This window comes from Rhinatrema bivittatum, chromosome 12 (genome assembly GCF_901001135.1).
Source record: "Rhinatrema bivittatum chromosome 12, aRhiBiv1.1, whole genome shotgun sequence".
NCBI classification, from domain to species: Eukaryota; Metazoa; Chordata; class Amphibia; order Gymnophiona; family Rhinatrematidae; genus Rhinatrema; species Rhinatrema bivittatum.
This window is the reverse complement of record NC_042626.1, coordinates 52,437,828-52,542,914: the sequence shown is the minus strand read 5'-3', so window position 1 is coordinate 52,542,914 and position 105,087 is coordinate 52,437,828. Positions and strand designations below refer to the sequence as shown.

General features: G+C 45.1%; 3 protein-coding genes and 1 long non-coding RNA gene across 5 annotated transcripts in view; 1 reads left to right on the top strand and 3 right to left on the bottom strand.

Moving 5' to 3' along the window:
* Nucleotides 1–10,522: 10,522 nt before the first annotated feature.
* Nucleotides 10,523–50,590, top strand: LOC115073784 (alanyl-tRNA editing protein Aarsd1-B-like). Of its 2 annotated transcripts, XM_029572558.1 has the most exons (12): nucleotides 10,523–10,654; nucleotides 11,319–11,447; nucleotides 12,246–12,405; nucleotides 23,737–23,794; nucleotides 24,847–25,003; nucleotides 25,575–25,691; nucleotides 26,036–26,166; nucleotides 26,613–26,679; nucleotides 29,579–29,670; nucleotides 36,395–36,449; nucleotides 44,952–45,046; nucleotides 50,007–50,590. In XM_029572558.1, exons 1-12 carry the CDS (start codon nucleotides 10,616–10,618, stop codon nucleotides 50,143–50,145), a joined length of 1,239 nt encoding a protein of 412 aa, XP_029428418.1. In that variant the 5' UTR covers nucleotides 10,523–10,615; the 3' UTR covers nucleotides 50,146–50,590. The 2 variants fall into 2 exon arrangements, with proteins under 2 accessions (XP_029428418.1, XP_029428420.1); XM_029572560.1 differs by lacking the exon at nucleotides 50,007–50,590 and having other exon boundaries at nucleotides 44,887–45,012.
* On the bottom strand, nucleotides 27,608–64,698 carry LOC115073786. Its single transcript, XR_003852100.1, has 3 exons — nucleotides 64,168–64,698; nucleotides 44,662–44,767; nucleotides 27,608–28,041 (listed from the first exon to the last, which is right to left on the bottom strand). It is a non-coding gene; the product is annotated as an uncharacterized LOC115073786 (long non-coding RNA).
* Nucleotides 64,699–65,820: 1,122 nt separating this feature from the next.
* LOC115073785 (glucose-6-phosphatase-like) lies at nucleotides 65,821–75,149 on the bottom strand. Its single transcript, XM_029572561.1, has 5 exons — nucleotides 74,727–75,149; nucleotides 70,328–70,437; nucleotides 67,796–67,901; nucleotides 67,070–67,185; nucleotides 65,821–66,329 (listed from the first exon to the last, which is right to left on the bottom strand). The coding sequence occupies exons 1-5, from the start codon at nucleotides 74,942–74,944 to the stop codon at nucleotides 65,821–65,823; spliced, it is 1,059 nt and encodes a 352-aa protein (XP_029428421.1). The 5' UTR covers nucleotides 74,945–75,149.
* A 25,580-nt stretch (nucleotides 75,150–100,729) lies between these two features.
* The window catches only part of LOC115074476 (glucose-6-phosphatase-like), a 14,986-nt gene continuing 10,628 nt past the window's right edge, over nucleotides 100,730–105,087 (bottom strand). The window contains exons 2-5 of the mRNA XM_029573950.1: nucleotides 104,129–104,238; nucleotides 103,220–103,328; nucleotides 102,337–102,452; nucleotides 100,730–101,490 (exon numbers count right to left, since the gene is read on the bottom strand). Of these exons, the coding sequence (XP_029429810.1) occupies nucleotides 100,979–101,490; nucleotides 102,337–102,452; nucleotides 103,220–103,328; nucleotides 104,129–104,238 (847 nt within the window). The 3' untranslated portion in view covers nucleotides 100,730–100,978. The remainder of the gene's footprint in view (nucleotides 101,491–102,336; nucleotides 102,453–103,219; nucleotides 103,329–104,128; nucleotides 104,239–105,087) is intronic.

Genomic DNA, 105,087 nt, shown 5'->3' with positions numbered 1-105,087 from the left:
GTGGGTTGTTTTCTCCAGGATTTTTCGGCTTGACATAGTAGTCTTTTGGTGTTTTTGAGATCGGAGGTGTACTATGGGGTGTTGTGGGAGTTGCTGCTGGGAATTGCTTTGGTGATAGTTGGGCATTTTGATTTGGAGAGTTTGGAGTTGATGTCAATCCAGGAGTTGATGGCCGTGTTAGGGTCTCTGAGTTCCAGTGTAGTAAGAGCATTAGAGAGGTCTTCGGCAAGGATGTCGCTGGGGTACGGCTTCTGGAAGCTGATGTAATTTTTGAAGTTGTTTGGAGAGGGGTGGTGATTTGTGAGGTGGAGTGTGGTCTGGATGAGTCTGTGGTCGGACCAGGGGATGGCGGTGGTGGTTGTGGGACTATTGGAAGTAATGATTTTGCTGTTGATAAAAATCAGATCTAGAAAGATCTGAAAAAATCAGACTAGAAAGGAAACATAATTCACTAATAACATAGAATAAAAGCATTAAAGTAAATACAAGTTATAAAACATACAAACATAACAGTTGCTCAATAGATATGGTGCAGCAAAAACATAATTTACAGCCTGAAACAGAGGTTACATTGCTCACGTCTCATCATCTCCAAAGGCGTATTTAAATATAAACGTTTTGAGTGCTTTCTTAAAAAGGGTAGAGTCAGTTAAACTCCGTAGCTGTTCCAAACTGCAGGGCTGGCAAAATGAAAAGGTGTGCTCATGGGAATTAAAAAACCCCACAATCTAATTTATCCGAGATGCATCTTCTGGACACTTCTTTTGCAAGCAGAAATGTGTGGGTAAAAGTTTAGAAACATTCATCTCAGTTTTGTAGGTTCTCAGTGGATTGTCCTTATTCACAATGGTCTTTAACACACCCAAAGCGGTTAAAATTATTGGGTGGGAGGATGTTGGGGGATGATGTTGGGAAAATGGATCACTTTAGAAATAAGTTTTAGATAGGAATGGTTAGGGATAAAGTGGTAAAGGGGAAATTGATACCTCTTGCCTATTCACCGATCACCCATCCCATGTAGCAGCTAAGATACACAAAAGGTTCTAGAGAAGGGGTGGGCAAACTATGGCCCATGGGCCAACCCTTTGGCCTGCTGAATTTATTAGCCCATTAGGTTGGGCCTGCTGGCACCTTGCAATGACATCATCAAAAATGGCCTGACATTGCTGGCATTTGTTGACATCGTCCCAGTGATACCAAGTTATAAATGCACTTTAATTCCACTAATTAGAGGGATCTGTTAATAGTTGTACCCAATCAATTCCACTTGAATTCACCTTTTACCAAAATACTCTCAATCTAATCTTTAAATATATCACTTCGATTTTCTGAATATCCCATAAATTTAGAGTATTTGACATATCGTATCTTTAAACGAATCTGTATTAGAGGCACCAGCTATATCGGTAGATAAAATCTTACAGCCATATGTTTTGAAAACATCATCATACACCAAAGACACCATCCATTTTTTGCAGAAACTCCAAGGGATAGTCATGGAACAGGGGGTGGAGTATTGGTTGGTGACAATGGATGTGTCTGCATTGTACACGAACATACCTCAACAACAGGCATTTGACACCATACAGCAATGTTTAATTAATAGAATAGGACATCAGCGGATACCTACCAGTGTTATTTTGCAATTAATGGAAACAGTATTATTTAATAATTACTTTATGTTCGATTCTGAGATTTATTTACAAACACATGGCATCCCTATGGGGTCTCCATTAGCTTCAACAACAGCCAATCTTTATATGGCTCAGTTTGAGGAAGATATCGTATATAAATCAGAATGGTGGAAAGACATTGTCCTTTGGAGTCGTTACATAGACAACATTTTTTTCATGTGGAAGAATACAATTGAAAGGTTGACATCATTTCATAATTGGATCAACTTACAGAATGAACACCTTCAATTTACTGTGCAATGGTCTGATTCACAGATACCATTTCTTGATGTCTTGATACGTATAGAGAATGGAGAATTGATAACATCAATATATCGCAAACCCACTGATAAGAACAATCTTTTGAAATTTCATAGTCACCATCCTTATTCCTTTAAATGTGGATTGCCTGCTAGTCAATTTTTTTGAATTAAACGAATTTGTTCCAACACACAGGATTTTGAAACACAAGCATTAATTCTGCGGGACAGATTTTTGGAACAGGGGTACCCGAGAAGAGTCATCAAATAAGCCTACAAACGAGCGAAATACTTAGACAGACACTCCTCCAATACAAACCTAAAAGACAAGATCCCCAGTTGGTCTATGTGTTGAGACAGATGGTGGCAACTGCGACCATTGCATCTTCTATTCGCCAACATTGGCATATTCTAGCTTTGCATGATACACTGAAGGAACCCCCATTAATTGTGACTACAAGGGGTTCTAACATCAGGGATAAATTAATTCATGCACAACCTCGCTCTGATATGTAAAGATCTGAACTTGGCCCCCACAAATGTGGCCAGTGTACACATTTCAGTAATAGCATTGATGGTCCATCATGGATGGTACCAACCATGGGATATAAAATTATACGGAAGACGAAGACGACATGTAATTCAGACTATGTAGTGTACGCTCTAATTTGCCCCTGTCCTAAGTTATATATAGGCAGAACTACCTACAAAATTAGGATCAGGCTTAATGAACACAAATCGAAATTATACACAGAAACTGTGGCCGCCCCGATAGTTCTACATTGCATGCAGCATAAACACACATTTTCTCAATTAAGGTGGACGATTGTGGAACATATTTCATTGTCATTACGTGGAGGAAATCACATCGCTAAATTAAACTGGCGAGAAGCTTTTTGGATATTTACATTGCGGTCTCAAGCACCGGAGGGTTTAAATGAAGAATTAGATTGGGGTTCGTTGATTTGAAAATACGCTCTGACGTAATTGAGACGCGAATCTGGATTGGTTGGTTTTGAGAGACATTGAACAGGATATAAAATCTGTCAGCAATGGGAGTGGAGAAATGAGTTGCTGAGAATCAGAGGTAGCTTTGTAGATGAGCTGACTAGAAAACGTAAGAAATTGGTGAAAAGCCGACAGCAGAAGTAGAAAATTTCGTTGTTTGAGAATGGACACTGGAACACCGACATTGTGAAGAAGTGAACACCCCCTGAGGAAAGATCCTGTAATCCACTTTGAAGCGCTGAAAAAAGTGTGAAAAGTAGAATATAAATCTAAATAAATAAATAAATAAAAATCCTTCGTGATCTGAAACGCGGCCACGTTGGGCTATCATTTTGAATCAGATAAGTCAGTTGATTATTCTCTTTACATTGGAAACTGGGACATTCACAGCTGTTTGTTGCAGAGTGATACCTTAGAAATACAAGATTGCATCCTCTTTGCTGACAATTATATTTTAAATATAATTAAAAAAAAAATTTTCACAACACATATAAAAATATGAAAAAATGGTTGGAGGTGAATTGTTTTTTTTTTTTTTTGTAAACTATCTTTATTCAGATTTTCAGTATTATACAAACAGATACAAACAACATCCGTAAACCACAGAGTAAAAGCCCCGTGGGAACCAGTAATGAAAGACTTGCTGTCGCTTGTTCGTTCCCCCCCCCCCCTCCCCTAGTCCATGGGATGGTGGATAGTATAGTTGGAAAAAAAGAAAGTCCAAAATGAAGAGGATAGATGGGCGTCCAGGTCCACACGTGGGTAGCCTTATTTCTGTTTTCCTTCGCCTTTTTCTTTTCCTCTCCGTGATCTGGTGTCTCTTTCGATTTAAGTAGTCAGGTCTGCAGTCCAGGGATCCCTGGGCTGCCCAGGTCTTGGAGTCAAAAATCTTGTAAAACCATTCCAGATTTGTTTAATATGTACAGATTTCTTTGGCATTACCTCTGTAAGTAGGGCATGCTCCATAGAGCAGAGACGAATCATTTTTTGGAACCAGCTGTCATAACGTGGGGCAAAAGCCTCTAGCCAAGTAGTTAATATTATTTGTTTCCCCAATAGGCCCGCTCTGCATATCAAAAGTCGCTCAGAGTCAGATATGTTATCTGATAGACAAGATCCCAAACCAAATAACCACAAATTTGGATCCGGTGGGAGTTTCCGAGCCACAAAAAAAGAACACGCTTTACCCACCTGTTTCCAAAAACAGGAGATTTTCGGGCAGTCCCAAAAGCAATGAAAAAAAGTACTGTCGGGAGCTCCACATTTACCACATTGGGGAGAGGCTGCAATTCTCATTTTATAGGCTCTATTTGGTGTGATGTAACTAAGCCAGAGAAATCTGTACTGCAATTCTTGTAAAACTATATTTTCGGACAACAGAGGTATATCATGAAAACAATGTTCAAACTCAGCATATGTCAATGAGAACAAGGCCCACTCTTTCCATTTTTCATAGGATAGAGTAAGTATATCTGTAAAGGAATATTCCAGCAATTCTTTGTAAAGCAGGGAGACTTTGTTTTTGTTTGTTCGTCCTATCCGCACTAAATCCCCCAACTTTTGTACTGCTGCCGTGTCTGCCGACCCGTGTTCTGATGTATGGAGAAAATGATTGATTTGAAGATAAGCAAAGTGATCACTACTGGGCACCAAAAACCGCCTCTGGAGTTCTACAAAAGAAAGAAGAGTGCCCGACCTGTCATCATACAGATCAGATATATAAATGAGACCCAAATGTTTCCAGCGTTGGAAGACTCCCCCCCCGGTTCCCGGCGGAAAAAGTTCATGTCCCGTTATGGTTAAAAACTTAAGTTGTAGGCTTGCTAATCCCCCAAGTTTGCATAAAAAACGCCATGCCTTCCTACATAGTCCAATTAGGAGTTGTGGCTTCAAATAGTAAGGAACCATCTGAATTGGCAGTTGTATTAAAGGGTTTAAGGTCCGGACACCGTACCATTCTAACAGATGGGCGTGGGGGGTCAAAGTAGACAATCCTGAAAGCCAGTCCCGCAGATGTCGCACCCCACAGGCCAAATTATATAGTTCCAAGTTAGGGCATCCCAAACCACCTTGTTCTCTCGGTCTCATGAGCACTCTCAATGATATTCTGGCTTTCTTCTCCCTCCAGAGAAACAAACGCAGGCCTTGATGTAAGCGAAAAAGGTCTGCCTTCAATATCCAAATAGGGGCTAGCTGAATAAGGTATATCCACTTAGGGACAAGTATCATTTTAAATAAATGAATACGCCCCATAAGAGTCAGTGGAAGCGATGTCCACCTTCTCAGCGTGTCGAGAGATGTTACGAGTAAGGGCCTTATGTTCGCGGTATAGAAATTGCTCAAGGAGGTGAATTGTTAATGATTACAATATAAATGGATCACCCAGTGATGGGGATAAAAGATCATTAAGTATGAAACTTTCCCTTCCTTCCCTAAAAATTTATTTGTGTACATATTTGAATGACTAATCGGAATTAGTACTCTAAATTTATGATTAATCCAGTATTGGAAATTCAGAAAATCGAAGTGATATATTTAAAGATTAGGTTGAGAGTATTTTGTTAAGAGGTGATTTCAAGTGGAATTGATTGTCCCAGTGATGACATCCCCCTTAGCACAGGTGGAAAAGCAATGCAGCCCCAGTGTCAGCAATTCAAATAGCAGTAAACTAATGGTAAAGGAGGAGGAGCTTCTCGGCTCCACCGGAATTGGCACGTGCTAATGGCTGACATAAGAACATGCCATACTGGGTCAGACCAAGGGTCCATCAAGCCCAGCATCCTGTTTCCAGCAGTTGCTAATCCAGGCCACAAGAACCTGGCAAGTACCCAAAAACTAAGTCTATTCCATGTTACCATTGCTAATAATAGCAGTGGCTATATTCTAAGTCAACTTAATTAATAGCAGGTAATGGATTTCTCCTCCAAGAACTTATCAAATCCTTTTTTAAACACAGCTACACTAACTGCACTAACCACATCCTCTGGCAACAAATTCCAGAGTTTAATTGTGTGTTGAGTAAAAAAAGAACTTTCTCCGATTACTTTTAAATGTGCCTCATGCTAACTTCATGGAGTGCCCCCTAGTCTTTCTATTATCCGAAAGAGTAAATAACCGATTCACATCTACCCGTTCTAGACCTCTCATGATTTTAAATACCTCTATCATATCCCCCCTCAGCCGTCTCTTCTCCAAGCTGAACAGCCCTAACCTCTTTAGTCTTTCCTCATAGGGGAGCTGTACCATTCCCTTTATCATTTTGGTCGCCCTTCTCTGTACCTTCTCCATCGCAATTATATCTTTTTTGAGATGCGACGACCAGAATTGTACACAGTATTCAAGGTGCGGTCTCACCATGGAGCGATACAGAGGCATTATGACATTTTCCGTTTTATTCACCATTCCCTTTCTAATAATTCCCAACATTCTGTTTGCTTTTTTGACTGCCGCAGCACACTGAACCGACGATTTCAATGTATTATCCACTATGACGCCTAGATCTTTCTTGAGTTGTAGCACCTAATATGGAACCTAACATTGTGTAACTACAGCATGGATTATTTTTCCCTATATGCATCACCTTGCACTTATCCACATTAAATTTCATCTGCCATTTTGATGCCCAATTTTCCAGTCTCATGAGGTCTTCCTGCAATTTATCACAATCTGCTTGTGATTTAACTACTCTGAACAATTTTGTCTCATCTGCAAATTTGATTATCTCACTCGTCGTATTTCTTTCCAGATCATTTATAAATATATTGAAAAGTAAGGGTCCCAATACAGATCCCTGAGGCACTCCACTGCCCACTCCCTTCCACTGAGAAAATTTTCCATTTAATCCTACTCTCTGTTTCCTGTCTTTTAGCCAGTTTGCAATCCACGAAAGGATATCGCCACCTATCCCATGACTTTTTACTTTTCCTAGAAGCCTCTCATGAGGAACTTTGTCAAACGCCTTCTGAAAATCCAAGTATACATAGGAAGGACCTTGTGGTTGCCAGTGGACCTTATCCCACTGGCAGCCAAAAAAACCCAGAAAGGCCCATGCAGCGGTGATAGCTTCAGCATAAAAGTGAGAGAGGCTTTGAAGCTGCCAGAAAGAGAGGGGATCCAGCCTGGGTGTAGGTGTGAATAAATGGGGGTGTGTGGGTGTGAGAATGAATGGGAGCCTGCATACCTGAGGGTTTGTGTGTGAGAGAATGAAAGGGAGCCTGCCTGAAGGTCTGGGTGGGTGAGAATGAATGGGAGCCTGTTTGGTGATCTGTTATGAGAACAAATGGGAGCTTGTACATGTGTGTTGAAAATGAAAGGGAGCTTGCCTGATGGGGTGTGCGTGAGGGAGCCAGTGAATGCGTGCATGTGTGTGTGTGTGAGAGATTATGTGAATATGAGTGGGTGAGAGAACATGTCCATGTGGATAAGGGAGAGCATGTGTATATATGTGGGTGAGAAAAAGAGAGCACGTGCATGCAACAAACCTCTTTTCTCCCTCCTGTTATCCATAAGGGCATATGGAAATCAAAAGTTCCCAGGTATGGAAAGCAGGGAATTTTTGTAAAGTCCTTACTAGTTTTAATTATTGGGTATTTCATGTCTGTTTTGAAATATTTTTGGGTATTTAGAACATTTTTACTAGTTTTTACCTATTTGATGTTATTCTATTTGTTAAGTGTTTTGAATTATTGTTTTATTGGTATGATTACTGCTTTGTTCCTCTCTGTGGGATATAATTGCCATTGTAACCACCTGCTAAAGGAATTCTAAGGGTGACCCCTCTGCCTCCGGCTCAAATAGGCACCAATAACATGGCCCTGTTTAAAATAGGTTTGCCCACCTCTGTTCTAGAGTAAACACTGTACTTCATCAAATAAGACAGAGCTAGGGAATATCCTGCTTTCAGGCAGGTATATTTTAATGTACCTATGTTATAACAAAATTGAATGATCTGTTAGTCAGAATCAGGGTGAGCGGCAATAATTAATCTAGTCTTCTGACACTGCCAACTAACAATTTTCTTGAATTAGAGGCAGTGACAGAACCATTCAGTTGCCAGGGCAAGCTGTTCTGGTGAAGACTGGAAACCCATCCTGAATTTGGAGGGGACAACTTTTTTTTTTTTTTTTTTTAAATTTCCGCACACTGCATTGCAAGCTCTCCTCTATGTTTACTTTCTTCAGATGGGAGGCCCCATTTGTACTGCTCACAGGGCTCAGAGCACCTTTGTGTCAGAGGCAAGATCACTACCACATGCTCTTGACTTGAGGAAGCATGGCAGCATCAATAAAAAGCAGCAAAACAATTCAGGAATCAGGCTCAGAGTTTTATAGCTCTTTGAATTTATCACAGAAATTGTGGGTGTGCATTACCTGGTAATGAATCTGGATTTCTGAAGTATGCAGCTTGTCAAAATGTAGGACTAAGGTCCCATCATCTTGGCAACTTCTGTGTGTTTAGATTTTGCTTATGTAACCCAAAATTGGAGCACATAAATACAGACTCCAAGGGGTTAGGATTCTATGTACATAGTGAGTTCAAAACAAAAAAGTGGTCGAGCAGATGATGTAGTGGACTAGGCTGAGCGAGGTTTCTTCTTTTCTGGACTATTATTCCTCTCCTCTGTGGATGAATTAGACACTCCATACCAGATGGGACTTCTTCAGTTACATAACTTTATTTATTTAACAGTTTTATATACCGAAATTCTAGCAACAAAGTTACTAATCAATTCGGTTTACATTGTAACAATAAAATTGACAGAATGTAGAATAATGTCTTACAGAGAACAGGGAAGATTTAACTTGGAAAAATAAAATAAAATAACTTAATGAGAACAATAAATAACTTCAACGGAGTAAGGAGTAACTTTACACATGCACCAACACTTTAAGTGACCCCAAACCCTGGAATTGGAGAATTCAATCCACAACTTTGAAGCTTAAGAGACACAAAGTTATGGTATATTATGTATGACCATCATATTCTTGGACGCAGACTGCAGTTATGTGACCTAGGTCATTCAGTTTCACAGTCCCGGTTTTTAGAAATTTTTCATATTGCAATTTGAAAGGCATCTTAGTTCAGACTTAAGTCACATAATATGTGCGGTCAGCTCTGGAGTTGTAACCCGGGCGCTAACACTTGTCTTGATGGTCCTGAGTCTGGCAGTTAAAGGGCCCGAATGGCTTTAAGTATTCCCACCTTCCATTTAGCCAAGCTCCCTCCCTCCCCCCCCCCAACCCCGAGGTATCTCTTGAGAGCCCTTGTCCTACCTTCCCACTCCATGAGACAGTCAAAACTAGCAAATCCATGGCTTGCCCTACCCCCTCCAACCCCTCTCGACCTTAACATATGCCTGTCCCCAGAGGGCTCACAATCTTAAGTTTGTATCTGAGGCAATGGAGGGTGAAGTGACTTGCCCAAAACCACAAGGTGCAATAGTGGGATTTGTAGCCTGCTGCTTTAAGTGCTAGGCTACTCCTCCACTAAAGTAAAACTACAGGTTATAGAAAGTACAATAAGAAGGACAAACAGGTTTTTGTTGGCAAATTGGGAGTTTTGCGCTAAATCCCTTCCGGTCCAACACTCTATTCTGGAGGATGCTCAGTCTCATCACATAGCTCCTATTCAAGCCATCTTTGTGGCTTGAATAGGCATATATGTTATATATATTTAAAGGCATATATGTTATATATATTTAAACCCATGCTTCTTTTCTCTGATCCAAGTTATATTACTCCCTTGTTTTATTGTAACTGCATTCCTTAGCCTTCTCTTGTTTAACGTTTTTTACTACTATTACTATTATTTTGTTACTATTATTACTTAGATCAATGTTATTTATTGCCTTTTGTTCCCTATCTACTTGTTAATTGTAAACCGACATGATGCGATTTTATCGCGAATGCCGGTATAGAAAAACTTAAATAAATAAAATAAAAAATCTTGTTTTGGGGTAGCTGGGGACATTTTTTTTTGGGGGGGGGGGGCTTTTACCCCTAAAACCTCACATTTAATGCCCAAACTTTTAGGAAAATATAAGCCGGAAATTAGAGCCCACCCCATCATTATGAGGAGGCCTCTGATTTAGACTTGTCACTGCTTTACTTCCACCATATTTTCCCTGGTTGGTGCAGCTTGCTAGGAAATTTCAAAATGATACTAACAAAATAACAAGCTGTAAAGAAGCAATTTCCCTTCCAGGTTTGTTTTTCTGTTATTTCTTGTTGAGAAAAGTAAACGGGTTTATAAAAACGGTCATGGAAGAGCTCTCCCTCTAAATAATCCATGCATTGTCCTCTTCTGAGGTCTTCATGCTACAGCAATAGTCACCTCCTGATGCTTCCTATTGCTGCCGCCGATGAGTCATCACTCTGCGACTGCTGCTGAGCTGCCTTCAGTAAAGGGGAAAAAAGTTCCAACCAGAAAGAATCGCTAGCACGTAGTCGCTCATTTACCCAGCCCAACCCGCACATTAAAAAATATAATTTCCCCCCATCTATTAGAAGGCGGGAGGGGGGGGGGGTGTTTAGCTCATTTAAGACTAATGAAATAGCCCAGGTGCAGTGGGTAGGTGGGCGGGACTAATGACGTCACCGCGCAGGAGTCGGCCGGGGTTGCGTGACGTCACTTCCTTCTTCCAGGAAGCGGTTTACTCAGTCCTGCAGCAACGGCATGGCTTATATGTGTCAAAGAGACAGCTACGCGCGAGAGGTGAGTAGGGGAGGGGACGTAGAAAAGACTTATACAAACTTTTGCTGGCATGGGGGGAGGGACCCGCACCTTGACGTTTCAGTTTTGAAGCATTAGTTGCCTTTTTTTTTTTTTTTATATATATCTCTCCTCTTTCTCTAGAAAAAAATAAGGAATTCCATGCAGCGATCTCTGTCCTTCGCAGGCTTATGGCACGATGCTACAGAGATTCCCCCCCTTATTCACTCTTTTCATGCTTAGTGCAAAGTGCTCTGGAGATTTCCCCTTATTCATACTTTAAATACGTATGGGAAGGTGTTGTAAAGGTCCCTCGTACTCATTTTTCATATACGTAAGGGAAAATACTGAGGGAAATTCCATTGCACTTTGAACCCTTATGAAAGGGTGCTGCAAAGATGTCCCATTTTGCACTTTGAAGACTTATGGAAGGGTATGGTGCAAATATCCCATTTATTCACATCTTTTACATGAATGGCAGGGTGCTGCAGAGATTCTTCTTATTCATCTTCCCACATTTATGGGAACATGCTGCAGAGATCCTCCATATTCACACTTTGCACATGGATGGCAAGGTGCTGCAGAAATCTCCCCTCTCACTCTTCAGTGTTTTTTCCGTAGACTGTGTTGTACTTCAATATATATTTTTAATCGTACTGTTTTGAAGTTTTCCACAGTTGTGGTCTCCTGCAGCCCTGCAGAAGTGAAAACTGATGTGAACGGAAAGAAAGAAACACTGAAAGGCTTTAATATTATATTAAAAGACACCCTGCTCTTCCCAGAAGGAGGTGGACAGGTGAGAACACAGATATATTGTGAAAACATTTCTTTTTCTACTGTAAGAAAAACACATCCTAAGCTTTGTAGTAGCTGAGTATGTAAAAAAATGACTGTGTACAATAAGCTGGAAGTTTCAGGGAGCAACACAGAGAGGCAATTTGAAGATCTGCTGTACACTGTGACTATTATCAAATAAATATTTTAAAAGAATATGAGATGGACAAACCCATCAGAAAATCAGATCACTTGTCTTAACTTAGGAAGTAAACTGTATAGATTTAACATTTTCTATACCCTCTGCTCAGACACAATGAATTGTGAAGTCCTCGATTTGTTCTTTCTGCAGCAGATATCTAGATTTATGAGCAGAAAAGAGTAAGGCAGGGGCAGCAGTATTAGCAATCAAGTAGGAGTTGTAAGGGGTTTTCAGGTTGAGAGTGGTGTTTGCTAAGATAGCTGGCAAGGTGCTGGTGAAGCTCCTGGAGATGAAACTGTAAGAGGCGTGGCCAGATATGGTAGGGGGCTGTAGGGAGGAGTAAACTTGATTACCCACCAAGGACCTCATTTACTAAGCATTTTTCCCATAGAGACAGGCAGAAAAACCTTAGTAAATCAGGCCCTAAGTATGCTAGTGGAGGCTGCCTGGTATGTAACAGACCTCTACTCCAGCTGAAATATAGGTACACTTCCCACCCTCCCCTTATGGCTTGAGTGCTCTGCAGGAATTTCTGTTTAGAACTGATCAGATTTATCCTGCAGAATTCCTGCAGTGTAGAGCCTGAATTTGTGGTATTTTCCCCTCTCACTTGTTTAGCCAGATGACAGAGGATTTCTAAATGATATTCCAGTTCTCCAAGTGACCCGCCAAGGGCCAGATGCTGTTCATTTTGTGCAGACTTCCTTGAATCCGGACTCAGCTGTGCACGTGAAATTGGATTGGGAGAGGAGGTTTGACCACATGCAGCAGCACTCAGGTCAGATCACAAACTTGTTTGATGCTAGATTCAGAAAGAGTATTGAACATAAGGTCATAAGACTTGCCATACTGGGTCAGATAAAAGGTCTATCAAGCCCAGTATCCTGTTTTCAAAAGTTGCCAAGCCAGGTCACTAGTACCTGACAGAATTGCAAGGGGTAGATAGATTCCAAGCTACTTATCCCAAGAATAAGCAGTGGATTTCTGCAACTCTACCTTAATTGTTAATGGACTTTTCCTTCAGAAATTTGTCCAAACCGTTTTTAAGTGCTGCTACACTTATAGCTTCCACCACATCCTCTGGCATTGAATTCCAAAGCTTAATTATACGTTCAGTAAAAAAATATGGAATTTAGCAACTTTATGAATCTGTAAAAAAAAAAAAAAAAAAAGTCATTATTTCAATTCAAATTGGCAAGGTATGTGTGCATGTGGGGGAATGATTCATTATGAGTATTGTTCATCAGGAGATGAAAATTATCTCAGTAGTTGAATTTGGTGAAATTATTCACATAGGAAGTAATCACTTTTTAGAATACCCTCAAAGAATGTATATTCTGATAGGGCTTTATCAAGCATTTCATTCAATAATAAACCTTACAAGTAAAAGTGTAAGAAATAAAAACATAAAGTAGCATCATTATAAGAAACAGGTATGCAATTTATGATGTTTTGTACCTCGAGTGCAACTCGAGTGAACTATACTATAGTATAGTGAACCATACTAAGGCCCTGGAGCAATGATTTCACAGCCTTTTGACCTTATGTGCCAGACAGTTCCAAACATCTGGACTTCTTGAGCTCATGGATGGCAGTGTGGACGTGAATTGAGTTTGCCTCAAGGCTTAGATCCTGAATTGCTCTGTTGGTCAAGCAGTGTTTGTTGAGTTTGACGCTACCGTGCATGGATGTGAGCCTTTAGGCTGTGGCATGGTTGACGCAGCCTAGTAGGTGAACCTACTAGGCCCATGGGTTGAGACTTTGCATTGCAGGAGCCAGCAGGGCTTGAGTGAATGTTCCTTAATCAGTGGTCAGAGAGAGTCCTTGTAAGGGCAATGGTCAGGGCAAGCAGCGGGTATAGGCCAAGGGTCAGGGCAGGCAGCAATCTAAGAGCGAGTCAGAATCTAAGGCAGAGGTCATAACTGGAGAATCAGGCCAAGACAGAGACGAGACATTGAGGGGGTAAGACATGAATGGACAAAACAAGGCAAGACAGGAATCCAAGGACCAGGGCAAGTCAGAAGGGAAGGATAAGGAAATACAGCAAGAACACGAAGCAGACACTGGAACGACAAGGCACGGTAACTAGCATCGTGCACTGCAAGGCAGGAGGAGCTGTTGCTGAGACACCAGTTGGGAACGTGAACTGGGGTTTAAATCCCCAGCCTGCACAGACATTATCTCCCAACACCACACCTGGTTTCCTGCCACGGGTTTATGTCATTCAGTGCACATCTAAGGGGGACCCTTGTTGTGTGGGGAGCCACAGGGTCTGAGGGTGAGTGTGGCCTGTCATAGGCTGTCCCTCAGCTAGTCAAGCTTCACACACTGGCTCAGTAACAAAAAACCCTAAATCACTGATGTGCACGTTACGCAGAGTGAGACTGTGGGGAAGAGCGATGGAGCCATTTTTCTGCTTATTGAGTTCAGAAGAAAGATTGTCAGCAGCAGTGATAGATGAAATGATCTTATCCTGTATGTTAAGTTGCTAAATGCAGTGAGCTTGGATTAAACAAATTCCTTTTTTGTAATGAGTGTTTATCACATAACCTGTATTTTTCCACAAAAATATCCTTTGCATGGATGGAAAACGTGCATTAACTTAACACTGACTGCCTTTAGCTAATTCCTAAATTTTTCCAACATCATGTGTGGCAAGAGTGTCTGTCAGGGTGTAAAATTCCAAGTTCCCTCTACGTACCAGGATCAGTCCAGACTGCTGGGTTATGCCTCCCTTCTAGCAGATGGAGTCAGAGAGAACTGAAAAAGGCGCCACCTATATACCCTGGTGTGCCACCTGCAATTCCCCCAGTATTTCTCTGACTCCAGCAGATTGAGAGAGCATAACCTGCGGTCCTGATCTTCTCTAAATTGGGAAGGGTTCCTCTGTCAGGTTTGATTTAAGTTATATGGGGAATCCTCTGTCTAGATCAATTTAAAAAAAAAAAAGAGAGCCTTAGCAGGCAAGGCAGGGCATTGCTCTAGAGCCTTTTTCCGGAGTACGTTTGGTCCACTGCCCGGTGAGTAGGAGGGGGAGGATTCATCGGTGGGCCGGTCACTCTCCGCCTCCAGAGACTCTGACTCCCTCGAAGAGGTTTGTGTCAGAGGAGTTTTAATCCCTCTGCAGGCTCCAAAGTTAGTTCTGTATGTAAGGGCTTGTTCTTAAAGTTGTAAAAAAAATAAATAAATAAAATAGATTACTTTTCCTGTGAAAGAGATACAGAATGTGTAAAAAAAAAAACCAACCCCAAACCCCCCCCCCCCCTCCCCCTTGAGGTATTTTTTATTTGTTGCCCCACGCCTGCTTCACTCATCTGGGCCTCCGGAAGGGGTGGCTGACTACCCGACCCTGTTTTGCGCCTGTTTGCGATGCCTAGAAGTGCTCTCTGCACTGCGTATGGGGAGCCGGGTACTGGCTCTCGCGCAAAGGCCTCTGCTCCCGGTGCATTCCCGGGGGCGAGGGGCCTTCGCGGAGGCCGGCTTCGGGCAGGGGAACAGCCCTGCCGTGCCAGAAGGCTCCTGGAGCGACTTCTTTTTCTCACAGGCAGAGGCTAGGCTCGCTCCCGATCTCGGGGGCGGCAGCCATCCTGCCTTCTTCCGATCAGGCGGCGGCCATGTTAAATGAGCCTGATGGCGATGCAGATTCTATGGGGGAGGGAGAGGAGCTTCCTCCTCTATCCCCACCGGCATTCAGCCCTCACCGACCCCGCGATTTGCTTGGGAACACAGATTTACCTCTGTTGGGCACAACAGGAGGCCCTTTGAAGAGACCACATCCCTTTTTATCTTCTGTTTTATTACTCCATAAGGCTTATATGGAAGCTGAAGCTGACTGGGAACATGGGTCTCCTGTCCCAGCTAAGTGTTTTAAACCCTCCGCAGGCCAGGAAGGCCTGGGATCGGGGGTACCTGGCACGGGCCTGGCTACTGGACCTCCTACTCGGGGCTCAGCTATTGATCCTATATCTCAAGACCCCCACACTCAGGATACAGGGGATGACGTGGGCGGTGCGGATCCAGTAGAGGGAGACGATCCGCAAATACTCCGCTTGTTCCACAAGGAGGAGCTAGATCCATTAATTACACACGTTCTTCAGGAACTGGAAATCCCGGTTCCGCAAGCAGTCCCGGATTCTTTGCCATGGGATTTAGTGTTGTCCGGGCTCCACCGCAGACATTTCCTTTCCATCATAAACTTTTTCAGATTGTATCCTGGGAATGGGATACTCCGGAGGCTACTTTGAGGGTCAGCTGAGCTATGGAAAAGCTTTACCCGCTCCCTCTTGATTCCTTGGAGCTCCTTAAGGTACCCAAGGTGGATTCTGCGGTCATGGCCATTGCCAAACATACCACCATTCCGGTTACAGGTGGCATGGCACTTAAGGATCTCCATGATCAGAAACTGGAAGTTTTGCTCAAGCGGATTTTTGAAGTTTCAGCCTTGGGAGTGAGGGCAGCGGTTTGCAGCAGCATGATGCAGAGGGCTACCCTCCGCTGGGTACAGCAGCTGCTCACGACTCAAGATCTACCTCTGGAGGAGGCTGAGCAAGCGAACCGCATGGAATCGGCGGTAGCTTATACTGCGGATGCTTTGTATGATCTCATCCGCACCTCGGCCCGTCCATGGCTTCTGCAGTTTCGGCGAGGCGACTCCTATGGCGGTGTCACTGGGCAGCAGACTCCTCCTCTAAGGCGCAACTCGGTTCCTTTCCTTTTCGAGGTAAACTCTTCGGCGACGAATTGGAGCAATTTGTTCGCTCCTTGGGGGAGAACAAGGTCTTCAAGCTACCAGAGGACAAGCCCAGATCATTTCGTTCCACGGGTGCCTTCTGCGGATGTTTCCGTGGTCAGCGCCGTTTTCGCCCCGGGAGGGGCTCATCATCCTACGCTCCGCGACAGCCGCCCATGAGATCACAAGCATGGATGCATTCCTTTCATGGCAAATGGCCCCCACGCACTGGCGCGTCTCATGCCTTCACCAACAGTAAGGCGTCCCAATGAGGGGACGCTGGTCCATCCCTCAGTTCCGGAAGTCGGGGGATGACGCTTTCAGGAGGAATGGGCCAAGATTACTTCCGACCAGTGGGTCCTCAACATTATAAATCACGGCTACGCTTTGGAGTTTGCACGACCCCTGCGCGATCTGTTTTCTCATTTCTCCCAGTGGGTCCCCGACGAAGCAGTAAGTGATTTCGCAGATTCTAGTTCATTTGCAGGCCCTGGGGGCCATTGTTCTGGTTCCCACAGCCGAACAACGAACCAGTCGCTACTCCATTTACTTCATCGTTCCCAAGAAGGAGGGCACTTTCCGCCTGATATTGGATTTGAAGCAGGCCAACAGAGTGTTGCGGATCCCACGCGTCCGGATGGAGACCCTGCGATCTGTCATTGCAGCTGTCCTCAAAGGCAAATTTTTGGCTTCTTTGGATCTAACAGGCTTATCTCCACATAGGGATCCAGGAATTTCATCAACGGTTCCTGCAGTTCATGATCATGGGGTCCCATTATCAGTTTTGTGCCCTGCCATTCGGTCTAGCAACGGCCCCGAAGGTCTTCACCAAGGTGATGGTTGTGGTAGCAGCGAGCCTTCGGAGGGAAGGCATATTGGTGCACCCTTACTTGGACGACTGGCTCATTCGGGCCAAATCACGAGTACTCTGCGAGGATGCAGTACGATCAGTTTTGTACCTCCTGAGTTCTCTCGGCTGGGTGGTCAACCATCCCAAGAGCAAGCTGGTTCCATCCCAGAGATTGGAGTTTCTGGGAGCCCGTTTCAACACCGAATTGGGCAAGGTTTTCCTGCCACAGGTGAGGATGGAGCGTCTGATGTCTCAGGTTCATCGCATATTAGCTCTTCCCTTGCTGGTGGTGTGGGATTATTTGCAAGTTCTTGGATATATGGCGTCCACCCTGGAGTTGGTTCCTTGGGCTTTTGTGCATATGCGGCGTCTTTCAGGGGGTGCTTCTTTCTCGGGATCCCAAATCGGAGGAGTTCCAGTTACCCTTGCCACTCCTTGAACCGGCCAGGTCCAGCCTGGATTGGTGGTTGGTGCCGGCCCACTTGCTCCAAGGCGCGGATTTGGAAACCCCTCAATGGATCATTGTGACGATGGATGCCAGCCTGATGGGTTGGGGTGCAGTCTCAGTTTCGGTCTGCACAGGGTCTTTGGACGCTTCCACAGACCAAGTGGTCCATCATTCGTTTAGAAACCAGGGCTGTTCACTTGGCGTTGCATCACTTTCTTCCCCTGATTCAGCACCAGGCAGTTCGGATTCTGTCCGACAATGCGACAATGGTGGCTTATATAAGTCGCCAAGGGGGCACCAGAAGTCGACTAGTAGCAGCCGAAGCGAGCAGGTTGATGGATTGGGCAGAGCAGCACCTGTCTCGCATAGCGGCATCGCACATAGCCAGGGTCGACAACATTCAAGCAGACTACCTCAGCCGCCAGCAGCTAGATCCCAGGGAATGGGAGTTGTCAAACGAGGCGCTACGGCTCATTGTTCGATGAGGGGGCTCCATGATTGGACCTGATGGCGACTCGATTGAATGCGAAGGCAGCTCGCTTCTTCAATCGCAGAAGAGAACACAGGTCAGAAGGTGTGGACGTTCTGGTTCTTCCTTGGCCTGCGCATGTTCTCCTCTATGTGTTTTCACAGAGGCCACTAGTGGGAAAGATATTGCGTCGGATCAAATCCCACAGGGGACGGATCATTCTGGTGGCACCGGAGTGGCCAAGGAGGGCTGTGGTTTGCAGACCTGGTCAACCTGGCAGTGGACGGCCCCTTACGTCTGTCATCTGCCTCACCTTCTATGGCAGGGCCCAGTGTTTTTCGACCAGGCCGATCGCTTTTGTCTAGCAGCTTGGCTTATGAGAGGCGGCAGTTGAGGAAGAAGGGATATTTGGAGTCTGTTATTACTACCCTTCTACATGCTTGTAAACCCTCCACTTTGGTTACCTATGTGTGGGTATGGAAGATGTTTGACTCTTAGTGCCGTGGGTTGAAGATGTCCCCGCGACAGGCTACTGTGTCTCATATTTTGACCTTTTTGCAGAAGAGCCTGAAGAAAGGTTTATCGTATAGTTCCCTCCGCGTGCAGATAGCAGCCTTGGGCTGTTATCGCGGTAAGACTGACGGTATTTCCATCGCTATGCATCCAGACGTAGCCAGATTTTTGAAAGGGGTCAAACACTTGCGACCTCTGGTGCGTGCTATCTGTCCGTCTTGGAGTCTGAATTTGGTCCTTCATGGTCTGGGTACTTCCCCTATTGAACCTCTAAAGAGAGCTACGCTCAAGGATTTAACACTCAAGACGGTGTTTCTCGTGGCTATTTGTTCAGTTAGACGAATCTCCGAACTTCAAGCATTGTCCTGTAGGGAGCCTTTCCTACGTATTACTGCCTCGGGAGTTTCTCTTCGCACCATTCCTTCCTTTTTGCCAAAGGTAGTTTTGGCCTTTCATGTCAACCAGACAGTGAATTGCCAGCCTTTCCCAGGGATGTCGGTGACGCTTCTCGGGAGAAGGAACTTAAGCAGTTGGATGTTCGGAGGGTACTATTGCAGTACTTGGAAATTACCAATCCTTTTCGGTTATCTGACCATCTTTTTGTCTTGTGGAGTGGTCCTAAGAAGGGGCCTAAGGCTTCTAAGGCTACTATCGCCCGATGGTTGAAGGATGCGATTGCTTCAACTTACATCTGTCAGGGGCGTGCCGTTCCGGAGGGACTTAAGGCCCATTCTCTACGATCTCAAGCGGTGTCTTGGGCGGAAAGTGGGTGTGTCTCACCTCAAGAAATTTGCCGGGCGACTACTTGGAAATCTTTGCACACGTTTGCCAGGCATTACCGATTGGATGTTCGGGATCCGAAGGTGGACTCGTTTGGCAGCAGTGTGCTTCGAGCGGAATCTGTGGTGGCCTATACGGCAGATGCTTTGTATGATCTCCGCACCTCTGCCCACACTATGTCTTCGGCGGTTTCCGCAAGGTGGCTGCTATGGCTCCGTAACTGGTCGGCAGATGCCTCCTCTAAGTCGCAGCTGGGTTCCTTTCCTTTCCAGGGCAAGCTTCTATTTGGAGACGAGCTCGAGCAGCTTATTCGGGCATTGGGAGACAACAAGGTTTACAAGCTTCCGGAAGACAAGCCCAGATCAATTCGCTCACCCGGCACATTTAGGGGCCGTCTTCGAGGGCAGCGCCGTTTCCGCTTCGGCAGGGGTTCTTCCTCCTACGTCCCTCGGCAGACGTCCACAAGGTCTCAAGCATGGGCGCATTCTTTTCGTGGCAGGTGGCCTCAGTGCTCTAGAGCCTCTCATGCCTTCGCCAACAACAAGGCACCCCAATGAAGGGGCGCCAGCCCATTCCGAAGATCGGAGGGCAACTCTTCTGGTTTCGCGAGGAATGGGTCAAGATAACCTCAGACCAGTGGGTTCTAGACATTATAAATCACGGTTACGCTTTGGATTTTGCAGGACCCCTTCACGATCTGTTTCTAGTGTATCCCAGTGGGTCTCAGACGAAGCAGCAAGTGGTTCTTCAAACGCTGTCTCGGTTGGAGGCTCTGGGAGCCATTGTTCTGGTTCCTGTAGCCAAGCGTTGGACCGGTCGCTACTCAATTTACTTCGTAGTTCCCAAGAAGGAGGGCTCGTTCCGACCAATATTGGATTTGAAACAGGTCAACAGAGCATTGTGAATCCCTCGGTTTCACATGGAGACATTGAGATCTGTCATTGCGGCTGTCCACAAAGGCGAATTTTTGGCTTCTCTGGATCTGACAGAGGCTTACCTCCACATAGGAATCCAGGAATACCATCAGAGGTTCCTACGGTTCATGATCATGGGATAGCATTACCAGTTTCATGCCCTACCCTTCGGGCTTGCGACTGCTCCGAGGGTTTTCACCAAGGTGATGGTGGTGGTAGCAGCGAGCCTTCAACGAGAATGGATATTAGTGCGTCCCTACTTGGATGACTGGCTCATCCGCGCGAAGTCGGAACAGCTCTGCAAGAATGCAGTACAATCAGTTTTGGGTCCACTGCATTCCCTAGGCTGGGTTGTCAATTATGCCAAGAGCCAGCTGGTTCCATCTCAGGTGTTAGAATTTCTGGGAGCACGTTTCGACACGGTATGGGCAAGATTTCCCTGCCTCTGGTGAGGATGGAGCGGCTAATGTCTCGGGTGCGACGCCTGTTGGCTCTTCCCTTACCCGTGGTGTGGGAATACTTGCAGGTTCTTGGTTTTATGGCATCTAACCTGGAGTTGGTTCCTTGGGCTTTTGCTCATATGAGGCCTTTGCAGAGGGCGCTACTTTCTCATTGGGACCCCAAGTCGGGAAAAGTTCCAACTGCCATTACCACTCCTTGAACCGGCCAGGTCCAGTCTAGATTGGTGGTTGATCCCGGATCACTTGCTTTGAGGCGTGGATCTGGAGCCTCCTCAATGGATAATCGTGATGACGGATGCCAGCCTGACAGGTTGGGGGGGGCAGTCTGTCAGTCGCGATTAGCACAGGGCTTTTAGATGCTGGCGCAGACCAAGTGGTTTATCAATCGCTTGGAAACCAGGGCGATACGCTTGACGCTGCGCCAATTTCTTCCACTGGTTCACCACCGGGCGGTACGGATCCTATCCGACAATGCGACCACCGTGGCTTACATAAACCAGCAATGGGGTACAAAAAGTCGGCTAGTAGCCTCCGAAGCAGACATGTTAATGGCCTGGGTGGAATGCAATCTGTCTCGCATCCCACATAGCCGGAGTCGACAACGTTCAGGCGGACTTCCTCAGCCAGCAGCGGCTAGATCCCAGAGAATGGGAACTGTCAGAGGAGGCGCTGCGGCTCATCACCAGCCGGTGGGGGACTCCCCGGTTAGACTTAATGGCAACTCGTTTGAACGCGAAAGCATCTCGTTTCTTCAGTCGCAGAAGGGAGCACGGCTCGGAAGGGGTGGACGCTCTGATGTTTCCTTGGTCTCCAAATATTCTCCTTTATGTGTTTCCTCCATGGCCGTTGGTAGGAAAGGTTTTACGCTGGATCGAATCCCACCAGGGGCAGGTTGTTCTGGTGGCTCCGGAGTGGCCAAGGAGGCCATGGTTTGTAGATCTGGTCAACCTGGCAGTGGACGGCCCCTTGCGCCTTGGTCAACTACCGAACCTCCTCCGGCAGGGCCCAGTATTTTTCGATCAGGCCGATCGCTTTTGTCTAGTGGCTTGGCTTATGAGAGGAGGCAATTGAGAAAGAAGGGCTACTCTGAGGCGGTTATTACTACTCTTCTCCACGCTCGTAAAACTTCTACTTCTGTTACTTTCGTTCGGGTATGGAAGGTGTTTGATTCGTGGTGCCGTGGGTTGAATGTGTCCCCGCGGCAGGCCGCCATTGGTCACATTCTTGCCTTCTTGCAGGACGGCTTAAAGAGAGGTTTGGCATACAGCTCGCTACGGGTGCAGATAGCAGCCTTGGGCTGTTTTCGAGGTAAGGTTGATGGTACTTCCATTGCTGTTCACAGATTCTTGAAGGGTGTCAAACGCTTAAAGCCGCCGGTGCATGCGATCTGTCCGTCCTGGAGTTTAAATTTGGTTCTCTATGGCCTGTGTGGTCCTCCTTTTGAGCCTTTGAAGCGAGCTACGCTGAAGGATTTAACACTTAAGACTGTGTTTCTCGTGGCTATCTGTTCGGATAGAAGGATCTCTAACTTCAAGCGTTGTCCTGTAGGGAGCCTTTTCTGCGCATTTCTGACTCTGGGGTTTCCCTTTGGACAGTACCTTCCTTCTTGCCTAAGGTGGTATCTGCTTTCCATGTCAACCAGTCGATTGAGTTGCCGGCATTCTCCGATGAGGATAGGGATTCTCGTCAAGCTCAGGATCTCAAGAGGTTGGATGTTCGCAGAGTCCTCTTGCGGTACTTGGAGGTAACTAATCCTTTCCGACTGTCCGACCATCTTTTTGTCTTGTGGAGCGGTCCTAAGAAAGGGACTAAGGCTACTATTGCCTGCTGGTTGAAAGACGCCATTGCTTCAACTTACATATGTCATGGGAGTCCAGTACCGGATGGGCTTAAGGCGCATTCTCTTTGGTCGCAAGCAGCGTCCTGGGTGGAAAGCCAATGTCCTGGGTGGAAAGCCAAGAGATTTTCTGGGCGGCCACTTGGAAATCTTTGCACACGTTTGCCAAGCATTACCGTTTGGATGTTCGGGATCCAAAGATGGACTCGTTTGGCAGCAGTGTGCTTCGAGCGGGACTCTTCAGGTCCCACCCCTTTTAGGGCAGCTTGGGTACATCCCAGCAGTCTGGACTGATCCTGGTACGTACAGGGAAAGGAAAATTAGTTCTTACCTGTTAATATTTGTTCCTGTAGTACCAAGGATCAGTCCAGACGCCCGCCCATAGGCAGGAGAGTCCGCTCGGCTACTTGTATTTTCTCTTTGCAGATTTTTTCAGAACTTACGTGCCTACACGACCTGGTTCTTTTTGTCACAAGTTTATAGTTTTTTCAGAGGTTACTGTTTGACTTGATCTAGTCATTGGTTGTTTACCATATTTTACATTCCTTCTGCTTTGATATTGATTATACTGAGGGATCGCAGGTGGCACACCAGGGGGGGTGTGGGGGGGTGCCTTTCAGCTTTTCTCTGACTCCATCTGCTGGAAGGGAGGCATAACCCAGCAGTCTGGACTGATCCTTGGTACTATAGGAACGAAAATTAACAGGTAAGAACTCATTTTCCTATGATTGTAGAGTTGATCACTGTTGGACAGCAGCTTTAGCTGGTAATGTTCTAGGTGGGGAAGTTTATATTCATCTGTCGGATGCTTGCGTGGTATCGGAACACCTCAGCTCGCATTATCGACAGCAGGTCTCCTGTCTTACACATGGAACATGCTTCCAGCAGAATTGGTAGGAACCAAAACATGGAAGAATTCAAGGGTGCCAGGGGACATACACAATGGGCCCTGAGTGGCGGAGGGAGGGAAAAGACCTCAGATCAAGTAAGATGTATGACAGCACAGCAGACAGGTGCAAACAGGCAGACTGGATGCACCTCATGATCCTTTTCTGCCAACACCTTCTGTGTTTCTGTCTTGACGTGCTCCATTCACTTTTAATTCCAGGGCAACATCTCATCACTGCCATTGCTGATCTGATGTTTGGATTCAAAACAACTTCCTGGTAAGGAGAACATTTCCAGTTCCCCCCTCCCCCCCTCCCCCCCCCTTGAATAAAAAGATCAGGCAAAAGATTAAAAGGCTGTATCAGTGTTAGCCCAAGAGACCCACCGACTCAGAGGGTGCCTGGAAATGAAAAGGAAGTGTGAAGAGAAAGGCAGGGGATATCCATGGGAATTGGGCAGGCAGCGTGTTTCAGTGATGCCCAGCACGTATCCCTCTCAGTCGCATCAGCAGCGAACTGATTCCTGAAATGCCAAGCATGGAATTTGACCTGCTCCATTCAGTGCTGTGCTTTTGACATTTGCAAAATGTGCTGCCATGTTCAGGCACAGCACTGACCCTCAGGGTTGAGTGTCATGTTGTGGAAGGAGATGAATGCATAGTCCTACTGAGGCACTTGCACACTTTATTATGCATCATTCCCACAATGCAATTTGTATGTAGTTCACAGTGTCTATTCTGCTTCTAGACTTTCGTCATTTGGGTTTTTGTTTTTTTTTTCTTCAAGAATAAGCTTATTTTTCTAGGCCTGAAGGCTGTCTCACAGTGGTCTCTGTTCTGTAAATTTTAGAGATGTATATAAGATTAAATCTCTGATGGTCAAAGCTAAAAGTTCACATGTCCTTGACCTGGTCATTTTTTGGACTTAGCACTGCTTACTCTTACCCCTGAAGTGCCTTAGTGGTATTATATTTTGACCTGTGGATAAGAACAGCATCAAAAGAGGCAGCTGAGTGTGGCAAGCCTAGTTGGGAGAATGTGGTACAATCTCGGGAAGAGGGAGAGGTTCCAACCAATCTCCAGGACACCGTTGAGTACAGTGGGTATTAACGCAACCCTCTGCTAGCTAATCAGGTCCACTCACAACATCCATGCCTTGTTGTTCAAAAACGAAATTCACAATACAAAGAATGCCACTGTAAACATGCTCTGTGTTTGCAATAGTTCAGATTCTGAAATGAAATTTAATTGTTGCAAGAGAGCTAGAGAGGAGCCGCCTTGCTCCATGAAGTTCAGAAGGTGTGTGCCAAGCTCATGCTGGGATCATTGCAGGGAACTGGGCCGTCAGCGCAGTGCAATAGAACTCGACATGCCAGCGGTGACCCCGGAGCAGGTGGAGGCCATCGAGCAGGCGGTGAACGAGAAGATCAGGCTGCACATTCCTGTAATCGTCAGGGTTGTGTCCGTGGATGACCCTGAGGTAGAAAAAGTAAGTTCCCCAAGGTTTTTTTTTTTTTTTTTGCTGAACAGTCCCAGGCAGCAACAGCCTATTGGAAGCCACAGAGGTGCAAAGGGTGTGCGTTATAGATTGGGTTTGCTTATTGAGGAGGAAGAATCACACCGGGATTAGCTGACAAGCTCTTTCCTGTAGTACGGGTGACTGTTTTTGCTGGTGTAGTTTTCCTGTAATTATTTGGTGGGGGTTGGGCAGGGTAGGGGGCATCACATGCCTTTAACACAATAAGTGTTCACGTGAGGAATTCTGGCCCGAAGCAAGAGCTGTTGCATGTTAAAAATACAACTCTGCCCCACACAGTTTCTTCTTTAAAAAAAACCCAACATATATGTATACGACTTCCCTCTTGTTGTTTTTGAATTTCAGAAGTGTGAGAGAAACTCCCTGATTTGGATCTGTGAAATCTTGGTGGCCACTGAAAAATTTTAGAGAAAAATTTGCTGCTAATGGGCCTGCCTTTTAGATGGCAAGCATGTTAGGGAATTTTATGCACGAACATTTTCACAGCTTCCCATTTTGTAACTGGTCTGGTGTCTTCTCCCAGGTGAGGAGCCGTGGTTTGCCAGATAACCATGCTGGGCCGGTTCGGATCATAGACATCCAGGGTATTGATGCCAACATGTGCTGTGGCACGCATGTCTTGAACCTGAGCCACCTGCAGGTATGGTTGCAGCAGATTGCGCACGCTCTTGCTTGTAGTTTGTCGTAATGCAGTCCGTGGCAGATAAAGATCAGATTGGCCCGTCGCGTGTGCCCAGCTGAGATTCTTCCTCTTTGTATAAATGAGCACACAATACCCATATACAGCACAACACAAAGCGTTCGATTTGCACCCAGCTTCTGACTTGCTAGCGTGCTGTCTCGCACCCTCTGTCGTACACTGCACAGCTTCACCTGCAGCTGAGAGCCCGGCTTGCTTTACCGTTGTCAAAGATCGTTGGACACTGTAAGGGCAGCCTGTGTCACAAAAACCAGTAATGTCCTGTTTTTTAAAACATTTTTAAGGCTATTAAGATCCTCGGCACGGAGAAGGGGAAAAAGAACAAAACCAACATGCTTTTTCTGGCAGGGAACAGAGTGCTGAAATACGCAGAACGGAGCCACGCAGTGGAAAAGGCCTTAACATCTCTCCTCAAGTATGGTGCCATGACCTTTGCTTCTCCTCAAACTCTGCCTCTCTTTCACCCTTTGCTTCCTGCATGCAGGGAGCTCGCTCAGCTTGCAGAAAGTGATTTGGAGTTGGTGGTGGGATGGCAGGGAGATGCACCATCTTGCATTTTCTTGCACATTTCATAGAGGCATGTTTTTTAAGACCTGGTGATTTGTGCCTTGTGTTTGCAAAACCTGATTTGATTCTGCATTAGCCCTAGCAAAGCTTTGCCACCTTTTCCCCTGCCTCTGCCCCTCCCAAAGCTTAAAGGTTTTGTGGGGTGAAAAACAGTTCAGTCCCTCCACCCATGCATTATTTGCAGAAGGCGAAGCACAGTCCTTGCAGGTCCCCTTACCCTGCACCAAACCCCTTCTTGACCCCTGAGTGTGACCGGAGCACGGCAAAGTAAACCTCTGCCTCTCTTCATTTCAGAAACGGACCAGACGAGCATGTTGAAGCCGTGGAGAAGCTACAGAAATCGGTGAAACTGCTCCAGAAGGTACAGACACTGAAAGATAAGGGCCTATGGTTCTGAGACGGTCTACTGCTGTTTTGTGTTTCTTTGTGCGTTGCTTTTTTTTTTTTTATCCTTGAGAATTTAAGATTTTGTTTTGGGGAGGGGGGAGAAAGGGAGGCTGAAGGGGAGGGCATGGAGAAGCTATACCGGCAATTCTGAAACAGAAGCCCTTTGCACATCCCAGACCAGGAGACAACTTCCCTCAGAGTCTTGGTTCCCAAATCCAGCCTCCAGAGGGCTCTCAGTGAGGTCTGGTTTTCAGGCTAGGCAATGATTTGCAAAGGAACCTGACTGTCTAGTATATCTCATGAATATTTATTGTGGATATCATGAAAACCCGACTTGAAGGCAGCCCTCGAGCACTCATGAATATTTATTGTGGATATCATGAAAACCCAACTTGAAGGCAGCCCTCGAGCACAAAAAATCAGGCATTCCCTCTACATACCAGATCAGTCCAGACTCCTGATGCCCCCTGCAGTTTCAGTATTTCTCTGTCTCCCAGCAGGGCAGGACAGCAGTTTTGGTTTAGGATTTTTTAGTTGTTTTTTCTTTTAAATTTTGAGAGCTTTCCTCCCAGGGGGTCGGGGTTGCTGGTAAGGAACCCCTACCCTATCTGGTTGAGGTGGGGAGGCTCGGCAGGGGGCATCAGAGTAGTTAAAGCAGTGGCAGTTTTACTTTCTCTGTCTCCGCCTGTTGGCACGGATGTATGAACCCAGGAGTCTGGACTGATCTTTGGTACTACAGGAACGAAAATTATCAGGTAAGAACCATATTTTCGTATATGTGGTACTAACTAGTGCTTGTGATACATGGGAAAATAACACTCCAGAAAGAGTGGGACAAAAGCACTTGTGAGATTGAGCAAATACAAGTTAAAATGTAATTTATTTAACTACAACACTTTATTTGTATTTATACACATAGACAAGTATAAACAATAAAAGACTACTTAAACCTAACACAAAGTTATTCTGATAATCCCTTTGAGAGCATTAGAAACAATGTCTCTCACATCCAACATTGTAAAATGTGTTTACTTTGTAACTATACAGTGGTAAATCTAAGCACATGGGATGACTGACTCTAGTTACAACTCAACAATGACAACCCCAATGTGAATACTGTTAGCAAAGTATTTATATAGACAAAATAATGACAGATAAAGTGTGTAACAGTACATGAGCCCTCCAGTTATTACAGATAAAATGCTTTTTTGAGAGAGAGTGAGTGAGTTTGTGGCTAGAATAAAGGCATTTTCCCATCATCTTTGCCTTTGTTCACCCCCAGCACTGCCTGAGATTATATTTGCAGGTTGTGCGGAAGCCCCTCTCTGTCCGATGTCTGTTGGATGAGAGGAGAGATGTTATTGCAGACCCCGCGCTGTTTAAGTGAATGTATCTTGATGTCAGGTTTGCTCTCCGGTCCTACCATTCAATGCACTCTTATGGAAGCCTGTGTAATAATACTTGGTGCCGTGCCAAGCTGCACTCCTTTAACCTTATTCCCAACCCCCCCCCCCCCCCCCCCACATGGAGAATGACTCCTAAAACAGATCCATCGCCTCAATCAGCACTGCATATGAATTTATTTACATCCAGCAGTTTCCTCATTTGACTTTCCGGTCTGTCAGAACCAGGGCTGGGCTCCTGCCACCATGAGCTTTCATTGACGGTTACCCAGACTTTTTTTAGCCCTATTTTTATAGCTCCCTTTCTGACTTAATTGGGCCCAGTCATTACAGTGACGGCCTTCGGCCGGGGGCATATACCAGGCTGTCTTCCAGAACCCTACGACCATGGACCTTAAATCCGACCACTGGCTGTCGCTCTTGCACAATCATGGGCACGCCCTCCCTCCCTCCCTCCCTCTCTCTCACAAAGGGGCACTGAATGCATCATCCCCGGCCGGCCCTGGAAACACAGGGGTCTGTCCCAGGATTTTGAACCCAAGTCCTCTGCATGGCAGCATGCAGCACTGCCACTGGTCCAACCCTGTTACACAGGGATTATACCTTTTTTTTTTTTTTTTTTTTTAACTTGATCTTGCATCTGTCCTTCACTGTATCTCCATGTGCCAGATGAGGCTTCATCAAAGCCTTGTGCAGGGCTGGTAGCATCAACCTTAATTTTTGCTTCTTCTAGGTGTACTGTATGTAAAACCTTTGAGGAAGTATATATAAATTAAAATTATTAATGTGCTATAGCCTATTTCTTCCAAACAGGATCTCAGTATAGTTTTATATTTGCAGCACTTACAAAGGCATAAGCAGACACCTGAGTTGGATGGTTAGTTAGCACATCTAATATGATGGTGCATGACAGCTGCTGAAGTGCAGAAGGATCGTAATTGCTTTTATATTCAGTCTGGAACACAAAGAGAAGGTGGCTTGCCCAAGGAGACCCAGCAAGTCACTCAGAGCCAAGGATTTGAGCTGTATCACACAAAGGAAACCCGACTTCCAGTGCGTACCCAGATCTGTCCAGACTCCTGGATTTTGTACCCCTGCCAGCAGATGGAGACAGATAAAAGTTTGATTGAAACTGCTATATAACCTGCAGGCCCTCGGTATGTTTCTGTTTCCAGCAGATGGCAGGTAGTGCAAAACCTGCAGTCTGGGAAAAAAAGGAAAGAAGAGACGGTGAATTAGAAGATTCTGTCAGTCCAGAACTTCTGGAGGACCTCAGTGCCAGTTTTCTGCCAGGACTTGGAGCTACGTCACAGAAAGGAAACGCGACTTATTCTGGGTCACACCAAGTTGCTGGCAGAGCCAGAGATCTGAGCTGAGGCGCAGGGAGAGAAAGGTCACAGAGGTCTTACATTTGAAGAAAAATATAGTTAAATTATACATTTGATTTTTTTTTTTTTGTTGTTGTTTCAGACTAACTTGAATTTGCTGCGAGATCTCGCCGTGTTGATAGCCCAGAACTTCAAAAGCAGTGTGGACCGAGGACCGCTGTTTACCTTGCACAGGTAAAGCAAGGCCTATTGGCATAGTGGGCCCCCTTTAACCCCATCCACCTGGGGAAGTGGCACGTCGCATGCTAGAGGCAGTGGCAACAAGAAGGTGCTATTAACTGATGCGTGACTCGGTTTTCCACAGCATGTTGTCCGCCTCGCCTCATTAGGCTGGGTTTCTTTCTTTCTTTTTTTTTTTAAATATTCAATGGGCTGAAGATTAAAAAAAAAAAAAAAGACCAGAACAGAGCTCATTCTTTTTGCCTGCTATTTTAACAAATCACCTGTTTACTGTACATACCCAGATCAGTCCAGACAAGTGGATTTTGTATCCCTACCAGCAGGTGGAGGCAGAGAAACTTTTCAGGCATTGCTACAAAACTGAGAGTGCCGCAGTCCCTCAGTATTTCTCTATCTCCAGTAGATGGTAGAGGTGCAAATCCTGAAGTCTGGAGTTTTAAAAAAAAAAAAAAAAGAGAAAAGGAAAGAAGTGAAGAGATTTGGCTCCCTAAGGTGCTAGGTTCCTTCGTGGGCCATTCCTTAGGTTGAGCCAGGCGAGTGGGGAGTTGGATATCCCTGGTTGTCTCGATCTGATACCTTAAGAGGACGTGAAAGCCAGTGGTCCTGGTTCCCGTGGTCCTTCTGGAGACCCCTGCTGGGTGCAAAAGGTGCAGGAAAAGGAGAATGGCTGTCTAGCCAGATTCAAGCAGGCAGCCCGTTTGGAAACAGGGGTGGCCTATGTGGCGGATGCACTGTATGATTTGGTCAGAACTTCCGCCAAGAGCACAGTCTCAGCGGTGGTAGCCTATAGGCTTCTGTGTAGTTGGTCAGCCAATGTGTGGTCCAAGTCTCAGCTGTGTAATCTTCCTTTTAAAGGGAAGTTGTTCTTTGGGGGAAGGTCTTGAGCAACTGTTGAAGCACTTGGGTGAATCGAAGGGAAATAAATTGGCAGAGGATAAGAAGGTCAGCAAGAAGAATTTCCTGCCTCGTTCTCGTTTTCGAGATGCACAGAGATTCCGGTCCAACAGAAATGTTCCCACCTTGGCAGAAAGGCAAGGTTTGGGGTGGCAGCAGTCCTTTCGAGGGGTGCATAGATCGCCCCGTGATAATTCCAGTCAAGGAGCTGGATGAAAAAAGACTTTGCAATGAGGTTAGGCTGGTTCTCTTCTTCATGAAAGCCGTTGGGGGAAATTGACTCTCTTATTTATTTATTTTATTTTATTTATTTATAATTTTTTATATACCGCCGCTCATCAAAGATATCACGTCGGTGTACAATGAACAGGAACTTACGCCGGAGCATTATACATTTAACAGATTTAACAGATTTAACTTACGCCGGAGCGTTATACATTTAACAGATTGTACATTTAACAGATTATATATTTAACAAGTTATATATTAAACGAAAGTATGTATATAAATATTTAAATATAATAAAAGTAGAATCTATTAAAAAACACAGAACTATACTTTGGGGGTATATTAGTTGAGGTAAGTTAAACAGAACTAGGGAGCAAAGGGATTCTAGTAAATTGGGGCTGAGGTAAGGGAAAAGGGTTAGGAGGAGATGTAGCAACGGGATTCTAGTAAATTGGGGCTGAGGTAAGGGAAAAGGGTTAAGAGGAGATGTAGTTCTACATTAGATGTAGTAAGAGGGGGGAGAAAGCATTTCAAAAGTAGTTAATAGCAATTGTAAAGAGAGGTATTTACAGTGGGAACAGAGGTAGGAGAATTAGAGATGGTGTCTAGACAGGGGGAGAAGGGTAGAGAAGGCAGTGAGAAAATGGGAGAGGATCAACATATATATTTCACGTATAGGCATGTGTGAATAACCATGTCTTGAGTTTTTGCTTGAATGTTTTGGGAGATGGCTCAAGGCGCAGTTCAGTGGGCATAGTATTCCATAACAAAGGGCCAGCAAAAGAGAACGCTCGTGCTTTGGTGGAAACATTGTTATATAATTTAGGTGAAGGGGTTTGTAATGTGGCGAGGTATTGATTTCTGGTGGGTTTAATAGAAGATTGAAGTTGTATTGATTTATTAAACCATTTCATTTCAGGATTGTGGAGGGCTTTATGGATAAGTGTTAGAGTCTTGTAGTGTATGCGGGATTGAATGGGGAGCCAGTGTAATTCCTTCAAAACTGGCGTAATATGTTCCTTTGAGTTTGTGTTAGTAAGGATACGGGCTGCAGTGTTTTGCAGGATTTGTAAGGGGCGGATGGCATTTTTAGGTAGGCCTAGGAGGAGTGAATTACAATAATCTGTTTTGGAAAACAGCATGGAGTGGACCAAGATCACGACAGATCAGTGGGTTCTAGAGGTGATAAAAGATGGCTACACCTTAGAATTTTCACCCCCGATCAGCAACGCGTGTGTAATGTCCCATTGTTCATCCCACGCCAGATGAACATTGCAGCATCTGAAGCACCTGGGAACAATAGTGCCGGTCCCTCCAACGGGGCCAGGGAAGATATTCAGTGTACTTCGTGCTATTGAAAAGGGAAGGCACTTTTTGGCCCATTCTGGATCTGCAGAAGGTCAATGTAGCATTACAGTTCCCATGTTTTTGAATGGAAATGTTGCGAACAGTAATAGCGGCGGTACTTAAAGGGGAGTTTCTGACTTCCTTGGACTTGACAGAAGCTTACCTGTATATTCCCTTCCGTCCGGGCCATCAGAAGTTTGTGCAGTTTGTAGTATTGGGCGAGCATTTTCAGTTCCAAGCTCTTCCTTTTCAGTTTAGCGACCACTCCCAGGACGTTCATAAAAGTGATGGTAGTAGTAGCAGCAGTGCTAAGAAGGGAGGGGGGTTCTGGTTCACCTGTACTTGGACGACTGGCTCATCCAGGCAAAGTTGGAAATGAAGTGCTGACACTCAATTTGGCGAGTTCTGAGTTTGTTGTGGTCCCTGGGCTGGGTAGTGAATCTAGCAAAGAGCAATTTGATTCCATCCCAGTCATTGGACTACCTGGGAGCGCAGTTCAGTACCAGCCTGGGCAAGGTATTCCTTACCGCGGAGAGGAGGATCAAGTTGCAGTCTCAGGTGCTCTGTTTACTTTGACTTCCTGTGGCCAGAGTCTGGGATTATTTGCAGGTCCTGGGTTCTATGGCTTCTACACTGGAGTTAGTTCCTTGGGTGTTTGCTCACATGCGACCTCTTCAGCGAGCGCTTCTGTCCTGTTGGAATCTGATGTCGGAGGAGTTTTTCCTGCCTTTACCACTTCAGGGATGCTCCAGGTCCAGTTCCCTGTGCTTGAAGGGGTACTCGGAAGCGTGATTGTTTCGTTGCTTCAGGCTAGAAGATCTTCCACTTCTCTGGCTTATGTCTGAGTGCGGAAGCCATTTGTAGTGTGGTGTCTGGAGCAAGGTGTCGACCTGTGCAGGTAGAAGTGTCTCACTTCTTGGCTTTTTTGGCTAAGGGTTTGGCTTTCAATTCATTGAGAGGTTGTCTTCGAGGTAAGCTTTGGGGGAGGCCATTAACTTCACATCCGGATGACATTCATTTTTTTAAAAGGAGGTAAGCATTTGCGCCCTCTGGTTCATGGATTGTGTCAGGCTTGGAACCTTTAATTTGGTTCTGTGGGTGCTGTGTGGTCCTCCCTTCGAACCATTGCGTCAGGCTTCGTTGAAGGGTCTTATCTTGAAGATGGCTTTTCTAGTGGCGATTTGTTCAGCCAGAAGGATTTTGGAGCTGCAAGCTTTGTCGTGTAGAGATCCGTTTCTTCGGATCACAGACGATGGAGTTTCATTGTGTACAGTGCCTTCCTTTTTGCCTAAGGTGGATTCCACTTTTTTCACATCAATCAGGCGGTGATTTTTGTTTTTCGATGCCACATGCAAGGGAGCTTCATTTACTGGATGTTCAGCGGACACTGTTGTGTTAAGGTAAGGAACGGTTTTAGGAGATCGGCTCGTCTTTGTCTTGTTTAGTGGAGCAAAGAAGGCTACAGAGGCCTCTAAAGCCTCAGTGGTGTTGGCTGAAGGAAACTATCTTTTCGGCGTACATCTATAAGGCCAGGCGGTTCCAGGAGGGCTGCGTGCACACTCCACGAGAGCGCAAGCAGCTTCCTGGGTGGAGCGTCAGTTGATTTCTCCACAGGAGACTTGTGCGGCAACATGATCTTCGCTTCATATGTTTACTAGACATGACTGTTTGGATATTTGGGTGCCCGAGGAAGTGTCATTTGGTGAAGGTGTGTTGCAAGCTGGTCTTTTGGGATCCCATCCAGTGTAGGGGGGCTTGGATACCCCACTTGTCTGGACTGATCTGGGTATGTACAGGAAAGGAAAATTGATTCTTACCTGCTAATTTTCGTTCCTGAAATACCACAGATCAGTCCAGAGGCTCATCCCCGCTGATTGCAAAAGACCGGTAATACTAGTGGTTGTAAATAGTGCAGAAGAGTTCTGTTTTTGGAGCTTCAAATTCATTTTATGGTGATGAAGGCTCCAGCTAGGGAGTTCCAACCTTGGTTCTATTGCTCACCTTGTAAGGGGAGGAGGTTATTATTGGTGGGGTTCATCTTGGCTTGGGTACAGGTCAATACTGAAATTATGTGGAAGGTGGAGGATCTTCATCGGATGACGTACGAGGAGAGATTGAAGAATCTAAATATGTACACCCTGGAGGAAAGGAGGAGCAGAGGTGATATGATACAGACTTTCAGATACTTGAAAGGTGTTAATGATCCAAAGACAACGACAAACCTTTTCCATAGGAAAAAAATCAGCAGAACCAGGGGTCACGATTTGAAGCTCCAGGGAGGAAGATTCAGAAACAATGTCAGGAAGTATTTCTTCACAGAGAGGGTGGTGGATGCCTGGAATGCCCTTCTGGAGGATGTGGTGAAGACCAGAACTGTGAAGGACTTCAAAGGGGCGTGGGATAAACACTGTGGATCCATAAAGTCAAGAGGCCGCCAATGAAGAGTGGGTGACTCGCCAGAATGATGGCTACTGCCTGGAGACAATACACTTATTAAATAAACATACACATGCTTACTGTGACTCCAACATCGCTCTAAGCTTCAACAGCAAGAGGAAATGTGGAAAAAAGGATTCACACTCACAAAGAGGGGAGTAGCTGGCTTGTTACGGCGGTTACTACCCCAAATCAAATAAGCCTGATACTTCACTTTCAATGCATATACAGCATAGTTCTCTGCTTCAACGGCAGGGGAGAAGAAAAGAGGGTTCGCACTCACAAAGCGGGGAGTAGCTGGCTTGTTACGGCAGTTACTACCCCAAACCAAATGTGCCTGATACTTCACTTTCGATGCACATCCAGCATGGCTCTCTGCTTCAACAGCATAGGAGAAGACTGATACTTCACGCATATCCAGCATACCTCCCTGCTTCAACGGCAGGGGAGAAGAAAAACAACCAATAAGGGCTGTATAACATAGTCTGGGTAAAACAAATAAGCATGGGTGTAGCTTACTTATTGCGGCGGCTACTACCCCCAACTAATCAAGCTGGATATTTCACTTGGATGCAGCTCCATCACTGCTCTCTACATTAAAGGTGGGGGTGGAAGGGAAATAGAACCAAGAGCTAAGAGAAACAGATAAGTATGAGAGAAAAAATGTGTGAAGCTTGCTGGGCAGACTGGATGGGCCATTTGGTCTTCTTCTGCCGTCATTTCTATGTTTCTATGTAGCAGTGTCTGAAAAGTTGTTTTTTTTTTCCTCTGCCTCCATCTGCTGGTAGGGTTGCAAAACCACTTGTTTGGACTGATCTGTGGTATTTCAGGAACGAAAATTAGCAGGTAAGAACCATTTTTCCTTTATTGCTCGTTAGTGCTAGAGGGAGCAGAAGAAAGCTCTAGTGCCACCATCCATGTTGGGAGCCCCTGGGGAAATTCATATTATGTGTTTTGTACCCTTTTTACCTTGTGGTATCTCACCCCTACCGCTTCATGCTGGGGTTTCTATATTTTATTTTTTAGTTTAGGTTAAAATAAAGTTTATCTCTTCCTGTTCAAACAGGACTCCTTCCTCCCCGGGAATTGCTTTGCTTACAGGCAGGATTGTGGCATGCAGGGAATATCTCCCTGCACTACATCATGAGCGGTTTTCTGCTTGCCAGTAGCTGATTATATTTAGACTTTTTGCTAGGCACTGGTTGTACTATGTTAAAAGCACTTAAAACTAAAAGACAAGAAGCTTGTGTCTTAGTGGTGTTTTCTCTATGATTTTGGGGGCATGGTGCGGGCCTTAAAAAACCAACCCACTTGTTTGCTCCTTGGGGTTGCTCCCAACCTCATGCACAGTTTATCAGGGAACCTTAAACTTTCCCAGAAAGTAAGAGAGCAGCCGAGTGCTCAGTACCTTCCAGCTGGCCCCAGCATTGGTTGTTTCCTCTCTATCAGAATGCACTAAGACTTGGCCAGGATGCATTTAGATTCAGCTGAGTTCTTGAGCCAGCCAGGCTGGAAAGCCTCTTAAATAAATTAACGGGGAGAAATGGCAGGCAGAATCTGCAGGGAGGAACCTTTTCTGTTCAGAAAGCTGAAGGAAGATCCCCTTTTTTTTTATGGATTGTCTTTTAATTTTACCCTGTTCATTGTTTTATCCAGGTTATTCTTCCCTGTTCATTGTAAAACAAGACTTTGTCTATGTTATTTTGCTGGTTGTAATGTAAACCGAAGTGATGATTAATCTTGTTAATTGAACCTCGGTATATAAAAGTTATAAATAAATAAATAAATAAATTTTCATTTTTGTGCTGCTCAGGAAAGATGGAGATAACGAGTTTATGAATATTGTCGCCAATGAGATTGGGCCAGAGGTGAGTCCGGTGATATCCATGTTCCCTGCATCCCTCCGCTCCCCCCCGCCCCCTACTTCTTTTGTTCTGTGACTAGGCCACAGGGAGGTGGGGGTGCATGCGAGCAGAGCATAGTTTGCAGGACACTAATTGTCCACCTTAAAAATAAATTGGTGTATTTAGAAATATGATAAAGATGGACTTTTTTTTTTTTTTCAGTCTTGAGATTTGGGATTCAAAATGACTGAGCCTTGATCCATTTATTTTCCAGGGCCTTTTTTATTTGCCCACCTTTTATTAGGAAAAAAAACCCAAAACACAGAGAGTAGAAATAAAACAAGCCCTAGAGCAGTGATGGCGAACTTCAGTTCTGGAGGGCCACAAACAGGCCGGGTTTTCAGGATATCCACCATGAATATGCATGAGATTGGCATGCCATTGTATGCAAATCTATCTCATGCATATTCATTGTAAATATCCTGAAAACCTGGCCTGTTTGGGACACTCGGACTGGAGTTCGCCATCACTGCCCTAGAGGGAATTTGGCCAACAACACAAAGCAGCTTGATATTTTGAGAGTCTGTTCTAACTGAGGCCCCAAATGTGTGTTTTCCCTCCCCCTGGCTCTGTAACTACCTGTGTATTCCTGCCTCTGCTCCCCCACCACCTTACCCTTTGGTAAATGTCAGGACATTGCTAGACCCACAAGCTCTTGCTAGCAAGAGGCGACAGGGCAATCCAACCACCCACTGTGCCCACTTTCCCTGGTGAGAGCCAGTGCATCTGGCTTTGTAAAGTTTGATTTATGTACGCCGGCAGGGTTCACTAGTGTGACGTGGCGTGTCGGGGAAAAAAATAAATTGTGGATGGTACACTCTGTTCTCGGTACCTGCTTCATCAGTGTCCGCAGCCATCCAATTACTGAACGATGGTGGTCATATTCATGCATTTTATTCAGCTAACTCTGCTCAATGCATGGATCTTCAGGACCCTGTGCATCTTTTCTGTGCATCAGCATTTGTAAAATAGGAAGAATAAGTCAGGCTCGGTTGCAATGTAGCACTGCCGTGTGGAGGGGACCCTGGGTAGGCCGGGGCTGGGGATGCAGCAGAGGCAGCATTTTCACAGCCTCTGGTGATGGAGCCATAGTCTTTATGCAACAGTGACACCTACTGGTCGAAGTTTGGGACCTCTGACAGGGTTCTGGAAGGGCCCTCCCCAGCTGAAGACTGTCAGGGCAGGGCAGTGATGGGACTGAATGAGCTGAGGAGGGATATAAAATAGTGGAAACCATTCCCTGAATAAGATGCAAATGAAGGCTTCTGGTGACAGATCCCATTGCCAGTTCTGACTGAGCAGGAAGGGCCTTTATAACTGTCAGAGCAAACACACTATCAGTCCCACTAAAGGATACAAAACAGTCACTCGTGGGTAATTATTATGGAAAGGCCCAAGTTAAACATCAAAAGCCCTATGTAGTGAGACTTAAGGATCTAAATATGTATCCCCCAGAGGAAGCGGGGGCATAATGGGGTCATTCCGATACTTCATAGGCATAAATAATACACATGAAACCTTTCTCACTTTAAAGAAAGTTCCAGAACAAGCAATCATAAGATGAGGCTCAAAGAGGGTAAATTTAGAAATACAGAAGCATGATGGCAGGAAAAGGCCTTATGGTCTATCTAGTATGTTGATCCACCCCAATTGCTCAGCTCTACAAGATCTGCCACCCCTGCAGAGATCCCCTGTGCTTGTCCCATGTTTTCTTGAATTCAAAACTGTCCTAGTCTCCACTAGGAGGTTATTTCATGCTTTCACTATTCTCTCTGTAAAGTAATGGTTCCTTAGATTACTCTTCTGTCTATTCCCTTTCACCCTCATCCCATGAGCCCCTTGTTCTAGCACCTCCTTTCCATGGAAACCTATGAAATATTTGAATGTCTCTATCATATCTTCCCTATCTCACCTTTCCTCTAGGGTATATATGTTTAGATCTTTAAGTCTATCCCCATATGCTTTAGAATGAAAACCATTGTCCATTTTAGTAGCCACACCACTGGATGCCAACCTATTTATATCCTTTTGAAGGTGCGTTCTCCAGAACTGTACATAGTATTCCAAGTGAGGTCTCATCAGGGACCTATAGAGGGGCAATAGCACCTCTCTTTCCTTGTGCTTACCCAGATCACTCCAGACTCCTGGGTTTTGCCTTCCCTCCAGCAGATGGAGACAGAGAGAGTTTTACTGACACTGTCACTTTAACCTGGTGTGCCACCTGCAGTCCCTCAATATTTCTCTGTCTCCAGCAGATGGAGGTGCAAAGCCTGCAGTCTGAGTTAAAAAAAAAATTAAAAAATAAATAAATAAATAAAAAGAGTGAGACTACAAGATTTAGGAGTGCTTGCCTCCCAGGGAGTTGTTAGGTCCTGGTGGTGCCATCCCCCCTGGTTTGTAAGGTAAGTGAGCAAGGGATCGGGGACCCTTTGTTAATTGGTCCTTCATCTCCGGACAGGGCAGAAAACTGGGGGTCCTAGTTCCCTCGCCCCAAGGACGGACTGAGCCTGCACCATACTTCAAGGGAAGTGTTTCTTATATTTCCTATTAAAGTTTGTTATTTTTTTTCTTAAAAAAAAAAAGTAAAGAAATTAAGTAAAGGGAACAAATAGGGGTTGCTGTGGGACGGCACGTTTTTACCCTGGCTCTTCTGCTTAAGCGATCGGGCGGATCAGCTTTTATTCCCTGTTCCTCCGGCGGCTTTTCTGTTGTCGTTGCCCGGCGCTGGATTTCATGCCACGTGGTTCGACTTGTGGAGACGCGCAACAGCAAATGCTCTTGGTGCCTCTCTGGTGAAGGGAGCATGGCAGTGAATAAATCGGCCAGGCGCCGCGTGCCTGGGAGGCTCTTGCCAGCGCAGCAGCCTGTGGACGATCCCTCCTGCTAAGCGCGGGAACAGTGGCCACCTTATCCACGTTTTAGGGAGATGGGCATTTCCCTCCTCCTTTATCTCCAGTGGTGAGGACCTCAGGGGAAGGTCCAGACACTGAGGGGCCCCTTTCAGGAAGCGAGGAGGACTCCCAGGAGGACTCAGGTGCCTCTTCTACTTTTTCCTCAGATTTTATTCTTTTATTACACAAAGCTTATAAGGCCAGGAAGGCTGCATGGCGCAGGGATGAGCAGGGGGATTTGATGAGTCCAGCAAAGAGACTCAGGCCCTCTGGGGCTGCAGGGGCCACGAGGGTCAGGCGAGTCCTAGAGGCCCCGGCTCTGCTGCCCGCCGTGAAGAGCTCTTCTGAAATTTCAAAAGCGGATGATCTGCAAGTGCAAAACCCTCCGCGTTTTGAGCCGGGTTTGGTGGATCAGAACTCTGATCAGTCATTGTCAAAGAACCCGATCAAACGCGATGATCCCAAGGTGGTACGGTTGTTCCACAGGGAGGAGCTGGGTCCCCTGATACCCGCTGTTCTGGAGGAACTGTGTATAGAGGGTCCCGCCAGAGGAATCTGAATTGGGAGCAGTGGACCCAGTCATGGTTGGCCTCTGGGGTCCAACGAGGTCTTTTCCTTTTCACAAGTCTGTCAGTGCATTGCTGTTTAGGGTGTGGGATACTCCCAAAACAGGCCTGAAGGTCAGCAGGTCTATGGATAAGTTGTATCCTTTGCCAGAGGATACGCTTGAGCTTCTGAAGGTCCTGAAGGTGGGTGCATCTCTTTTGGCTATTATTAAGAAGACGACCTTTCCGGTTGCCGGTTCTACAGCTATGAAGGCCCGTCAGGATAGGAAGCTGGAGGTGCACCTCAAGAGTTTTGAGGTGTCTGCCCTTGGCATTCGAGCTGCCTTACACCGGGTGCAGCAGTTGCAAGCTGACAGATTCTTGTCTGAATCTGAGATGAAACAGGCGGAGCGGCTGGAAGCCATAGTGGTATATAGCGCAGATGCCTTATATGACTTCGTCAGGACTTCCTCCAGGACTATGATATCAGCGGTTTCAGCCCAGAGACTCCTCTGATTGAGAAATTGGTCAGCCAATGTTTCATCCAAGTCTCAGTTGGGAGCTTTTGCCCTTTAAAGGGAAATTGCTCTTTGGTAAGGGCTTGGAGGAGATGATCAAGCTTCTCGGTGAGAATAAGGTTCATAAATTGCCTGAAGATAAGCTGAATGGGAAAAGTTATTTTCCTCCTCATTCTCGCTTCAGAGAGAGTTGGCGGTTTCGGCCGCTCAGAGCATTGGGGAGTACACAGCGACAGTCCTCGGGCAGACAACTGTCCTGGAACCAGTCCTTTCGAGGGCGAAGTCGGGTAGAGAGAGCTCATCCCAGGGTGGAGGTGGAGCCAAATTCTCCCAATGTTGCGAGGGCTGGTCCACTCCTCGGTGCCAGCGATAGGAGGCCGGCTAGCTCTTCTACAAGGAGTGGACCAAGATTGTCAGACCAGTGAGTCTTAAGCATGATAAAACAAGGTTACGCTTTAGAATTTGCTCAGCCGCTAAGAGATTTGTTCCTAGTCTCCCCATGACTTACGAAGAAAAGAAGCTGGTAGGGTGACAAACAGTTTGTCATCTGCGCAGGCTGGGAGCCATTGTTCCTGTCCTCCTGGAGGAGAGGGGACAGGCTGCTATTCCATTTATTTCATAGTTCCCAAGAAGGAAGGCACGTTCTGTCCAATCCTTGATTTAAAAAAGGTGAATGTGGCTCTGAAGATTCTTTGGTTCTGAATGGAAACCCTGTGGTCAGTGATTGCCTTGGTGCACAAGCGGGAGTACCTAGTGTCTCTGGCTTTGACCGAAGCATACTTGCACATTGGAATCTGGCCCGATCATCAAAGATATCTGAGGTTCATGATTGTGGGAGAACATTTTTAGTTTTGCACCCTTCCCTTTGGTCTGGCGACGGCACCCAGGAACTTCAACCAAGGTGATGGTTGTGGTAGCCGTGGCTCTCCGGAGGGCATGGTCTTGGTTCACCCCTATCTGGACGACTGGCTGATTTGGGTGAAGTCAGAAATCCTTTGTCGGAAGGCAGTGGACTTAGTCCTCTGGCGCCTGAGATCGTTGGGATGGATAGTCAATCTGTCCAAGAGTCATCTTTTCCCTTCCCAGATTTTGGAATTCCTGGGGCACATTTTGATACCAGGATGGGGAAAGTAAGCCTCACCGAAGAGCGGGTTTCCAAATTGCAAGCTCAAGTTCACGGATTGTTGGAGAAGCAAGTACCAAAGGTCTGGGATTACTTGCAAGTTCTCGGGTCTATGGCTTCCACCTTGGAGTTGGTTCCATGGGCGTTTGCTCATATGAGACTTCTACATTTGGCTTTACTATCCCGCTGGGACCCGTTGTCAGAGCAGTTTCAGCTGTCTCTCCCACTTACGGAGCTTGCTCGGTCCAGTCTCTCATTGTGGCTCCTTCCGGATAAGTTAAGACAAGGTATGGACTTAAGATGTCCCGATCTGGGCGATCGTCACCACTGATGCCAGCCTCTCCGGGTGAGGAGCAGTGTGTCAGAACCAGTTTGTGCAACGGCGGTGGATGGCAGAGGAAGCCTTGTGGTCCATCAGTTGTTTAGAGATGAGAGCCTTGTGTTTGGCTGTGCAGGCATTTCTGCCCCTGGTGAGGGGGAGGCCGGTGAGAATCTTGTCGGATAATGTGACAATGGTGCCTTACATCAACCGACAGCGGGGCACCAAAAGTCTAGCAGTGGCTCAAGAAGCCTGGGATTTAATCGGCCAGGCAGAAAACATCTGGAGCGGTTAGCAGTGTCCCACATAGCTGGCACGGACAACGTGCAAGCGGATTTTCTGAGCCGGCAGCAGCTGGACCCCAGAGAGCGGGAGTTGTCAGAGGAAGCGATGTGCCTCATCAGTCACAGGTGAGGCACACCATGCATGGATCTAATGGCAACCTTCCGCAATGCCAAAGCCTCGCATTTCTTCAGTTGGCGAAGGGAAAGATGAGCAGAAGGGGTAGATGCCTTAGTTCTGCCTTGGCTGACGGACGTCCTTTTGTTCGTGTTTCCACCTTGGCCGTTAGGCCAGGGACATGCAAGTCTTGCCAATATATGAGAGTATGGAGAGTTTTTTAGGTCTGGTGTACGGGCAGAAGGTGGATCCTATGCAAGCCTCGATGGTGTATATTTTGGCCTTCTTGCAGGACGGTTTGGTAAAAGGTTTATCCTTTAATTCCCTCAGGGTTCAGGTGGCGGCTTTGGGCTGTCTTCGAGGTAAGGTTCAAGGGGTGTCTTTGGTGGAACATCCGGACGTTGTGTGTTTTCTATGGGGCGTGAAACATTTGCGTCCTCTGGTTCGGAAGCCTTGCCCTTCCTGGAGCCTTAACGTGGTCCTTAAGAGCATGTGTGCTCCTATGTTTGAACTTCTGAAACAAGCTGCTATGAAGGATCTCATTTTGAAAGTGGTCTTCCTGGTGGCAATCTGTTCGGCTTGCAGAATCTCCGAACTTCAGGCCCTGTCATGTAGGGAGCCCTTTCTGAGAATTTCAGATGCAGGAGTGTCCTTCCACTTAAATCAGTCAGTGGAGCTCCTGTCCTTTCCATGTTTGGCTCCTATGATGCCTCAGGCTAAAGAATTACGACAGATGTAAAGCGTGCTTTGTTGTAGCACCTGGAGGTCACGAACAGCTTCCGCTTGTCGGATCATCTTTTTGTGCTGTGGAGTGATGCCAAAAAGGGTCATAAGGCGTCAAGAGCCACAAATGTGCGGTGGTTGAAAAAGACTATTAGCTCCATGTATATCTGTCAAGGTCGCCCTGTTCTGGAGGGGCTACGGGCGCATTCTACCTGTTCTCAGGCAGCCTCTTGGGCTGAGTATCAACAAGTTTCGTCACAGGAGATCTGTAAGGCGGCTACTTGGAAATCATTACACACTTTCTCCAGGCATTACCGTTTGGATGTCCAGGTCCCAGAGGCCATGGGCTTTGATGAAAGCGTGCTTCGAGCAGGACTCTCACAGTCCCACCCTATTTAGGGAAACTTTGGTACATCCCAGGAGTCTGGACTGATCTGGGTACGTACAGGGCAATGAAAATTGGTTCTTACCTGCTAATTTTCGTTCCTGTAGTACCACAGATCAGTCCAGAGTCCCGCCCAGTTGAGGAAAAGGGATAATTGTGAAGTCCGCTTGATCTGTTTTATTAAGTTTACCCTGAAGAGTGGCACAGGTTTTTGTTAGTCCTACACAGGATTTTGTGTGGGTGTGGTTCTCAGTTCCAGGTTTCCTTTCCCACTACTCCTTCAGGGGAGATTAATCAAGGCGTTGGTTTTGTTTGTTTCATTTCTGGCTTGGGTACAGGTCAATACTGAGGGACTGCAGGTGGCATCTCATGTGAAGTGGTAGTGTCAGTAAAACTTTCTCTGTCTCCATCTACTGGAGGGGAGGCAAAACCCAGGAGTCTGGACTGATCTGTGGTAATACAGGAACAAAAATTAGCAGTTAAGAACTAATTTTCTTTTTTCTGCTGACCATTCCTCCCCCATATGCAGCCAAGCATCTTTGTGGCTTTTGCCATCACTTTATTCACTTGAGGCTCACCTTGAGTTCATCAAAGATGATCACTCCCAGATCCTGCTCTTCTTTTGTGCATGGAAGAATTTCACACCCTATACTACACGGCTTCCTTGGGTTTTTGCAGCCCTAATGCATAGTTCTGCATTTTTTAGCATTAAATCTAAACTACCAGATTCTGCACCAGAGGTGGGCAACTCCAGTCCTGGAGGGCCATAAACAGATCTGGTTTTCATATGTATGAGGTGTATCTGTATGTACTACCTCCATTGTATGCAAATGTAACTCATGAATATTCATCACAGATATCCTGAAAACCAGAGCTCCAGGATGACTGCCTACTATTGCCCTGTCCCTCTTCATGATTTCCACACCTTCCTAAGTGTCTACTCTGTTGTAGATTTTGGTATCCTCGGCAAAACAACAGCTTTCCCCAACAATCCTGCAATGTCGCTCGCAAAAATGTTGAAAACAACCAGTCCAAGGATCAGTTCCTGAGGCATACCACTAGTTACACCCCCTCCTCAGAAAAAACTCCATTTACCACTACCCTTTGTCACCTCCCACTCAGCCAGTTTCTAACTCAGTCATTTTAGAGCTCACACCAAGGGCACTCAATATCTTCCTGAAATTCAAGTACACTACATCTAGCGTTCTCCCCTGATCCAATTCTGTGGTTACTCATTCAAAGAAATTGGTCCTGTTAGTCAGGCAAGACCTACCTCTGTTAAACCATGCTTCCTTGGATCTTGTAAGCCATTTAGGAATAACATCCAAAAATATTTCTTCGTGGAAAGGGTAGTGGATGCATGGAGTGGTGTCCTAGGGCTGGAAGCAAAAACAGTAACAGAAGCCTGGGATAAGTTCAGAGGATCCTTAGTTGCAAAGAAGTAAAGTGAAAGCTAGACGGCCCTTATCTGCTGTCATATTTTTGTGTTTCATCCTAGGAAAATATAGATACCCCATTGGCAAACAGGGCCGTCTGACCTGCCCTTCGATTGTTTGTTCCCAGGAAACCCTGATATTCCTAACCGTTGGGGATGAGAAAACATCCGGGCTCTTTCTGCTAGCTGGACCACAAGAGTTAGTTGAGAAATTGGGACCCAGGTACAGTATATGCCAACAGCCTATGTATCTAACTCTGCCGGACAGGATATCTTTCTCGTGTGTGAACAGGAGTGAGATGGGCACCCTGACTGACTCGTGATGCAGTAGAGAAGGGGAAGCTTTGCAGGGGAGAGCAAACAGAAGACAAATTCCTAAGAACTGAGCAACTTAAAAACATGAAGCACTGGAAATAAATTAGTGAGGCAGTACTACATAATATTTTAAGAAAGTTATTGTTAATTGAAATATTAACCTTAAGACCAGCTATTGAGGAGACTGAACAGTGTTAGTCTAGTGTTCCCGGGTCTGCCTTGGCTCAGGCTGTATCACACCTCCTCTGGCATCAAGAACAAATATGATTACAAGAAAAGCAAGGCTGGCCCGGTGGCTCAGAGGCAGCAGTGCCATGCAGAAGACTTGAGTTTCATTGCCGGTCCCAACCTCTGATCCCTGGGCTGGCTGAGGATAGGGAGTCTTGGGCATTGCTCAACAGTGACACCTAGAGGGGTCCATATTCAGTCTTTGAGCAGCTTGGCAAGTTAAAATTAGATAGTTATCCGGCTAACTTTAGGACAGGTCTGTGGGATGACCAGACTTTGGTGGATAACTTATCCAGGTGCGTCTTCCAGTTATGCCCTCAGAATGCCCCTAACTCATCTGGCCCAATTTCTGTTGGATAATAAGAATTTAGCTGGATAAGTGGCCAAACATTCATTTAGCTGGATGATTTCTGAGTTATCCAGCTAAAATGCTTCTGAATACGGACCAGCCAAAGGCTGGATTTAGGGTTGCTAGGCACATCAGGTTCTGAAGGCAGGTGAGATCTGTGACCCCTGGCCACAAACCAACACTGCAGTGGCTACGCTAGGTGGGATGGTTTATAAAATAGGGTTAAAATCCTGGGTAGCTGCAAGTGAAGGCTCATGGCACCCGTAGCCCAGGATGAAAGCCCAGAGGAGCAGGGGAAAATCGCCAGACCAAAATCTAACTAGAAGAGTAGTGTTTGCCAGAGCTCTTGCATTAATGTGCTTTTAGGTAATGGTTTCTAGTGAATGAACCCAGGCGCTCTTTGAAGGGTTGAGGAGAAGGTGGGGGGTGTAAAATACAATACATCTCTTTGTAGTTTGTCTTGCCAGCTGCCGATTAATCGGCGAGGCACAGCTGGGACGTGGAATCGCAGGCTGGACAGCATCCCTGTCCCCCCAGATAAGGCTCCTGTTAATCTAGGAAAACAGATTTCTTCTTCAACCTGTCAGAGCAGTCCGGACAGATGGGTTATTCACCCTGACCGGCAGGTGGAGAAGTTCACTGTGAGAGTGTTTCTTCCACCCTCTCTCCCTACTCCCCTGGCCAATCTCCTTTCACTTTACCCTCTCAGGCCCCACACACACACACACACGTGCGCATGCTCCCTCTCTCTATTGCACATACACACCCCCTCAAACAGGCTCCCTCTCTTGCGCACACACACATAACATAAAGGCTCTCTCTCTTTCATGCACACCCTACCCACCCCTTCATACAGACTCCCTCTTTCTTGCGTGTGCGCACACACACCCTCATAAAGGCTCCCTCTCTTTTGCTCACACGCCCATACAAGCTCCCTTTATCTCTTGCGCACACACACCCCCTCACAAGGCTACCTATGTCACTCTCTGAAATACCCCTGTACAGTGGATCCCTCTCTCGCTCACCTCCCCTACACATAGACAATCTCTCTTTCACACACTAGCTCCCAATATCTCTCACTCACACACACTAGCTCCCAATATCTCTTTCACACACACACACACACACACACACACACACACACCAGCTCCCAATCTTTCTCTCTCACACACACACACACACCAGCTCCCAATCTTTCTCTCTCTCACACACACACACACACCAGCTCCCAATCTTTCTCTCTCTCACACACACACACACACCAGCTCCCAATCTCTCTCTCTCACACACACACACACACCAGCTCCCAATCTTTCTCTCTCACACACACACACACACCAGCTCCCAATCTTTCTCTCTCACACACACACACACACCAGCTCCCAATCTTTCTCTCTCTCACACACACACACACACCAGCTCCCAATCTTTCTCTCTCTCGCACACACACACACACCAGCTCCCAGTCTCTCTCACTCACACACACACACATCAGCTCCCAATCTCTCACACACACACACACGCTCCCAATCTCTCTCTCTCACACACACACAAGCTCCCAATCTCTCTCTCTCTCACACACACACACAAGCTCCCAATCTCTATCTCACACACACACACAAGCTCCCAATCTCTCTCTCTCTCTCTCACACACGCTCCCAATCTCTCTCTCTCACACACACCAGGACTTGCTTCAACTTCGCTGTGAGCAGAATGGCCTGCCAAATTCTGTGCAGGAGGGGAATTCTGTGCTCCGTAGTAGAGCAGAATTCCCCCAGGACTAATATGAGTGACGTCAGCGAAATCTGTTGTTCTCGGTCTCTTTCTGCTAGTTGGGGTGAATAACCCATCTGTCTGGACTGGACTGACTGGGTTCAAGGAGAGGAGATTATCAGGTAAGACGTAATTTTTCCTTTCACCCTAATTTAAAACCTGAAACTTCAGTAAAATGTATCAGCTACATGGATCAATTGATTTGTAAAATTGATGCAGGGGGGAACAAGGATCATGCTTATTTAATTATGCTTAAGAAAAAATATTTTTGTGGGGGAAGGGACTGGCCTTCTGCTCCCATTGTTGCTCTTCAAGCTTACTGTTTAGTTGGAAGAAGCTTGAGCCCCAACTACAGTTCTGCAGCAAAAAAAATCTAGGATGGCCATATTAAAAAAAACAAAACAAAAAATATCTTAAACAGGGGAGGGACTGTCTGAGATACTTATATAGCCTTACTGGGGGATGCATTAAGCTGCAGTAGTGCTCTAATGCATGTTAAACAGCGTATATTGCGCGATATATGTGATATTTTGTATCTCCCCACCCAGGTTCCCTCCCCTATTTCAATGACTCACTTTGCGTGTGATTTGCATGTATGAATAATGCAAATGCATGCTAAGAAACCACATTAAGAACATAAGAACATGCGATACTGGGTCAGACCAAGGGTCCATCAAGCCCAGCATCCTGTTTGCAATCCAGGCAGCTTGATGCAAATATGTGATTGCGGCCACCCGAGAAGGCGGTCAGCTGCGATAAAATAACTACCCCTATTTGAAAAGCGGTAAATGTGAGAGGGAGGCCTGGGGCCTTAACGTGGGTCCCGAGGCTCCCGCCTCCCATTGAAAGAGCCTGTCGATTAAATAAATAAATAAATGAAAGCGCCGTGGCAAAAGTAAGGAAAAGATTCTGAGGATTCAAGGCCGCCATGAATCCCCAGAAATTAAAAAAAAAATAAAAAAAAAAATGAGTAAACCTCCTGCCCATTGATGGCCCGGCCCCCCTCCCTCTTTTAAAGGTGTCATAATGGCCTCATTGGGGTCTAGAGACATTGTAACTCCCCCCCCCCCCCCCAGGTGATTTAAAAAAAATTGTCTGGTGCAGGCCTGGGCCACCCTCCTATCCCTAAGGCAAGTAAAAGAAAATGTGCCCGTCCCCGGACCTTGCCACGTCACATGGCTTGGGCAAGGTAGGTCGCTGCTATTATCAAAAATGGCTCCAACTGGCCGGGTGAGAGGGGAGGGGGTGCCCTGGCCCTGCTGCCAGATCCCACCTGCTTTTCTAAGGTTTGGAGGGGTGCAGGAGGGAGGTTTGGAGCCCCCGGACCTGCACATTTTCTTTTACTCATCTTTGCGGGGGGGGGGGGGGGGCACGACCCAGACCCAAACCAGGCCCAAACCAGACAATCTTTTAAAAATCACCTCTGGGAGGGAGAGGGGTGGGGGACTGTACACCCCAATGAGGCCATTATGACATTTTTGGGGAGGACTGGGGGGGGGGGGCCAGGGCCATCGCTGCACAGGAACTTTATTCACATTTTTTATTTGTGGGATTTGGGGCCACCTCGAGTGGCGGCTCCAGGTTGAACCAGAGATCAGCACTGACCACTAATTAACTTCCCCATTTTATAGAGACTTTTTTTGTGGGGGAGGGGGGAGGCAGCAGCCCTTTAAGGCAGTGCCTGTGCCTGGAGGTTGGGGACAGCCATCGCGTTAAAGGGCCACTTGCCACGTTCTTTTGTCCCGCGGTGTTTGGCTGCAAGACAAAAAAAAAACAAAAAACCGCGCTGTACATCCATGATATGTTTTCAGGGGAGGGGGCCCCACTATTGCGGTGAGACCCTCCCATGAAAGCACATCGCGGCTGGATGCACCCGGGCCTCAGGTTGGACCAGAACTGAATGATCATGTGCCTCGCCTGCATACAAACCATTTCTATACAAGTTACAAGAAATCAGAAGGGAAGCTCTGCACTAACTCAGCAAAGGTAACATTAAAAGGAAGCAGGACCCAAAGAAACACATCTGGAGCCAGTTAAAGGAGCAGCCTGGGTGGCTCCGTGGATGATATCTTTTTACGGCTGGCAGTCACCGTCCAGGAAGGGAACCTCGATAGTTCTGAAAGCGTGCATCTTCCAACGTTCCTCTGCCTTGGAAAGGTAGCATCGGCCCATTTTTGTGGCTGTTTTTTTTTTTTTTAACTAATTTTCGGGTTGAGGTAAGGCTTTGCATTGTAGATGCCAAGAGTCAAGAAACCTTATTGTGATTGCATTTTTCTGAGGGGTTTGCCAGCTGTTTAGGTTTGTTTTCTTTTATATTTTTTACCAGCAAGCCTGATCCAGTCCTGGTTTTACCCCATTGCACGCAGGGGTTTCTTGGTTAAAGCTGCTTTTCTGTGGGGGTGGAGTTGAGAGGGGCAAAAAAAAAAAAAGAAGTGGACCTGATGGGTGATCCTTTTTTCCCTCCTGTGTTTTTATATCCTTCCTCTCTAACCCCTCCTTCCTGTGACTCTTCCTGCAGGGTGGCTGAGCTCCTGGAGGGCAAAGGTGCCGGGAAGCGGGAGCGCTTTCAGGGCAAAGCCAATAAGATGGGCCGTCGCCCGGAGGTGGAGGCGCTGCTGCGGGAAGCCCTCGCTGGCTGGCCACCCACCGAGGAGTGAGAGGGGCAGGTGGCATGACTTCAGCATGGATCATTACCCACTTGGAGGTTGCAGAATCCAGAATCTTGTTGACTTTAACACTTAGCTAATTATATAAAAAGGTAGAAGAGAAACCGAACTGCACCACAAACCAGATTGCGTTGGTTTAGGATGTTGAAGTTATAAATGGTGCTGGTGGCTGAAGGCACTTAGTGGGTGTGGATTTTGTATGTTTGTGTTTGTCTGAGAGTTTCCCCTAACTTTAGGGTGTGTAGGGGAATGGAAAAAAAATATAGTGCCAGTTTTATGTGGCATAAAAGGACTGTGTAATTATTTTGTTTTCTCCATGTTCATTGGCAAAATTTCACACTGCAGATATTAAAGTATCCCTAAGCTGTCCCTTTAACCCAAACTCTTGCATCCATTGTTCTGGAAAATGCGCTAATAAATAGTTTGTGGAATGCCATAACGTTGCCTGAGTGTTCTCTTTCTCCATGTAAAATAACATTTTTCCCCTTATTAGTACCCCTAGAAAACCCTTTTAAAAATTATTCTGGCTCATTTGCCAGTCTGGAATCACCTTTTACAGACTACAAGAATGCAGGGAGCTGTATAATCTTCCTCCGGTGTCGTGGCATCACAGACGTTGGCCATTAATGTGCCAGAGACTCATGAAATGTCATTTGCTTTGAAAATATGAATAAAGATGGTTAATAAAAACAAAAAACCCTGTTTCCATCACATGCAAAATTGCAGCAGCTGCCTCTGTGGATAACTACTGAAGGACAGTAGAGCAGGTCAGCTTCGTAATGCACAGCTCTCTCTCTTCCTGTGCTATTCCAGGCAGTGGTGAGTTTAGAAATCTTTTTTGGTTTTTTTTTTTTTTTTACTTGTAATTTTCTCTTGCTCTTTTTGGACATCCAACTCAGCCAGAACCAGGGCTGGAATTTGGTGCTCTGAACTTTCATTTGAAACCACCTGGAGATTTCCCTCCTGTTTTCTATCCCGTCCCTGTCCCAAAAACAGCAAGTCAGATCCTGGCCAGGGGTCGAGGCCCGGGACTCCTTCTGGGACCCTGCAATCATGGGAGCCTGAATCTGACCACTAAGTGTCGCCTTTAAGCGGTGTCCATGTTTCCCTTGCTCCAGGATGCTGTGACCGCTGCCTCCCCAGCCTCGTCTGACCCAGGGGCAGAAAACCTGTGCTGGGATCAAACCCAGTTCCTTTGCTATAGCAGTGCACAGCACTGCCAGTGGACCAACCTAAATCTTTTTTTTTTTTGTGTTTTTTTAACGTTAATATCCTTATCTCATCACATCAGTAGCAAAACAATCTTCTCCCATGCCCTGAAAGATCACGCTGCTTGCCTGTATCTTTCCCCTCCCATTTTTGGGGTTGCCGGCATTTCCGAGATGCTTTACAGCTCCCTCCTCTCCGCCCCTTCCCCTGTCTCAAGTTGTTTAGGTCTGCCTCGTCTTGGAGTTCTGCCGCTTGAAAACATTAGCGAGCGGCTGTTCTAGATCCACGCCTGTTCTAGGCTGACCTGATAACAGCATGTCAGCTTGGGTGGCTGGAGACTGTCCTGGTTTAAGCCCATAGCCTGTTTCTCCTGCTTTTCTTAGGGAAACTGAACCATCTTCACCATGCGAATAGTAAGAGTAAATCCAAGACCATCTTTGCTTGTCCTTAGTGACCTGGAGCTTTCTAGTAACTCTAGGCGCTGCACTTGTTTTGTGCTAGTTAAGCATTGGTAGTTTATGAAGATTCTTCACATCCTCTGAAAATGAAGCGAGTCTGCGCAGGGGCATCGTTATCTCTAAGCACATGGGGCCCTTGCCCCCCTGAACCTCTTCTTTGGTAGTTGTCAGCAGCCAAAGAAGCCAAGCAGCAGATGATGAGGCCTCTGAAGGGCCACCACAGATCCCATCTTGTGGTGGTAGAAGACAAGTGGGGACAGCAATGGCTGAAGAAGAGGCCCAGAAGAGAGAAGGAGACCCTGAGCGAGAGTGTGAGAGAGAGGAAGCATGTATGAGAGCATGTGGGAGTGACAGACTGTATGCATGCGTGTGTGGGAGAAGATAAATGCCTACCCCATAATCCACGACAATTTCAGGGTGACTGGACATCAAAAGTTCCCAGGTATGGAGAGGGATTATTTTTTAATCTTACTGTTTTTAATTATTTGATGTCTTCTGTTTTAAAATATTTAATTGGTGTTTGGTACATTTTTTTTAAAAATGTATATGATTTTTTATTATTGAATATTATCTTCAGTTGTTTTGAAATATTTTTATTAGTATGGGTTTACTATCATGATTAATGTTTTACGTTTCTTGAATTTGTTTGTTTAATAAGGAATGGTGATGTTTCTGTTCTTCCATTCTTACACTGCCTGTAGAGTCTGGCTTCTTGTGACTTCCAGTTCAGTTTTTGACTGCAAATTTGTATTTCTTCTTTGTGGTCTCTCTAGTTTATGTTTGGCGAGGGTCTGTTCTGCATGTGTGACTGATGTGAAGAATTCTGTTAGTTTGTAATTTTTGTATAGGGATCTATAGCAGCCTGACTTGTTCTGTTTTCTTAATAGATGTATTAGTGTTTTAGGGCCCAGTGTAATATTTGTAATGTCTTTTCAGAGGTAGGGCTGTAACTGATTGAATCTGGCAGTTAATGTGTTATGGTATGGCAGGTTTCCTATAGGTTACAAGTACATTTTTGCAGGGTTTTAGTATTATACAGTGCTCCTGGTATTGGAGAAAGTTTGTGTTGCTTTTACTGAGGTGACACCAGAATCTGAATATTATTTTTCTGTGGTGAGTGTCCTTGTTCTGCTCTGCACCCTTTGTGAGGGGAGTTTGGGTGTGCAGGGTTTATGCTGGGATTCTGTTCTACCCTATATAGACTTCACTCCCATATGGAATGATTTTTATCAACTGATTGCACTCAAATAATTTGTGTGGTAGTTTTACTAGATGGTTGAAAGCGGGCAGGGGTTTCTTTGTTGCATAGAGGGTTCTTCTGTTTACAGACACCTCGGACATGCATGCCCAGCACCTTGCACTAATGGTGTAAAATGTTTGTAACCATGCCTCCTGCTTTATGACTGGGTGGGGGGTGTCCTGTGTCCTGTCTTCACATGAATGAAATTTGGTAAGAGGCGGGTGTGGAGAGGGCCATGGGGACCCCCTCTGGGATCAAACTAACAGGTGGTTTCCCTGTCACAGCTGTCATCAGCATGTCTCTCTGATAACAGCTGCATGCGCTGGCAGAACAGAAATCAGTTGTGCAATGTTCAATTATGTATTTTTATAGGATTGTTCTTGGGGCGTGGAGGGGGAGGGGAAGCTCTGATTATGATTGAGTTAATTATTAAAATCTTGGGGGGAGGAGGGCTAATAGAGCCATGTCCTGGATATTTCAGGTATGTGGCAAAGCCTCTGTGCCTGCTTGTTGATTTTTACTTGGGGGCATAAGAAAAATATCGCTCATGTTTAGCTTATTTTTATGTTTAAAAGAAAGAAAACTAGGAGAGGAAATGCTATCTCATTTAAAAAAAAAAATCTTTATTGGCATTCAAGTATTTTGATACACACTAACGTACACAGAAATAATAACTCGCGTGTAGCAGGTTAGGTTGTCAGGAGAGCAGAACTCCATCAAGTTCCACAATCTTCTGCTGCCCCTTGGACAGCCTCTAGATCAAGGGATAAGGCATCTTGCCAGCAAGTGAAAGATTCACCCACATGACCCCCCCCCCCCCCCCAAAAGCAACAACTCGCTGAATCGTCACATAGGCCGAAAGCAAACCATTGCCCTCCAACCCCTACTGCTCCCACTGTATCATAGTAAAGATGGAAGGAATAGCGGCTGGATCGCTGTGGATCCCTTGACATTAACTTGGTGGAGGTCTAGGGACAAAGGTGATCTCCACTGACACATGTTGCTCTCCTATAACTTCCCCACTGAAGTTCATCAGAATTATCGGTTCCGTTGCTTGTTCACAGTTGTGGTGGTTGATAAATCATTACACAACACTTCACTACTGGACCTTTTGTTTTTCAATGTTTCTTTTATGTACTGATGTACAAAACACATCAGTCTTTGTGTTAGACATTTATCCCACAGGGATCTAGAAATCTGCCCTACTTTTGTGATAAAATAGCATAAAAGCACCTTTATGAAACATTAGTGTGTTGTATCTAATTTATTGGTCATATTAACATCTTTAGATTAGTGAGTCGAACACTCAGTTTGTTAGCACCCTCCACATGTTTAGTCATCTTGTCTAGGAAAATTCTATGAAACTGCTCCTGTTTCTATGGAAAAAAAATTCCAATTCACCTGTTAGAATATTAGCAATGAATATTCATGAGCTACGGTTGCATGTACCTGGTGTAAGATTCAGTTTAATTTGCATATTTTGGTTTCCCTATTCTCATTACTTCTCAGTTCTAAAGTGCTGGTAGACATTCACAGCCTTGCACCCACACATAAAAGAGAGGTTCCTGCTCCATGAAGCTTACAATCTACTCAAGACACTTAAGGAAGACAAATAAGTGCCCGTGTTATTATTATTATTATTATTTTAAAGCATGTCGTCTGGCTAAAGATTTCTCCACTTTTACCCCAGTTAAGCCAAAGATGGCTTAGCACTCGGAGTAGAAGAATGACATTTTCAGCTTAGGTCGGTATCCGCTTTGGTGTCTTATCGGAATGCTAGGCAACTATTTGTCATCTGCTTCCACCGTAACTTTAAACATGTTCAAACACGAACACGAGTAACTTTAATTGCCAGGGGCTGCCTGTTTCCTGACGCAGTTGCTTTCTCTTTCCTTATTGCTAGGTTACCTTTTCTCTGTGGCTTTTGCAATTGATTGATGCCTGTCTCTTTAAAAAAAAAAAAAAAAATTCCAGCAATGACTGTTCAAAATAATTTCTAAACCATGCTTTGCAATTAACATCAAAATACATTAAAAACACAAATAGTGAGTGATAAACAGGAGAGGCTTTTTTTTTTTTCAATATATTAGAAATTTTTTATTTTTTTTTTACCCTTGAGGTTGGCCACACAGTGGTCAAAATTTGAATGAGGCAAGTGTCTTGGACTTTTGGCGGGATCCCATCCCCAGGAGTCGTGACAGCATGGCTCTGCATTTTCTGAGCACCTGTCTGTTTCCACTGCTTTCTGTATTTTTTCTTCTCTCTCCTCCCACCTACAAACCCATAGTCCACACACCCCTACACTCAGATACCCATCATGCACATTCACCCCCCCACACACCTCTTCTACATATCTGTCAGGCCGATTCAGTAAAGTCCGCGAGAGAGCGGACGAACGCCTGCTCTCCCGGCGCGTGCACAGGCCACTTGCCTGTGCTCGCAATTCTGTATTTAAATTAGGTCTGGCGGTAGAAACGAGCAAAAGGAGGCGCTAGGGACACTAGCGCATCCCTAGCACCCCCTTTTGGCCTGGAGCGGCGGCTGTCAGCGGGTTTGACAGCCGGCGCTCAATTTTGCCGCCGTCTGTTCTCGAGCCCGCTGACAGCCACAGGCTCGGAAACTGGACACTGGCAAAATTAAGCGTCCAGTTTTCAACCCGACAGCCACCGGCTGACTTCAAAATTTTTTTTTCTTTTTTTCTTTTACATTTTTTACCCTTCAGGACCTCCGACTTAATATCACCATGATATTGCGCCTACCCAAAGGTAGGCGCTAATTTCTTCGGGCACCGGGAAAGTGCACAGAAAAGAAGTAAAAAGAAATTAGCGCCTACCTTGGGTAGGCGCTAATTTCTGAAAGTAAAATGTGCGGCTTGGCTGCACATTTTACGTACTGAATCGTGCGCGAATACCTAATAGGGCCATCAACATGCATTTGCATGTTGAGGGCGCTATTAGGTTTGGCGGGTTGGACGCGCTATTTCTGCCCCTTACTGAATAAGGGGTAAGGGAAAATGCGCGTCCAATGGCGGGTACTGTATCGGCCAGCTTGTTAGAATTCTTGAAGCCATGACCCTGCCTGCCCTCCTTATTTTTATTGCAAGTCAGAAGAAAATCAAATTTGTTTTACTGTTGTCTTGCGCTCCTGTTATTTTGCACTGCGCTTTTGTTGATGGCCCCTGACCCCGCGACATCAGTTCTTGTGGAAATGGGACCAGTGGTCGCATGGGCTTCCAAAGGCAAATCCTCATGGAAACGAGTGCAAAGCAGCATGGCTTCGGAGGCAGAAGTGCCGGAATGAAACCCAGAGCTGTAAAAGTATGTCCCACACAGGAGGAGCAGCAGCAGCAGCTGGAACAAGATGGCAGCGATGGGGAAGTGCAAAACAAGGGAAGGGTGGGCAGATCATCTCACCCAGAGCGAAGAACAGCTGATGCTTGGACAGCAGCAACTGCAAATCGAGGGCTTGACTTACTAAGGTTTTTTTCCCCTGTCAACACAGAATGAGAAAAGGAAAATTGGACCTTACCTGCTAATTTTCGTTCCTGTCAACCACGCATCAGTCCAGACTCCTGGGTTTTGCCTCCCCCTCCAGCAGTTGGAGATAGAAAAGTTTTTGACTGACACTGCCACTTTAAGTGAGGTGCCGCCTGCAGTCCATCAGTATTGAACTTTATCCAAGACAGATGGATAGGAACGCAACCATAACAAACTATCTACAATTTTCCCCCAAACGAGCAGAAGGAAGAAGAAAACCTTGAGAAATTCAATAAGAACCCTTGCCCGCACAACACACCTGCGAGGGACCAGAAACAGAACCATTCTGCAGAACACAACCAACACTGATAGGGGAGTTGGAGAGTCTGCTCAATCTCAAACTGGGCGGGACCCTGGACCATTCCATGGTACTACAGGAACAAAAATTAGCAGGTAAGGACCAATTTTCCTTTCCTTGTACGAACCCGGATCAGTCCAGACTTCTGGGATGTACCAAAGCTTCCTACACTGGGTGGGACCTGGAGAGTACCGCTCGAAGCACGCTTTTGCCAAAACCCCTTGTTTCTGGGGCCTGGATATCCAGGCAGTAGTGTCTGGCAAACATGTGCAAAGACTTTCAAGTAGCCGCCCTACAAATCTCTTGTGGCGAAACCCGCTGACACTCAAGCTGCTTGCGATCGGGTAGAATGAGTACGAAGCCCAACGGCCAACCTTTAGCGATGTATGTATGCACAGCTGATAGCCTCCTTCAACTACCGCGCAATAGTGGCCCTAGAAGCTTTATGCCCTCTCCTGGGGCCACTCCACAGCCCAAAAAAGATGATCCGACAGGCGGAAACTGTTGGTAACTTAACAAGGCCCGTCTCACGTCCAGTTTTCGCATATCTCTGGTCTGAGGAGTGGAAGAATCCAAATCCGGGAAGGAAGGGAGCGCCACAGAATGATTCAAATGAAGTGATGATATCACCTTAGGCAGAAAGGGAGGGAACCGTTCTCAAGGACACTCCTGTATCTGTAATCCTCAAGAAGGGTTCTCTACAGGATACGGCCTGAAGCTCTGACACCTGCCAAGCTGAGGATATAGCCACTAGAAAAATCACTTTCAAAGTAAGATCCTTTAATGTTGCGCGCTTCAATGGCTCAAACGATGATGCATACATGGCCTCAAAACCAGAATGAGGCTCCAGGAAGGACAAGGATTCCGGATGGGAGGAGATAAATGCTTCACCCCCTGAAGGCAGCGCATGATGTCTGGATGTGCTGCCAAATGAACTCCATGCACTCAACCCAGAGCCGCTACTTGAACTCTCAGGGAATTAAAGGATAAACCTTTAACTAGACCATCTTGTAAAAAGGCCAAGACATCACTCACGGAGGCATGGGTGGGGTCCACCCTATGTTCCACACACCAAGATGCAAAACACCCCACACCCTGACATATGCCAGGGAAGTAGCGGTTTTCCTGAATTGCAAGAGAGTAGCAATCACTGTATCTGAATAATCCTTATTCCTTAGTGCCCCTTCTAAACAAACGGGGCCTTGACGGAGGAGATTTGGCAGAAGCTGAAACCGCAAGGGGCCATCCACCGCTAGGTTGACCAGGTTCGCAAACCACGGCCGCCTCAGCCATTCCGGTGCTATGAGGATTACATCCCTTCGGTGGGCCTCTACCCGGTGCAACACTTGCCGATTAGTGGCCATGGTGGAAACACACATACAGCAGAATATCTGATGGCTAAGGAAGGACCAGAGCATCCACTTCTGCTCCTGTTTCCCGACGCCAACTGAAGAACCTTGGGGCTTTGGCATTGTGGAAAGTCGCCGTCAAGTCCATGCAGGGCGGGTTCCACAAACTGCATATAAGATGAAAGGCTTCCTTCAAAAGCTTCCACTCCCCGGGATCCAGCTGGTGACGGCTCAGGAAGTCCGCTTGAACGTGGTCTGAGCCTGCAATATGAGAAGCTGCTATCCTCTCCAGATGCAGTTCCACCCAGCTGATCAATTCCCGGGTTTCCAGAGTTACTGTTAGGCTCTTGGTGCCTCCCTGGCGATTTATGTAAGCCATGGCTGTTGCATTGCCTGACAGGATCCTTACTGATCTTCTCCTCACCAGGGGGAGGAGAGCCTGGAGAGCAAGTCGCATGGTTCTGGTCTCCAACTGGTTGATGGACCACAAGGAACTCCGTCACCGACCAATGGCCCTGGACCGATCTGTTCTGACAGACTGCAACCCAACTGGAGAGGCTGGCATCCGTGGTTACCACTATCCAAGAGGGGGACTTCCAGGTCTACCCCTCAGCAAAGTTGGTCCGGGGTGAGCCACCAGAAGAGACTGGACCACGCAGATTCTGTAAGCGGAAGCGGTAGCTGAAACTGTTGGGAGATGGATCCCAATGGGATATTTAAGGTAGACTGAAGAGGCCTCATGAGCAAAGGCCCATGGGACCAACTCCAGGGTGAAAGCCATTGACCCAAGAACTTGTAGGTAATCCCAGACCCTGGGCATGCGCATGGTCAACAGCGAGCGAACCTGAGCTTGCAATTTGTGGATCTGCTCCTCAGTGAGGAACACCTTGCCCAACCTTGTGTCAAAGAGGACTCCCAAGAACTCCAGGGTCTGGGAGGGAACCAGATGGCTAAATTGACTATCCACCCCAGGGACCGCAAGAGGCACAGGACCTGATCCACTGCCTCTCGACAGAGAGACTCTGACTTTGCTCAAATCAGTCAGTCATCCAAATAAGGGTACACCAGAACTCCCTCCTTCCGGAGGGCAGCTGCCACCACCATCATCACCTTGATATAGGTTCTGGGCGCTGTTGCTAGGCCAAAAGGCAGGGTGCAAAACTGGAAATCTTCTCCTAGGATCATGAACCAGAGGAATCTTTGGTGGTCGGGCCGAATCCTGATGTGCAGGTAAGCCTCCATCAAGTCCAGGGATGCTAGGTACTCCCTCTTGTGGACCTCTGCAATTACCGACCGCAAGTTCTCCATGCAAAAATGCGGCACCCAAAGCACCCTGTTCATCTTCTTCAAATCGAGGATGGGCTGGAAGGTGCCTTCCTTCTTTGGCTCTATGAAGTAGATGGGAGGCTGTAGAGTCGTCTTTCTAAACCTGACTGCTTTTTCTTAACTTTTTTTTTTTTTTCATTTTCAGACTGCTGGAGATAGAGAAATACTGATGGACTGCAGGTGGCACATCAACTTAAGCGGCAGTGTCTGTCAAAAACTTCTCTGTCTCCATCTGCTGGAGGGGAGGCAAAACCCAGGAGTCTGGACTGATCCGGGTACGTACAGGGAAAAAGCCTTTAGTAAATCAGGTCCCTGATTTCTTTACCACCCTTGTGTTTGCAGCATGGAAGTGTTTGGATGTGATTGGTTGCAATATGTGGGAAGAGTTGGGTAAGTGTATTGTTGTTTGTGCCTGGACAATTGTCTGCCATTTGTCAAAATGCATGTGTTTGTGTCAGTCTGTTCAGATGTGTGGTCATGTGGTTGTATGATGTGTGTGGGCAAGGGAGGTTGTCACGACTTATTTGGGTGTGTATATGACTTGATCTGTGAGACCTGTGTGTCTGTAATTGCAAATGCATGTCTGCTATGGTTTGATAGTGCAGGGGTGGCCAACTCTGATTTTCAGGATATCCACAATGAATAGGCATGAGATAGATTTGCATGTACTGGCTCCATTATCTACAAATCTACCTCAAACGTATTCGTTTTGGATATTGCAAAAACCAGGCCTGTTTATGGCTCTTGGGGAGCAGAATCAGTAACCCCTGTGATTGTGGAGCATTGAGTGACTGGTGGTCTATGTGTGTGAGGTCAATCTTTTTTTTTTTGGTCCTGGCAGTTTTTCTGTTTCTTTGGGCTTACAAATTAATGAGAACCTCAAGCTTTCATTCACCCTCTCTTACATCTTCTCTTCCAACTTGAATCCACTACCCTGCAATCATGGGCGCTAAATCAGTCTACTAGATCAGGAGTAGGTAACTCCCGCCAGGGCTGGTGCTTCCTTTAGGTAAAAAAATATTCTGGGGGCAGCAAAATCCAATCAGCACGAGACCCAGAGAGAGAAAGCCAGTACTGCCAAAGAAGGACCATTGTGCTGGAGCTGCTGCCAGTAAGTAAATTGGGGGTGCATGCCTGAATGTTCGCCTAGGGTGCCAAATGCTCTCGCATGGGCCCTGACTCCAGTCTTGAAGTGCCACAATTCGATTGGGTTTTCAGGATATCCACATTGAAGATGCATGAGATGTACTTGCATGCCCTGCCTCCACTGCATGCTAATGCATATTCACTGTGCATATCCTTAAAACCTGACTGACTTGTAGCAGACGAGGACCAGAGGTGCCAACCGTTGTACTTGATGTTGCACAAAGTACAGTTGTAGGCAAGAGGCTGCAAACGCAGCCTCCCCAGCCACCCCAGTGAGCAGACCTGAGCCTGGAATCAAACTCAAGGCCTTCCAAATGGCACTGCACAGCACTGCCATGGAGTCATCAGGCTGGCTCAGGACTGTTGGTCTGTGAAAAATGTGAGTGTGATTGTTTGGGTGAATGTGTTCTGTTTGTGCGTGATTGGGTGAGTGACTGCTGTTTGTGCGTGATTGGGTGAGTGGTGTGTTTGTCTGTTTGTGTGCACACTTGTGGCTCTAGGTACTTATAATTTGCTGTCCAATACTTTACAGGTAACCTTGCTTTATTGTAATACAGATGCCAGTCTGCCTTTTTGGTCTCTGTTTATGCACTTAACGGTACCAGAAGCCACCTAGCATGCCAGGAATGAACAAGGTGGATATCTGACTCAAGGGGGTGAGCTGGCCTGCCTTTTCCACCTCCTGTTTCAGATGCTTTCTGTAACTTTCTTAGTCTGAAATGCTTGGAAACAGCCTTTGGAAACCCAGAGATGGAAACCATGCCTTCTGTCCTGGAGGCAGGCAGTCACCCTGGGAAGGACGGGGCTCGCTCCATGCGCTATCACCTTTCTGCCTGCTTTGTGAGACAATGCAGCCAAGGCGCAGACATGTATTATGGGGACTTTCCACTGCACCCCAAAATATATCCATCACCATTGGCCATTCAATAGCTCCCTGACAAGTTTATTTGAATTACGAAGATGTCCTTAGCTAACCATTTAGATGTCTCCTCCCTGGGATTGTTTTCTTTCTGCACAGTTTGTGCTCTAAGAAATTAAAATAATTTCAAATGTGTGCGTCCCAAGACTTCTCAAATTAATGTTTATGAATGTATATATAGAATCCCTGATAAATACTGAAAACCCATTTCTTGGGCCGGATGTTGATTTATGGAAGCCATGTTCTTTTCATCTGTGTTTTCTAACTGTATGTACCATACTCCAAATGAATACCAGCTGTTTTGGCTTACTCTAGCACTACTCGGTTTGCACTAAGTGCCTGAAATGCTAGGATGAGGTAACTGGCTAACTCCATGTATTAAGGGTTGGATCAAGCCAGTTCAACCCCCTTTTCACCTATGGATTTGTTCTCTCTGCTTTTCTTTAGAGCTACCAGAACAAGTAGTCCATAGATGGCATGGGGTAAAACCAGGACCGGCTCAGCCTGTCCCTTATGACATGGAGCCATGCGGTGGCCGCCTTCTGGGGCCAAAATTGCTACAGATCCCATCTAACCCCTCCTGCTTCCAAGCATACAAGTGAACAAATGGTACCATAATAGTACACAATCCAGAGAATGGGCACAAGACACACAGATAACCCCCCCCCCCCCCCCAGCAATACAATAAAGCAAAGTATAGAGAAAATATTGCAGAGCAAATACAATAAGCATTGCTATATTCTTTGCAGCTGGAGCAGAGGGGCACAGCCCTGGTTCCTCAAGGGCTGCAAACCTAAGTCTGGTTTTATGAAAAACCAAATTGTGAAAATTAAGCTGCTTCTCAGACCAAATATATACAAATCTTGGCTGATGAATCTTGGTTGTGGCTTTCCTGAAATCCAGGCCCTTGAAAACCAGGGCCTATACACCTTTTGATCTAGAGATACAGTTCTCAACACGGTCCTCAGAGATCACAAGGCCAGGCTGGTTTTCAGGATATCCGCAATGATTTACTGTATGCATTTATTTCCTGCATATTCATTGCGGATATCCTGAAAACCTGATTGGCTGCATGATCCCACCAAGGACCAGGTTGAGAACTGTTGACCTAGAGCAGGAGTGGTTAACTTCAGTCTGTGAGAGCCACAAATGGGCCTGGTTTTCAGAATATCCATGATGAATATGCATTGTTTTTGCATGCAAGGGAGGCAGTGCATACAGATCTCTCAATCATGGATATTCTGAAAACCAGACCTGTTTTTATGACTCTTGAGGACTGGAGTTGGTTACCGCTGACCTAGACGGATAGGTCTGCCAAGCAACTCCAAGGCCAGTTCTAAGGTGATCAGATACCTCCAATTCCTAAGGGACAGGCTGAGCCCGTACTAGCTTCTTCAAGGCAGGAACTCAAAATCCATAGATCAGTGGTACTCATCCCAATCCTTGGAGCATACCTAACCAGTCGGCTTTTCAGGATATCCACAATGAATATGCATGAGAGAGAGATCTCTCTCATGCATATTCATTGTGGATATCTTGACTGTGTCCCAAGGACTGGGTTGAGAACCCATACCATAGATGGAATGGGAATAAAACCAGGACTGGCTTAGCCTGGCCAAATGACATGTCACCTCTGAGCCAGTTCTGCTGTTTGACTCAAATGTAAGCATAGCCATCTTACCCAGGAGAGGCTGATTCGGGCCTGGCTTTGCCCCATTGTTAACAAAAAATAAGGCCATAATTTTTTTTTTTTTTTTTTACTGGACTAACTTAATATATTTCTTGACTAGCTGTCAGAAGTTACTCACTTCATCAGGTCAAAACAATATGAACAGGTAAAGGCACAGGATGATGTTACTTAAATATGGAAATCAGAACTACATCTCCCCTGCATGCAATGGAGGCAAAACCAGAACTGGATCAGTGTTCCCAACCTTTCCCTGGAGCCACTTAATCAGTTGGGTTTTCAGGGTATCCATAATGAATATGTTAGAGATGGATTTGACCCAAGGTATGCAAATCTATCTCATGCAATCCTGAAAATCCAGCAGGATAGGTGAGCCTCCAGGAGAGGGTCTGGAAACATTGATCTAGGTGAAGTGGCAACATCCCTTTCACCTCTAATACAGCTGGGATTTACAGTGCTGTACTTCTTATCAAATGTAGTCGGGCTGTGATCCCAGATTGCTTAGCACTGGCTGCTTTAGAAACTCATGACTGAGTTGCTGCATCTTTGATGGCCTGGAGTTAGCTGACAGCTCTGGAGTGATTGGTTGATATGTCCTTGTCATCTCCTGTCTCATGGCATGCTGGGACTTAGAGTTTGGCTTCCATGGAGAAAGCAGGACTACAAACCTCAGCAACGCTTCGGGGGTGGGGGAGGTTAAATAAGGCCCAAGTGCCAGAAGAGGACCGGAGGAAAATGTTCCTTTGCTCACGCTGCCATCAGATTCCCCCCTGTCCCTGTCACCACAAGTGCACACAAACCCACACAGTGAAAATAATTAGAGTGGAAAGTAAACGCTAAATTACCAATTGCTGCTACTCAGGCACCTCCACTTCCCTGCCCTGGATGAGACGAGATGCCAGAGGGCTCCGTTCCTGACGCTGCATCTTCCCCATCACCACTGCTGCTGCTGCTTAGGTAATCTTCCCACCTCCAACGGGTTGAACTGGGCTAAGTTTGCTCGTTCTCAGAGGATCCAGGATCCATGGGTCTCGGATGTTTTTTTTTTTTTTGCTGCGACCACTGCCTGCTCGTCCCTGTGCCAAGGTTGCGGGGGGCTCTGCACATCAACCAGGTAACAAAAGACACTTGGCGTCTTAAAGACAGTAAAACAGAAAGTAGTGGCTGCGGTATTCTTTTTTTTTTTTTGCACAAATAAGCCTAGGACTGAGCGGGCACACGACTGATTTATACCATGAGTATAACTGGTTGTCCCTGCATATTTCCTGCTGCCCTTTTATAATACAAAACGTTCTGTTAGCAAATACTAGATTGATTGCAAGTAAAAGGTTCCCCGGCAGAAAAAACGAGTGGCTTTGTTTTCATTGGCGATTAGAACCCGTAGGGATGGGCTTTTGTTTTAAAATGACACCGAAATATCGGCATTTGTTTTATGTTTGTTTGTTTTTTTAATGAAATGACAGGAAAAAAAAAAACCCTAATGAAATGTCATTTTACCATTTAGCATATGATAAAAAGAAAAGCTTTAGCACATGCAAAAGCCATTTACTGTGCGCATAAACCATCTTAATGCACTTCAGTACCATTTAGGGCACATTAAATGGTTTTAGTGAATGCTGAAACAAAACAAAACAAAAAGAAATGAAATAAAGTAAAACAGAAAAAACAGCAACAAAAGTAAATGAATAACAAAACAAAAACATTTTCCTTGCACACCTGTAATAATCCCGGCCTCTCCAGAACTAAGGACTGTCACCCAGCATTTGCCTCACCTTGCCTTGATAATAAACATGTCTCTGTCTTTGCTCATATAGAATAGAGCGGAAAGTGCTTTACAGTTCTGGAACCTCAGACACGGAGGGATGGCTTGGCAGCACAGTGTTGGCACTGAGGGCTGGATGATAACTTCCAAAGTGGGAAAGGTGCAATTATCCTCCCCCCCCCCCCTGTCATTATTTTAAGTGATTATGGCTGGATAAACAGAAAAATAAGGTGACTTACCCGAGGTCAAACAGAATGTCAGAGGTAGTACTCTATACTTTTAAGTGTAATTCTTTCGGCTAGCCACTAGGCCACACCACCTTCATCAATATCGATCCATCAAATCAATCAATTGATCAATTTGGCTAAAATAGAATCCAAAACGAACACTTCATAATTCAGTGTTAAAGTGCTTTGTACATTGTTTAAATAGCATAGATACATTAACAATACTGGAATTATTTTGTAGGCTGGTAAATCCTTTAATTGAATCAACATGAGTGTTTTATTCAATGATTGTTGTCAAGCATGTAAAACGGAGACCACTTTAGGTCCCTTCTTCAGATGCTGTGTGGTCTGGATGGCTGACAACCACCACCTTCGGATAAGTTTCATGGATGTCATTTAAAGGTTTCACCAGGTCTGCCAAGGATCCGGTTTTCTCCAGAACTAATATAGCTATTAAACTTTCCACTGGATTTATTAATAACATAAATAAATAAATAGATGGCTAGACATTATAACACTTTTTCTTTCCTGTTTAGAAGTTGAGACACGCCATAGGGGATGATGGCCACAGCAGCCAGTGGCACGGCCGCACTCTTGCAGAAGGACAGGGTGTAGAACAGAAGCTCGTCCTTGGTGGGAGGTTTGAAGGAGTCAAACAGGTGCAGGGCCAGCAGGGAGGAGAGGATGCAGCACAGGCGGAAGGTGAGCTGCTGCCCCTGCTTCCCCTTGCAGCTCTCCAGGTACAGCTGGGAGTTGAGAGCTAGCCCCAGTCCGAAGAAGATGCCCAGGTTCCTGAGCAGGCCGGCAAAGGGGGTGGTGTCGATGTGGATCCACTCAGGCCTGGCGCACCATCTCTTGGCTTTCTCCAGTGTCCAGAGCAGGTCCACGCCGAGAACCTTCAGCAGCAGGTAGAACCCCAGGGCGAAGCAGAAGAGGAAGAGGATGGTGTAGATGTATCTTTTGAGACTCGCCTTGTAGATGAATCCAACATGATCAAAAATCTTAGCCACTACCATTCCTGTAAACAGACACAAGGCATTGTTCCACTGATTATTGCACCTACGCTGCGTTTGATGAGAGCCTCAACATGCTTCCTAAATACTGGGATGGAAAGGGACAAGATCATTCAGTTGGCAAATAAATAAAAAATACGTCATTAAAATTCTAGTCTTTTGTTCTGGGCTTTTAAACTTCTCTCTGGTGCAGATTACAAGGAAGTAGATAAATAAAATCGGAATCATCCTGCATGCAAAGAAGCAAAATCCGGGACTGGATCAGCATATTTGGGTTGCCCTGGGTGAGGAGGTAATCCTACATCAGGGACACTGAGCCAGTCCTGGTTTTTGGGGGTGGAAGGGAAACAGAACCAAAAGGTTACTAAAAGCCAAGACTAACAGAAGTATGAGAAAAAAAAAAGTGTAAAGCTTACTGGGCAGACTGGATGGGCCGTTTGGTCTTCTTCTGCCGTCATTTCTAAGTTTCACCCATTTCTAATTATTCTGGGGTTTATAGCTCCAATTAAGGAGAGTTTCCCTTCTAGGCCTCTACTGGTATTGGGAGTTTGGCTCATTTTGGTCAGATCAGGCCCTATCATGACCTTTAAAAGCCCAGAACAAAAGACTAGAATTTTAATGATGTATTTTTTGTTTATTTGCCAAGTGAATGATCTTACAAGATTGTTTTCCTTTGTTTTTTTTACATAGTTGTAAGCTAATGACTGCTGAGCCATTGAAAGGTGGAGAGGGACATGATACTGACCTGCAGCAACCCCAGCAATGACCTGGTGGGGGAAGTGAGCTGCCAGGAAGACCCGAGACAGGCAAACACAGGCCTGCACCCACCAGAACCCCAACCAGAGTACGGTGCGGGCACACCTGAGGAAAGGAAAAACCATGTCAAGTGGAAGGTACCGGAACATTTTCACACTGAATTCTGGAGCCATCACAGTGTAAGAAATCTTTCTTGTAGCTGATGACATCATAGCTTTTCTTCACTGGCTGTTCTTTGCTCAGAGAGTGATGTCATCAGCATGTGACAGCTCCCTTTTGTAAACTGGGATTTTTTTTTTTTTTTTTGGATGACTGGATTTTCCTGGTTTTCAATAATATAAAATACAATTTTACCACCATTTGAGGGGGATAAATAATTTAAAATAGACTTTGAGAAAAAGGCGTAAAGTTCTTTACAAATTAGTGACTTAAGCTTCTCTTGATCTTTTTAACAATCCTTTGTTTACATAATAAAATGATATGTTTGTGAATGTGCATTTAATATTATTTTACGTACTTGGGTGTGTATATTCAGTATATGGACAGATGTTATGAGTTTAGTCATGGAGCTGCCACGCTCCATCCCTACAAGGGAAATTTTACTTTATTTGTCATTTCTACTCTAGACTTTTCCCTTCTTACCAAAGTATTGTCTCTAGAAGTTTTCCTCTTAAAGGTTAGCCTATAGCTACGTGTTGTTGAGTTGGATTCCTACCTGTTTCGGGGGTTTCCTTGTTTTCTGGGAGGCAGGATGGAGAGGAGAGCTGTTACCATCACGTAATACACGCTGGCTGAGCCCATGGCATGGCCAGAAGGGCTTCCTGGTGGAATAAAGCATCCGCAGTGGGTAAACAAAGAGGTGCAGGGATTGATCTATTAACTAATACAATCAGGATATGTTTTTAATTAACCTGGCAGAAGTGCACAGAACAAGAGCTGACAAGTGACTCAGAGGGAGAATTTCGGCCTTGTGCTCCTGATGCATCCTGGTACTTGTAGTGCTGATTTCCACATGGAAGAAGGGACTACAGTTCCCACAGTGCATTCAGATTATAAGTTCTAAAGGCAGGACTGACCAGAAGTGTCCCTCCAGAGAAACGTGGCAGCAGTAGCGTAGCCAGAATTGATTTTTTTGGGTGGCACAAGATTAACATGTTCAGGTTATAGCAAGATTAACACGTTCAGGTTATAGCACTGTTTAAGTTTTTTTTTTTTTTTTTTTTTTAATTTGTTCATTCTATGGTAACAACACTTTACCGGCCTTTCTTCTTTCCAGCTTGTTGTAAGCTTCCAAGTTCTCTCCCCCTGTTGATTGTAACTTTGACTTATTCCTACCTATTGTTATCTTTCGTTTACTTGAATTATTACTCTAGTTTTCCCTTTGTTAAACTGTAAACCGATCCGATATGGTTATTTACTATGAAGGTCGGTATAAAAAACTGTTAAATAAAATAAATAACATGGGTGGGCTGTAGGCAGGCAGGTCTGAGACCTACTAGTTGTTTTCTTATTAATAAATAATGCCATATACTGCACCCTACAATGGCTTTCTAAGCAGTTTGCACAGCCATTATGCATCATGCATGAAACTTTAAAATATTTTATCTCAATTATTTCAAGCAATTACCAGCATTAAAAATTCCTTATTAATCTGTATTAATTTTTTATATTTATTGCAATTTATAAATGCAAAAGTATATAATGTAAAAAGCAAACAAAACAATCAGATCCAATTATGTAATAAAACAAAAATTAATGTATTCTTTGATGAATCCTCTTTGCAGAAAGCTAGAAATCATCAGAACTACAATGAAATAGCATTAATCATCAGAACAGGTGCAGAGCAGAACTAGGACAATTCACATTACAACTAACATGAAAAAAAATATTCAAATTCTGTTATCACCTCAGCAAAAAATATCCCTCAACTGCTATTTTGTGAAGAAACGCAAACTCCTGCAAAGAAAGAGGCATCTAGACCCTTGCCTTACCATACACTCACAGCACTGACTCTCAGGATTCAAAAAACAGCAACCTTATGAAAAAGCAGCAATGCAAATACTATACCAGGCCCTAGAACATTAATACATCACCTACGGGAATAACAGAACAAGCTGGACTACTACTACTACAGAGAAACTACATGCAAGCAGAAATACTGCATTTCTGTCACACACACACAGGCAAAACTGAGATTGACCCTTACCTAATATAGAAATAAGAGACTACAAATTAGAAACAGAAACATGCAGATAAAACCAAAATAGAAAGCTTGAGAAACCAGACTGAACAGTGAAATACCGAAGAAAGAGAGCAAAATACAAAAATATAAGAAATGCACATTCCCAAAGATGATATATTCAAATTGTTAAAATCTCAAAATAATTTTATTATTTTTTTTTTTTTTACCTTTGTTTGATTTTTGTATTTTTCTAATCAGTTGGTCCTGGTCTCTTTTTCCCATTTTTCCCTTGTCGCCCATTTCCTAATTCCTTTTCAGTGTCTCTCTTCTACTGCTGTCTTCTTCACACACACACACACGCACATGCGCGCTCTCTCTCACAGACTCCCTCACACACGCACATGCGCGCTCTCTCTCACAGACTCCCTCACACACGCACATGCGCTCTCTCTCTCTCACACAGACTCCCTCACACACGCACATGCGCGCTCTCTCTCTCACACAGACTCCCTCACACACGCACATGCGCTCTCTCTCTTTCACAGACTCCCCCTCACACACACTCGTTCTCGCTCTCTCTCTCTCTGATTCTCATTCTTATGCATGTACAGACCCACACCCGGGCTCCCATTCTTACCCACACATACACACATTCAAGCCCGTGCATAGCTTCTGCTCCCTCTTTCCCCCCTCCTCCCCCACCAAGCCAGAAGATCAGTGGGCCTCTCCGTGGCCACTGGCCCGCTGCCTCCCTGGATGTGATGCTCCGTGGCCGTGCAAATGCATGGAATGCACACCCAGTCTCGCCGGGCCAGGGTCGTCCTCCTCGCTATTGCGGGGATGGGTTCCCATGATGGTCTTGCAGTTCCAGCGCTCCTCTTCCGGTTCCATTTGGGTGGGCCTGGGTCCAAATTGGTTGGGCAAGTGCCCACCAAGGCTCCGCCATTGCTTGGCAGCTCAGCAGAATCCAGCACACCTGATTCCCCTCGCCCCGTTTCGCACTTCAGCGTATCACCATATCCATTAAAATACCCATTTTGCTGTGCATGTATGAGTGTTTCTCACCTGGACCGGTCTCGCAGGTGACTGGGAACTGCTGTATGACAGGAGCAGATGTGTTTCTGTAGTAATCTGTGTCATGGACCCACCAGTATGGCCTCTGGCCGAAGAGAATCCTGAAAACACAAGAAAGCATCTGCATGAGAAAATGGCTGCTTGGGAACCATTGAGCGATCTACATGAAGTTTTCTTACCTATGAATGCAACTTAGCATTGTTTATATAACCCCCCTCCCAAATTTCGATTTTGCGTCCATTCCAAAAAGGTTTGCTTGTTGGTTCTTAGCAGAGCTTTAGCACAGTGTGCAGCGCTTACAGATTATTTAGTTCTCTCCAGGCAGATGTTGGCAGTTGTTGTCCGCCAGCAATGAAACGTGTGGCATCCTTCCTCCATATGCATTTAGTTTAATGGCCAGACTCAGGATTAGGACACCCAGGATAAGATTCTCAAAATTTTACCTTGCTGCCCTTTGGTGTGACCCTGGGAATATTTATGACTTCATTTAACCCCTTTGCTGCCGGGTAGTAATAGCAATGTGAATTCCACGACTGCCGAGTATTTGGAAATCCCGCCTTAGAATAAAATGCATAAAACAAACAAAACAAGAGGGAAATCAAAACATGTTTTCAAAAGAAATCAAAAACTATGTCTAACAAAAAAAAACAAAAACATTTTTTATTCAAAAAGCAGATTTCAAAATACCTAAACTGGGCAGAAAAACTGGTGCAACAGATGTAATCTGCTGTCTCTTGCCTGCAATGGGCCTCAGGCAGTCTCAATCTTCCTTGCACTACAAATTCAAATCATTTACCATCACGCCTGCCCGTTTTAGGTATTTTGAAATCTGCTTTTTGAATTAAAAAAAATTTTTTTTTTGTTAGACTAGGTTTTTGATTTCTTTTGAAAAAATGTTTTGATTTCCCTCTTGTCTTGTTTGTTTTATGTAATGTTGGAGAGATGTTGCACTGTGTTGTGATCATTAGAATAAAGTGCTACATAAACTTAGTTCTACATCTGGTTCTTAAACAATGAGTCTAATTTTGTCCTAGCAGTTATTATTTTCATTTTTGGACTTCAAAATAACAATAAGATTTCAATTGTATTTTTATTCAATTTTCCTAGTAAATTTAATGCCCATGAAAGATGCTGAGTTGACCACATTAGAAACAGAAGTCCTCCATATAGTCACTGAACAGATACAGCACGGATAGCAGCAGTGCAAGCTACACACACACACCTGCTCCCCCATCATCATCATCATCACCACCACTAAACCGGTATAGTACAGGCAGGAACATTGATAGCTTCCCTCCAACTCAGAACAGGTATAGCATGGGCAGTAGTAGTGCCAGTTATGTGCTCCCCTCTCCCCCAAACACACACACAGTGCCCTGCCAAGGTGTCTCAGTCATCCTCGGAAGGGACCACCTCTAAGTGCGAGAGGGTAATTTAGTTACCATGCCTGTTCAGACGGCCAGCAAGAGTTGCAATCAGTGCCAATCTGTGTTGGAGGTTCTTTTTTTTTTTTTTAGTGAAGTGGATCAAGACCACCAGCTGATTTCACACGATCCACCAGATTAGCTCCTGTATAATAATAACTGCTCATTTTTTATGGTAAAAAGAAAAACAACTGCCTATGTCATCGTAATTCGATTACTCTGATTTGGGCAATTTTCCAGACACTAAAACTCTCTGAACTGATGTGGCTGCAGGGGATAAATCCTGTCGCTTGTAGAGAATAATTCCTGGCTGCAAGTTTTGTGAGGAAGACTCTCTCCACCTTATAATTAGAGGGGTTGCCAGAGGTTGTGGTGAAAGCTATTAGTGTAGCTGCATTTAAAAAAGGTTTGGACCGGAAGCTTGTTCGGGAGAGATTCAAGCATACCTGTGGGTGTGCTGGGCCGAAGGACTGAGTGCTGTAAGCTCCAGGAACATCTGACTTTCACCTATCCCTCTAATGTCAATATCACCCGCCCACTGCACCTATTTAAATTTTGGTGCGGCGGCGAACGAGTGGAAGCTTGTTCGGGAGAGATTCGGGCATACCTGTGGGTGTGCTAGGCCGAAGGATTGAGTGCTGTAAGCGCTGGGACCATCTGAGTTTCGCCTTTCCCTCTGACTTCATCATCACCCACCCGCTGTACCTATTTAAATTTCGGTGCGGCCATCAGCATGCGCTGCCGAAGCCACGCACCAAAAGTGTGCACCCTTTAGTGAGAATTTGGAAGGCTCCTCTTCCTTTCAGCCTAACTCATTAGATGGGAAGGAAAAGGAAAGCTAGAACAATTACCCTCTACGCCTGCAGTGAGAGCGGTGAAGGGACCAATGGATACTCATCTAACCCGAAGAGTGAGTCAAACATTGAGAAAATCTATTCCTGAGATTTCTTTGTAATCAGGGGCTTCAGGTAGTCCAGGCCCTAACCAGTCCTCTTATACCCCCTCTGGACTTACCAGTGCTAGTTCACCAGTTATTAACTTTGATCCCGTGGAGAAGACTTCTATATCGCCAACTATAGATAGAGGGAATACACAGCCTACACAGGCTGTGGTTGATATCCCAGCTGTCGAGTGTGGCTCATTGCCATCTGTCACTTCTTTGCCATTGGAAATAGGCTCTGAAGTAACTGAGCCCGAAAGTGTCACCTTAGTTGATGTCTGGTGAGTTGTTACTAAGATAGAGAAGTTGCTGTCCCAATCAATATCCCAATTTACTAACTTGTCTGTTGAGACCAGGAAAACACTGGAAGATTATGGAACCCGGCTAACACAATTAGAGTCCTTCTGCCTCAACTTTAACTTCACAAGTTAGAGCTGTCCAGTCCTGTGGATCTTCCTGTATTAAGGACACCTTAATTATACAACAACTTGAAGGGCTGGAAAATGCCATGAGATGTAAAAATTTGTGATTTTTTAAATTTCCAGTGTCTAGATTGCTATCAGCTCAAGAGCTATTTAAAAAAAAAAATATGTGAGTGAAATTCTGAGTATTTCTAGTGATAAAGATATATCTTAATTTAAAAAATGTACTGTGTTCTCTGTTTTAGGAAAGGCAATCAAGGTCCTGACAATGATATGGATATCTTGCAGGCAGAAAGCCCAAGCTTAACATCTTTTTTTAGAGGCATCTATTGATGATATACAAATTAGAGCTACTTTGATAGTTTCCTTTAGTTTGGAGCAAGATAAAAATCTAGCGTGCCAAAAATATTTAAAAAATAAAGATCTTTGTGACCAAGTATTTCCTGATGTCTCTAGGAATGGCCAACTCAGGAGGAAGCAGTTTCTATGTTTGAGACAGAGGGTCGTGCTTTAGGTGCCACTGTCTGATAGCATTTCAGAAGACCAAGGGGGACATTTTTCGCGTGCGATCACTAAAAAGGGGCGGCGTCAAGACCGGAACAGGAGGAGTCGAGGCGGATGCCGCAAAGACATGGCGGATAGTGAAAAGGTAAGAACCCTTTTTGCTGCCTATTTCGCACCCAATAGCACCATCTTTTATGATGGCACTATTGGGTGCGACAGCCGGCAGCGATCGCACCGCAGTGGTGCGATCGCTGCCGGCTTTCGCAGGCCCGCCCCCCCCCTGTACCATGCGATTCACGATGCCGTGGTGTCTTAGAAAATCTAGGCCTAAGTTTGTATTCCTAGATCTTGCACACATGGAAGTTTTTCTGGTTGATTGAGAAGTTTGTAACAACTTGTTTAAGAGATTTTAGATGTGAGTATAATTGTTTATTTTCTCTCCCAAATCACTGTAAGGATACAACTGTGCTTTTTCCTTTCTTTTATGTTTGGTTTTTCTTTGGTAAGCTTCCCAAATTTTTAATGTGGATTGGAATTATTGGAATACTTTGTAATGAGTAGAAATTTTATTGTATGAAAGTTTAGGATTTTTCTTTGTTTTCCAATTTGTTTACTGTTTCTTTATTTCATTGTATATGAATGCTAAGAATTTAATTAAATATAAATAAAAAAAAAAAGTTCTTGGAAGTTGGCCAAGTTGCTGGAAGAAAAGTCCTTTAACCATTATTAAGGTCTAGCTGCGGAAATCCACTGCTTTTTCTTGGGATAAGCAGCTTGGACTCTATCTACCCCTTGGGATCCTGCCAGGTACTTGTGTTGGAAACAGGATACTGGACTTGATGTTCTTATGTTTCTTTAACTCCAGAATTAGTCATTTACCGGTAACTTATTCTATCAAGAAATTAGATTTTTCAAAGCGAGGAACACAAAGTACATTGAAAATAAGTGCACAGGGGTTGTGTCAATGAGAACCTAAAATATTTGAGGTAAGAGGCACTGATTATCTTTCTCCTAGAAGCAAACATGGGCAAAGTTTCATTGTACCATCTAATTCTCCACCTTAAGAAACCTGTTGCAGAATGAAACCTTTAGGCACTCACCACTTGAAGACCAGGTTCAGCCAGTCCCCGATCACCGCCACCCAGATGAGCCTGATGCCCACCGCCTCGCAGAGGTGGAACCAGATGGGGAAGAAAATGAAGAAGGTGCTCCGGAGGTCCGCCGCGTAAGAAATGAACACGAACCAATCCTGGTGGCTCCTGTAGTGCGTCTGGAGGTACTGCACCATCTGGACTCCCAAGTCGTGGAGAAGGTCCATTCTTTCTTCTCCACCTCCAACCGTTTGAAGCTAACTCATTGGCTGGAGGCTTGAGTGTCCACTTGCCAGCCCTTGCAGCTGCTTAATATACGGCCTGGAATCCAAGGCTGATCATTGACCATGGCCAGCACACTGTTGACGGAATAATGGCTGTGACGCAGGTTGTGCTCTGACCACGTTCCTGCACAACAGCCTCTGACGCAGCCTGGGGTTACCTTGAAATAACAGGGTAGTGGCTGAAAGCAGTCTCTTTTCAGGGTTCTTGCTTTCCAATTCCATTGGTAGTTTCCAGCCACGTGGAGGGACAGGTGCACCAGTACCATTCGTCTTTACATTGCTCAGGCTTGCAAAACGCAAGGTCAACAAAGGGGCTTAGGTTGCTTTTTTCCATGCTTGGAGAAAAACATTTATTAGGAAACACTGTTGGATCAATACTGTTTTTTGCTTTGACCTTTTGCCCAATTGTACAGTTGTTTGTCCTGTGCTGATTCTGGAAATCTGCCAGATTAATTTTTGCATCACAGCTAAAAAAAAATAGAATAAAATCTGTAGCCCAATTGTTCATGAAGAAACCCGGCTTCCTTGCATGCTGTGAGAACTTCTTAGGCCAGCATAAGAATTATCCAAAGATGAGGCTGTTCCCAAGCAACAGAGATGGACTTGGGTGCTCATGACACTTCCTTTGGCTTCTGATAGCACAAGCGGGTTTGATACACGGGTGCAGGTGTTTGTGGTGGTGCAGCACTCTCGGCTTGTCAGCTGGTTCCATGTCATAAGGAACAGAGAATAATCCATTCCTGGCTTTGCCCACAGCACATGCATGGAAAGTAGCCCTGTGTTTTCCTTAGGGAACTCAGGAGCTTCAACGCCATGACTGGGATCGGCCCCTCTGGGTTGGATTTGGATGAACTCTCAATCCTTGTAGCCTTGAACTACAATGACAAGGCATGAGCTAAATTCAACAAATAAATAAATAAATAGACATCGGGACTGGAATCCCTAAGGGGATATTAAAAAAAATAAATAACCTAGCTGGGAAGGCAACAGGTTCCTATATTCCCTGCTTGGCAGATGAGGGTTGCAAACTTTACATTTAAAATTTTTTTTTGTTTTCAAACTTGTTCGTTAAATTTCAAAATGTTTCAAACAGTAAAATAAGAGAACAATTTTTTTCTTTTACATATCAAATAGAAGAGTCTACAAGAAGAGATTCTTTAACATGGGCTATGTAACTTCCAGATTTTCCATATTGGGGCAATTTTCCAGCTGCCAGCTGGGGGACAAGTCCACATGTACTTTCACTGAGTTTATAAGAGAAAGGGTTACTCTCCGATTCTTCTCCAAAACACGTTTCTCCTCTCCTCGCCCCCTCCTGGGAGCACCTCCCCTAAGTACAGTTAGAAGTGGAATGAGGCATGTACATCATGAGGGGAAGGCAACTTAGACTGCCAGTTTGTGTGGGTAAATATATTTAGTTATTCCTTCCAATTTGTTTTCCATCTTCCTGCATAAATGGCTTTAGAGAATTGTCCTTCCCATGACAGGATTCCTAGATGGATCAAGACTATATTTGCCAACTGGTTCCATGTCATTAGGAACAGGTTAGTCCAGTTCTGCCTTTATCCCCAGTGTGTGCCTGGGTCTATAGCTCTGATTCTGATCTGATATTGGTGCTGGTGGGTGAAAGAAGTCCCAGACTGGGTGAGGGTAGAGTGGGAACTGGGTGGAGAAGGTGAGTGGAGACTCAAGATGGGATGGAGAAGAAGAGGGAATTCCCAAATCTGGTGGGGAATCCCCAGTTGGGGGGAGAGGAGGAGTAGGGGAATTGGAGGTTGGGTGTGGAGGAGAAAGTAGATACTCAAGAGATGTGTGGGGAGAGCAAGCATTCGGAAGTTGGATGGGGATATTGTGGAGACTTTGGGATTGTGGCGAGAGCAGGAACTTGGCACAGAGTTGGGGGTATGAGTGGGGATGTGTTAGATGGGCTAAGATATATGAAATAGAGCTATGGATGTGAGATGTGGGGTAGGAGAAGGGGGCTGAATGGTGGGGAACGATTGAGATATAATGTGTAGGACCTGGAAGACTGAGGCAGGGGTGAGAGGCAATGGAAAGGGATGGGAAGGGGTGAGAGGCAGAGGAAAGGGATGGGAAGGTGGAAATAGGGCTGTGGAGGGAGTGGCTGGCTAAGCAGTAAAAAGAGGAAAGGTGTTGGAAGCAGGAGAGGGGATGAGCAGTAGGAGTTGAAGCTAATGACGGGATGAGAAATGGGGAGTAGGAAAAAGGAGGGGTGAAAGAGTGGAAAGGGATGAGTGTAGGAGATGGAAAACTGGTAGGTGAGAGGTGAAAAGAGGGAGACTGAAGCCTGGAGAATGAGAGAGGGGGAGAAGAAGGGATGAAATATAACGATGCATGGATAGAAAGAGAGAAATGAGGAAAAGAGATGAAAGGGAAACAATGTCAAAGAGGGATGCAAGGGAAGAACAGGCAGGAAAAGAAAAAACATAAATGGACAGGAGACCCTAGAAAAGGAGTTAGAAGACTGGGAGCAACATGATTAGCACATTAAAATGCCCCGATAACAAAGGTAAAGAAGAAAAAAAGCATTTTAGTGTATTAATTGGAGCGTGTTAGCTCTGATACCTTTGCATTCTTCTTTTTCTATGGTGTTGCACTGCATGCAGAGTCTGGCTTCTCAGAATTTCCATTTCCATTTTTGTTTGTACTTTTCTAATTTGTGGCCACTTATTCTGCATTTGTTGAGGGCCTGTCTCTGACTGAAGTGAGGTTTTCTGCAAGTGTTTAGTTAAGTTTCTGGGTGGGATGTTTTGTTTCCCCAGTATAAGGTATATTGCTGTTCTGGAGCCTGGGCTAGTATTTGCATTGCTGCCTTTTCATTGGTTCTCTTGTTACTGTTTGAGTCTAGCAGTTAGAGTGTTTTGGTATGGCAGGTTTGCTCTATAGGTTCTGCATTACTTCACAATGTTCTTGGTAGTGGAGGGAGCTTGTGGTGCTGTTACTGAGAGAATACCAAAATGTGAATATATGTTTGTGTGGTGAGTTGTAAGGGGAAACGTCCTCATTCCTTAGCATCCTTCTACACCAGTCGATTAGTGGATATCTCTGTTTACTAGCAGAAGGCGTCAGAAGAGACACTCTTTTTCAGTGACATCATCACTTAGTATATAGGCTGGTGCTACACCGACAATAGTTTAGCAGCTGCCGCAACAGAGAAGGCCTTCTCCTTTCGGGAGACCTTCCTAGCAGGCGTAAGGATTCACTGTCGTGGCATGACCTGCAGCCGTTGGAACTCAGACTGCCCTTATAAAGTCATATGCCTCCAGCCTTTTTTCCTCCCAGAGGTATAGGGGCTGCTCCTATTCGTATAAAAAAAACAAACCTGTATATAAAAACATTTTAAATAAATAAATATTGTGGAGACAACCAGCACTTAATGGGGGACCTCCGCAGCCTGACAGGAGCATTTTTGGTAGCAGGCTCCGCAGCTATTCAAAGAGAGCTAGAACTTTCAACTGTTTGTCCCTTGTGCAGGAAAGCCGCAAGACAAAGGAAGAAAACAGCCCTGCTATCTTTGCAATCTGCACTGACAGGGCCAGCCACCTGTATGAGGCATCCCATGCAGCCTTGTATTTGCCTCTTGTACTGATACCGGCTAGAGAGCCATGTGGGTGACCATGGGCAGGATCTGATGCCAGATTGCAAGCTCTCAAAGCCTGCAGGTGATTCAGCTGTCAGAAGGAAAAAACAGGAGAGAGAATTCTTCAGCAGTGGCTGTTCCTGCTGCCATCTCATTAGGCTTGAGGCCTCTTTCAGATCTCTGGCCGTCTCAGCCTGGTGGCTGGACATCCTATCTCTGCTGATTTTCCTGCAAAAGGGTTTGGGACAAGAACTGAGCTCTTAATTCCCTGGGATTTCCAGTTGCAGTTATTTCATGGTTATAGACATATTCAGGGAGTTCAGTGTAATGTGTGTTTATCCTCCCCTTGGAACTCCGGTACTCAAATGGAATCTGGATCTGGCTCAGAACTCTTGTTTCCTCCTTTCAAGATGTTTAATCTCACTGTGAGGCAGTGCCCCTATTTCCCCCCCTTAAACCTGTGTAGGACCAGGCAACAGTCTGAGATTGGCATTACAGGTGGTCCTAAGAAAGACCCTGTAGGGTACCCAAACACTACTGGGAGATCAGAGACTGCTCCTGCGAGTAGCCCAGAGAAGGGGGCTGTGAAGAACCCTGAAAAAGGGGTCACAGAGAGTCCTGGAGAAGGCAACACAGACTGCCCAGGAGGAAGCAGTAGTGAGAAGTTGGAAGTTGGTGCTACAAGAGGTTCTGAGAAAGACCCTGTTGTAGGGTGCCCAAACACTGCTGGGTGTCCAGAAACAGCTCCTGTAAGAAGCCCGAGAGAGAGGGCATGAAAAGGCCAGTGAGAGAGGAGATGAAGTGCCAAGTGAGAAGTGCCGCGAAGACCCCAGTGAGTGAGGCTCCAGAGGAGAACCCAGAGGAAGGAATCGCGGAGAGCGCTAAGAAGGTGGCGCTGTGAAGAACCCAGCAAGTGAGGCTGTGGAGGAGCTAGAGACCAGCACAGATGAGTGGCCAGAGATAACTGAGGGAATACCAGAGGAATCACCAATGGAGGCACCAGAGCCAGTCCAAGAAGTACTGCTGGGGTGGATTTGAACCCAGAGCCAGCTAGAGACTTGCTTAAAGGACTGGGGGTGCAGATGGTACATTAGGTGCTGGTAGGGTATTCTAGGGTTACCCTGGGAGGTGGGGGTGAGGGTAACCCTAGAACCCTAACCCCAAACCTAACTGGTGGGTGGCCAGATAAGAGGGGCTGGGGAGGTGAGGCACTCCCCCCTGGATGGGATCCAGGGGGAGTGAAGATGCTCAGACTGACAGGTCCAAGCTGAGGGGGGTATGTGAGACAGATTTTTTTCCGTAGGAAAAAATCAGCAGAACCAGGGGTCACGATTTGAAGCTCCAGGGAGGAAGATTCAGAACCAATGTCAGGAAGTATTTCTTCACGGAGAGGGTGGTGGATGCCTGGAATGCCCTTCCGGAGGATGTGGTGAAGACCAGAACTGTGAAGGACTTCAAAGGGGCGTGGGATAAACACTGTGGATCCATAAAGTCAAGAGGCCGCCAATGAAGAGTGGGTGACTCGCCAGAATGATGGCTACTGCCTGGAGACAATACCCTTATTCAATAAACGTACACATGCTTACTGTGACTCCAACATCGTTCTAGCTTCAACAGCAAGAGGAAATGTGGAATAAAGGATTTGCACTCACAAAGAGGGGAGTAGCTGGCTTGTTACGGCGGTTACTACCCCAAACCAAATAAGCCTGATACTTCAATTTCTATGCATATACAGCATAGTTCTCTGCTTCAACGGCAGGGGAGAAGAAAAACTGATACTACACACATCCAGCAGAGCTCTCTGCTTCAACGGCAGGGGAGAAGAAAAAAGGGTTCGCACTCACAAAGCGGGGAGTAGCTGGCTTGTTACGGCGGTTACTACCCCAAACCAAATGTGCCTGATACTTCACTTTCGATGCATATCCAGCATGGCTCTCTGCTTCAACAGCAGGGGAGAAGAAAAACAACCAATAAGGGCTGTATAACATAGTCTGGGTAAAACAAATAAGCATGGGTGTAGCTTGCTTATTGCGGCGGTTACTACCCCTACTACCCCTAACTAATCAAGCTAGATATTTCACTTGGATGTAGCTCCATCACTGCTTTCTACATTAATGGTGGGGGTGGAAGGGAAATAGAACCAAGAGCTAAGAGAAACAGATAAGTATGAGAGAAAAAAATGTGCAAGGCTTGCTGGGCAGACTGGATGGGCCGTTTGGTCTTCTTCTGCCGTCATTTCTATGTTTCTATGTTTCTATAAGTGCCCCTATTTCCCCTTTAATCCAGTGCGGAACCAGGCAGGGTGCCTGGTCCCCTTTAATTCACCTTGTGAGAGAGAGCTCTATGGGTGGGGCCCAACAGGGGAGGAATAAGAGCTGAGACCAGGTGGGTTAGTCAGATCAGGCCCAGGTTTCCAGGAGGAAGGCAGCTCCTGTAGAATATTGCTGTCCAAACACTGAGCTGTAACGAAGCTGTATGAGTACTGAAGGAAGCGGTACCTACTGTTAGTAATTAGAGTACACTGTTCTGAAGGTAAAGGCAGTCTACTAATGTGTGTATGTTAAAGTGGCAAATAAAGACCAAATGTTTTAAGAAAGGCTGAAGTCAGTCCAGGTTTGTGTCAGGGAATCACCCCTTGGTTCCACACTTATGTTCCCGAAGGATAGTCCTCAAAGTTAGATCCCTAATGGCTTATGCCCAGAGTTACAGACTCTAATTGGCAATGATCCCTCCTAGTCTTTCACAGAGTTGGTCACTTTTAACCAGAGCAATCCTCCTTATCCAAGGTTATTTGTGCCTTTAGTTAAACAGGTAGTATCTCTTCCAGTGACCTGTAAAGGGGAATGTGATGGAAAGGGGAACCTCTCCCTTATTAAAGGTTCTTTGACCCTTCCTCGAGTTAGAAGATAGCTAATCCCTTTCAGCTAACCAATAGGCCTTCATCCAGTGAACCTTACAGGGTGAGGCAGCCTCAGAGTCTTCTTTGTCTCTCAGCCTTTGTCGAAGGGTCAACAGGTTCTTGTTCATTCTACAAGGGATCAGGCTTCCTCTGGAGCAGAGGCTGCAACATCTTCTCTGGAAGACATCTGTAAGGCAGCACAGATAGATAGGAAAGTTTCCTCCATCGTTTCTGTTTATGACGTCTCTATTTATTGTTCTTTAAGTTAATTGCTTTGACATAAGAATACTGACTATTGCCGGTGCAGCACAAGCCTATATACCAAGTGATGATGTCACTGAAAAAGGGGTGTGTCCTCTGTCTCCATCTGCTAATAGGCAGAGATAACCCACTAGTGTGCACTGGTGTGGTAGGACTCAAGGAAAGGAAATTAACAGGTAAGCCCAAATTTCACCATTTATTTATTTCTTTCAATATTTGTATACCACCAATCAAAATTTCTTAGCAGTTTCCATAAATACATTCATAAAATCAACCTATAGCTTACAATTAAATATCAAATTAAAATAAAAAAGCAAAAAGTAAAATAACATTGACTAACCTAGGATGACAACGAAGCAAGCATAAGTAAAAGCACTGATCATAAAAGACAATGAGTGCTGCACAGAGCCTCTATAACTACATCTCATCAAACCTGCATCAAATAGTTGCTAAAACATCATACTGCAAAAATAAAATAAATAAGATAAAACCTGTCTTGTGCCTGTGAAAGAAGGATAATACAATTGATTCCTCATTTTAGTAAATGTCTTTTCCTGTGACACAACTTAGTTAAAATCTATTGGAAAAAGAAACCCTTCACCAGCTACCTAAATTTAAGAAATGAAGTCTCTTCTTTTAAAAAGTGTGGGAGTGAGTTCCAGAGGTCAGGACCTTGCACATAAAAAAGCCATTCACGAGATTCATCTAATCTGACAACTTTGTAAGAGGGAGCATCTAATAGAGAGGCAGATCTAAGAGTCCTGGATGGACAATAACATTTCAAAGAGGCATTAAAACTTGCTGGCACCAGGCCATTAAGACCTTTAAAAATTGGAGTAATATGTTGACGGTTTGATGTTCCAGACACCGACTCTTGTGGCAGAATTCTGGACATTCTGCAATGCCCTGATGGTGGATTGAGGAAGACCAATATCTATAGAAGGCACAAACCAAAGAATATATCATAGTTCTCAAAACATTTTCCTTCAGATATGGGTGAAGCTTACGTAAGGAGTGTAATTCGTAGTAGGCACTCCACACAATTTGTCTGATCTGAGGTTTCAAAAAACAGCAAAGAATCTATGATAAAACCAAGATTGCAAGCCTGAGTGACAATGGGGATTCTTGTTCCTTCTGCAGTCTGAGAACTGCGTACGTCTTGTTGAAGGGTAGCGAGCTAGGTAGATAATCTCAGCCTTGCTTATGTTTAGAGAGAGTTTATTGTCTGTAAGGCTAATACCTCAAAGTCACCGGATATTTTAAATTTAGTCAAGAGCTTCCTGCCTGAAGCCCTTGATTGGGACAAAAAAATTGGATATCGTCTGCATAGAGGCGATATCCAACATCAAGATTACCCAAAACACTTCAAATGGGAGCAATACAGATATTGAATAAAGAAACTGAAAGGGAAGATCCCTGTGGAGCACCAGTATTTAACTTAAAGACATCTGATTTCTGCCCAGATAAAACAATATGTTGTTTTGCCATTAAGAGAGGATGTGTGAACCACTGCGAAACAACACTTCTAATCCCAATGTCATTCAGGTGCTGAATAAGAAGAATTCTATGATCAATGGTATCAAACGGTGCAGTTAAGTCGAGCAAGATAAGAAAAAGCCATGTCTAATTACATCAAAGAGGAATAAGAACAAGGTGACTGTGCTGTGATTAGGACAGAATCCATATTGATGAGCATCCAAAACAGAGAATTTATCAAGGACATCTTGTAGCTGTTTCAATACAACTTTCCCTAGAAGTTTAGCAGGGAAAGGTAAATTTGAGATTGGTCAATAATTACTTATCTCATTTATATCCAGATCAGGTTTTTTAAAACGGGTTTCACAGAGGCAGTTTTTATAAAAACAGGAGCATTTCCTTCTTGTAAAGCAGGGGTGGGCAGTTCCGGTCCTCGAGGGCCACAAACCAGTCTGGTTTTCAGGATATCCCTAATGAATATGCATGAGAGAGATTTGCATTTGTATGCAAATCTATGTCATGCATATTCATTAGGATATCCTAAAACCTCGACAGGTTTGTGGCTCTCGAGGACTGGAATTGCCAACCCCTGTTGTAAAGAAAGCTTTGCAGCAGAACTCAGTAATGAGACATTTAAAAGTTAGTTGAAGGACAGACCTTAATTTTCCTACCAGCGATTAATCCCTGAATTTCTACAAATTCCCACTGAATGGGCTACCTCCGAGGATGCTTCCAAGGACGATATTTTATTTATTTTCTTTTTAAAAGCAGCCAAAAGGCTAGACTGCTTCAAATTGGACAGTTCTCAAGGTTGGTTAAGGGCAGATTGAATTGGATTTGCCAGAAAACAGTGGTTTTTGGGATTCAACTTCACGCTGATAATCTTTGAGTTTAGCAAGACAGGCTTCATGATCAGAGTCCAGTTTTGATTTACGCCAAATGGCGTTCGAGCTTGCTAAACTCCTCTTGAAAATTACATAATTCATGATTAAATCAGGGAGCTCTCTTTGAGTCAGTTCACAGACTTATTCTTCAAGGGAACTACCTCATTACTATTATTAGTCAATATTTTGATTAATTGCATCTTGATACAATAAGCAAATCAGAGCGATGCACCAGAAAGTCATTGAAAACAGATTCTAGAGATTTCTTCCAGAAAATCAGTGCTTCATCAGCATTGAGACAATTGGCATCTAGAAATTTTTGGATCCACATATATTACAGAGGATATCGACAACAAAACGATCACATCTACTAATTTCACAATCCTGAACAGAAGGGTTAGGCTGAGATTTTTTTTATTTTAAGCGAGGCCTGAAGCTGAACTAAGCAATGATTGGGACTGCAGGACATGGGTCACAAGTCACTCTGGGAGAAATAAAATGAGAGGAAAGGGCCTTTTCCGAAAACGAGGTGTAAAATGTGTCCTTGTGAGCGCGTGGCTTGTCTGACCAATTGCACCCACCCTGATGATCCCATTGAGGATAAAACTAGCTCACAACCACCTGAAAGAGAGGCTACATCAACATGAATGTTGACATCACCCACAACCAAAAAATCTTTCAGATCAGCATGAAATGAAGCCAGCACGTCCACTAAAGCTGAGGGAGGAGGCGGAAATAACACAATCATCCCACTCTGAGTTGAGGATACGTGAGAACTCTAATTTGACCAGGGATAGGCCACGGACTGTTTGGGCCATAATCAGAATAGCCCCTCCTCATCTCAGAGGGCGCGAGGGCAGGAGAAAGGTCGATATCCTTTGACATGGGGCTGCTTAAGATGAGGAGTGTCTGTTTCAAGCAGCCAGGATTCAGGGAATGGGGTGGCGTTTGTGTATGGGCAAGTGGAACGGGGACAATAAAAGAACAAGGGGGTGGAAGAAAGAAAAGGCGAGAGAGAGAGGGTAGTGACTGGGGGTTGGGATGTGAGCTGGGGGAGGGGATGCTTCCACTCTCCACAAGATTTCAGGACCTCCCTGCTCCTTCCTATCCCATCCCCAACCTTCCACCCATCTCCAGTCTTTCCTCCTCCTCCCCTTCTTCTGATTCCTCTTTGATTCCCTCCTCTCAGCCTCCCTGAATCCCCACCATCCTCTTCTCCCCCCCCCCCCCCCCCATGCCTTGTTCTCCTCCTCTGGCCTAAGATCCCATCTTCATTTCCCTCCTCTGAGATCCTTTCCCTCTTCTGACATTCCCTCCCTCCCTCCCTCCATCCATTCCCAGATTCCTTTCCTTCCTTCCACCATGGCCCCGAGCATCAGATCTTTCTCTCCAATAAGGAACCAAAGAAATTCACTGGATGCAGAGAGGTGGATATTCAGTGCCACTTAGCTGGATATCTGCTCAGGATCAGCGGCCGCCACTTAGCCAGATAACCATTTATTTGTCTAAATAGTCAGCTAAGGGTGGGCAGGAAAAGGGTGCAACGGGCAGGAGCTGAATTAGCTCCGATATTCAGAGTTACCCTGATAACTTATCTGCTTAACTTTGCTCAGCTGTGCGCGTGTCCTAAAGTTAGCCGGATACACTTATGCGCCTAACTTTTAGGTAGCCGGGTATATTCAGCGATGTGGCTGCACTGCCGAATATCCTGGCTAAGTCAGCCAGATAGGTTTATGCGCCTAACTAGCTCAGCCACATAACGGCTGAACATGGGCCTCAGAAACGACTAATTTTTATAAAGTAAAAAATGCATTTGTAATATGCAGACATATGCAACGTTGAGCAAATCTGCCACATGGTTGCTGCAGAGTTTTAAAAAATATGCCACAAAATTCGCTAATTCTTGCTGCTGAATCTTGAAAAATCTGCTGCAGGAAACTGGCGGCAGTGCTTATATCCCGGGGCCACTAACTGAACCTTGTCTCTCACAGGGGGGGAGAAGGGGGAGAGAGATACCATAGTGACAACGCAATGCATTCTGGTTGTTATAGTCCAGCTTGTCTTTGCAAACCAAGGGGGTCATTTTTCAAAGCGATCGCACGCGAAAAGTCCCATTTTCGTGTGCGATCACTAAAAAGGGGGCGGTGTCAAGACCAGAGCAGGAGGAGTCGGGGCGGCACCGGGGCGGACACCACAAAGACAGCGTGGACGGCAAAAAGGTAAGGAGCCTTTTTGCTTCCAATTTCGCGCCCAATAGCACCACCTCTTACAATGGCGCTATTGGGTGCGAAAGCCGGCAGCGATTGCAGGCCCGCCCCCCCTGTACTGCGCGATTCACGCCACGGTGTCTTAGAAAATCTAGGCCTAAGATCTTGAATTTACTAAGCGTTTTCCCCATTGACACAGAATGCGAGAAAAGCTTTGAGGCCTAAGCTATGGTAATGCACGGCCACACACAGGCTTAGATTTCAAGTCTCAGTCAGATTGTGGCCTGACTCGCCCTCCTCCACATGGAACTGAAAAGCTCAGTCTGAGTCCTGCCATCTCCCTGCTCATTCTTGATGGAAGCTGGGGTGCAGGATCGTCCAGGCCAACTGCAGAGGTCTTTTTTTTTTTTTTTCCATGTAAGGGGATGAGCCGGCCACTCTGAGCACAGTTTTGGAGTCCTGGATCCATTTTCCCGACACATCGTGTGCAGTCCGTACCCCTCGGAGCCTCTCAGCGCGTCACACGCCACTCTGAGGTTTCAAAGCCCCCCTGATCCGCAGCTTTGCATGAGACCCCCAGAGCCCCTCCCCCGCCCCGGGCTTTGTGCATGACCCCAGAGTCCCTGACCCCCCCTGCTCTTCAGCCGTGTACGGTCCAGTTTTTGAGCCCCCCCACTGCACTGCAAGGACATGCTTTTTTTTTTTTTTTTTTTTTACTGTTCGTTGACTCTGTGACGTGGTTCGTGTTTATTCATCAAACTGACCTTTGACAAAAAAGATTAGGATTAACCAATTCTTGTATTTCATTGTGTGTTTTGCTTCCTTGTAACAAAAAAGTTTTTTTTTTCCAGTCCTCAGTCACGTACACAGACCTAGAAGGAGAAGGTTGGTAGCCTGAAATTCTGAGGGGTTGGGGGTCCCTTATCCCACCTCTCATTGTGTGATCTGGAGCAAGCTGCTTAACTTTCATGTGGGCACGGCGACATTATAACCATGTGATATATATACAGCATTCTTTATGAGCGTCTATACTGCAATATTACACAGACAGTGCTATAAAAATGACTGTTCTATTATAATGGGATCTCCCAGATTCTCAGGGTAATTTTTCCACTGTGGTCCCAGCTGATAGAAATGTTATTTAAAATAGTCTGCTGGAACCCCACTGGATATATTACCTAAGACGGTCTCAGTCTGAACAAAGACATTTCTCCATCATATTCAGCTTTTCACCTTTTAAACCCTTACTGCGGCCTGTCCCTAGCAGTCCATTGTTGATTTTGCTCCTTAGATATTATTCCGCTGCTTGATATTATAGTTGGCTAAGTCCAGAATGCATTTAATTTATTTTCGAATCCGTTTGCTGGAAGATGTTTCGGTATTAGAGCCAACAGAAGACTGCTCTCCAGTCTTGTTTGAAGTTAATTTAAACCCTGGCTTTGCAACTTCTGGGCATTACAGTGGCCAAATGACTCCATTTCATGAGGGGTGGATGGAGCTGGTCCTGGGCTTTGCCCCTATTGCAGTGGTTCCCAACTTGGGGGTCTCCAAGACCATCCCAGGGGGCCCTGCTGCTACCTGTGACTCTTTGAGACAACAGCCAGGGGCTGAGATGACATCAAACACCCAAGTTATTTAGGGGGATGTGTAAAAGAAAGCAGGCTAAAAGGGGGTCAATTTCTACATTTTTTTTAATGTGAGTAAATACCTGTTTACCCACATAAAAAGGCCTTTTGAAAATTGCTGCTCCCCGCCACTGAGGGTAAAAAGTACCTACAGCTATGAGCAGCAGGCAGACTTCTACCCTTGGGAATAAAGGCGCGGGGCTAGTTTAGGGGAGAGAAAGTCCATGCAGGGATTTCATTTTGAAATCTTTGTGCGCACTTTCCAAGCATTTGCTTTGCACCTGCTTCAGATCATGTGCAATGTACACTGCCAGCCCGGGTTTTCAAAAGGAAAGTCTGGGAGCAGTTTCTCTTAGAAAATTCGATTTCGGGTCTGCAGGTACTGCTGATTTGCTGCCAGCTCGCACCAAGTTGCCACCTTGGAACTTTTTTGAACTGCCTTCCTTTTCCCCATTGCAGCTGGAGGGGGAGGTGGTGGCCCCTGTTGGGTCTCAACCTTCATAATCATGAAGATCGAGACCAACCTTATGTATTCAGTTTAGATTAGTAAGCATTACTTAATATTCATTTTTATACATTATGTTTGATTTTGGAGTGCATACCATTATTTGTTTTGTTATGGCATACAAAAATTGAAAGGAAGTGTAGGGAGGTTCACAAATCTTTTTGAGGCTGAAAAGAGGCCCGTGTTCCTTGCAAGGTTGGGAATCCCTGCCCTATCGCATGCGCTGACCCAGAAGAAATGCAGGAGCAGTCCTTGTACACAGCGAGGCAAAACCCAGAACTGTCCCATCTTGCTCTGTGTCAATGTCCGGGTTTTGCCCCATTGCATGCAGGGAGATGTAGTCCTGTTTTTCTTAGACCAATTGGGAAATCTGACCGGTATCTCGCTGCATGTTATGGGGCAGAACTAGGACTGACTCAGCCTGTTTCCTTAGACATGAAGCTATATGGCTACCCACTAATGCCTAGCAATGCATCCTCACATTTTACCCTCCATACCGAGAGGAGCGCTTCTGGTCTGGGTACTGCACCAGGATCGGACTAGATTGAAGCACACATAATCAGGAGCAATATGTAGCACATGGTATAATTTGATCATGATGGGCAGGGTGTAATTATATAATATGGCAGTATTCTGTAATATTCTAAACTTTGTTTCCTATCCTTGAACTCAGCCAGTAGGAGGGTTTATACAATTTCTGTGGCTGCTGTAGACTGATAAAAGACTTGGATGTCCTGTTCTAGTTCCTGATGTCAGTGATATGCCACTTGACTCTACTTATTAATGCACCGTAGATACAAGAAATCATCCAACTTCTCCTTCGAGATTCCAGTGTGGCCTGGGAACTTAGTAGATGCTGCAAAGGCAGCGTTCACAGCCTCTGGGAGGGAGGGAGTCTCAGTCATTGCTCAATAGTGACACCTAATGGTCAGATGTAGGGCCTTGGCCAAGGATTGTTGCTACAGTGGCTGGGCTGGGTAAGTGGCAGGTAGATATAAAATAGGGAAGCACTACCCCCCGGTAGTCAGTGGTCAGTTCTGAGTGAGCTAGAAGCCCAAAGGAGTAGGAAGAGACTGCCAGATGAAAAATAAGTAGTTTTAACAAATGCCCAGTGGTACTACATTCGGAACAGCAGGAGGTAGAGTTCATTGATTGATCGCCCTAATAGTAAAGGAACTGTCCCTTAAATACCTCATCATATACACCTTTACACTAACAGGAAATGCACATTTGCTCCAGACTAACCACCATCCAAATTCAGTGGTAAATTACTTCTGGATTGAGTTACTGCAGGGGGTAGCCGATTCTCCCCTCCATCCTTCACTTTAGCTTTTTTTACATTTCTTCTCTGTGAAAGACATTTAAGAGTTGCTGTTCATTGGACATTGGGGGGGATATCCATTCTTTATTGCCCTTGTATCGGTCCCTGGTGAGGCCTCCCTTGGAATATTGTGTACAATTCTGGAGACTGCACCTTCAAAAGGATATAAATAGCATGGAGTCATTACAGAGGGTGACTGCTAAAATGGACAGTGGTCTTTTTTCTACAGCACATGGGGATAAATTTAAAGATCTAAACATATACATCTAGAGGAAAGGCAATTTAGGGGAGACAAGATAGAGACATTCAAATATCTCTAAGATTTCCATGTACAAGAGGTGAGCCTTTTTCAATTGAAAGGAGGCTGTAAATCGAGGGGTCATGAGGATGAAAAGGGGTAGACTCAGGAGTAATCTTAGGAAATATTTCTTTACAGAGAGGGTGGTGGATGTGTGATGCCTCTCAGTGGAAGTGGTGGAGACAAAAATAGTATCTGAATTCAAGAAAGCATGGGATAAATACAGAGGATCTCTTAGGAAGTGATAAGAATTGTAATGCTAAATTAATTGGACAGATGGTCCATATGATCTTTTTCTGCCATCATGTTTCTATGTAGTCTCCCAGTCTGCAGCTGGGGCTGCCATGGTTTGCACCAAGACAATTTTAGCATGCCCCCATTACCAGGTTAGAGAACTGGCTTCATGCCATACTGCTGAATAGTTTTTATGAAAATAAAACAAGAAAGATTGAACGGAAGTTCTTATAAGAATGGCCTTCTCATAGTCTTGCAATCCGTTAACATTCTCTTTCCTCCTTTCTCTGGCCCCCTTCTCTCACACTTTCTGGTCATCTTGTGTGTTTGAGTGATGGTCACAGAGCTGTGTGTTTTCTGGTCCTTGTGTCCAATGGTTTTCTGTTGATAACCAGGCTGAATTAGCCTTGCCTTCTGGGTGATGTTATCTGGTGGCATGGGGTGAAGCTCCATGCCACCAGATTGCAAGATTGCAAAGAGTTTTGCTGTCTGAGCATCCTCGGTTGTTCCTGAACATTCCTGCAGAATCTTCTTTTTTTCCATGCTTCACACAATTGTGAGGGAACATCTTTCCTATCTTCTCCTCATTAATTATTTCTCTTACTTCATGAAAGTGAACCCCAAACAGCATTTTTTAGTGCTATTATGTCATGTAAAACACTGGGATTCAAATACTACCAATGTGGTCATATTATGTCCCTTAACGATGGACATAAGTATTTTTATTTGTGCCTGGTGCCTGACCACGATCAATTTTCCTGCTGTGACTGCGGGCGGATGTCACGATGTGCACAGAGGCAATGAGCAGCAAAGATAGCAAAATTACAAGAAGAGGACTGAGCCTCGTCGGGAAAAAGTAGCTATGCTCTATCACCTCTGCCCACCGATGGTCGCTCAACTCAGTCATCCTCAGGCCCAAAAACCTATCATCTGAGCCTGATAAAAAGGGCTTCGTCAATAGGCCCAATGGAAAATTCCTCAATCCAAGAGGTTAAAAAGAGCCAGATGGGTAAAAAAGCTAGTGCGATTCAGTCAAAAATGAGCATCGCACCAAAGCCGGTAAGCACACACGTAAAATCTGGGTAATCTCCCAGATCTGACAGAAAAGCCTTCTCACCAGATCATGACAAACATCCAGAAAAGTCACCACCAAGTTCACTGGGTAGCTCCACAGGCATTCTATTAGATCCTGCTGAATATCCACTGGCACACTCTTTCCTACATATTCAAAATTTGTGGGAAAAGTGGGTATGGTACTGATACCAGACCCCAGATCTCAGGTACTTGGTATCCTTAAGATTTTGGACATACTGGCAGAATCTACAGCCTTGCCATCACACACAGTATTAGATACTGTTATGGATAAGACATGGGAATCCCCTTTTTCAGGATTACCAGTTTCCCATAAAGTAGACAAAGTTTCTCACTACAGTATGGTATAACTGCCGTGTGCCTTTGTGGTGGTAGAATCCGCAATGAAAAAAATCAAAGAAATTGAGACTCCACCCCACTTCTCCAGGGAAACACCATATAATTATTGATGAATTTGGCTGCAAGGTTTTTCAAAGCTCCATGCTCAACTCAAGAATACATAACCCAGTACTTGTATGAATGTGTACAAAACCTCAAATCATTCATAAGATTGTATTCAGGTGACCAGATAACACCTCATCCTCTTACTGATATGGAGGAGGGATTAAGACACATACTTTGTACAGTCTACAAGGCCTTTGAAACCTCAGCATGTTCTTCTGCAACTTCTATTGTGGCTCATAGGATGGCCTGGTTCTGAGCCAGTGCTATCAGAGAGAATGTCCATGAAAAACTGGCAGATCTATCCTGCAAAGGAGACAATCTCTTCCGTGTCAAATTGAGGGAGTCCATCTCTCAAGTAAATATAGTGGTACAATCATTTACCATACAATATAGAAAGTCTATTTAGCAAAGAAGACCTTAAAGGCAGTATCAAATCTATCAGACAACATCATATCAATCCATGAGACAACAAGTCCAGTAGTCTCAACAGAAAAATTGCCAGAGAAATCAATGTTCACAGAAACAATAGCAAATACCATCCCAAAAACCGCAACACAGTTTTTGATCTCAGACCAGCTACAGCTACCAATACACAGATTGAAATATTTTCACCAGGCTTAGTCTCCCAGCACTTTCAGACTGGTGGGTACTGAACATAATTCACAGGGATACAAGCTAGATTATAAACAGCACCCATCAGCCCCACATCTCGTAGTGCCAACATAGGATCCCTCACAGATTCTTCTCTTACATCAGGAAGCACAATCATTGCTTCTTCAGAAGTCAATATGCACATTATTGCAGTCTCAGCTCAACAGAGGTTATTACTCCCAATACTTTCTCATCCCGAAGCAAAATGGAGGTCTATGTCCGATTCTGGACCTTCATTCTTTCAACAAGTTGCTCAACAAGAACAAGTTCAAGATGACTTCCCTAAAATCAGTTCTGTCATTCATACAATCCAATGATTGGATGTGTTCCCTGGACCTGAAGGATGCTTATACACACATTCCCATCCATAGATCTTGTTGGTGTTACCTGTTTTTCCAAATAGAATCTTGTCACTATCAGTACAAGGTTCTCCCATTTGGTCTCTTATCTGCCCCAAGGGTTTACACAAAATGTCTAGCAGTGGCTGTGGCTCATTTATGGAAAAAAGGGATTCAAATATTCTCATATCTAGTCGACTGTCTGATAGTCTCCCCAAGCTCAGAAGATCTTCGAGCACACCTTGCAGATACAATTCAGTACATTGAAACCTAGGTTTTCTAATAAATTATGAAAAGTCCCACCTTGTTCTAACTGAAATTCTTCAGTTCATTGGAGCAAGGATCAATACAATTCTTTGCAAAGCATTCCTGCTCGATGACAGAGCCCAAGTACTACACTCTCTCTGCCTTCATCTTCAACAGCAGACTCACTTCACAGTATGCCGAGTTCTTGTGTTGCTAACTCACATGGTAGCGACAATTCATGTAGTCCCACACACCCGACTACATGTGCGGCACTTACAATGGGGTTTGAAGACTCAATGGGTGCAATACAAACAGCCCATGTCAAAAAGAGTAAAAATAACAAGCTCCATGAGAGCGAACATATCTTGGTGGCTAAAACTAACAGTCTTAACAGAGGGAGCACCCTTTCAGATTCCACCTCAGCAACTAATACTTACAATGGATACTTCAGCATGTGGATGGGGGGCCCATTTGCTAGACTACCAAATGCAGGGCTTGTGATCTCCGAAAGAAAGCAATTTCCAAATCAACCTGTTAGAACTTCAGGGGAAATGTGTGATGATTCACACAGGCAATCATGTTTTACATAAACAAGGAAGGAGGATCCCATTCCAGGATATTATGCAAATTAGTGGTACATATCTTGGAATGGGCAGAAACACACTTTATTACCCTTCAAGTGACTTTTCTGCCAGTGATTGCAAATACGTAGACCGACAGACTCAGCAGGATTTTTCATCCTCACGAATGGTCTCTCAACCAATCGGTGGTGAATGATCTGTTAAGGAAATTGTCAAGGTTCTGCTCCATTCACCTGAGCTCTCTTAGGGAATCCCAGGATGCATTCCTTATTCCCTGGTCAAAAGGCCTGTTCTGTGTATACCCCCCAGTACTTCTGACAGCTCGTGCAACCAAAAAATGCATCCATGGCAGAGAGAACATAATACTAATTGCTCCAGCATGGTTGAGCAACCCTGATATGCCCATATAGTACAACTTTCCATTCATTCCCTGATATCCCTGGGGTACATATATATAAAATGATCTGGAAAGGAATACGATGAGTGACGTTATCAAATTTGAGGATCATACAAAATTATTCAGTGTAGTTAAATCACAAGCAGATTGTGATACATTACAGGAGGACCTTGCAAGACTGGAAGATTGGGTATCCAAATGGCAGATGAAATTTAATGTGGACAAGTGCAAGGTCTTGCATACAGGGAAAAATAACCCTTGCTGCAGTTACACGATGTTAGGTTCCATATTAGGAGCTACCACCCAGGAAAAAGATCTAGGCATCATAGTGGATAATACTTTAAAATCGTCGGCTCAGTGTGCTGCAGCAGTCAAAAAAGCAAACAGAATGTTAGGAATTATTAAGAAGGGAATGGTTAATAAAATGGAAAATGTCATAATGCCTCTATATTGCTCCATGGTGAGACAGCACCTGGAATACTGTGTACAATTCTGGTCACCGCATCTCAAAAAAGATATAGTTGCGATGGAGAAGGTACAAAGAAGGGCAACCAAAATGATAAAGGGGATGGAACAGCTCCCCTATGAGGAAAGACTAAAGAGATTAGGACTTTTCAGCTTGGAGAAGAGACGACTAAGGGGGGATGTGATAGAGGTGTTTAAAATCATGAGAGGTCTAGAACAGGTAGATGTGAATCGGTTATTTACTCTTTCGGATAATAGAAAGACTAGGGGGCACGCCATGAAGTTAGCATGTGGCACATTTAAAACTAATCGGAGAAAGTTCTTTTTCACTCAACGCACAATTAAACTCTGGAATTTGTTGCCAGAGGATGTGGTTAGTGCAGTTAGTGTAACTGTGTTTAAAAAAGGATTGGATAAGTTCTTGGAGGAGAAGTCCATTACCTGCTATTAATTAAGTTGACTTAGAAAATAGCCACTGCTATTAATAGCAATAGTAACTTGGAATAGGCTTAGTTTTTGGGTACTTGCCAGGTTTTTATGGCCTGGATTGGCCACTGTTGGAAACAGGATGCTGGGCTTGATGGACCCTTGGTCTGAGCCAGTATGGCAATTTCTTATGTTCTTATGTCTTTACAAAGTTCCAGTTCAGGACATTTGTAAAGCAGCTACATGGTCCTCAGTTCATACATTTACATCCCACTATTGTCTGGATCAACAATCGGCTTCTGAAAGCTTGGTGGGATCAGCAGTCTTAAACCACATAATGAACACTTAATGGCTATCCACAAGGAGCACAGGTTGGGAAAAAAAAAAAAAAGAACAAGGAGGGCAAAACCCATTTAGACGGATGACATTAGTTATCCATCTAAATGACTTACCCAGCTATATTCAGCCTTTATCCGGCTAAATTCTAGCCAGCTAATAAGTTAGGAGGCTAGAATTTAGCTGGATAAGTTAGGGGCAGTTCAGGTGCGTAACTGGGAGGAGTTGAGTTAGCTGGTTAAGTTAATTAAGATAGCCAGAAATATTCAATATTGTGACTGCACTGTTGAATATGCCTCCAAAGGTAGCCGGATAAATAGTGACAACGAGGAAACTATTGCGTACTCAACATCCATGCCATCAAGTTGAGGGAGGAGAGGCTTGGCTGACAGATGACCTTCTTCTTGAGTTAGTAAAGCTGGGTTGGTTTCCAGAAGGGATCAGTGGATGGACTGAAAACTTGATGAAGTAAGAGAACTACACTTGTTTCGGCCAAGCCAGTAGAATGAAGATAAAGACATGCCTGGTCCTTGAATACTTTCTGCACCGTCCTCGCTACCTATAGAAGTGGAGAAAAGCATATAGCAAATCTCCATTCCACTTGAGAAGAAAAGAATCTGGAGTAGATCTGAACTTGCATTGAAGAATGAAGCAAAATTTGTCAACTTTCCTGTTGCTTTCTGATGTGAACAAGTAGATTGACGGTCAACCTGTGTCAGCTACAATGGGATCCTGAAGGTAGACCAAGAGTGACTCTCAGGCATGGAACTAAAGAAATAAATGCTTTACTAGATCCTGGTGCAACTATTACTTTAATTCGTAGTAAACCAGAGGAAGGAGTTAGAATAAAATCATGATACGTGTGTGTGAAGTTTTCCTTTTATCTTAGATCCAGACAAATTTATGGCTGCAAATCCTTGTCCAGAGACCACTTGTGGGCTTGAAAAACTCTGCTGATGTGATCTGCCAGTATGTTTGAGACTGTGGGCAGTAAGATTCTTGAAGGAAAACCTCTTGACTGAGAACCCACTCTAAAATTCTCTGAGATTCCTGACAGAGGGTCCAGGGCCCTGTGCCCCCCTTGTTTGTTAATGTAGAACATTGCCACTTGCTTCTATTAGGATCAGAATTCTCTTTCCCTGAAGAAGATGCAAGAATATTCTCAATGCATGTTGAATGTCTCATAAGTAAGAGTTTGATTTGGAACAGATGTTCCATTGTCAATGAAATCCCCTGAGTTTAGATGGAGCCTCATTGCATGTCCCACCCTCTGGTGAACGCTTGCATTGCCAGTGTTATCTGATGAGTCAAAACCTGAAGAGGGGCACCTATTTCCAGGTTCCTTGGTTTCAGTCACCAATGGAAAGACGTTTTCATCTCCGTGGGTACTTTTATGGGATATCACAAGGGCTAACACATCTGATCTTACTGAGAGTGGATGTCCCATTGGAGAACTCTCATATTCAGGCAAGTCATAGGGACCACGTGAACTCCTCCACCATGTGCTTGAGGACAGCCAGGATTGCTCGAGCTGGACTTGATCTTGCTAAAGCAAGTTCTGGTGCAGCGCTCATAAGCAAATTGTCCTTTCCAACAGGAGCAATGCTTTCACTTCCAGCGACTCTATCCATGCCCAGATGAACTGTATTCTCTGATCGTGGATCAGGTTCAACTTGGCATAGTTGACTATGAAACCTAATGACTGAAAGAGCTGGATTGTCTTCTGCAAGGTGTCTAGCACCTCTGCTTGAGAAGGTCCTGCCACTAGCCAGTTTTCTAGGTAAGGGAAGACACAAATTCCCTTGATGACAAAGATGTGCTACCACTACCACCAAGCATTTCATGAAGATTCTTTGGGTCGCCAAGAAGATGTAGGGCAGAACTTTTTATTTTTCTACCACAAATCTGATGTATTTCCAGTTAGATGGGTGGATGAGGATGTGAGCATATGCATCCTTCAGATCCAGGGTGCACATCCAGTCTTCTGCTTGGTTGAAGGGTAGGATGATGTGAGGGTGTTCATCTTCAACTTCTTCCAAAGCAGACTCTTGCTCAGTTTTCTTAAATCCAGGATAGGTCTCAATCCCCCTAACTTCCTGGAGATAAGAAAATAGTAGGAATAGAACCCCTTACTACAATCTGGGAAGGACATACTCTGTTGTCCACTAACTGAGAAGTGACTCCACTTCAAGATGATGTTGGGTCAAGTGAGATGGATCTGGATTGAAGACTGAATATTGGTGCAACACTGGAAGATAAGAGAAATGCAAGCAGCTTCTAGACTCCACAATTTTGAGGACCCAATGGTCCTTGGTGATCCTCTGCCACTGGTCAAGGAACAGATAAATCCACCCTCCCCCCACCCATGGAGGTCGAGGCCTGAGGGTCATCTTGCATCAAAAACTAGGCTCCAGTTTGGGCTGGGACTGCTGTTGTATCTTAGGTTGATCTCTCAAGTGAGCATCCACAGCTGGAAGATACTGTTGTAGCAGGTGGAGCATGATACCACTGAAATTCTAGGAAGGGATGTTTGGAAGGAGGGTTTAAAAGTAAAGGAAGGAGGTTGATCAGCTCTCACTAACAAGCACAGTATGGCCGCATGCTGCTCCTTAATCTGGGCAATGGACCCCGAAGAGATTGTCCTCAGAATACAGGTTTTCAGCCAACTTGTCAAAATTTTCTTCACATAGGCTACTGCCTCTTGACCAGGCTATCCAACATACCTAGTAGCTGCTGCTGAAGATCTTGCTGTGGCGTCAAAGGACTTGTACACTGACCAGATGAGATGGGGCTCATACTCCTCCACATCCAGAAGAGCCTGCTGATAACTCTCCTGCTCTCTGTCCAGGGATTCCTCCAGAGGCTTCAACTTGACTATGCAGCCATATAAGTGTTGCCTCATATAAAGTCATTGAGCTGCAATGCGAACATTTAGCATCAAGCTCTGGAAGATTTTCTTCCTACAGTTTTCCCCTAGCAACCTAGGGTCTTTACCTAAGGATGTGTTAGAAATAATGCTAGTCTTTTTAGTGCACTTCAATGCCCATGGCGGGGTATAGGCATAGGCAACATAGGCAAGTGCCCAGGACACCAAATTTTGAAGGCACCCCAAATCTGGGACACCCCCTTGCTACTCTTTAATTTATAGGGACAAACATTCCTACCCCTAGTCTTCAGCCTAAGGATACCACAAACTTAAATCTGGCTCTGTCAACACCTATTCTACCATTACAGGTTGGTGTGTAGTTGAACTACGCCAAAACCAGGAGCCTGCCACTAAGGGGTCTCGAAACCAGATTATCCCACATTCTGTTTTGTAGATCCTGCAGGATTTGATGAACTGGGATCACTATTGGTTCAAAAGGGGTTTATAGAATCTGAAGTAGGTCAGAAACCTCACTGTGAGGATCCTTGTTTCTCTGGATGTTGACCCCACTGGTCTTACTCAACTTGTCCAGGAATCTGGAGTACAAAAGATTTTCTGGTAGAGAAGAATGTTGCAGCAGGTCAGATAAGGGGTCTGATGTGTATCATTTCTTGCAGGATGTTAAGCATATTCGACCAACTCTTCAGTTTCCAGTTCCTCTTTGGGATCTTAATGTAGTCCTGTCATTTCTGGCAGGGTTGCAGTTCTCTCTTCTTCTCTGCAGTTACCCACATTGAAGATTGTATTCCTTGTTGTGATTTGTTCAGCATGAAGACTATCAGAGTTGTAGGCTCTTTCTTGCAGGGAGCCCTTTTTGACAATTACACAGGATAGAGTCCAGCTTTTCACGGTTCTTTCCTTTCTTCCGAAGGTGGTGTCAAGTTTTCACATGAATCAATCTATTTTCTTGTAGTGGGATAAACAGGTGGTTGCGGAGGACACTGCACATCTTCGTCCCTTGGAGGTGCGGAGGCATCTGTTGTGGTATCTCAAGGTCACCAATGAGTTTCGAAAGTTGGATCATCTTTTGTGCTGTATGATGGCGTGCAGACAGGTGAAGAAGCCTCCTAGAACTACAGTGGCCCACTTGATTAAAGAGGTGATCATGGCTACGTATGTGGAAGCGAATGTGCCTCTGCCAAAGCAGATTCAAGCTCATTCCATGAGAGTGCAGGCTACATCATGGGCAGAGCTTCAACTGATGTCACTGTTGGAGATTTGTAAAGTGGCGACCTGGTCGTCTTTGCATACTTTTTCCAAGCACCTCTGTTTGGGTGTCTGAGTTAACATTGGCTGTGTTGTGGGGGGGGGCTCAAGCAGCATCCCCTTCCATGAGGGAATAGCTTTGGTGCATCCCATTTGTCTGGACTGGCCTGCCTGGATGAAGAGGACGATGAAATTACTTCTTACCTAATAATCTCCTTTCCTCTAGAACAGTCAGGCCAGTCCAGACCCCTCCCAGTGCTGCTTTCTATCTGTCATTTGATTTCTGGTCCTTTTTATGGCAGGAAATGGAAAGCGTTTGGCAAACATTTCACCATCCTTTTGGTAAAATATGAATTGTGCTGCATACCCTAGGCTTTCTGTCTTCCTATCTTTCCTTTTAGTGGTTCTGATTCCTTGGTCTTCTGGAAGTTTGCAAATTAAAAAAAAAAATGTAATGAAAAGTGAGAAGTTGTTTCTGGTTTTGAAGTTGTCCACAGTTAGCTTTTGCAGAAAATACTGGCAGGTTGGTGTTGGCACAGGAGTTTATAAAAGGTGACATCAGCAAGCTTGTTAATCTCTGTCTCCATCTGTTGGCTGGTGTGCAAAACTCATTTGCATGGACTGGCCTGACTATTCTTCAGGAAAGGCAATTATCAGGTAAGAAGTAATTTCACCTTTGGGGGTTTTTTTTCTTCTTTTTTTTTGCACTGAGAAGTCTGCAGAGGCAGCAAGGTAATAAGTTAGATGTAAAAAAAAAAAAAAAGAGACCAAAAGAGCAGTTAATAGAAAAAGTAAAGCGGGAGAGAGGGTATGTATTTGTGCGGAAGCTTGATCAATCTTTACGGACAGTGAGTGAGTAAGCTGGCCTTTTTAAGCCTTTGATGTACAGAGTCTGGAATCGTAGACAGCACACTTTAATTTAGGAGTAATTAAGGTACTTCAGAACCTGTAAGCTCCAAAGGGCTGCATGATCTACTGCTTTACCAGAATATAAATCTCCACAATAGGTTTCTTAGTTATAATAACTAGAAGGAGCATTTTGTTATCATGTGGCGGTACAATGTAATATCCTCAGGCACTGCCCGGCCTGGAAGTTTCTCTTTGCAGCAGCTCTGAAGTTCTCTCCTTATCATTCTGCCAGTGTTAGAGACCCCGATGGTCCATGATCCTATGATTGCTTCGTCTGCCATTTCTTTTTTTTTTTTGTTACGTGCTACTCTGTAGTGTCATCTACATTTTAGGATAGTGGCAAAATTCAGATTTTGAGATCGTCTCACCACATCTGGCTCCTTTAAGAACAACTCACTGGCCCTGTCCCCATATGTTTATTCGCAGGAGTGACCTGCTGCACAACCGGAAAGCTAACGTGCTCTGTTTTCAAGCTCTTTAAAAATACAATTTAATGCAAAAGGTTACTGTACAATTTGTGCTTGAGCATGGGTGGGGGTGGGGGTCATGGGAGGAGGAGGAAGATGCTTGCTCCCTTATAACACTGTGAGCATTCTGGGTTTGTAGTCACCTCTTGTGAGACCTTTGTTAATACCGGCTGTTTGATTCCCTACAACAGCTTTTTCTCCTGACCCCTTAAAACGTGAGAGACACAGTAAGGAACAATCGCTACGGCTGTCAGTGGCTCAGCCATGCTTTTACAGAACGACAGCAAGTAGAACAGCAGCTCAACATCTGTGGGGAGTTCAAAAGAGTCATACAGGTGCAGGACCAGCAGGGAGGAGAGGATGCAGCACAGGCGGAAGGTGAGCTGCCGCCCCTGCTTCCCCTTGCAGCTCTCCAGGTACAGCTGGGAGTTGAGAGCTAGCCCCAGTCCGAAGAAGATGCCCAGGTTCCTGAGCAGGCTGGCAAAGGGAGTGGTGTCGATGTGGATCCACTCGGGCCTGGCGCACCATCTCTTGGCTTTTTCCAGTGACCAGAGCAGGTCCACGCCGAGAACCTTCAGCAGCAGGTAGAACCCCAGGGCGAAGCAGAAGAGGAAGAGGGTGGTGTAGAAATATCTCCTCAGGCTGCCTTTGTAGACTGGGCTAATGTGTTCAAATATTTCAGCCACTGCCATCCCTGTGAACAGAAATATTGCCATGTTAGAACCCTTCCACAAACTGCATATCTTTGAAGATATCCTGATGAGAGCAGGACGAACGCATTGATGAAACAATTTGCTCTAGATCTATGACCAGCCAATACTTAACCTTCCTCTAAGATTAGTGATATGCCATAGTGAATTATCCCCCTGAAGAAGCCACAATTGTGGTGAAACAAAGAGCCCCTTGTTGGGGTATATAATATTCAGGACTTCTGCTGGGGATAACAACATTGATTTAAGAGTTTTGAATTTTGATTGGACTTCAAACACTAAATCGAGACTGTTTAAAAAAAAAAATGTCCTTGATGGGACTTCTGTTTCTGGGACTCTGATTATTGATCCAGCCTTTTGAGTAATAATTTTTAATGCACAAACATGTTTTGGAATATTTTTGCTGGAGTGCTTTTTTACAGTTTGCTGGAGTGCTTTTTTACAGTTTGATGCTTGAATAAAGAAGATATGCTACCATTTTTAAACTTTGCTGCCTGCAGGTAGGTTTCATATAAACATACTGTTTTTTTCACCCCCTGTTTGATATTTAAATAAGCATATTTTTATATGTGCATAAAAAATTGTATTAAATGTTTTGTTATGGTGATAAAGGCTTTAATTTTGAAATAATTTTGATCTACTCGCCTTGTTTATTTTGCATTGTTCGTTACCTTGCTTCAAGTTAGACATGCTGTATGACAACATTTTAAAGCATTGAGGTTCACAATGACTTCAGTCTCTAGCCAAGCTCTTGAAAAAATACACTGTAAATTGCTCATAAATTTCCAGTTAGGGTCAGCATGATAATGAAAGGTGAATTAGATGCTGACCTGAAATAACCCCTGCGATGACTTGGTGAGGGAAATGGGCCGCCAGGAAGACCCGGGATAAACAAACACAGACCTGGACCCCCCAGAATCCCATCCATAGGACACCGCGAAGGCACCTACATAAGATAAAGAGGAGAGAGTCAGGATGTGAATAACGCAGTCAGGTCCGATCAGAGCACGCAAACAGCTGGAAGAGGTAGCTTAAAGTTTTTAGTTGAGTTTTATTCATTGAGATAAAAAGAACTTGTCCCTATTCTGCCAACGCTAGATTTTTCAACTCTTAACGTCTCCCAATGGACAACACCAGCTTAATAGTTTGAACAACTGAACACTACACCCTCAAAGAAAGCATCAAAAATTCTTTGACTTACAAAGTTAGGCACAACCAGTCCCCCCACCCAACACAGACCAGTCTATATATGGAGCTCAGGCACCATGAATTATGATGAGCCATGAGATTTCTTTATGTTATTACTAATTCCAGGCATTCCGACTGCTGTTTACCATGAAAGTGTTTTTCTGGATGTCTTCTTGTACAAGACAAGGATGGATAATGATATTACTTATGAAGCTGATCCTATCACTACCTTCCCTTCCACCCCCCCCCCCCCCCATCCTCCCCTTAACTGATGCTGTGACATTCAACCCACAGCTGGAAAAAAATCCCTTACCAATGGAAGTACTATTATACCATTATTACCCTGACCTCATTTTACCCTCTCTTTAAGGTATTCTCTGATATAATGCTATTTAATATTCTCTCCCCACTTCATGGAACTCCCTAATTCAGAGGCCGAGCCTCAGGGGCTACGCACACTGAATGAGCTATCCCTAGTGATTGATAAACGTGCTGGAAGAGAGAGCAGAAAAATCAGTCCCTTACTTATTTTTGAAGCTCTTTGCTGGATGTCTTTGAAGCATACTGGTCAGAATAGCGGTCACCATGACATAGTAAACTCCAGCAGAGCCCATAGCATGGCCGGAGGGACTTCCTAGCAAAAACAAAATGGCAGATTCATAGTAAAATATGGATGGAAGAAAACAATGTTGGTTCTTAAGATTTAGGCATAAGTTCCACAGCGTAGCACCGCCTGCAGGTGTTGATATTTTCATTTTGCCATAACTCTGAGGATGACCCCTTAATATAATTGCAAGACAACCGAACCATGGGGACCCACATTTTACAAAAGGGAAGACAATCCAAAGATAATTAGCTGGGAGTGAGGAAAGTGAGTGGCAGGCACTCGGGTCTCCCTCTCCCTTCTCCCTGTTTCTCATGCCTTTGGCCACCACTTGTGTGTTATTTGAAACGCGCCAGTGAAGAGTAAAACCACTCCCTGACACTTTTGGAATGGAGCCATTTGGCTACCTTACTCTAAGGCTATGGAAAACAAGTCCTTAAAGTCAAGCCGACATCATACTAGAATTCTCCAAATAGAGACAAAAATGTGACTCTGACTTTCTAAAAAAAAAAAAAAAATTCGCTTTTTTGAGTGCAGCGTTCACAGTGTATATAGTAAAGTTTATATTTAATTTTCTCACAGTTCATTGGGAAACCAGTTTCATTTCATATGTGTTGCATGGGCTGGCTCCTGACCCAGACCTTCCACTCCCTGATTTGATCGGGCCTGAGAATACTGCAGAGGTAGCGTTCACAGCCCTGGGGGTGGGGGTGGGAGGGGGTTTGAAAGAAGAAGACACAGCTGTTGCACAGTGGGCATCACCTAGTGGCTGGATTTAGGGCTCATGATTGGCCGTTTCAGAATATGAACAATCCATTGGTGTTTCTCACCTGGTCCAGTCTCACAGGTGATCGGGAATTGCTCTATGACGGGAATAGATGTGTTCCTGTAGTAATCCGTGTCATGGACCCACCAATATGGCCTCTGGCCAAATAAAATCCTACCATGGAAAGAGAAGATTAGTTAAAAAAAAACAAAACAGAATTAGCTTTAGGTTCAATATTGCTGGAATTGTCACTATTGTTCATGGTCTTAAACAAAAACGCCTTTGTCCTGAACTAAAAATATTATCTTGCTACTGAAATATCATAGGAAGCATAGAAAGGACAAGAAGACCCAGCATGATGAATTTTGGGTTGCTATCAGAGTCCTGCTGCGATAACATAGGGGGTTGAGGTATGAGATTCTGATGTTTTGGGATGAGTTTCAAGTTCTCACATGTAACCTGCTATGTTGGCTTAAGGGATTTACATGAGACCTGATGGGATGAGCTGAGTGTTGTTATCTGAGACCTGTTGTAATGAAATGGGTTTGTCACATGAGACGCAGGGGTCGATTTTAAAAGCAGCATGCGGCCGTCCATGTACGTGTGGTTCCCGGCGTGTGCACATGGATGCACCGATTTTATAGCATGCACACACATGTTATAAAATCTGATGGCTGTGTGCACATGAGGGAATTTTCCCTAAATACGTGTGGCAACGTAATCTGGCCTCCCCCAGTTCCCTCCCAGTCTGCTCTAATTAAGGAGCGGACTGGGAGGGAACTTCCCTAACCCCTACCTAACCTTCTTCCCTCTTCCCCTCTCCTCCCTGCCCCCTAAACCTAATCTAACCCCTAATTTTTTATTTCAGTTCTTACTGCTCCTCTGGAGCAGAAGTAATCTGCGTGTGCCTGTGGCTGCCAACATGCGCATCCCCGGGACAGCATCGAATGGTGATGTCCTGGCCCGCCCCTTTAGAGAGGCCTGGCACTTTGGTGCGTATCAGGGTTTACGCATGTGGCTGAG

Bases quoted from the DNA above. Each gene is read 5' to 3' on its own strand.
- LOC115073785 (XM_029572561.1), bottom strand. From the start codon at position 74,944: ATGGACCTTCTCCACGACTTGGGAGTCCAGATGGTGCAGTACCTCCAG. The intron at 67,186-67,795 runs GTAGGAATCCAA...TCCTTTCCTCAG, and splicing joins CAAGGAAACCCCCGAAACAG to GTGTGCCCGCACCGTACTCT. The intron at 66,330-67,069 runs GTCAGTATCATG...GTCTGTTTACAG, and splicing joins CATTGCTGGGGTTGCTGCAG to GAATGGTAGTGGCTAAGATT.
- LOC115073784 (XM_029572558.1), top strand. From the start codon at position 10,616: ATGGCTTATATGTGTCAAAGAGACAGCTACGCGCGAGAG. The intron at 25,004-25,574 runs GTAAGTTCCCCA...GTCTTCTCCCAG, and splicing joins ATGACCCTGAGGTAGAAAAA to GTGAGGAGCCGTGGTTTGCC. The intron at 26,680-29,578 runs GTACAGACACTG...TTGTTGTTTCAG, and splicing joins CGGTGAAACTGCTCCAGAAG to ACTAACTTGAATTTGCTGCG.